This window comes from Pseudorca crassidens, chromosome X (genome assembly GCF_039906515.1).
Source record: "Pseudorca crassidens isolate mPseCra1 chromosome X, mPseCra1.hap1, whole genome shotgun sequence".
Taxonomy (NCBI): Eukaryota; Metazoa; Chordata; class Mammalia; order Artiodactyla; family Delphinidae; genus Pseudorca; species Pseudorca crassidens.
In genome coordinates, this window is record NC_090317.1 from 2,970,988 (window position 1) to 3,099,867 (window position 128,880).

Genomic DNA, 128,880 nt, shown 5'->3' on the forward strand with positions numbered 1-128,880 from the left:
GATGAGAAGAGCTCAGGCCTCCCCTGGTCAGAGGCCTGAAAAGAGCCCTTACTGTCCTGAGACGCACAGGTGTGGAGGTGACGGTCCCTGGCAGGGGCCTGCGGGTGTTCAGTTTGGGGGTGCTCTCTGGTGTCTGGACAGCAGGATTGAGGTTTGCTTTTCACTGTAGGTCCTGCGTCTGGAGACATTTTCCTGGTTCTCTTTTCCTTGCCTTTCGAGCTAAACACTTCAAGGGCGCCATGCTCCACCACCCTCTGGGCGCTGGGGTGTCGCGCTTATACCGCGAGTCCTTGTGGTCAGCGCCCAGTGGTGTGTACAGAGCACTGAAGGCCAGGGCGCACCCCCAGCTCACAGTTGCTGCCTCCACGTGTGGGGGATGGGCCGGGGGACCTGGCCAGGACTCTGTGGCTGTCACAGCGATAGGGCGACATCCCCTCCTAAACACTGCTAAGGAGGGGGCGGGGAGCGGGAATTGCCTGGAGTTCCAGGGGTTAGGACTCCATGCTTTCACTGCGGTGGCCCGGGTTCAATCCCTGGTCGGGGATCTAAGATCCCCCAAGCCTTGTGGGGTGGCCAGAAACACAGAAAAGAAAAAATAGGTGGGTTGGGGGAGGAGGGGAAGTAGACCCAAGGTACCAGGAATGATCCAAGCACCAGCAGCCAGAGGAGCCCCGGGTCTGCCCGGGTGAGGGGTGGTCCCATCTGCCGCTCCCGTCTGTCACAATGCAACAGCTAGTGCACGTCAGGGGGGTCTCTTGAGCAGCCCAACAGCAGCGCCCCAAGTGAACGATGCAAAAATGGACAGAGGGGACGGAAGAAACCGGTCTACAGTAGAAGTGGGAGACTTCGGTCCCCCCTGTGATGGATTCAAATGGATCCCCCAGCTCCCACCCCAACCATTAAGTCCACCTGTTGCAGTGCTAATCCCAAGGTACATGTATTTGGAGATAGCACCCTTGGGGAAGTCAGTAAGGTTAAATGAGGTCACAAGGGTGGGACCCCAGTCCGACAAGAGCGGTGTCCTTTGGAAAAGAGGAAGAGACACCAAAGATCTCCCTCCCTCTCTCCCTCCCTCGCCCTCTCTTCCTCCCTCCCATCCTCCCTCTCTCTCTCTCTCTCTCCCCCTACCTTCCTCCCCCTCTCTCTTTCCCTCCCTCGCCCCCCTCCCTTTCTCTCTCTCCCTCCCTCAGCCTCTCTTCCACCCTCCCACCCTCTCTCTCCCTCCATTTCTCTCCCCCCCAACTCTCTCTCCCTGCCTCCCTTCTCCCCCACAACCTGTTCAGAGAAGCAGCCAAGTGAGGGACCAAGAGAAAACCAGCTGTCTGCGAGCCAGGAAGAGACGCCTTCCCTCACCTGAGACTGCACTTTGCAGCCAGTTGAGGTTGGACTTCTAGCCACCAGGACTGGCACCCAGTACATTTCTGTAGTTTTAGCCACCTCCTCTGTGGGACTTTGCTATGGCAGCTCTAAGCAGACTAACACAGCCTGCTTTCATTATGGGTACAGCGACCAGACAGCACCGCAGTAAGGGAATCACAGATTTGAACAGCACTGTACAAAGACTAGGTCTCATGACATGTGTAGACTATTAGCCCCAAGAACAGAGTAGACACGTGCTCGTCAAGCGTACCTAGAACGTTCTCCAGGGTACTCCACGCGTCAGGCCACACAGCATCCCTCAGTAAACTTAAGGGGATACAAACAAAAGGGCTGAAATCATACAAAGTATGTCCTCTGGCCAAAATAGAGTGAAATTAGACCTCAATAACAGAAGGAAATGTGGGAAATCTGCAAAGAGAGGGAAATTGAGCCGTGCGTCCCCAAATAACCGCATTAGTCTGGGACGATGCCAAATCCCACAGCACAGGATGAGGGGCTGAAACAGCAGACACAGATTCTCACGGTGGTTCCGACCAGGAGGCCGAGAGGGAGGGTCCAGCAGGGGTGGCTTGTACTGCGGCCGGTCTCCTTGGTCGCAGGTGGCCGTGCTCTTACCGCCCCTCACGTGGTCACCCTCTGTGCACGCACCCCCAGCCCCTGCCTTCTCTCCTTGCGTGTGCTGATCCGCTCTTCCCTCAAGGGCACCAGCCATCTTGGATTAGACCTCATCCTAATGGCCTCATTTCAACCTAAGAACCACTAACTCCAGTCACAGTGACATTCTGAGGTTCTAGGGGATTGGGGCTTCAACATGCAAATTTTGGGGGGACGCAGTTCAGTCCATAACAATAGCCCAGGGAACGTACAAGACATCACAAGGGAAACTAGAAAATACTTTGAAATGAAGAAAACACATACCAAAGGCCCCAGGACTTATGGCACGCGGCCAAAGAGGCACTTGGGACCTAAAGCTGCAAACACCCGTGTTCCAATGGAGGCGACACCTCAGATCAACCGCCTCATCTTGAACGGGGACAAGCGAGAAGACGAGGAAGGCGAGCCCAAGCATTCTGACAACAAATGTTCACGAGAAAAGAAAAACTGCGCTAATCCACGTACGCGGGGATCCCAAGACGTGCACTGGTCGGGAATCCTCACAACATGGGGGAGGGCGCATCCTTCTTACACACTCAGTAACAAGAGCTACAGCCACCGACCACTTCATTTGCACAGGCTTTTTACAAGCAGGTCACATCATGGGGAAACCCTCACCAATGCTTTTGCCTGGTACTGTTAGGAGGCCCATTTTACAGATGGAGAAATCGAGGCGTAGGGAGTCTCCATGATTTGATCAGCTTGTCACTAGAAGGACTCTTATTCAAGCTAAGCATCATATGCGTGCAAAGACCCATCCCCGCACTGGCCTGACCTGTCTCCCCAACAGTCAAGGGGGATTCAGCTGTCCTCCACGGGGTCCTACTACCTGACGCCTCAGGCCACATAATGGAGAAAACACAGGGAAGCCAGGCGTTAGTGCCCATGAGAGCCTGACACTGGATTCTGCCCACGTGGCCTCCCCAGCCCCATCAGGTCACCATCTCTCGTGAAAGGGACACGAGGGCCAGGGAGGAGGGTGAGGGTCTAGGACTGAGGGCGTGAGGATGGAGAAGGGTCCCGGACGTGGGGGTCCGAGGCACGGCCCTCTGAAGGCGGCTCCTATGCTCAGGCTTGGGCCCTGCTCTCTCCTTCCACTGCCCACTCTGCTCCCTTCTGTCCCAGCGGCGTGGTGGCCCCACGTTCTCCTGCAGGCTCACTTCCCCGGGCACACTGGCTGTCAGGCAGGCGGCAGGCCTGCATTCAAAGCACGGGGACCGCCGGGCTGGAGGACTCTCCGCATCCCCACGGGGCGTGAGTGTCTGTGCCCTTCAGGGCCCTGCGGATGCCCCTCCTCCTGGATGCTTGCTCACACGTGGCTTTACACCCTGCTGCTGTCTTGTGAATGTCACTTGGCTTCACACCCTGCATCCCGCCACCAACCCAGCCCTATCCCTGTGCCCAGCCCCAGCTCAGGGACCACGGACAGGCACAGGCCCAGGCCTGGGCCCCCGCACTTGCTCACAAAGGCCCCTAAAGCAGCAGCCGGCGATATTTGCCACAGAGGAGGGTAGGCGAGAGCCAGGCAGGAGGTCAGCCCTTTGCCAAGGAGGCTGGAGCTCAGAGCAGACTTTAGCTGGGGCTGGGGAATGGGGGCTTCTCGGGAAACAGGGCCACGGCTGAGACAACTCACACCAGCCCCTCAGGGGGCAGGCTCAGCGCACGTAGAGAACGTCAGAGCTTCCCGCTGATGGGCAGCAGCTCCCGTGTGCCCTGCGCCGCCCTGGTCAGGACTGGCTGTGTGCCGGGGTGGTGTGTGCTCGTCCAGAGTCTACTGGGGAGGGCGCTGCTGCCCCCCTGAAAAGTGTCTCCCTGAATGTCCCTGGGGCGCTCTTGGCGTGTCCCGGCCGCTGCTGCGCTGCCTGCCACGGCCGTCCCTGGGCTAGCACTGCCCCCCATCAGTCAGTTCACTGCACGAACGGGCACTAGGAATCCCTGCTTTCCCCCGGGAGTGCTTACCATTTGTGATGACAAAATCCCCTTCTTTTCCGGCAGGAGTGTCTGAGCAGGTTCCATTGGCCCTGAAATTCTCCACCTTTTCCAAGTGCCCACCTGCTATATGGCAGGTGCTTCAAATCCAGGATCCCACGTAATGTTCACGTTGTCGTACGGCGCTCAGCAGGGAGGGCTGCCTCTTTAGCCCCCGGCGCCGTCTGCACCTCCCACTGCAGTGACCTCCCAATCCCATTAGGCCCAGGAGTTGCCCCTTCCTTTCGATGCCAGGTCACAGCCCAAACCTGTGGGTCTCTGATGCCGCCATATTTCTGCACCTGCCTGAACGCGGGAACACTGGCGGACGTTGCCTCTTAGTGGCTAGGACTTATTTCTAGTATTATTCTGATCCCAGACTCTGTCCTTCTCCCCTCTGGAAATTGCTTTCTTTTCATGACATCTCAGAGAATTTGCAGCTCCATAGGAAACGGAATAGAAAACCAGTCAAAATTGCTGTTCTGTGTGTTTTACTCCTGGAGGATATATTATTCAATTTGGATGTGTGTGTGTGTGTCTGTCGGCATGGAGGGAAGGGTGGTGATTTCCCCAGCTGGGTGCAGCTCACGCAAAGCTCCCAGGATTCCAGTCGCACGGCGACTCCTTTCCACTTCGGCAGCCTCTCTTCTTTCAAACCCCCTATTTTCATTCATTTCATCCCACTGAAATCTAGACCTTGCTCACAAGTGGCCAAAGTAAACTCCAGGTGACTAAAATGGTCGTTTCCATACAGTTGGTAATATGCTCTCCCAGGGCAGGGAGAGGAGGGCCAGCCCCGGGAATACCGAGCAGGGCTTCAAAGAGCAAGACCCTCATTTCTCTGGAAATCCTTGCAGATGGCGGCTATGAAACACCTACCTCTTCACTGTGGCCCACTGCAATGCAACAAGAGCCAGCACCCCTTCCTTCCTGCCCCAGGGCGAGATTTCTCTCGGCTTTATCCACGACCCAGAAGGACATCTCACAGCAATGTCCCATTTCAGACTTTCCCCTGCAACCCAAGACACACCCTCTGCATGTCTGGCTGCTGCCACCACCCAGCTTCATCACCATCACCTCCCACAGAAGGAACCCCCACTTCCCAAAGGCCCGAAGTGCCCTGGCTCGGGGCACTTAACACTCCAGGGCTCGCTCCTGGAGCCCCACCGCCTCGTCCCATGTTGTCTTATTCTGTGGGACTTAGGGGACGTCTCACCACCTTCCTCATGTGACAGTGGCTCCTAGACCATCACTCTAGGTGTGGGTGTGTCCTGCTTTTCCTAGCGTTCCCGCTACTAACACAGGCCCTTCCGGAGAGCAGAGGCTCCGTGGAGGTCTGCGGAATAAACAAGCCGGTGGGCAGGGGGCTTATTGACGCAGATGAAACTTCTCCTACTTTCTTAAAATACCCGTGCAAATCCAACTCAACAGAGATAGTTCGTTTTATTTACAGAATGACAGACAAGACAGGGAAGCAAGAATTGGAACAACAATGGCTCTTATTTTCTATTTCTTCCCCCATCTATATCACTGCTAAGGACTTCCACATTTCCAGAGCAGTTCTGATTCCAATTCCCTGTTATCTTGTACACGGTCACAAAACGAACTGGGAGATTTCCCAACCTCTCTTACAAAACAGCAAAACTCTTGTTCTTGAACTGAATTAGTGCAAATACCTGTGGGATTAACGTCATACACAAAGTTAGACACTGAAGCTTGTTTAGTCTTCTATTCAAAGAACCAACATTTGAAAAATTCCTAAAGAAAACAGACATGGAAGTCCATGTCAACATACACAACAGGAACCCAAAATGCTGCACACCGGCTTCCCCCAACTCGCCCGGCTCTCACTGCTTAGAAGGCTGACCGCTCCCTCTTCAAACTCAGAGTGAAGGAGCAGCCCCCCTTCCTGCCCCACGGGAGAAGCTGCTGGACGTGGGACTGGCTGCTGCACTGGCTCAGGCTCCCTCTTCCTCATCGCTCACACTCCCTGCAGACACGGATGGGAAGAACCTGGGATCCATGCTATTGATCCTGAGCAGATGCTGCAGGACCTGCCACTTGCTGGTCTCCGCGTAGGCCCGGGGACCCCACAGGAACTCGTAGCGGGCAGGGTCGCTGTGGGGCACCTGCCGGTACTTCAGGTAACCCGTCTGCACCCACACTTCGGTGAGCAGCTCCCTCCCGCCACAAAACCCCAGGGTGTCTAGCATTCCCCACACCTCCTCCTCAGGGACGTGGTCACCGAACAGGGTGACCATGGTCAGGACCAGCAAAGGGAGACCGGCCTCGGGCGTGCACTGCCAGTCGCTCAGCACTGCATCCCAGGTGAGGCCCAGGGTGGGGACCAGGACGTAGGTGCGCTCGCGGGGGTCCACCTCCTCCACGTCCACGCCAAACACCAGATACAGGCACTCGCAAACGAGGCGGAAGACCACGGGGAAGTGGTCCCGATGCTCCCGGAGGACCGTACTCAGCATCTCCGCCTCGGAGGTCGGCTCCCCGGTACGAAACTTGACGAGCAGGAACCCCACCAGGTCAGCCATCAGCGCAACAAGTGCTTCGCGGGACAAGGGCTCGGCATAGGCGGAGAGGGAAGGGGCACCAGGGGAGGCGGAGGACGAGGGGGATGCGGCCTCCTCCCCCGCAGCCCCCAACAGCGGCGCCTCCACCGGACCCTGGGCCGGGACTGGGGCCTCAAGGTCGGCCTCAGGCTGGCGGAGCTCACTCATCTCGACCGGGGGCCTGATCACTGGGGTCGAGCCGCCCACGGGAGTGTGGGCACGGGTGACAGGCGTGAACCTCATACCTGGGGAAGAGAGGGGGTGTGAGCGGCCTCGGCGGAGAAAGGCACCCTGGGCAGCCCTGACAAAGGCCACTTACAGGTCTCGTCTCAAGGGCTGCCCTCGGGCCTCACAGGGGCGCTCCTCCCGGGTGGCCTGTCCCCTGCCAACCTGAAGAAGGAAGTGAGGGGGCTCCTCAGGGTGCAGCCAGCACGGCCCCAGGTTCTGGGGCTGACAGGGCGGTGGGGTGACTTGGGTGTTGTGGGGTCCCCTCTGTTCTGGGAGGGGGAGCCGCTGGGTACACACTCAGGGCACGCACCTCCCCTTGGCTCCTGGCGCTGCCTGGGCCTTCTCTGCTCTGTGCCCTGAGGACACGGTCCTCAGACCTGGGCCTTCGCCTCCCGGTTCCTGGAGCCCCTGTAAGAGGAATGGAGGGCGCACCTCTTGTGTACACTGTGGGCCTCGGTGCTGGTAGGAGGATTGGGCCGGACTCTGTGAGGTCCCCCCAGTTCTGAGTTCTGGGGTGGGTGGTTCCCTCGGGGCTCGCTCGTCGTGCTCACTGTTCCCCTTAAGGGCCTGGACCCTCCCCTTGGCAGGCCGGAGGGGAAACTCAGAACAGGACCCCGAATCTGAACAGAAAGCAGTGAGGGGGCCCCACAGGTGGCTGCACCTGCCCAGGGCCTCCCGAGGGTCCTAGGAAGGGGAGATGCTGGGTCCTCACCTCCTCCTCACATCCTGCCTGGCCTCCCAGCACTGACCACAGGGGCAGGTTTCTGTTGAGGCCCCTGTTCCAGGGCTGGGGGTCTGCTCAGTCCTCCCTCGGGGTCCTGGTAGTCCACCCTCTGGACCTGAAGGCTCACCCCTCACACCAAACACCTGACCTCCTGAGGACCCCGACCCAGAGGTCAGGAAACATCTCATCTGCTGACCGCGCTCTGGCGCCTCCAAGGCCCCCGCGGAAGGGCAAAGGATCCCTCCCTGTGTCGGGGTCTAACGTCCTCAGTCCTTCCTTCCTCGCGTGCAGGCTAGACTCTGGGCAGGACCTGGGATTGTCCCGTCTGCCAGTGTGAGTCCCTGCTCCTTATACCAGGTCTCCAGTCTCTCCGAGACCGTGACGTCAGGACGTCAGGACAGGCCTACCGTGCTCATCCCACCCCGGGGCCTCCCACGGCCACCTGCAAGGGCGGTGATCTGGTGGGTCCCTTTTGTCCTCCCTCAGGGTCCCCTCAGTCCTGCCTAAGGGCCCTAACCTTAGTCCACCAGGGACCTGACATTTTACCCTCTGCCCTCATGCGACTCCACCCCTTATCCCAGGTCCCCAGCTTCTCTGACACCCGGATGTCAGGAAGTGCTGCACGTGTTGGCCTCCCAGGGCCAACTCAGTTCTGGGTTGCAGGCTGCCCTCAGTGCTCCCTCAGGGCCCTCACCTTGACTCCACACAGGACCTGGGATTCTCCGCAGTGCCCACCAGACACCCCGCCCCTTATACCCCCTCTGCAGCCTCTCAGAGACGCCGCCCCGTGCTCCCCCTCTCCAGGGTGTCTGAGACCCGGATGTCAGGAAGTGCTGCACCTGTTCATCCCGCCCTATGGCTGGAAGGGCCAACTCGGTCCTGGGATCCAGGTTCCCCTCAGTCCACACTCAGGGCTCTCACCCTGACTCTACATAAGACCTGGGATTCTCTCCTGTGCCCGCCTAGGATCCCGCCCCTTATACCCCCTTCCCAGCCTCTCTGAGACCCCGCCCCGTGCTCCCCCTCCGCAGCGTCTCTGAGACCCGGATGTCAGGAAGTGCTGCACGTGCTCATTCTGCCCTATGGCTTCCCAGGGCCAACTCTGTTCTGGGGTCCAGGCTCCCCTCAGTCCTCCCTTAGGGCCCTCACCTTGACTCCACGGAGGACCTGGGATTCTCTCCCGTGCCTACCAGACACCCCGACCCTTATACCCCCTCCCCTGCCTCTCTGAGACCCCGCCCCGTGCTCCCCCTCCCCAGCGTCTCTGAGACCCGGATGTCAGGAAGTGCTGCACATGCTCATCCCGCCCTATGGCCTCCCAGGGCCAACTCAGTTCTAGGGTCCAGGATCTCCTCAGTCCTCCCACAGGGCACTCACCTTGTCTCCACGGAGGACCTGGGATTCTCTCCCGTGCCCACCAGACACCCCGCCCCTTATACCCCCTCCCTAGCTTCTCTGAGACCCCGCCCCGTACTCCCCTCCCCAGCGTCTCTGAGACCCGGATGTCAGGAAGTGCTGCACGTGCTCATTCTGCCCTATGGCCTCCCAGGACCAACTCTGTTCTGGGGTCCAGGCTCCCCTCAGTCCTCCCTCAGGGCCCTCACCTTGACTCAACGAAGGACCTGGGATTCTCTCCCGTGCCCAGGAGACACCCCGACCCTTATACTGCCTCCCCAGCCTCTCTGAGACCCCGCCCCGTACTCCCCCTCCGCAGCGTCTCTGAGACCCGGATGTCAGGAAGTGCTGCACGTGCTCATCCCGCCCTATGGCCTCCCAGGGCCAACTCTGTTCTGGGCTCCAGGCTCCCCTCAGTCCTCCCTCAGGGCACTCACCTTGACTCAACGAAAGAGCTGGAATTCTCTCCCGTGCCCACGAGACACCCCGACCCTTATACTGCCTCCCAGCCTCTCTGAGGCCCCGCCCCGTGCTCCCCATCCGCAGCGTCTCTGAGACCCGGATGTCAGGAAGTGCTGCACGTGCTCATCCCGCCCTATGGCCTCCCAGGACCAACTCTGTTCTGCGGTCCAGGCTCTGTTAAGTCTTCCCTCAGGGCCCTCACCTTGACTCCATGGAGAACCTGGGATTCTCTACCTTGCTCACCAGACACCCCGACCCTTATAACCCCTCCCTAGCCTCTCTGAGACCCCGCCCAGTACTCCCCTCCCCAGCGTCTCTGAGACCCGGATGTCAGGAAGTGCTGCACGTGCTCATTCCGCCCTATGGCCTCCCAGGGCCAACTCTGTTCTGCGGTCCGGGCTCTCCTCAGTCTTCCCTCAGGGCCCTCACCTTGACTCCATGGAGAACCTGGGATTCTCTACCTTGCTCACCAGACACCCCGACCCTTATAACCCCTCCCTAGCCTCTCTGAGACCCCGCCCCGTACTCCCCCTCCGCAGCGTCTCTGAGACCCGGATGTCAGGAAGTGCTGCACGTGCTCATCCCGCCCTATGGCCTCCCAGGGCCAACTCTGTTCTGGGCTCCAGGCTCCCCTCAGTCCTCCCTCAGGGCACTCACCTTGACTCAACGAAAGAGCTGGAATTCTCTCCCGTGCCCACGAGACACCCCGACCCTTATACTGCCTCCCAGCCTCTCTGAGGCCCCGCCCCGTGCTCCCCATCCGCAGCGTCTCTGAGACCCGGATGTCAGGAAGTGCTGCACGTGCTCATCCCGCCCTATGGCCTCCCAGGACCAACTCTGTTCTGCGGTCCAGGCTCTGTTAAGTCTTCCCTCAGGGCCCTCACCTTGACTCCATGGAGAACCTGGGATTCTCTACCTTGCTCACCAGACACCCCGACCCTTATAACCCCTCCCTAGCCTCTCTGAGACCCCGCCCAGTACTCCCCTCCCCAGCGTCTCTGAGACCCGGATGTCAGGAAGTGCTGCACGTGCTCATTCCGCCCTATGGCCTCCCAGGGCCAACTCTGTTCTGCGGTCCGGGCTCTCCTCAGTCTTCCCTCAGGGCCCTCACCTTGACTCCACGGAGGACCTGGGATTCTCTCCCGTGCCCACCAGACACCCCGACCCTTATACCCCCTCCCTAGCCTCTCTGAGACCCCGCCCCGTACTCCCCTCCCCAGCGTCTCTGAGACCCGGATGTCAGGAAGTGCTGCACATGCTCATCCCGCCCTATGGCCTCCCAGGGCCGACTCTGTTCTGCGGTCCGGGCTCTCCTCAGTCCTCCCTCAGGGCCCTCACCTTGACTCCACGGAGGACCTGGGATTCTCTCCCGTGCCCACCAGACACCCCAACCCTTATACCCCCTCCCTAGCCTCTCTGAGACCCCGCCCCGTACTCCCCTCCCCAGCGTCTCTGAGACCCGGATGTCAGGAAGTGCTGCACGTGCTCATCCCGCCCTATGGCCTCCCAGGGCCAACTCTGTTCTGGGGTCCAGGTTCCCCTCAGTCCTCCTTCAGGGTGCTCACCTTGTCTCCACGCAGGACCTGGGATTCTCTTCCGTGCTCAGCAGACACCCCGACCCTTATACCGCCACCCCAGCCTCTCTGAGACCCCGCACCGTGCCCCCCCTCCGCAGCGTCTCTGAGACCCGGATGTCAGGAAGTGCTGCACGTGCTCATCCCGCCCTATGGCCTCCCAGGGCCAACTGTGTTCTGGGGTCCAGGCTCCCCTCAGTCCTCCCTCAGGGCGCTCACCTTGACTCAACGCAAGACGTGGGATTCTCTTCTGTGCCCACCAGACACCCTGACCCTTATACGCCCTCCCCAGCGTCTCTAAAACCCGGATGTCTGGAAGTGCCGCACTTGTTCATCCCGCCCTATGGCCTCCCAGGGCCAACTCTGTTCTGGGGTTCAGGCTCCCCTCAGTCCTCCCTTAGGGCTCTCACCTTGGCTCCACACAGGACCTGGATTCTCTCCTGTGCCCGCCTGGGACCCGCCCCTTATACCCCCTCCCCAGCCTCTCTGAGACCCTGCCCCGTACTCCCCTCCCCAGGGTCTCTGAGACCCGGATGTCAGGAAGTGCTGCACGTGCTCATCCCGCCCTATGGCCTCCCAGGGCCAACTCTGTTCTGGGGTCCAGGCTCCCCTCAGTCCTCCCTCAGGACCCTCACCTTGACTCTGCGCAGGACCTGGATTCTCTCCTGTGCCCGCCTGAGACCCCGCCCCTTATACCCGCTCCACAGTCTCTGTCAGACCCTCACCCTTATACCCTTCCCTGCCTTCAGCCCTGGGAGGCCCTGGGGCAGAATGAGCACTTGGCAGCGAGTCCTCACTTACGTATCCAGGTCTCAGAGAGGCTTCGGAACAGGTATAAGCGTCCGCTCTCAGGTGTGCTATGGCTAGAATCCCAGGTCCTGCGTGGAGTCAAGGTGAGGGGCCTGAGGGAGGACTGAGGAAAACGTGGACCCCAGAACAGAGTTGGCCCCTTGAGGTCATAGGACGGGATGAGCACATCAGCACTTCCTGACTTCCGGGTCTCAGAGAAGCTGGGGACCTGGGATAAGGGACGGGGTCTCATGAGCACAGAGGGTAAAATTTCAGGTCCCTGGTGGACTAAGGTTAGGGCCCTTAGGCAGGACTGAGGGGACCCTGAGGGAGGACAAAAGGGACCCACCAGATCACCGCCCTTGCAGGTGGCCGTGGGAGGCCCCGGGGTGGGATGAGCACGGTAGGCCTGTCCTGACGTCCTGACGTCAGGGTCTCGGAGAGACTGGAGACCTGGTATAAGGAGCAGGGACTCACACTGGCAGACGGGACAATCCCAGGTCCTGCCCAGAGTCCAGCCTGCACGCGAGGAAGGAAGGACTGAGGACGTTAGACCCCGACACAGGGAGGGATCCTTTGCCCTTCCACGGGGGCCTTGGAGGCGCCAGAGCGCGGTCAGCAGATGAGATGTTTCCTGACCTCTGGGTCGGGGTCCTCAGGAGGTCAGGTGTTTGGTGTGAGGGAGCCTGAGCCAGAGCAGCAGCCAGGCTCCTTCCAGGCCCAAGTTCACTGGTAGCAAGTGAGGCTGGTCCTTCACTCTGAGTATGAAGAGAGAGCGGTCGAGTTTCCAAGTAGTGAGGGCCCCTGCGAGTGGGGGGAACATGGTGTGTAGCATCTTTGGGTTCCTCTTGTGTAAGATGACATGGAATATCATCTGTCTTTTCTTTAGGAATTTTTCAAATATTGTTCCATTTAAGAGAAGGCTTAATAAGCTTCAGTATCTAAGTTTGCAAATGACATTAATCACACATGTATTTGCACTAATTCAGTTCAATGACAAGAGTTTTGCAATTGTGTAAAACAAATTGTAAGATTCCCATATTATTTTGTGATGGTGAACAAGATAACATGGCATTGGAATAGGAGTTTACTTGGAAATGTGAAAGTAATTAGCAGTACAACTGAAGGCCACCACGTTGTTCCTCGGGACACCCCGTCGTCCGCTCAGTGGTGGGTACCCTGCTGTGGGACTTTCCTGTTCCAGCCATAGGGCAGGGCCAGGCCCCGAGCATGTGGGCCAGAGGGGGAGTGGCTGACCTGGGGGAGCGGGCATTGCCGGCACCCACCTTCCTGGCGAGACACCACCCGCAGGGCCCTCAGGAAGGGAGGCAGTGGGGGGATGGAGGGCCGCCGGGTGGGGTGTAGCGGAGGCACCTTTTTGAGGACCCTGGGGGGGGGCCGTGACCCCCGGACTCTGGTGGCTGTTACACGTTCCTCTCTGTGTTATCATGCCCTCTGTTCAATGGTTTCAGTCAATGTTTCTCTTAGTAAATTTCCCTGAACGTTTCATCTGAGTCTGGCCTCTGCTGTGGGCAATGGAGGGAAAGGGCTGCTGCGGGTGAGGGCGGGGGTCCAGAGTCCGATTCCTGCTCAGCACCCATGGGACACCTCTCCAGGGAGAGGGTAAGGTAGGCACTTTGCAGACCCAGAGATGGTGAGCGCTTTTTTCCATTTCATAGGTGAATTGTAAAGTTTTAGCAAAAACTGATAATTGCCTAAAAAGGCAGTAGAGAAGTTAAAATGTAAATGAAAACCTTGATTATCTCAGCAGGAAAAAGGGAACATAGGAGCAACAATAGTTGGACAGACACTGCTATGGACTGAATATTTGTAAACCTCTCCCCCTCATTCACCTGTTAAATTCTAACCCCCAAAGGGATGGCATTTGGAGGTGGGGCCCTGGGAAGTGATTAGCCCATGAGGGGGGAGCCCTCATGAATGAGATTACCTCCCTTATAAAAGAGGCCCCAGACGGCTGCCTCATCCTCTTGTGCCATGTGAGAAGATGGCTAGTTGATACAACTAGACAAGAAACCAGTCCATATAAAGAAGAGCTTTATTACTATTATTTATTACTCAGCCGTACAAAGGAACGAAATTGGGTCATTTGTAGAGATGTGGATGGATCTAGAGACTGTCATACAGAGTGAAGGAAGTCAGAAAGAGAGAAACAAATATCGTGTATTAATGCACATATGTGGAACCTAGATAAGTGGTACAGATGAACCGCTTTGCAGGGCAGAAATAGAGACACAGATGTAGAGCACAAACATATGGGCACCAAGGTGAGAAAATGGTGGGGGCGGGCGGGGGGGTGTGATGAATTGGGAGATTGGGATTGACATATGTACACTAATATGTATAAAATGGGTAACTCATAAGAACCTGCTGTATAAAAAAATACATAAAATAAAATTCAAAACAAACCAAAGAAATAAGAATAGGTTTATGACATTATCAATCACAGTAGAAAACCACCTGTAAAGACAAATGGACGTACTTGCCACAATGGGCTCTGCATCGCCAAGTTCGCTCCCCAAACTCCGCAGCCTCGCAGGAGGCCTTCCTATTGGTGGAAGGCCAATGGGCGTGTCTTTTGCTTCCGGAGGCGCCAAGCCTTGGGACCTCAGGCCCTCAGTGCGCATGGCTACTGCTGCTTCGGTAGCAGAGCGCCTCCTCACGTGCTCTTCTGATCCAACCAGTTTCTCGGTAAAGAGACGTCTAGAACTTTCTCCCTCATCTTCCTGGGGCTTCCGGGAGCACCCGGAAGCCCACGTGGCGTTCGCACAGAGTGCCTGGGACAGTCGGCGGCACAGTTCCTGGCTGCTCTGCTGAGACGAGCTCTTCAGCCCCTCGTGAGCGGGACTCCGGAGCCATCCACAGAGTCAGAGCGAGTCAGGAGACAGGCGGGGGCTTTGCCGGGGGCTGGACTCCGCAGGTACCGGGGGCCCCGGGAAGGAGTGGAGGTCGGGGGAGGGCTACGGGCTGCTCGGTTGGGAGTGGGGGAGCGGCGGCGGAGGGTAGCGGGCTGAAGGGGGGCTGAGGGAAGGGTCCCCCAGTGAGCGGGTCAGAGGGGAGGACCGCTGGCTTCCGGGGTGGCTGGTGGGGGGCGTTCTGGAGTCGGGGTGCAGAGGGTGGGGCTAATGGCTAAGCGTGGGGGGGGCCTGAGCGGAGGGCTTCCTGCTGGTCGGGTGGGGCCGGCCTTGGGGGCCAGAGGAGAGGACGACTGGCTGCGGGGGTGGGGAGGACGGGACGGGACGGGACGGGCGGGCCCCACCCCCGGGGCCGAGACGGGAGGGGAGGGCTAACGGCTGCTGCGTGTGGCGGGAGGAAGGCTGAGGCGGGGGTCGATGGGGAGGACTCCCGGGCGCGGGTGCGGTAGGCGTTAGGGGAGCTCCCGGCGGGGCGGGGCGTGGGGTGGGGGGGGAGGACGCTCGTGGCAGTTAGGGGGCTCCGGCTCCCGGGTGGGCGGGGGCAAGACGGGTGGGCTCTGCGTCTGGGGTACGAGAAGCGAGAGCCCCTGGCGCTGAGTGTGCTCGGGGGAGGACAAAACAGTATTTCCTCAGGCAAGTCTGAAAGTTCCAGACCTGGTTAGCCTCCAAAAGATTTCACTTTGAGCATGTTTGTTCACTTTGCAAATTAAGTATTGAGGTTCTATGGCCACAGGTATTTGGGCCCTTGAAGCTAATAGGTAGCCAGCCCAGACAGCTTCTAGGCCCTGGACAGGCTAGTCAACGAACTAAAATCTTAAACGCACCAACACCATTAGCTGTCCATTCTGTGCAGTGACAGCTTTAGTGCCCTATCCCTGCATGGGTTGCAATGTCAAATCAGGGAGTCTCCGACAGGTTGTTGCAAATGTCAATGCTCACTCCAGAAGCCTTCTGGGTGCAGTGTCTTTGTTGCCACTAACCACAGACTAGGGACGTATCTAACTAACCTGGAGAATACTAGAGGCTAATTTGAAAAGAAGTCATGGGAATTCTTGAAATTTAAAACTTCTGTTGCCTGAATTAAGAAAATATTCTGGTTCCCTAGTGGCTCAGTGGTTAATAATCTGCCTCCCAATGCAGGGGACACGGGTTCAATCCCTGGTCCAGGAAGATCCCACATGCTGCGGAGCAACTAAGCTACCGTGTGCCATAACTACTGAGCCTGCACGCCACAACTACTTAAGCCTGCGTACTCTAGGGTCTGCACACCACAACTACTGAGGCCTGCATGCTCTAGGGCCCGCGTGCCATAACTACTGAGCCCGCGTGTTGCTACTACTGAAGCCTGAGCGCCTAGAGCCCGCGCTTCACAACAAGAGAAGCCACTGCAAGGAGAAGCCCGCGCACCGCAAGGAAGAGTAGCCCCCGCTAGTGGCAACTAGAGGAAGTGCAGCGCAGCAATGAAGACCCAATGCAGCCAAAAATAAATAAAATAAAATAAAATATTCCAATAGAAGGAATGATACCATTGATGACTAAATTAGATAGCTGAAAGTTAACACTGAGTAACTCTCCCAGGAAGACAAAGAAGTGGAAACCGTGAGGAAAAGAGCACTAACAGGATTTCCCAAAAGAGAAACAAAGGAAAAAGGAATACAACTTCTTCCCTTGGGATGTGGAGAGCTCCCTGTACTGCGTGTCTCCGCTCCTCCCGCCCCCACGCCTCTCCAGCTGCAGTGCTCCATCGGATCTTGCCTTCCTCCTTGAGTGTTCTCAATGGGAAAAAATGTTCCAGAGCGTTATAACCTGGCTGAATCCATCGCCGCCCAGAGCAGCTCCCCAGAGCTGCCTCGGCCAGCCCACGTTAACTCTGGTTGGGACATCCGGACTGCTTGTGATCCGCCCCCATTTGGACGGTATGTGTACCGCACACACGTGTTCCCTGCAGGAATCGAGGAGAAACACCTTCTGTTCCCCAGCATACTGTGGGGAAAGCACTTCCTGAGCCGTTCAGGCTTGTGAGGGGCTGCAGCAGGCTTAGCAGCATCCCCATCACTTCTCAGAGCCTTCCCCCCTCGGCCAGTCAAGAGGCCGCGCTGTCTGGACCACTGCCCTCTGCTGGTGGGAGGTCCTAGTGCGGTCACAGACTTGGAATCTAGCCCCCTGTCTCTGTGAGCCTGACAGTTAAAGCTTCTCTCCTCCAGGCTTTTAAGGGTATTTGAAACAGTAAAGACAGTCCGATATACAGGTAATTTTCCTTAAATGCTTAGGAGTGTTTGATTAGTTTTGTAGCCAGTGTTTAAAGGTTTGGGGAAAGTTACTTTGTCAAATCCAGAACTAACAAGGGAATATTCATTCAGAGCAATCTTGGCCATTTGTCTTTCTAAAGTTATTATTATTATCTGGTTGCTTTAAAGTTCATAAGATTGATTTAAAGGGCATTAAACAGAGTACAAATAGCAGTGACTATTTCTATGTCTTCCCCCTTTCCCCTGAACCTTACGTACAACCATAGGCGGCCTCTGACGTGGTCTAGGGCATCCTGATCTCCAGTCAGTCTCTGTCTCCATTTTCCCAGCATCCTGCCATGCATAGCCATCCCATGTCCCCTAGATTTCTTGTGCACCACGGTGATGGCAGATTCATTACAGCTTTAAGATTCTGCCAAAGTGCCACTAATTAATTAAGAATTTATTAATATGGTCCCTCGAATCATTGGCCTCTGACCAAGCCTCTCCCCTAGAGTGCTCGCTTAAAGAATGAGGACCCTGTAACTCTACTCACTGCTGCCTGCGTTTGTCTACCTCACAAACCACTCACAGGGGCGTAAACATTGATCCAAGTCCTCAGATTCCCCTTTAATTTCTCTGTCCATTCCTCAGTCACAGGGAGATCCCCAAGGTCAAAATCTTTATGCCTTGTTCCTACCGCTGGAGCCTGGGCATCCAAGCATGTTGGCAGTTGCCTCTCCAAAGCTCCTGCCTCCTCTGTGACCATCTGACATTTAGCACTGGCACACTAGGTGTGTGTGGAAGTTGTGGCTGACACTCAAACAGTTAGACTTGGTCCTGTATGAGTTTTCTATGGCTGCTCTAACAAATTACCACAAACTGGGTGGTATAAAACAACAGAAATTTATTCTATCACAGTTCTGGAGGCCAGAAATTCAAAATTATTATCACTGAGCTGAATCCAAGGTTGACAGGGCTGAGCTACCTCTGGAGGCTCTAGAGTAGAATTCTTCTTTGCCTCTTCCAGCTTCTGTTGGCTGCCAGCATTCCTTGGCTTGTGTCTGCATCACTTCAAGGTCAGCATCTTCCAATCTCTTTGTGTTGCTTCACATCACCTTCTCCTCTTCTGTATGTGTGTGTGTGTGTGTGTGTGTGTGTGAGAGAGAGAGAGAGAGAGAGAGACAGACAGAGAGCGAGAAAGACAGAGAGAGAGACAGAGAGAGAGAGAGAGAGAGAGATCTCCTCTGCTTCTGTCTTATAAGGACAGTTGTGATTGGATTTAAGGCCCATCCTGATAACCCAGGATAAACTCCCCGTCTCAAAATGCCCCCTTCCCCTGATATCTTCTGTTGGAAACTTCCTGCGGATCATTGTGTAAAACATCCACACAGTAAAACAAAGTCTTGGTTGAAAAATTATTCTTGACCTTTATATACCCATCCCCCAACCTGGGGCCTAACAGCTCCTGGCCCCAAGTTTGAAGGGAAAGGGTGATGCTTACAGCCGTCAGCCACTGACAGTCCTCCATAGGGATAGTCTTAAACTTTTCATATGCTTCACAGTGTCACACTTGCAAGACAAACAACCGTCTCTCTTATTAATATAGACTTTGTCTCATGACATAATCTCAGTGTCATAACATGCCATTCTTGACATAAGTTATGCAGGGGTAAAGATGGGGAAGAATAGAGCACAGGAAGGGGATGCAGGGTCACACTCTGTCATCTTCAGCTCCGTGTGTAATATTGTGTCCAAAGTTTGCATGTGTACACACCAAACGATAACAGCGTTTACCTTTGAGGAAGAGAGCGAGGTTCAGGAAGGGGGTCAAAGATGGACTTTTGCTTTTCACTCAATTGTATCACCTAATATTGTAAGCGCTAAATGTTTTGTTTGTCTAAGTAAAAAAATAAAAGATAAATATATGTGACTTACCAATCAAGAGGGAAAACAAGACACAAACAATACTTATAGAATGATCCCATTTAAATAAAATAAACCAAATTTTATATATATATATATATTTATATATTTATATGTATGAATGTTAAAGGAATAGGCAGCGCTCCGGAAAGATGTTCACTGAGAGGTTGACAGTGTTCATCTCTGTGGAGGTAAAGGGGACAGAGGTGGGAGTGTGACTCTCAGTGTTTCTTCTCTATACTTCCCACTGTTTGAATTCTTTACAATGAAAATACAGTCAGGTAGTATGGTGGGCGATTTTATGTGCCAACTTGGCTGGGCTGTACTGCCCAGTTGCTTGGTTACACATGTCTCTAGATGTTGCTGTGAAGGTATTTTTAGATGTGATTGACATTTGAATCAGTGGCTATAAATAAAGCTGATTATTTTCCATAATCTGAGTGCACTGCATCCAAAGAGTTGAAGGTCTTAAGAGAAAAGACTGAAGTCCCTCAAAGAGCAAGAAATTCTGCCTGCAGACTGCGTGCGGACTCAAGCTGTAACATTAACTCTTCCCTGGGTCTCCAGTCTACCTGCCTGCCCTGAAGAAGTCAGGTATCTATACATCTAAACTGTTTCAAACACGTACATTAGAGCTGAAAAGGCCTGGCTTGGAATTCCAGCTTCACCACTTCTAACTGTGTCCTTAACCAATTAAATTCAGCTTTATAGATTTCTACTTACTCATTGGTATAAACAAGGGAAATAATCATTTGCATTACTATGAAAATCAAACGATACTGTGCCTGGTACATTGAGCATTATCACAACTCAGCCAATGCCATTTATTGTGATTAAAAATGTTTTTCATTTTATGCTAAGAAAGCAGTAGGAAGAATTGAAGGGTTTTGAGCATGGAAGTAACATAATATGATTTGTTTTTTAAAAATAATTCTGGCTGCTATATGAGGAATGCATAAGAAGGAGGCAAAGTGGATACAAGATCAATTTAGGAGGCTATTGGACTAGTATAGGGGATATATGGTCATAACTTGGACTACGTGGTGGTAGAAGAGATGAGAACAGGTGGTAAAATTTGAGAACCATTGAAGGTGTCATGATTTGATTGATTTGACTTCTGCTTATGGGTACGACAGGGTAGTTTTTGGCAGACAAACGCTCCTATAGAGAACAACAGGAAAATCCCATTAAAACATGACATGTGTCCCCACCACAAAAAATAAATGAAAATTATGTGATGTGACAGACATGTTAGCTAACCCTAAGGTGGTAACACATTGCAACATATGAATGTATGAAGTCAACACATTGTACGCCTTAAACTTACACAGTTATACATCAATTATATCTCATTTTAAATGAATTTTTAAAAATAACAATAATGTAGAATAGTTGCATGAGGGTGGACCGGGACTGAATATAAGTGAGGAGGGTCGGGGGCTCTGTCCTAAAGCTTACCTTCATGGTGGGTTTGTTACCGAGCCCAAGCCCGTACTATTCGGCACATGACAGGCCAATAAATGGAGACACAAGGTGCTGAGGCAAGGAACAGCGACTTTATTCAGAAGGCCAGCAGACTGAGAAGATCGCAGATTCATATCCCAAAGAACCATTTTACCCAGGTTAGAATTCAGGCTCCTTTTATACTAAAAGGGGAGGGGGTGTGGCTGGCTGTTGCAGACCTCTCGGTGCTGGCCAGACCTCAGAGAGGACGTGATAGTCCCTTGTTCTCGCAGGTGTCCAGGTAGGTCAGGTCACGAAGTTCCTGTAAACCTTCAATAAGACAAATTTTATTTTCTGTTCTATAAGTTTTTATGTCTATATGAATGAAAGTGTTATGGCTTTAAAGGTTAAGCCTGGGAGGCAGAGCCTTGAGAAAAGACTATTGTATATTTCAGGCTATAGGCAGTGTTCTTTTACTGATTGAAGAGACAAAGGTTCAGAGCCAGCATGACTAAGCACAGAGATTAGAGCTAAAGGAATAGATCGAATATGGAGTTAGGTTTGTTCTTCTCTGTTACAGATTCATGGGCGTTTGGTTTTCTACTCTTCCTTGGACTGTTAATGTACACGATACATTATCTTTCTTTTGTATATATGCAATATTTAATAATAATAACATTCTAAATAGCAAAAACAATCTTTACAAATATGACGAAAAAGATCAGTTTGAACCACTGGAGACCTCCTGAAGTGATCAGAACTTAAAGGGCCACCGCGCAGGGGAAGGACAACCATGGGGAGGCACACTGGTATTTTGCAGCTGCTTCTCCTCTGGGGACATTTGCCAGCTCTAGGGCAGTGAAGGAGGCTGAGAATTCAGGCTTCATCCAGGTAGATGGATATATCTGGGGCCAGAAAACCAGCACAGCTTTCAGTGGCCTCACGGGCCTGGAGACACAAAACTGGAGATTTAAGGAGCCAAGACTGCAATGACGAAGAAGAGAGAGAGGACTGAGTCAGAAGCTAAGGAGCTAAGCAGAAAGCCTTTCTAAGACAGAGAAGAGTTTTGTCTCATGTTAAGAAAAAGAAATAAAAGGTATTCATTATTAGAAAAGAAAACTGCTGTCATCTGAAGACAGCATTTTCTGTGTCGAAAAATCTCATACAATCTACCAAGAAAAAGCTGCTGGAAGCAATAAGTGAGTTTAGCAAGGTTGCAGGATACAGGAGGGAGGGGCTTCAAAAGGGTATGAGCAGGGCTTCCCGGGTGGCGCAGCGGTTGGGAGTCCGCCTGCGGATGCGGGGGACGCGGGCTCGTGCCCCGGTCCGGGAGGATCCCACGTGCCGCGGAGCGGCTGGGCCCGTGAGCCGTGGCCGCTGAGCCTGTGCGTCCGGAGCCTGTGCTCCGCAACGGGAGAGGCGGCAACAGTGAGAGGCCCGCGTACCGCAAAAAAAAAAAAGGGTATGAGAAAGCTTTATCAAACTGTACACTTTAAATATGTGCATTTTAATTATACCTGAGTAAAGTCATTTAAATAAAGATTAAGTGAAAAAGGAGATGGCTGACAGGTAGAGACAGAGAAAGGCAATGCCTGAAGGCCCTGAAGAGGTCGGAAAATGACCACAGCGGGGATGCTTGAATCACTGATTATCAAGGTGGGGGCAGTTACAGGAGATGACAAAGCCTGGAAAGTGACAGCAGAAGTGGGTGGCTGAGGTAGAGGTCACTTTTGTGCCCACTGCCTACTCTGTTCTTTTTGCCTGAGCACAACCTCCCTCACTCTTTGCCTGGCCAACTCCTACTCATCCTTCAGGTCTCAGCATCCATGTCCCTTCACCAAGGGCAGCTCAAGTGGCGCTCCTGCCTCCATCTAACTTAAGTTCCTAACACACTCTGTAGCAGTCTCGTAGTACTTGCCTTTCTCAAGCACTTAACATAATGATTACATGTGTATTTGTGCAATTCCTCCCGCAGTTCAAAGCTCCATGATGACAGGAACCATGCGTGGTGTCGCTGTCCATTGCACCTCCAGCACCTGGGGCGGAGCACAGCTATATACATACTTATTGAATACATATTTATTAAATGCATAACAGGATGTTAAATGGAATGTCGCCCATCTCCTCAGGGCTTTAGCCCAAACCTGAGGACAGGAGGTGCCAAGTCCCTGCACGGTCTCCGTTCTCAACAGAAATACATCGAAATGCTTGTTATATAACTCAGCCTCAGATGGCCTCTGTGTATTGGCCCCTCACTTTTCTATTTCTTCATTGCGGGCTGAGATTCATTAGCTCAAAATCCCACTGGTGCCAAACTCCAGTTTTTACACATTAAATTATTTTTAAAATAGCCCAAGCCAGCAGATTATTAGTCAATTAGGGCCTGCCTGCCTTGCAATTCCCAGGACACCTTACCCCACATCCGCTGGTCATTGATAAGACGCCAAGCCACTGCTGCCCTTCAGAATTCTCTGGCCTGGAGACCCCCCGCCGTGCTGCTGAGTGCCGTAACAGTTACCCTACCCTCCTCTCCTTCTGGGTGGCGCTTCCTTAGCCCACCCATAAGCCTCTGGATGGTCTCACGCTACGGAGCACACGCAACCCAGTAAAGCTTGTTGCGTGTGAGCAGCTCCCAAATCCCTCAAACTAAAACATGGCAAAGCCACTTCAGCAAGCACCACCCCATCAATGCTAGTTAAGAGAAGATAAAATATTTCGAAGGTAATTTTTAAAGGAAATTTTTAGGAGGAAAGAGTGTTTTGGCTTTTCTCCTACCTTCACCATGAAAGAAGAGGAGTACTCTCTAGCCTCAAATAGATGTGTCAGTTCAGGTCCGCCAGGAAGCCAATATGGAGTTAGAAAGTGCAAAAGATTTATTGAGAAAGAGAAAGGGGGGGTAAGCAGGAAGAGCCTTCAGACCACAGTGAATGTAAGACACCTGTGGAAGGAGGGAGCTGGAAGAAGGGCTGGAAGGGAGCGCCTTAGACGATGGTGCAGCTTTGAGAAAGTCTTGGCCAGCCCACTGGGAGCTCTGGTGCAAAGACGGCCCATTGAGGAGTCCCACACTGAGCAGAAATAATTCTAGTAGCCCTGCTGTGCTAAGTCATAGACTGGGCGCTGCCTGGGAATAGCATGACCTCTGTGCAAATGCTGCAGTGGATCCTGAAAGCATTGCATCTGGGTGCTGTCAGCTGACTGCACTCCTGTCTTAAAGTGACATCTAAGTGGTGAACTTCCATAGGTGCCCCGGTCCACCCCTTGTGCCACACAGATCCACTATTCCATATACATATGTTCAGGGAGCAGTTTCTCTGTGGTTCCCATGTGCCTGTCTTCTTGAGTGTCCACTTAGAAGAGAGAAATTGGTGGGACACAGTACAACGCCATTGATGCAGTTGGTCTTGCAGCTGTGACAGCTACTCATTACCTCCCTCCTCCACTGCCCATTCTAGGTCTCCCTCACCCTCTGCTATCACCTCCGCAGTCTTGGCCACTTTCCTTCATCCCTGAGGTCTGAGTCCCTGGTATCCATACCCTTCTCAGGGCAGAATCGCTGCACTTGGCCATTCACAGGCACAACTGGGCAAATGAGGACCACGAGTCACCTAAGCACATCATCTGTGTTCCGCACATATTCCAGTTGTAAGACCAGTTCTCCCTCTTCCTTGATTAAGTGTTGGTTACTGCTGAAATGGCGACTCTTCCTGCCTGCTGGTCTCTGGACACAGGGGACAAAACAATGCCGGGCAGCAGTCATATCTATAAGCACCACAGGACTCTGGCTGCGTCTCCTGGTGAGAGTGCACTGTCTTTAGGGACCAGAATATCCTCTCCTGCAAAGTCCAGAGCTAAGGAGGTGTGACACACAATGTCCACCTGAGTAGGTCACTAGGGAAGATGGAAAGGGGGCCACTCTGGCTTCCACCCCTCGGATCCCAGTCCCGCGTATTCTTCCTATTGGGGACACAGTGCCACAGGGAGGCCTCAGATGCAGTGCATATACTGCATCCTGGAGGACGGCACCCCATCACTGCAGTGCTCCAGCTGCACCTTCAGCAGGACACTGCGGCATGCTACAAAGCTAGCAGCTTCTGGGCGATGGAACGTGTGACACCAGAGGACCCCATGCTCATGCGCCCGCCCAGACACATCCTTCAGTCTGAAGTATATCCCCTGACAGTATACCATCTTGCATGGGATGCCAGGCCTGCATTTTCGGTCCCAGCGGCAGCAGGGCTGACCAGCAGTGCCCACCCTCCAGCTCTCTGTGCCTCCACTGTTTTCCGCTCACTGAGCTGCCCGTTCTGCCACCACAACGAAACAGGCCCTCTCCTTTGCCAAGGACTTCCTGGCCAGAGGCATTGCCGCCACCATCTCCAAGGTGGCTGTGGCCCCGATGGAGTGGGCAAAACTGCTGTGCGGGTACAATACACCAGCAAGCAGATCACAGCCGACGAGCAGGACAAGGGCATCGTGGACTGCACCGTGCGCAGCCCCAAGGAGCAGGGTGTGCTGTCCTTCTGGACGGACAGCCTGCGTCATACACTACTTCCCACTCAAGTCCTCAACTCCGCCTTCAAGGCTAAGTACAAGCAGATCTTCCTGGGGGCCTTGGACAAGCACACGCAGTTCTGGAAGTATTTTGCTGGCAATCTGGCCTCTGGTGGGGTGGCCAGAGCCACCTCCCTCTTGCTTCGTCTACCCTCTGGATTTCACCAGAACCCACCTGGCGGCTGACTTCGGGAAATCTGACATCGAGTTCAGAGGACTAGGAGACTGGTGAAGATCACCAGGTCTGATGGCATCCGGGGCCTATGCCAGGGCTTCAGCCTCTCCGTGCGGAGCATCGTCATCTACCAGCCCACCTACTCCGGCATGTACGACAGCACCAGTCATGCTCCTTGACTCCAAGAACGTGACAGTGGTGGCCAGCATGGTCTCCTGCCCCCTCAACACCAAGTGGCAGCAGATGATGATGCAGTCAGGGCACAAAGGAGCCAACATCATGTACAGGGGGCCTCTTAACTGCTAGCAGATCTTCAAAGACGAAAGGGGCAAAGCCTTCTTCAAGGGCGCCTGTCCAACGTCCTCTGCCTCATGGGTGGTGCCTTCATGCTGGTCCCGTACGATGACCTGAAGGAGGTCATCTAGGCCCCACCCCGCTGGACACACAGACCCAAGAGAACCACATAGAATACTTAACTTTTATGGACCACTGACCTTCGAGAAATTTCACCATGTTTGTGGAGAGCTGGAGGTGGCTCTGGCGAAAGGCTCATTGTGATCACGACCACTGGCACCCTGTGTCCATGTATTGGTTAGGGAGGGAGTGGAATCGTGATGTCTTCATGGGTCCACAGGTGAGGCCGCTCCTACCAGACCTAGACTTCAGGTGGTCACAGGACCAACTTCTATTTAAGTATTTATCTTAAAAAACCACGTCTCCCATTTGTACTTAAGCGTTATTAGCTTTGGCACGACCACATATTTGCAGTTATGTTCAATGTTGGGCATTCTGCTGCAAAACGATAAAACCAGGACACAGACAAAAGAAAAACAGAAAACACCCTTTGTCCCTCCACCCTAACCCACGTAGGGGTTTAGATCTTCCCTCCCCCTTGTCTTTCAGGGACATCCCTAGGTGTGGCTAGAATGTAACTGCCATCCATTTTCAACTTGCATCCAAAGACCAAGCAAACCCGTCCAAAAGCCAAGCTTAGACCTTTTCCTCCTCCTTCATCTGGCTGTATGGGATCATGTGGCCATAGTGTGAGCTGAGGGAGGAGCTCTGGTATGACTGTGATGCGTAACATGAGGGCCTGTGCTACTGCTCACAAACCTTACTCACACCTCTGTCCCTGCCCAGCCTGCATTCCAGATGCACCACTGCCATCCTACAGTGAGCTGCCATCTGATTTTGACTTGGCAGGACCCAGCTCATGATGAGAAGTTCCAGACACAGAGTCAGTTGGTGTCCCATAGTCAAGCATCTGTCTCTACCGGGGCCCAGAAACACACCAGAGGCTATTTCTAGAAAGACATAGAATCTCTGATGCTGATGGCATGACCCTCCTCCAGAACCCCAGGGGACTGAGTGGCAATTCTCTTACAGGGGCTGGCCTTGAACTTGACACTGCATCCTTGCCCATTACTGATACCTCTGACACCACGGGGTCTGTCGTATAAGATGGTCCACGCGGCTACTTGCACCACAGCCTGGACCTGCTGCAGGTTCCTCTCCCGCACCCCACCTCTGCCGCAGGCGCCTCTCCTGCACCCCAGCTCTGCTGAAGCTTCCTCTCCTGCAGCCCAGCTCTCAGCCTTCTGTGTCGCCTGATATATGGACCGCAGCAACGATCCTGGGGCCTGCCAGGTGTGCTCCTTTCTTCTTTGTGCTGGAGGATCCAAGACGCAATGATTTGTCTTGTGCTTTGGAGGGGGCATCCTGGCATGCCTCTGATTACTGGACTCCTAAACACTTCACTGAAATGGCAGGTCCCCGAATCTTCATGGGTTTATCTCCCATGCTCTCGAGAGGCCATGTGTCTTAGAGAGGCCTCTTACTCTTCCTGTCCAATCAGTATGACGGTGTCAGTGTAACTGATCTGACTGATGTTCTATGGGCTGCCTAGATGATCCACATCTCTTTGTACTATGTTATAGGAGAGTACAGATATGACATAGGGCAGGAGAGTTAACATGGTAGTGGACCAAACTGTAAATAAAGATGTCCACATAATTGTGAACTGCTTCTTATCCTCTTTCTTTGATTGGTTGGAATAGAAAGGAATGCACTCATCAAATCAACGGCCACGTAACATGGACCTAAGGCCTTATTCATCTGCTTGAGCGATTCTACCACGTCCAGCACACAGCATCCACAACTGGAATTGATAGTTGGTGAAGCCTGGGGTATACAGTCACTCTATGGAATTCATCCAATTTCTGCAGTGAACAGATTGGCAAAGTAAATGGAGATATGATGGGGACCACCACCCCTACGTCTTTCAGAGCAGCTCTAATCTCTGCCATGCTTCCTGTGATATTGTCTGTAATTGACTCTCTTGGTTGTGTGTGGGGGGTGGGGGGGGCAGTTCCATAGACTTGCACATAATTTCCACCAACGTAACCTGACAGACAGACCCCCACCCAAAATTTGCTTTGGATGTGGAGACCAGTGACACCACACACACACACACACACACACACACACACACACACCAGGAAGTCAAGAAATGGTTCATTACTTACAGAATCAAGGGTTCTCAAGAGAGCAGTTGTAAAGTGACTTGTGCGAGCAAAGGACAGAGAGTGGCCTGGGAGTTTACCATGTGAGGGGGCGGGGCCGAGGGGAGAGTTCTCACATGTGGTCAGGGGCATACATGGTTCTAATCTCCCTCTGGTGCCAAAGGAAGGAGCACCCAGGCTTTCTTACCAGCTTGCCCAGATATCGGGCACAAGGGGAAGACTGAGGGCTAGCTGAAAAGGAAAGGCCCGATTCTACCGAGAATAAGGGATGGGGGCGGTACTCTTCCCTGAACTGCTGGTGCTATGGGAAATGGGGGCTCTTAGGACTTGAAATATAAACCTCAAAATTACCTGTGCTGTGCCTGGCCTTAATTCAGGGAGAAGTTTTGCTAGAAAGAATAAAAATCAAATAAGGCTGAAAGGCAGAACCTGACTGTGGAAAGGGAGACAACGAGAGCCACAATCATGTCACCCAGAGTGTAACAGTTGAGTTTTAGTTAAATGACACAGAGGGTCTGTCAGGCATGAATAGTAATGCTAGATGTCTACATAGAATAGCGGTGTTGGCGAACCATCATTAGCATCTGGGAGGCAGGAGGTTAGATGACAAATAGGACAGGTTAAGAGGCACCCCTCCCTCACGTTTGGACAGACTGCCAGAGCTATCAGTATGGGTCCACCAGGCTCACCAAGGCCTTAGGTCCCACGAACTGGGAGCAATGCGTAATGTGATGAAAGCAGCACAGGTCCCAGACTTAAGAAGCCTATAGCTCTGCAACTCGGTAACCTGGACAATCCCCTCAGTCCTCTTCTACTCACTTTCGACCACAGAACAAGGAAAGGCTCCATGAACTCTGAGCTAGAAAAAGGCTCCACTGCTCTGCAGGAGGTCCCTGCCCACCCCATTCCCCTCCTTCCCCCACCTCTTAGGAACAAGCCCCTTCCCCACGGAGCCCCAGCGCCCAGAGCAGCATCTCCGCCCGAGGTCCCTCGTGGTTGGAGGGTCGAGCCGCCCTCCCCGCGTGTCCACAGCTCCTGGCCCCGGCCAGCTCTGAAGGCCAGCGCCCAGAGACCACCGACACCAGGGCACCCCGCCAAACAGCCCCTTTGGCTCCTTGCGGGCACCCAGCTCCCTTCCTCTCTCCCGCCTCCGCCGGCACTGCGGCGAGGGTGCACACGTGGTCGGGGGGGGGGGCTGCTTCAGCCGCAAGGCCGGCGAGACCACCCACGTCCTCCAGGCCAACGGGGGAAGGGCAGCAGGAGGCCAGGATGCCCGAGACGGGCGGCCCGGCCCAATTGTGATCCTCGCGCGCCATCTAGCGGCAGGATCGGGCACGACGGCGGGAGAAGCGACGCCGAGGCCTCTCGCGCCCCCGGTAGCCATTTCGCTGTGTGGACGGTCCTGTTTCCCGATAGGCACCGGACACAAGCTCGGGGCTGCAGGAAATGGCGGCGCGCGCAGGCGCACACTCGCCGAACGCAAACGCGCACCCTCCCGGGGCACGCACGCGCAGGACCACAGGGCACGGTCTCAGGGTCAGGGAGGCTTCTCCTGGATCACTAGGGCCCCCACCCCTGGCCGATGCCCTCAGGTGGCACGGAGGGCCCCGGGGGTCCAGAGCCAGCCTCTGGGCAGGAAGGGGTCATCCCTGGGCCCCATCTACAGCCTCCCACTCACAGGACCCCAACCCCCCCCCCCCCCCGCCTCCTGCCTGCTCCCAGGACACAGGAGTGATGCAGGGAGTGGGACAGGGAGGGGGCGCCCCTGCCCCTCGGGGGACCGCCCCGCCCGGGACTTAAAGTGGAGGACAGCTCTCCCTGCCTTTCTGTGCCCCCACCCAGGGCCTGAGGGCTCTGCAACTCCTGCTGGGCGGCCCTCCTTCCCTTGGCCACCTCATAGCCCCAGGTCCCCAAACGTCCCTCAGCGCCTAGACCAGGGCAGGCCGCTGCGGGACGGCAGGGGTAGACGGATCTCAGGCAGGTGGGCAAACAAGCCCCACCCCGGAATCCTGCACTGCGTTCCTGGCAGGGGCCTCTGACCTCACGCCTGGACCCTTCTGTGGCCGGCTGGTCCTTGGGAGGGCACACGTGACGTCTCTCAACTCTCTGGGTGCCCCGAGCCCCCACAGAGCTGCCAGGGATCCTGGAGCTTCCGGTCCTGCCTGCCGTCCCTCCCCCTCCCCCTGACACCGAACCCACTAGTTCCCGGGGACCCCCCGAGTTTCCCGGGGACCCAACCAGCCATGGCCCGTGCCCACAAGGCCCTGCCGCCCTGCTCCATCCAGCCGAGGAGACCACATGGACCCTCTTGGACCCTGCCCGGACCGTACCTCTGTGCCGACTCGGGGTGCCAGGCCACTGCTGCTGCCCCCAACCCTGACCCCACCACAGCAGCCCCTTCACGCCATTGCCCACAGCGGAGGCCAAACTCAGATGAAACGTTCAGGGAAATTTATTAAACAGAAACATTAACTGAAACCATTGAACACAGGGCATAACAACACACAGAGGATCTTCTAACGGCCACCGGAGCTCACGGGTCCCGCCCCACCCCAGGGTCCTCGAAAAGGTGCCTCCGCTACACCCCACCCGGCGGCCCTCCATCTCCCCACAGTCTCCCTTCCTGAGGGCCCCGCGGGTGGCCTCTCGCCAGGAAGATGGGCGCCGGCCATGCCCGCTCCCCCCAGGGCAGACCCTCCATTTCTGGCCCACATGCCCGGGGCCTGGCCCTGCCCTATGGCGGGCACAGGACAGTCCCACAGCAGGGCGCACGCCACCGAGCCGGGGACGTGGAGTCCCGAGGAACAACGGGGTGGCCCAGCAGAACACAAGCCCTGGGGGGCCTCCCGCAGACCTCCTGCAGCCCCGGTCAAGGTCTTCCTTCGAAGGTCGCAGGTGGGCTCCCAGGTCCTGGGGTGGGCGCTGGCTGTGACCTCGTCCATCCCGTCCTTCCCGCCGGCTCCTGGGACTGGGCTCGGGGTCTCCACGCCGCGCAGGGGTTGGGGGAACTGCTCAGAGGAGAACACATGCACATTTCCACAACAACAGGCAGCGCTGGGCCTGAATCTATGCCCAGAAAGCACACGTTGAGCTCACGACACTGGCCCACAGAGACCAGAGCCTTGGCTGGCACGTGGCGCACCTCAGGGCTCTGCGGGGGGACGATGGCTAGGGTGTGTGTGTTGGGGGGAGGGGAGCGGGGGCTGGGGGGTTCCTTGACACCTGGGTCCCTCTGGGGCCTACAGGGACACATTTGGGCTTGCCAGTACAGGGAGCAACCTGCCCCAGGGGATGATGAATAGGGGTCCCCTCTCAGGAGGGAGGCCCAGGCACCTGGAGTGGCCCCTAACGACTCCTAGGCCAGTGTGGGTGGCAGCCATCTGCAGGTGCCCCTCACCCAGGCCGGGGCTGGCCACTCAGGGCTGCTCCCAGGTGGCAGGCTTTGGGGCTGGCCTTGGCATTGGCAGCTGTGAGCTGTGGTTCTCCAGGCCAGTCCCACGTCTCCAGTGGCCATGCACAAACCTAGGGAGAACTAAACACTCCTTCCTCCCGCCAACTAATTCTCTTGGACCCTGCCCGGACCCCCTCCCCCTCCCGCCCCTCCCCCTCCCCCTCCTCTCCAAGTCTCCCTCCTCCGTCTCCTCCTCCTCCTCCTTTGGAACAAACGCTTCCCTGCACCCCCACTCACACCAAAGCCAGTTGTGGGGTACTGGGCAACCAGGGACTCAGCACCCTGCCTGCCAAGCTGACCTGACGCTCTCGCGTGGGATCGTCTCCTCAGTGTCTGCTGTCCTTGCCCCTACTGCCCTTTCAGGCTGCAGGGGGAGGAGACTTGCTCCTGCCCTCACCTGCGCAGAGGCTCCAGGGTGCTGCCTTCCCGGGGCTCCCCTCGAGCGCTGTAGATGATCGTGAAGTTGGACCCTGTGGTGTCCCTCCGGGGCATCTCCTCTCTGCCCCACAGCCCTTCCTCGCCAGGCCGGCTCCTTCTGGCAGGGGCGGCCCCGGGGGAGGCACCTCTAGGCCCCGCGTGGCCTGGGGACCCATCAACACCCTTAGCTCAGAGCCCCCAGGGTGGGCGTTTGAGGGTGGCCAGAAGACAGGACTGACGCCAGAGCCCCCGACTATACCTTTGTCAGCCTCTGCTGTGTTGGGGTCTGTGTCTGAGGCTCGGGTACGCCTCGTGCTGCGTATGGCGGCTTCCCGCTTGTGCCGCCGGTGCCTCCCTGAGCTGATTTCGGCTTGCCTGGTGGAGTCCCTAACAGCTGGTGGACGCTGCGGGGGCTGGGGCGGGGCCTCGGCCTGGCTGCCCTGCCCCTGTGCCCCAGTCAAGGCCCCCACTGTTTCTGTGGGCTGCCCCTTCCCCTCGTTGAAATATCTGTGTTGCCTGCTAGGGGAGGGGGTGCCTGCATATCTTGAGCCTACGCTTCCTGGGGCCTGGGGTGGCTCCCGGCCCCGGCCCGCATCTCGTTTCCCGACTCTTCTGCTGCAGGCTGAGGCGCCTGCTTTGCCGGGGACTGGTCCTCGGCCCTAGGACACGCGGCCTGGCTGTGGCCTTCCTCCCCAGTCTCGCAGCAGCGTGGCACCTGCTTGCGCTTCAGTGACAGGGTAGCCCCTTCCTGGACGGTCTGAGTGCTGCTGTCATGGAACTGCCCTGCCCGCACCATGACCGGACGGACCGGGACACTGGTTTCTGCCACTACCTGGGTGCCAGAGGCCCTGTGGCCCCCTCCTACCTGCCTCTGCTTCTCCCTGGTCACTGCCGCGGCGGTCTGCCACTCCTCCACGTCTCGAACGAGCTGCATCAACTCCAGGAAGGGGGGCGCACAGCCTCGCTGATCCAAGACCATGAGCTTGTCCCGGAGGCCGGTGCTCACGTGGGCCTGGGCTAGGGTGTATTTCAGGCGAATCATGTCTGCGCTTCTCACTGGCAAGGGGCTGTGCCGCACAGCGTTCTGCAGCACGGGCTCTAGCCGCAGCAAGAAGGCAGAGACTTTCCCTCCGGGCTTCTGCAAGGTCTGGAGCAACTGAAAACGTGCGGTTCTATAGTTGTCTTTATTCCCGAAGATCTGCTTCAGGGCGTCCAGGCACTGTGCCACGGTCATGGAGCCACTGTTGGCCCGGAGCATCCGCACGATGGACAGGGCGGGGCCGCGCAAGCTCTCCAGCAAACGCCGCTGCTTCTCTACCTCAGACACCCGCCACATCTGCATCATCTGCGTCACCTGCTCCAGCCAGGCTTCCAAGTTCTCTTCGCCCGGGCCTGGGGAAGTGCTTCCCGAAAACACCTTCAGTTTTGGGTACCACATGCTTTCTCGCAGAGGCCGCGGGTCTGGCGGCCTGACTTGGGCCAAGCCTTTTGGCTGTCCCTCCTCAGGGCGAGTGATATACCCCAGGGTTTTGACCACATCTACCATTCTCCGGCCCTCAGCTTTCAGGAAGTGGTTCAGTCTGTTGATAAGTTCATCATCTGGGCTACGGGGCTTCACCACCACTTCCCAGGCACCTCCCTTTCCTGGACCTGACTCGGCGCCGTAGCGTAATTGACCTGGGCGGCCAATCCAATGAGAGCTGCCTTAGAGCTGTCTTCCCTTCTGAACATTCTGCCCAGCACCCTGTAGGCGCACAGGGGCTGTAAGCCCGCCCTCAGGGTCTCTTTAATTTCCTCTTCACTACACTCCACAGGGACGCCCACGATCAGCAGGGCCTTCCTGGGGTCCAGGTCCATGCCCTTGCACCAACCCTCCAACAGATTCACAGGCATTGCTCCCACTGTCTATGGACTGATCTAACACTAGGGGCAGTAGGCAGCTCACAGAGTTGGACCGGGACTCAGGGAATTCTGAGTCAACGCCGAGTATGGAGGCAGAATCGTTCCGGGTTTGCACAGCCTATAATGCAAATGGGGTGAGAGCATCATTCACGCGCACCCTCCCACCCCGACTAAAAGCCCACGCACTACCCCCACTTCTGCTCACAGAGATCCAGGCCCTGCTTTTCAGGGCTTCCCCAGTCATTTGCTGGAGAGGTGTCTTTAGGCCAAGCTCCCCTCCCTGCTGACCTCGGCTTGCCGTGCACTCCTCCTCAAAGTCCAAGGACTCCTCTGTGTGTACTGCAGGTGCCTGTGGTGAAAAGGTCAGCGTCAGGAGGAGGGGCCTGACAAAGCCCGCCAAACGGGAGAGGACAGCAGGCTGTCCCACTCCCTGCCTCAGGGCTGTTCAGGCCCAGGGCACCCGGTATCCACTTCTCTGGGGCAAAGGTTGGAGGACGGAGATGTGAGTTCCCTCCTTTCTCAGAGAATGTCTGACAAATGAGAAAGATGGTTGGAGCTCTCTCTGCACAAGGCAATGAAACTGGTGGGTGTGGAGAACGTGTGACAAGCTGTAGTGTTGCCGTGGATACTGAGAAGGGCGGGGACCATGGGTTTCCATCGCAGAGGGGTGCTATGTGGTAAAGGTTAAGGAGCAACAGGGGATGTCACTGGCCTCCAACCAAAGAAGTGTCCTGTTGTCGCTGGAGGGGAGGGGACATGGGGGGTGGGCGGCAAGGATCACGTGCTGAAAAACAGTAGCCTACCGTTTCAAACTGTGTGGAAGCTAGAATCAGGGACAGAAAAGGGACCCAAAAAGGGTCTACAGTGCCACACTGCTGAAAGACAACCCTCACCCTAGGTGTGACCCCACCCTGTAGACCCTGGAAACCCTGGCAGGCAACCCCACCCCTCCGGCTTTTTGCCAGGAAGTTACAGAAGCCTCTCCCGACATAGGTCTACGTCACAGCTGTTCACCATGCTGACTAGGGACCCACCGGCAGTGCAGACACGCAACACTAGGCCTGCCCTCTAGCTCTGCCCAGAGGCAGCTCCCGGTGCTGGGGAGGTGGTACTGCCTCACTGCATCTGTCCAAGGCGAGGCAGAGGTGCTTTGCTACGGTTCCACCCCACACGGCCCTGCTCAGGCTGTGCCCATTCTGAGCCTACAGAGGCACTCTGGTACAGGGATACAGGAAACTGCTCAGGGGGCGGGGGGTGGTGGTGTGATGAACTGGGCCATTGGGATTGACATGTATACGCTCATGTGTATAAAATGGATGACTAATAAGAACCTGCTGTAAAAAAATAAATAAAATTCAAAAATTCAAAAAAAAAAAGAAAAGAAACTTCTCAACTGGTATACAGTGCTAGTACGGGAGGGATCCTACAGTATGATTATTGCCCCGCCCTCCAATCCACCCCCTCCCTCAAACTCTGCCCCCACTGACGCACGAGGGAGGACTTAAGCCCCACCCCTGACGCCAAGCCTCCCCTCACGGAAGTTTGATCCCTGTCCCCCCTCCAAGTCCCACCCCCACCCAAGCACCACCCCCACCTAAGCCCAGCCCCTGACGCCTAGCCCCAGGATTACGGAAGTCCGATCCCTGCCCCCACCGAGCCCCACCCCTTCCCATGTCCCATCCCCCACTCAAGTCCGATCCCTAACAAAGCCCTGCCCCCACCCAAGCCAAATCCCTGCCCCCACCCAAGCCATGTCCCCCCCCTTCCCAAGCATCATCCCCGTCCCAAGCCCTGGCCTCACTCAAGTCCAACTACTGTCCCCAAGCCTCCCGCCCTCATTCCCCTGTTGTCCCCACCCACACCTAAGCCCTCCTCCCTAAGTCCCCACGACCCCTCACACACCCGCTACCTCAAACGTCCCTCATTCCAGAGCAGGAATACACGTGGTCAGTGGAAGTTGGTGGAGGCCAGGGGAGGAAGGGCTGAAGCCACTTTCCCTCTAGGATAAGGCCCAGAGCCGCTAGTCCTGACCGCAATGGCTGTGAGCAGGGTTAGGTGTGGAATAGGCTCCCCTGCAATTCCTAGGCTGGTCGCGGTGCCTGGAAATGGCACGGAATGGATGCGGTGCCAACGCCTGGTGCAGTGGGATCCCATTTCCAGGGCAAACCTGTAGCCACCAACCCCTGGGACGCCACGGGAGAGGGCAAGGGTCATTGTGCGGAACCCCACGCGGTTTGGATGGCTCTCTGTGCCTGCTGCAGGTGCCTACAGGCCGAAGCGCCTGCACACCACGACCACCACGCGTCCGGAACCACGGCTCGCGCGGTGCACACTGGGCCGGGAGCCCGTGGAAAGGGGCTGTCGGGCTACAAACTCCCCGCCCCCCCGCCCCCGCTCCCCCCGCTTCCCGCCCCGCAGAGCTGCACACGGCCCACTCGCGGCTGCGCCCTAGCAGCGTGGCGCCCACCGTTTCCCCTCGGAAGGGGGAGACCTCGCCCCGCCCTGCGCCAGTGTGCGCAACTAGGCGGACGGAGTTCGAATTAAACCGGGGCACCTTAAACTGCAGAGCTGGACAGAATCCAGCCTTGGACTGTGAGCGGGGTTAGGTGTGCAATAGGGTCCCCTGCAATTCCTAGGCCGGTCCCTGGAAGGAGGCCGCCAGACCCACCACGTGCCACGCCAGGCCCAGCAGCCATCTTGGCTCTTGTTTAGCATGTCTGTTCCCCATTGAGCGGGAGCTGTGGCGTGACAGTCACCAGTCGCTCTCCCTATTTGAATATTCCAAGAGGTCAGCGCAGGGCCGGGTGCAAAAGTAAAAGCCCGGTGGGTGCTTACTAAATGAAATCCTGATCGTTTTTTTTTTTAAATTGTTCTGTTTTCTAGAGGCGGACCCCAGAAATACAGCTGCTTCCGGGAAAAATGCAAGGGCAGGAAAATTTTTCGTATTCACCAAGAGACCGAAAACTTTGAAAGGATTACATTCTCCCATTATTCCCTTGACTTCACAGCCTAGTACTACCCACCTAGTACTGCCCACCTAGTACCCAAACTGCTTCCCGCCCTTTTCCAAAGAAAATTTCTTCCACAGAAGGAAGACTGGAACATTTTCCCTGGGGCCCGCGGGACTCTTAACTCGCTGTTCCAGAGAACGGCGTGGGGGGAGCTCAGGTTATCGCACTGGAAGTCTGCAAATCTGGTAGATCTTGGTAAAAATGAAAGTTCTGATTCAGGAGGACTGGGGTGGGACTGAGGTTCTGCGTTTCTCGAAAGCTAGGTGACTCCATGCTGTAGATCCCTGACTACGCTTGGAGTACCAAGGCTCTGAAGCCTGTAGTCACTTTTCGGACCAGAAGTTGTGGTCATCTGGTGACAGAATAGATTTCTTTTGCTTTATTCGGGACACAGAAGAAGAGGCTTTTCCATAACGTTTTAATAAAAATATTAAAAGCAGACAAAAATGTTAAAGATTACCTTTAAGTCCAGATATTTCCTATATCAGAGGAGAACACAGACCTGAACATGCCTTACTTAATTAGAACGTACTATTGAGAGGCTGTTAAATCATTCTCCTTCCATGCCAAGAAAAAGGGGTTGCCTGCTGGTGTCAGAAAGTAATGGACTCCAAGTGGGACATTTTACTTGAGGGATCTCATAACACTAGCCCACTGTGGCTCCATGAATCCCCCACTCAGCCACGTAGCATTACAGGTATGAGAAGGTGTCATAAAGGGTGATACCATGGGAAGCGGGGTTCTGACCGTCATGCTGGAAAACAGTGGAGGTTAAGAAATATGTTTGCAAACATATTATATTAGTTTCAGGTGTGTTTGTATATGTTGCAAAATGATCACCATGATAAGTCTAGCAAACGTTTGTCACCACACATAGTTTTTTTTCTTATCAGGAGAATTTTAAACATCTACTCTCTCAGCCAATTTCAAATATACAGCACAGTATTAACTACAGTCTCCAGGCCGTGCATTACATCCCCAGGGCTTATCTATTTTATGGTTTTGTGTGTATGTATGTGTATATAGTGTTTCCTACCCTGATGGTATTACCAGATTAGATTATAAAAGTCTTTCAAGGAGCTCCATTATTATTGGTTTAGAGATACTTAAGTGCTTTTATAAATTGAATCCTCAAAATTCTCAGGAATTAGTGACAGTGAATTTGTTCTCACAAAACTATTTTAGCAGTCATTGTTTCATATGTAGTATGTCAGTCTTAAAGATAGTTTCCAAGATCTTTTGCTCACTTAAAACCTTACGCTTATACTAAATTAACTATGCAGGATGTGCTTTTGTTAAATAAAAGACTAAAGTAAAATGACTAGTTGTTCCGGAATGAAAAAGATGGGAGTGTAGGACAAAACCTGGACGGATATGGTTCTCAGAGGAGATTTTATCTCTTGTGGTCAAAGCTGGCTAAGGTTCAGTGGGTTTGTTTATAAGATTTAAAAAAATGAGCTATAATATCAAATAGTACACTGATGCAAAACTAGAATTTGATTTTCTCTGTTAAAATGGAAACATTTCCTTAGATTATTGGTCTGCTCTTCATAAGAGGTAGTAGAAGATTTTTCTTTACTTTTTGAGTAATCTGCCTAGAAAGCAAAGATTCTTTCTTTCTTCTTTTTTTTTTTTTTTATTCAAGACCCATTTATTCTCTAGTTCTGCCCACATGGAGACAGCCTCCTTGAAAAGGCGCTAAATCCTTCCATTCACTTTAACACCTTGTGCTGAAAACACGTGTTCCAAGGTTTCAACTACGAGATCCACATTCTTAAAGCACTGATTCTTAAACCTCATCTAGATTTCTCCCCTTGGATGGGGGGAGATGACCCAAACACAGAGAAGAACAGCTCAGGACCGCGGGCTCTGCTCGCCCAGAAGACCTTGCAGCTCCCCTGACCACCCGGCTGGAGCCAGGATTAGGGCCCTGAGACGAGGGGCGCCTGCTGGGCTGCTGCCACCACAGATGGGCCCTGCTGCCGTTGGGCGCCTTCTTGCCCCGCCGCCCCCACCCCCGCCCCCCGTCCTCTTCACTAGGCTGGCTGTGACCTTTAGTTTCCCTGGAGTCTGGGGGTTCCAGACAGTCTCTGCTCACACTTCTGCATCACGCCTGCTGCCTCAGCACTGCTGATCCACACCAAGGGGGAAAAGCACACAGAACTGCTTTCAGCACATCAACGTTCCACACAAAAGTTATTTGATAAGCCTGCAGGCTCTTTTTCATCAGAGGACACTCCCAAGGCCATGACTTCCCCCGGCTCCCCACTGCCCTTGCCAGCAGACTGGACGTGCGTGGTCGCCGGTGCTGAGTCAGGCACCCCCCCTTGGCTCCACTCCGGCGCACTCTCCTGGAGAGCTGAGGACAGTGCCCTGGGCTCATCGGCAGGATCTGTCCAGAAGCCAGTCCTAGAGTGACAAGAGCCACACCTGCAGGTCTATTCCACCGACCAGCCGCACAGGACCGAGCTGGGCCCTCGGACCCGGGTCTGGATTGTGTTGGCTGCTCGTTCTTGCCTAGGTTCACAGGCCAACAGCCAGTGTCCTTTTTTTCCTGCTCATCACCGCACCAGCGGCTCACTCCTACCTGCTGCCGTCACATGCCTGGCAACCTCATGTTCCGGGGCCAGCCAAGAACTGAGACCCCAGCAGGCCCCTAGTTCCCAGCAGGCCAACTCCCCACTAAACTGCCGCTGCCTAGCCGTGTTCTCGAGGCTGCAGAGCCGGGAGAGTGCAGAGAGCATCGCAAGCCCGGACGCCCCCAGCCCCGGACCCACGATGCTCCGATGCTCCGGCAGAACCGCTGGAACCTCGCCGCAGCCCCGCCCCCCAACACAGGCGACCTCTGCGCCCGCTTGTCCCGCGGCCCCGGGGCGCACCTCTGGCCAAAGAGTCTTTCTTATCGGAATAATTTTCTTTGCTTTATGTTGACTTTATCATGGCCTTCAACCAAGTCTTGTCACTTTTGAAAGAACTAAGGTTCTTTATAATTGCATTACTGCCAAAGATTTACTTTTAAAATATTTTGTCACTTTGGTTAAATAGACAAGTAGTGTTTCTTACTGACACATGATCTTATTTAACCAAGTGTTCAAACCTTCTGACAACTTTTTTATCTTACTTTCCCCACGCTCAAATCCTAAGCGATATATTCTTTTTTTTTCCTCTTCTTTATTTTTCGCTGCACCCGGTGGCTTGTGAGATCTTATTTCCCTGACCAGGGATTGAACCCTGGCCCTCGGCAGGGAAAGTGCTGAGTCCTAACCACTGGAACGGCAGCGAATTCCCCTGAGTGGTATATTCCTGATCTCAAAGCTTATTTGAGTTTTCCCAGATAGAGCCTGGAAAAATCACAAAGTATCTCTTCCCTTGTAAAGACAGAGGTGCCAGAAATAATTAGGTTTATTTGCTATATTGAGTTTCATGGGAGGCTTTGTCATATCCTAAGAGATGCCTAACCTTCTCTAGGTTACGTTTGTGTGAGCGAAATGTCATTAATATAACTGTTTCAGAAACCGTATTAATCTCCTGGCGGTTTGTCAATGCCCTCTGTTCGTGATGCGTCCTGGTATTGCTTTGCCTGATATTAAAGAGTGTAGTGTTATCCATCATAATTGGAGTTATCTTTTAAAATGCTGCATGCCACAGAAACAACAAAATTTCCTTGTCAATTGCATTACGTTTGCGATGAACCCTCATCAGATCTTTAACCATGAGCATTTAAAATCTTTTGTCATGCACTAAGGCTTCCCTGAAAGAGCTTGCAATCAGCTACAGGCCAGAATGCTTCACCTGCAAGAAAAAGGGACTGTCTCAGACCCCCATGGAAAGGACTACGCCACATGCTCTGAGGCACGAGCTTCTGATGCCATTACTTAAATAACTTTGAAATCCTGTCACTGGACTAAGCCAGAATTCCCAGAACTCTAGTGAAGAAGCTGATGGGTTCATGAGACTGAGCGGAACAAGAATTCATGACATAGGACTTAATGAACTCATGAAAGATGATTACGGGTTTTGTTTGGAATGTTGCCAATGATTTCATGCTCTATATTCTGGATATAAGGAACCCTTTCTCATTTCTCTTAAGCTATCCATAACTGATAACAATTTAGTAGACTATACTTTCATAAATGGACACAAACCATTTATTTTTTCCTCTCTGCCCAATCCCTCTAGAATTTGGAAATTATTTTTGAGCGCTCTTATTTTCATGGTCATACAGTTATATGCCTATAGGTTCAATAAGAACCTGCCTTTCTTATTAACAGGACATAATTGGAAACACTGGTTATATAACCAAGGCTTTGACTGGAATGTCATATTTGTAAATGATGTTCATAGAATCACATGTGACCTGACAATTTTAAGGAACTCGGGTTGAGTTTATGAAGCCAAGTCTTAGAAAACTCCCTTGGGAACCTGGTACCTGGCTTACAGAGTTCCCAGCCTTATAGGTGAGTAAGGAAGGTCTCTCCTTGGCAAGTCCAGGAAACTCAGGTGGCTTTGGGTACCTTGAGAAGAGAGGAATTCACCAATATGTATATATAGGAAGCACAGGTGATATCTGGTGGTGAGTTCTGGTCTTGGCCTACCAGCCTCGAGAGGCTTTAACAGTCCAATCTGAAATTCTTTATAAAAACTTCAGCAAAGCGAACTTTAAAAGGCCTGTATGGCCAATGACCATCCTTGCTGCACCTGTGCAAATAATCAGGTCAAAGCTAGTAAGACCAGAGTTAGTTTGCAATCGAGAATAACCTTATTTGAGATGATCTTTGATCAAAAGGAGGGTGACCATTGAGAGAAATTTTGCATTTCATTAGAAAATACTGTGAGATGTGGGTTATGACATTCTGGTCCTGTTCATTGTCTCTGAGCTATTTTGCCCCTCTTTGTAAAACGTCATGGTTTTGTTACCATGTAAGAATTTGTAAATTGGACTGAATCCTGCAATCTTGCGCACACTGTCCACACTTAAGAAATTTTCAGTTATTCCAATTTCTTTCAATATCTGCCTACAACCCTCCAAACTAACATTTCTCATTTTCCTCTCTCCCTCCTGATTTGGCCCCACAGACCTAAAAGCTGACTGCCTAGATCCTTATGAAGACTCTAAGTTGTCTTTAGGCATAGATGAATTGAAAAAAAAAATGCTTGTTAATCAAAGTTTGGTTCAGCTTCTCTCCTTCCTCCAGGCCCCTGAACTTTGGCCCACCCCCAGCCTGAGTCAGCAGACAGCCCCTCCTGAGAATAGACTGGCCTCTCTCATCTCTATGCGATCATGCCACCATTTCATCCCACTTCCCCACATCCAATTCTTTCTAAACTTGCTTACTCTTTAAAAAAGAAAAACTTTTTCCCTAACTTTTCAGATGCTCGCAGAATTTACTAGCACAGCATTCTCCCTATTGTAGAAGTCCCCCTCCCTCTGTTGCAAAAGTCCCTTTCCCCTCTTTCAACGATTCTTCTGAATAAAAGTCTCTCCTTAATGAGTCTGTATTTGTTTTTTATTTGACAATACTTAACAGACAATAAAACACATCCATTTTAAGTGTACATATGATGAGTTTTGACAAATGTATACATTCGTATATACTCACCATCCCAATCAAGGTTTAGAATGTTTCCATCCCTCCATCGAAGGGTGCATACTGTATGATTCCATTTATGTAAAACTCTTTATATAAAACTTTTTACGTAAAATGCTTTAAAATACAAAGTAATGCACAGTAGCAGAAAGCAGATAGGTGGCTGCAGGATAGAAGGATTACAAAGAAGCAGGAGGAAAGTCTTGAGAGTGATGTATATATTCACTATTTTAATGGGGTGATGAGTCCACAGATACATACATGTGTCAAAACTAATTTTAAAAAGTGAACACTTTTTTTTTTTTTTTTTTTTGTGGTACGCGGGCCTCTCACTGCTGCGGCCTCTCCCGCTGTGGAGCACAGGCTCTGGACGCGCGGGCTCAGTGGCCATGGCTCACAGGCCCAGCCGCTCCGCGGCATGTGGGATCCTCCCGGACCGGGGCACGAACCCGTGTCCCCCGCATCGGCAGGCGGACTCTCAGTCACTGCGCCGCCAGGGAAGCCCAGTGAACAATTTTAATGTGTGCAGTTTCTTGTGTGTTAAATATATCTCAATAAAGCTGTTAAAAATATGAGTGTGCAGACAATCTTCACTAGAATGGCCTGTAGCAATGTCTCACAGCCGGAGGACTTAAGAAAGAGACCCACACATTCCCAAGCAGAGAGTTAGACGCAGAAAGCACCCAGAGGAGGAGGTCACGCTGATTACGTTATGAAGAGTGCAGCAGACAGGAGTTCCTGGGCAGTGGGGGGTGGGATGGGGAGGGAACACGGGCAGCATTCACAGGGCTCAGTGTTCAGAGGATGTTCAAAAGGAAAGGAATCCTGCAGATGGCACTAGATAACGGGCCTGGCACACAAAGTGCTCCTTGGGCGACAGCACTGTGCAGAAGGTGTTCAGAGACAGAGTGCACAGTGAGGAAGGGCTGGAGCAGGGATTCTTCATGGGACAGATGGCATGGTGGGAAACACTCACAGGTAGAGTGCATGCTCCGGAAGCCATTCACAGGCAGGACATGCGGTACAGAAGAAGGTTGGGTGGAGACAGCATTAACAGGGGAGCCCATCAGGAAAGCAGCGCCACTCCTTCCCTGGCAGGAAGGGTTGAGAACAAGGAATCAGTGGCTTACACAAGCAGTAGAAGGCTGGAGCAGTGAAGGTCAGGGACACTCTGCTGCTGGTACACGAGGAAAAAGCCCCCAGCAATTCCACCCGCAGGACTGTCATGGATAATTTGCAGGAGGTTTCCCAGAAAGCACCGGGAGAAAAGCCAGGTGCACCCTCTTTTTGACACCCCATATTTTTCTTACAAATGATAACAGTGACACTATGCTTCTGCTTAGCATGATGCAACCATACCTCACATACACGAATATGCCTTTGCCTTCTTCAAGAAGCGGGGACGTCAGAAGTCCCATTAGATACACTCTCATTCTCTGGGGGATGTCTGTTCCTTCTCTAGTTCTGTCATAGTTCCACTCTGACATACTGTAATCTACAGGTTAAATTATATGATTAAGCACCACCCACACAATTTAAACGCGAGATTTGGAAACGGGAGAAAGAAAAGTAATGGGGCAGATTTAAATATATAATAGCAAAGCAAGACGAAGTATGCATAGCTTCCGTAGCTGTTATTTTTGCAACTGGCCATGAGCTCATAGTATTTGTAACTTCCTTTCCCACTAGCATTTCAGTTCCCTATGACCTCGTCTAGCTGGCTGTGGTCGTCTAGCAGGCAGTAAGATACAAACCTTTATTCCTAACCAATCTGATCCCTTAGTGGGCCTGCCTGCATGAGTCATCAGTCATCCGTTACCTTACGTTATTGGACGTGGGAGCACTAAGAGACACCCCCAGAAGACTCTCCTCCGGGGTTTGCTATGTGGTCCTTGCAGCGACCCTTTTCCCCTCGATTGTCAGGAGCGCTCAGCCGGCAGGTAAATAACACCCTTCTTGTTGATTCAGTGGCAAGAGGGGCCCCAAATGGCCACGTAGTGATCCCAACTTTGAATTCAATGTAACCAGTGTTGGGTCCCCTGGTGGAAGCTTTCCTCCCTTGGGAAGTTCATGGGAAAAGGATATTGTGCAGAGAAACATCACAAGAGAAATGGAGCGTGTGGAAATTCACAGGCGGAATACATTCATAAGCAGAGTCCCCCAGAGGACCCCACGTGGGGGTGTATGGGTTGGGGGCCCTCACAGGTGTGGACCTATAAAGGGGAAGGAGGAATAGGGGAGGAGGCTGGGTACTGGGGATCGACCGGCTTGGTGGGAACCTGGTCTGCTAAGCCATTTTTCAAAATAACTCTACCCTATTTTTTTTCTAGGTCTTTGTGTCACATGCTATCACCAACAGAGACTCCAGGTCCTGGTTAGGAGCTACTGTTATAGTTCTTGCCTTTGAAGTGGTAAAACCTCTTCTTCCTTTCCCAAATGTACTCGTAGCCAAGATGGTGGCTGAGGTTGGGGTGAGAAAGTAGCTAGAGGGACACTAGTTCAATACCTACTGAATACTGGGTCCCAACGCCCCTGCTCAGTTGTAGAGGGATTTCTCTGTCATGTCTTCTATCTTTGGACTGACTTCCTGACCACCCTTTTTGGCCCCAGGCTGGATCAAGACATCGATGACATGCAAATTATATTTTCGGAAACAAAACCTGGAATCATGGATCACGTGATAGGCAGAATGACTGTTCCACAGGATTCTGACCGCTTGGGCACCAGCCTTAATGAGCAAGGTGAAAGTCCTGCCTGTCGGTACACATCTGGAGGAATGGGTTCGGACGTGCGGTTGGGGGCACCTCTGAGGGTTAAGAGATGCATACGCAGAATTCCTGTCAGAGTTGATGGGATCAGGGGTGTTTAAATGGGAGAAGAGTTGACAGAGGAAGAACCCAACAAGTGTATTTACCGATTTTAGGGGCTGGCATATAAAAGAGGGATTACAGATTACCAGTGGGTGATAGTTAAAGGGAACAGGTTGTAAGTCAGCTGAGGAATGCATTTCCCCAGACAGAATGGGCTTTTAAGGGACTGAGCTCTTGGTCACTGCAAGAGTTCAATAAGGACTGTCGACAATGAAAGGAAGGATGGGCCCGAAAGAATAAAATCTCCTTCATTCGATCTGACAGGCCTAGAATTGCACACTCGCTGTGCATGCATAGTTTCTAGATAATGCTGTTGTTTTCTCTTTAGATTTGATACTTCTTAAAAGTATTTGCTTCTGTAGAGAAAACTTTGATACTCCTTAAAGTATTTATTTGCTTTTGTAAAGAGAGTGGCTTCAGGTAATAGGAGAAAATAAATCACACAGCCAAATACACCAAGTTATTACACCTATAAAAGGAAACCTTAACATTTACACATGAAATATCTTACCATTTATTATAATTGTGTACATTAATGAGTTAAGCAAGTATGATTAAAAATTCTAGGCAAATAAAAAGAAGCGAAAGAATTCTGTGCCATTTAAACATGAAAGAGACTTTTTCAGATTGGAGTCAATATCTTGCATGTTGGTTCTAAAACTCTCTTAAAGGCAGAGTGTACTAGAAGGCAGGGAAGCCAGCCTATCTTGCACCTCTTGATCCTGCCAAGACTCAGGGGTGCTGCCTCCCACCCAAAGGCACGACCTTTCTTTCCCTTTCACTCATTCATTCAGCACCTACGTGTCAGTCCCTACCGTCCTGAGGAAAACCAGCTCATGTTTTGTGCGAGTACATGGCCAGTTTTCCACTCCACAGCAAATCTGACGCACATCTATGGAAATAAATGGAACATTCCTCTCTGCTCATTTGGCAGGAAGAAGAAGTCCACCAGCCAACGTGCACAGGGCTCAGAAACTGGAGAGAGATGGAGAGGCACTTTCTAATTAAACCAAGAGAAAACGCCCTCATTTTTCATCATAAAAACTGTCAGGTTGTCCTTTCGAGGAACTTACACAGCGATGCTGGTCCCAAAGGCAGAGGGGCCCAGTCAAACCTGAGCAGAGCATCAGCTGACTGCATGAATGGGCCTGCATCTGTCCAGCTGGCCGACAGGTATCCCTGTTCCAAGTACCTGGGGTCTCAGTAGTTGCCACTAGCATGGGACAGAGTCTGGACTGGAAAATGGGAGGTCACTGAGGGCCCTGTGCCCAGATCCGCTAGCCTACTGGAGCTTCCCCTGGGTTGACAAGCTCGTCTTTGGGAAGGTCTGTGAGTCAAATCTGTTCCCAGCTGAGAGTATTTCAGTTCAGAAGTGTTTTCATGGAAAAGGGAGGTGAGAGGGCCAGTTTGGCCCTTCTGGTATTTTATGGGGACCCAGGATGCCCAGAGGAGGGGTGCAATTCCCCACCTTCCCCTCTTTGTAAAAGTGTGCGTCCGGGTGTCACCTCCACACAGTGCTTCACATATACTCAGCATTACTGTTACTGGAGAGGGCATGGGTGCTAGAGAGCGTTACATGGGTGCGCTGTGCACAACGCAATGACCGCCTCCCCGAGCCTCAACGTCCTCACTTGTGAACTGCGGAGAAGAACACCCTCTGTACACGATTAGCATGGGGATTAATGCCACCACCTTGTGATAATGCCTGGTACGCAGTAAGGCCTCAAGAGATGTTAGCTGATTTTCTCCCTTCATAATCCTGCTGGAGTCTATAGACCCTACAACTTGCTTTAGGGGATTTCTGTGTAAAGTTTAGGGATCGGACACTGAGGGCAAAGGTATTAATCAGCAAGGTTCAGACACAGATGCCCCTTTGGTCAGTAGCCTCTTAAGAATCACATCCTATAGAATTTAAACCTAACGTGTAAACTTTCTAATACACGTCCACATGCCTGCAGCACAAAACGCAACTACACTGAAAGGTAGGTAGGTAGGAGGTCATTAAAATCTGCTATATAACTCAATCAAAAGCAACTAACTAGTTGTAAAAGTATACGGAAAGTTTAAAAAATATATATGGCAAATAGACAAGCTGAACTTTAGCCTATGTCAATCCCTAGCATTCAGCGTCTGCAATTTACCCACCAGGGATCGTCAACAGTCTTTAACCCCTCAGAAGCTTCAGGAGGTCTGCTTCTTCTGTCAAGTTCCAAAGGTACACTCAGAGCTGTGAACCAGAATGTGATTTGCTCTCTGTCCCAAGAGTCAGGATGCACCGCACCCCACGCTCTTGTCCGTGACTATCGTACCAGGCCACCTAAACGCATCAGGAAGCCGATCAGTCTGAGGGAAGCCAAAATGGAATTACTGTTCAATCCTCTTTGCTTGAGCCGGAAGTAACATAATGGATGGGAAGTGCTTTCTAAGCTCTAAAAAGCTACACACACAAGTAATTATCATAACATCATTAAGATATGCTACTGGATGTAAGCAAGTTCAACTTAAGAAGAGCAAAAACATGAAGCAATCACATGGAGGAGAGAGGAAGTGAGGGAAGAGGAGTCAGCAACTTGGGGCTCGTGGGGACAGTCAAACTTGTCCAGGAGTTATCAGCTTCTTCTTAGCCTGGAGGAGCTAAAAGGAAATAGAAGTATCCATGAGACTGGAAAACACACAGCCGATCCAGTGAGCAGTCAGAAGCCCCTGGCGAGGGGGACTGCTCCAGGCACCGGGAGGGACAGGCCAGGTCAATGTCTTCTGGAGAAAAGGCGGAACAGCTTGTGGCTGGTGGAGGGCCCGGTTGGTACCGATCCCCACTGCCTTCAAGGGAGATATTCTGCTCTGTGCTTCTGGCTGAGGAGGGTCACTGGGCCCCGTGAAGCTCAGACACCGGGGTCGATCCCACGGGCTTTCAGCATGCAAACCTGACTTCAGGCAGAGTTCACAATGTGGCCCAGAGGCCGCCCAGGCGCCGGGACAGCACCATCATCTCCCACACACGCCTGCGTATCCTGGCCTTTACCTGCTGCTGCTACCCAGCTGTGCATCTGTTTCACTGAATACCTCGGCTGAGGCCTGATCTGATGCTACATGAGCAATGCTGGAGGCGACTCGAGGGAATGTGGTAGAGAGCCCCGGACCTGAATCTGAAGTCCTGGGTTGAGGTCCTGACTCTGCCATCTACAAGCCAGGCGTTTCCCCGTGTCCTTTTCCTTTCTAGGTCTTTACTTCCTTGTTCCCAAATGAGGCTAACAACATAGGCCTGGCCAGCATTTCAGGGCAGCTAGGGGGCTTAGCTGAGGTGCTGCATGGAAGGTGCTTCTTGACAGGAAGAGACAATGACTCCTGCAACTTGGAAATGTCCACGGGGAGGGTCTTTATCTGCGCCACCTAAGACTTCAAAGTATCACAAGGCATAGGGACACAAGGACTCGGGGTCCCCTGAACATAAAGGCTAAGAGAGATAGCATTGTCCCAGGTCAAGACTCAGGGAGAGACCAGAGCCCATTTCTGCCCTCTAGTAAGTTCCCAGCACCCACCTAGAAGAGCTTCTCATAGCATTTCCCACAGTGGATGGTGTCGCGGTGAATGAAGATCTGATCCAGAAGCTCACCCATCGGTTTACTGCAGATCCCACACTGGAAGAGAGAACAAGCTAGAGGTCGGCACACAAGCGAAGCAACATAAGCGAGTGGAGCGGGCAGGCTCCAAGCTGATCGCACATCCTGGACTTCGAAGCAGACGATTTAAAAATGGCTAACAGAGACAAAACCCAAACCCAAACAAAAAGAACCTAACAGGCAGAATGATCACACAGCGGTTAGGAGCCCACGTTTCAGAATTGGGCCTGGGTTTGAGCCCTAAATCCACTACTTATTAGCCAGGTGGGCTTGGGTAAGTTACGGAGGCTCCCTGAGCCTCCATTTCCTCAGCTACAGGAGGGCTTTAATTGTGACATTGAAAGTCCAAAAGAAGGTGACATGAAGGCCCACTGAAAGGTAAAGCTATTTCAGCAGTCCAGCCGCTCCGGCGTCTCTCCAGCGAACGTCTAAAGGATGAGAACAGTCAGTCATCTGCAGCAGACCCTCCTGGTACGAGGAGTCAGAGCAGGGTGGCCTGCAGACAGTCTCAACTAAGAGGAGACCAAGAGTCCCCATGTTTCTGAGACTCCAGCTGTCTCCAGGCCCAGCCTGGCTAAGGCTGCTGGCTTCCAGCTGAGAGCAGCGGAGAGCGGCCGCAAGGGTCCCCAAGTCCCTCTGCGGGTTCTCACCAAGCACCTCTCTAGTGGCTCGCTCTTCCGTTTTTCAGTTCCTGTCTCCTGGCCATTTATTTTTTGAATTTTATTTTATGTACATTTTTATACAACAGGCTCTTATTAGTCATCCATTTTATACACTTCGGTGTATACATGTCAATCCCAATCTCCCAATTCATCACACGACCACCCCCCACTGCTTTCCCCGCTTGGGATCCATATGTTTGTGCTCTACATCTGTGTCTCTATTTCTTCCCTGCACACCGGTTCATCTGTACCATTTTTCTAGGTTCCACATATGTGCATTAATACACGATATTTGTTTCTCTCTTTCTGACTTCCTTCACTCTGTATGACAGTCTCTAGATTCATCCACGTCTCTACAAATGACCCAATTTCGTTCCTTTTGACGGCTGAGTAATATTCCATTGTATCTATGTACCACTTTTTCTTTATCCATTCGTCTGTCAATGGGCATTTAGGTTGCTTCCATGACCTGGCTATTATAAATAGAGCTGCAATGAACACAGGGGTGCATGTGTCTTTTTGAATTATGGTTTTCTCTGGGTATATGCCCAGTAGTGGGATTGCTGGGTCATATGGTAATTCTATTTTTAGTTTTTTAAGGAACCTCCATACTGGTCTCCATAGTGGCTCTATCAATTTACATCGTCACCAATAGTGGAAGAGGGTTCCCTTTTCTCCACACCCTCTCCAGCATTTATTGTTTATAGATTTTTTTTTTCTCGGTACGCGGGCCTCTCACTGCTGTGGCCTCTCCCGCTGCAGAGCACAGGCTCCGGATGTGCAGGCTCAGCGGCCATGGCTCACGGGCCCAGCCGCTCCGCGGCATGTGGGATCTTCCCGGACTGGGGCACGAACCCGTGTCCCCTGCACTGGCAGGCGGACTCTCAACCACTGCGCCACCAGGGAAGCCCTGTTTATAGATTTTTTATGATGGCCATTCTGACTGGTGTGAGATGATACCTCATTGTAGTTTTGATTTGCATTTCTGTAAATAATTAGTGATGTTGAGCAGCTTTTCATGGGCTTCTTGGCCATCTGTATGTCTTCTTTGGAGAAATGTCTATTTAGGTCTTCTGCCCATTTTTGTATTGGGTTGTTTGTTTTTCTCAATATTGAGCTGCATGAGCTGTTTATATATTTTGGAGATTAATCCTTCGTCCGTTGATTCGTTTGCAAATATTTTCTCCCATTCTGAGGGTTGTCTTTTCGTCTTGTTTGTAGTTTCCTTTGCTTTGCAAAAGCTTTTAAGTTTCATTAGGTCCCATTTGTTTATTTTTGTTTTTACTTCCATTTCTCTAGGAGGCGGCTCAAAAAAGATCTTGCTGTGATTTATGTCAAAGAGTGTTCTTCCTATGTTTTCCTCTAAGAGTTTTATAGTGTCTGGTCTTACATTTAGGTCTCTAATCCATTTTGAGTCTATTTTTGTGTATGGTGTTAGGGAGTGTTCTAATTTCATTCTTTTACATGTAGCTGTCCAGTTTTCCCAGCACCACTTACTTAAGAGACTGTCTTTTCTCCATTGTATATCCTTGCCTCCTTTGTCATAGATTAGCTGACCATAGGTGCATAGGTTTATCTCTGGGCTTTCTATCTATCCTGTTCCATTGATCTATATTTCTGTTTCTGTGCCAGTACCATATTGTCTTGATTACTGTAGCTTTGTAGTACAGTAGGAAGTCAGGGAGTCTGATTCCTCCAGCTCCGTTTTTTTCCCTCAAGACTGCTTTGGCTATTCGGGGTCTTTTGTGTCTCCATACAAATTTTAAGATTTTTTGTTCTAGTTCTGTGAAAAATGCCAGTGGTAATTTGATAGGGATTGCATTGAATCTGTAGATTGCTTTGGGTAGTAGAGTCATCTTCACAATATTAATTCTTCCAATCCAAGGACACGGTATATTTCTCCATTTGTTTGTGTCATCTTTGGTTTCTTTCATCAGTGTCTTACAGTTTTCTGCATACAGGTCTTTTGTCTCCCTAGGAAGGTATATTCCTAGGTATTTTATTCTTTTTGTTGCAATGGTAAATGGGAGTGTTTCCTTCATTTCTCTTTCAGATTTTTCATCATTAGTATATAGGAATGCAAGAGATTTCTGTGCATTAATTTTGGCTCCTGCAACTTTACCAAATTCATTGATTAGCTCTAGCAGTTTTCTGGTGGCATCTTTAGGATTCTCTATGTATAGTATCATGTCATCTGTGAACAGTGACAGTTTTACTTCTTCTTTTCCGATTTGGATTCGTTTTATTTCTTTTTCTTCTCTGACTGCCATGGCTAGGACTTCCAAAACTATGTTGAATAATAGTGGCGAGAGTGGACATCCTTGTCTTGTTCCTGATCTCAAGAGGAAATGCTTTCAGTTTTTCACCATTGAGAAAAATGTTTGCTGTGGGTTTGTCATATACGGCCTTTATTATGTTGAGGTAGGTTCCCCCTCTATGCTCACTTTCTGGAGAGTTTCTTATCATAAATGGGTGTTGAATTTTGTCAAAAGCTTTTTCTGCATCTATTGAGATGATCATATGGTTTTTCTTCTTCAATTTGTTGATATGGTGTATCACTTTGGTTGATTTATGTATACTGAACAATCCTTGCATCCCTGGGATAAATCCCACTTGATCATGGTGTATGATCCTTTTAGTCTGTTGTTGGATTCTGTTTGCTAGTATTTTGTTGAGGATTTTTGCATCTATATTCATCAGTGATATTGGTCTGTAATTTTTTTTTGGAGTATCTTTGTCTTGTTTTGGTATCAGGGTGATGGTGGCCTCATAGAATGAGTTTGGGAGTTTTCTTTCACCTGCAATTTTTTGGAAGAGTTTGAGAAAGATGGGTGTCAGCTCTTCTCTAATTGTTTGATAGAATTCACCTGTGAAGCCATCTGGTCCTGGGCTTTTGTTTGTTGGAAGATTTTTAATCACAGTTTCATTACTTGTGAGTGGTCTGTTCATATTTCCTATTTCTTCCTGGTTCAGCCTTGGAAGGTTATACCTTTCTAAGAATTTGTCCATTTCTTCCAGGTTGTCCATTTTATTGGCATATAGTTGTCTGTAGTAATCTCTTATAATCCTTTGTATTTCTGCAGTGTTGGTTGTGATTTCTCCTTCTTCATTTCTAATTTTATTGATTTGAGTCCTCTCCCTCTTTTTCTTGATGAGTCTGGCTAATGGTTTAATAATTTTGTTTATCTTCTCAAAGAACCAGCTTTTACTTTTATCAATCTTTGCTAATGTTTTCTTTGTTTCTATTTCATTTATTTCTGCTCTGATCTTTATGATTTCTCTCTTTCTACCAACTTTGGGTTTTGTTTGTTCTCCTTTCCCTAGTTCCTTTAGGTGTAACATTAGATTGTTTATTTGAGATTTTTCTTGTTTCTTGAGGGAGGCTTGTATAGCTATAAACTTCCCTCTTAGAACTGCTTTTGCTGCATCCCATAGGTTTTGGACCATCGTGTTTTCATTGTCATTTGTCTCTAGGTATTTTTTGATTTCCTCTTTGACTTCTTTAGTGATCTCTTGGTTATTTAGTAATGTATTGTTTAGCCTCCATGTGTTTGTGCTTTTTACGTTGTTTTCCCTGTAACTGATTTCTAATCACATAGCGTTGTGGTCAGAAAACATGCTTGATATGATTTCAGTTTTCTTAAATTTACTGAGGCTTGATTTGTGACCCAACATGTGATCTACCCTGGAGAATGTTCCATGTGCACTTGAGAAGAAAGTGTAATCTGCGGTTTTTGGATGGAATGTCCTATAAATATCAATTAAATCTATCTGGTCTGTTGTGTCATTTAAAGCTTGTGTTTCCTTATTAATTTTCTGTTTGGATGATCTGTCCACTGATGTTAAGTGAGGTGTTAAAGCCCCCACTATTATGGTGTTACTGTCGATTTCCTCTTTTAGAGCTGTTAGCAGTTGCCTTATGTACGGAGGTGCTATGTTGGGTGCATATATATTTATAATTGTTATATCTTCTTCTTGGATTGATCCCTTGATCATTATGTCGTGTCCTTCCTTGTCTCTTGTAACATTCTTTATTTTAAAGTCTATTTTATCTGATATGAGTACTGCTACTCCAGCTTTCTTTTGATTTCCATTTGCATAGAATATCTTTTTCCATCCCCTCACTTTCAGTCTGAATGTGTCCCTAGGTCTGAAGTGGGTCTCTTGTAGACAGCATATATCTGGGTCTTGTTTTTGTATCCATTCAGCAAGCCCGTGTCTTTTGGCTGGAACATTTAATCCATTCACATTTAAGGTCATTATCGATATGTATGTTCCTATTACCATTTTCTTAATTGTTTTGGGTTTGTTCTTACAGGTCCTTTTCTCCTCTTGTGTTTCCCACTTAGAGAAGTTCCTTTAGCATTTGTTGTAGAGCTGGTTTGGTGGTGCTGACTTCTCTTAGCTTTTGCTTGTCTGTAAAGCTTTTGATTTCTCCATCGAATCTGATGATATCCTTGCCGGGCAGAGTAATCTTGGTTGTAGATTCTTCCCTTTCATCACTTTAAGTATATCATGCCACTCCCTTCTGGCTTGTAGAGTTTCTGCTGAGAAATCAGGTGTTAACCTTATGGGAGTTCCTCTGTATGTTATTTGTCGTTTTTCCCTTGCTGCTTTCAATAATTCTTCTTTGTCTTTTTCTCGGCATGTTTCTCATTGGGTTTATCCTGTATGGGACTCTCTGCATTTCCTGGACTTGGGTGGCTATTTCCTTTCCCATGTTAGGGAATTTTTTTTTTCTGCTTTAAAATATACTCTTTATACTCTTTTTTTTCAATTATAAAAATAATACATTATCTAAACAGATAGCTTAGGAAGCACAAAAATCCACCCAGGTAAACGACAACAAAAGCCCCTCCATCCCACCGGCCCGAGATAAGCGCTGCTGGTGTCTGTGACGAAGGCGCACCTGAGGCCGTGCACCGTGTACAAATGATGCCTTTTAAGTCCGGGCAGAAGACAGAAGAACTCACACTAGAAGGAAGCTGCATGCAGTAAGGCTCCAAAGTTTCTGCACGTAGAATGGTGGCCTTAAAGTCTCCTCCCCTTGACCATTTTTGATGCTGCAGAGCCCCACCCACCTGGGGACACAGGAAGAGCTCGTCCCGGCTTCCTGGGGACAAGGCTGGCCTCTGCTCCTCTCAGCCAGACGCCCATGTCCATGGTGACATGAGATGCCCCAGGGCTCCACGGGGCATAGCGAGGACCTGCGGGTAGGGACCCCGAGACTGTGGGTGCGACTGTGCATTCCAGAGCGGGCACCAGGAGACAGGGCTGGAGTCCCAGTTCTGCCGCCCACTGCCCTTGGACCAGGCAGTCTCTTGGGCCTCAGTTTCCTTGTCTATAAAATGGGAATAACGCCTACCTCGTGGGCTCCTGAAGGGACTAAATAAAACATGAGAAGCAGGTCACAGCACTGGTACATCTCAAGCGTCAATAAATGTCCAGTACCCATCACTCCTTCCCATTAACCTGCTTTGTGTCAACCCTGTGGCTCTCATTTTTTAAAAAACCGTCCCTCTGAGCGCTGACCAAAGCCCGGGGGGGTAAAGGCGAGGTTTATCATATCCAGAGCCAACCCAAGTCTAGATCCAGCCAGGCCTGCCAGATGACGAGAACCCGTGAGCCTGGGGCCTGGACCCTGGACCAGAGAAGAGCAGCCCGGTGAGGACTCTGCCAGGGCCACGTTCATGCTGCAGAGCAGACAGGGCCCAACAAAGGACGGGCCTATGCGGAGGGGCCCCGTGGGGGGCATCGAGGCCACCCGGCAGACCTCGGGGGAAGGAAGCCCTTTCAGCGGCCAAGCTGGAACCCTCCCTGCAAAACAATGAATCCCCCATCATTGTTTTGCCTTTAATCACATTTTTAAACACTTAACATACGAACATCTGTTCCCTGACGTTTCATCTTTGTGCGTCTGTCATCCTCAAGATGAAAGTCTGGAACCTTCTGCACTAATTTTAAAGTCGGGCTGGATGTTTAGTAATGAACAAAGCTGCTTAAATTTCCCTCTAATTCTGTCTAAGTCTTCATGAAGTTTATCATAAGTAGGGTCATCATAAGGGAATTTCTGAATCATTCCAATCAACGATTCTAAGACCTTCATCTCTTTGCTGTCTTTCTCAGTGGCCCAGCCGTTTAGGAGACATCTCCACGCAAAAGCAAAACCTTGGTAGCACCCGATCTCAGATCCGATTTTAGCTCCATGTAACATGCCATACTGTCTTCCTTCAATCATACCCAAAATACTTCCTTCTTCATAGCCTTCCTGATAACCTTCCCCATGAAACTGGGCTTTCCATCACATCTCAGGAGACTAGCAAGGAGAAACGTCATCAGATGATCACAAAATGTACCGTGACTGTGGCTCTAACTTTGAAGGCCCAGCTGTGTAATTGGCACCATCATAACCTCTCATCCGCCATCACGATGGCGTCGAACACGTCCTGACTCCCGGCCATGGTGGCAGCCAGCCCACCCCCAACCCCCACCCCCTCAAGCTCCGGCGCCACGCACTGCGGCCGCAGACCCACGAGCCTCGGGCACGGACGCCGGGAAGTTTTTGACTATAATCTCTTCAAGAATTTTCTCCGGTCCTTTCTCTCTCTCTTGTCCTTTTGGGACCCCTATAATGCGAATGTTGTTGCGTTTAATGTTGTCCCAGAGGTCTCTTAGGCTGTCTTCATTTCTTTTCATTCTTTTTTCTTTATTTTCTTCCGTGGCAGTGAATTCCACCATTCTGTCTTCCAGGTCACTTATCCATTCTTCTGCCTCAGTTATTCTGCTATTGATTCCTTCTAGTGTAGTTTTCATTTCCGTTACTGTAATGTTCATCTCTGTTTGTTTGTCCTTTAATTCTTCTAGGTCTTTGTTAAACATTTCTTGCATCTTCTTGATCTTTGCCTCCATTCTTTTTCCGAGGTCCTGGATCATCTTCCCTATCATTATTCTGAATTCTTTTTCTGGAAGGTTGCCTATCTCCACTTCATTCAGTTGCTTTTCTGGGGTTTTATCTTGTTCCTTCATCTGGTACATAGCCCTCAGCCTTTTCATCTTGTCTGTCTTTCCGTGAATGTGGTTTCTGTCCCACAGGCTGCAGGACTGTAGTTCTTCTTGCTTCTGCTGTCTGCCCTCTGGTGGATGAGGCTATCCTCCTGGCCATTTTTTCACTGTAAATTTATCAGCCCTCTGTGATTCTAGTTACTGTAGACCAGGACCTGAACCTCAACTTAGCCAGCTAATGGTGCTGATCCATTTAGGGGGTCACCTCTGGGAACACAGGAAAAAAATCAACAATCTGGGCTTGCAACATTCCTCACACTGCGGAGAACAGGGACCCTAAAAGGTTGTTGTGAGGCTGTGGCCATAAATGTCTGCTCTTTCTTCCTAAATATAACAAAACAAACTAGTATTCCATTTTATTTATTTATTTTAGTATTTATTTATTTTAATGTTCATTTATTTATTTATTTCGGCTGCACCAGGTCTTAGTTGCGGCACGCAGGATCTTTAGTTGCGGCATGCGGACTCTTAGTTGCGGCATGCGGACTCTTAGCTAAGGCATGCATGAGGGATCTAGTTCCCTGACCAGGGATTGAACCGGGGCCCCCTGCATTGGGAGCGCGGAGGCTTACCCACTGGACCAGCAGGGAAGTCCCCTACAAACTAGTATTTTAAAATGTTATGTCAATCTAACAAAGGTAAGATAAACCTACAGTTGAGGATAGTGACAGATTAGTTTGTACAAATGAACTTGAGCAATGGAATGGCACATCCTGGGAGGCTGCAGGGCGTAGCTGAGACAACACTGGCTCTGGTATCGGAACCGGGATTTCCACCCTCGGTTCTGAGCAGCTGTGTGATCTTACGAAAATAATATCCTCTTCACCTCTGTGCTCATGGACCCCAGGCGTGGCTCTCAGGCACCCTGCCCACATTCCAAGAATTCCCCAAGAATATCAGGCCTATTTTGCCACAACTCCAAGTTCCCCAGCCCTGTGTGAGCTCCAATCAGGCAAGTTTAAAATCCCTGCCGTTCTGTGCCTCCTCCTCCCAGGCCTGCCAGCCTCCTGCCTGCCTCTTCATCCCTATTCCCTCTGTACGCACGATGGAGACCTGTTTAGCCACCTGGAAAATACCCTTGGACACCTCTTCACCTCTGACTCTGGACCCACCTCCCTCACAAAGCCTTCCTGGGACCCCAACCCACTCCAACTGCACCCTTAACCCAACACTTGGCTCTGTGAGACCAAATGTGCCCAGAGTTGCTTAGGTCTGAGACTCCCGTAATTTTGCTCTCTGTTTAACAGGGTGCCCTGTAATTAAAGTATATAACCAAAAATTGACAAAATATTCTAGATCTCTAGAACTTACTTATCTTGGGTACCTGACACGTTGTACCCTTTGACCATCACCTCCCCATTTCCCCCTCCCCAGCCCCTGGCAACCACCCTTCTACTCTCTTCTATGGGTTTGGCTGTTTTAGATTCCTCACATAAGTGGTACTAGGTAGTATTTGTCCTTCTGTGTCTGGCTTACTTCACTTAGCACAACGTCCTACGTGTTCATCCATGTTGTTGCAAATGGCAGGATTTCCTTCTTTCTTTAAAGGCTGAATAATATCCCATTTTGTGTATATACCACATTTTATTTTTTTAATGTATTTTTGGCTGTGTCGGGTCTTCGTTGCTGCACGCGGGCTTTTCTCTAGTTGTGCAGGTGGGGGCTGCTCTTCATTGCAGTGCATGGGCTTCTCACTGCGGTGGCTTATCTTGTCGCGGAGCACAGGCTCTAGGTGCACGGGCTTCAGTAGTTGTGGCACGTGGGCTCAGTAGTTGTGGCTCGTGGGGCTCTAGGGCACAGGCTCAGTAGTTGTGGTGCACGGGCTTAGTGGTTCCGTGGCATGTGGGACCTTCCCGGACCAGGGCTCGAACCCGTGTCCCCTGCATTGGCAGGCGGATTCTTAACCACTGCGCCACCAGGGAAGTCCCTATATACCACATCTTCTTCAGCCATTCATCAGGCAACGCACAATCAGGTTGCTTCCATGTTTTGGCTATTGTTAACAATGCTGCAATGAACAGAGAATACAGACACCTCTTTGAGATCCTGATTTCAATTCCTTTGTGTATATACACAGAAGTGGGATTGCTGGATCATCTGGTAGCTCTATTTCTAATTTTTTGCCTGGCTTTGGTGTCAGGATAATGCTAACTTCATAAAATGAGTTTGGAAGTGTTCTTTCTTCCATTTCTGGAAGGGTATAGAAAGGATTGGTATTAATTTTTCTTTAAATGTTTGGTAGACTTGCCTGTGAAGACCCAGCCTTGAGTTCTTCTTTGTTGAGAGGTGTTTGGTTACTGAGCCAATCTTCTTATTTATTATTCGTCTGTTCAAGCTTCCAATTTCTTCTTGGTTCTGTCTTGGTAGGTTGTATGTTTCTAAGGATTTATCCACCTCTTCTAGGGTGTCCAATTTATTGGTATGTAATTGTTCATAATAGTTTCTAATAAGTTTTCATGTAAGTCCAGGAATCGGGGAAACAAAATGTTCTTTGCCAAATGACATGTCACAGTCTCTCCCTGCAGCACTCCTGAGTCAATTCTGGATCCACGCAGATGGAAGAGCTTCCCACCACGTGGCCTCTTGTTCCCTTCCTCCAATGTTCTGGGCCCCTCTCTACCTCGGCCACTGCTCTGGCCAGACTCTATGTGGACAAGCAGCCTCAGCATTGCCTGGAAACTTGTTAGAGAGGCCAATTCTCAGGTCCCACCCAGACGTACTGAGTTAGATACTGGGCTGGGGCCCAGCACTCTGTGTCTTAACAAGCCCTTCAGGGGCTGGTCAAGTGTGAGATGCACACTCCAGAGTGAGAACTGCTGCTCTAGATCTCGTTACAACCAACAAGTCATACACACCACTGCTTGACTTCCATGTCCTCCAGCTTATTTGGCTGGCCTCTGCCACCGCTGGAACCTCCATTACTGGACCAGCTCGCCGCCTCACTGTTACTGTTCCGTTGCACACAGACCAAACCCTGCCAACTCACCTGGCATAATCTCCGCCCCAGTAAATGCAACTGCCCCTGCTTCACCCTTGTGGCTGAGCCTGGCTAGGGAACAACACAGTACATGCTGACCGGTCTCCATAGGAACGAACGAGCCCTCCCTTCAAGCGGGCTCTGCACAGCCCATCCACCCTCCCTGTCTCTGAGACAACATTTCACAGACTCCCCTTTCTTCTCGAGTGTCCAACACCCCTTGCCCACCCTCACTCATAGATGATCATGTTTTCTAATCGACTGAGAAAACAGAAGCAAGTACTGAAGTTCTTCATTCTTCCACCAGCCAACTTGGGAACCTCTCTGTATGTGACGCAGAGATTTGGCCTTTCCTATTCCTGCCATGTGTCAACTGGTACCCATCTTTCTCTCCTACAGACGTACATCATGATCACCATCAACATCTCTTTCTCCTGTGTCATCAGTGTCTGCTCACTACTGTATCGCTCCCATCTGCACCAACCCATGCCTGGCACCTCTGCCCCACTGTCTGCTTGCACTGCTCCCTTACAAAGGCAACCCATCAGGAGAGTCTTCCAGGCTCACTCTGTCCATTTCCACATGAGCCCACTCCAGTCAACCTTCTATCCCCCTCACTCCAGCAAAACTGCTCCAACTGAGGTCACAGATGACCACCATGCTGCAAAATTCAAGGTCAGTTCTCAGGCTTCATCCCATTTGATCTCTCAGCAACCACTGACAGGGTGACCAATGCAGTCTTCGGAGAAACTGTGTCACTTGGGGCATTGCACTCTGTGTTACTTCTCACCCTCCTCTGTGGACCCCCTCCTCTTCCCAACCTCTAAATGCTAGAAAGCCACAAGGCTCAGCGTCAGCCCCCCTCTCCACCCACTCACACCTTAGGTGATTTCATCAGGTCAGGGACGGCTCAGGGAAAAAGCATGCCCTGCGGACTCCCAGCTCCAGCCTTACCCTGGAACACAAACTCACATATCCAAACGGCCATGTGAGCTCCTCACATAGCTCTCACTGAGGCATCTTCAATTTCACTCATCTCTGCCTTCCCTCTGCTCAAACCTGCTCCCCTCTAGTCCTTCCCTTCTCGGTAAAAGGTGCCACCATCCTTTCAGCTAATGGCCTGGGCCCCAAACTTTGCAATCTCCTTTGACTCCTCTCATTTTCTCATAGCCACAACCTACCAGCTCTATTTTCAAACAGTATCCCCGATCCAGGCACCATCTTGACATGTCCCCTGCCAACTCCCTAATCAAGTGACTGCTTTCTCTAGCTTGATCTACTGCAGCAGTTTCCTAACTGATCTCCCTTTTCCCATTCCTGCCCCTCTACATTCGCTCCTTCACCTAGCAGTCAGAGGGATCCTTTGAAAAGCATGAGTCAGACCCTGTCTCTCCACGACCCAAACCATCCAGTAGGTTCCAACTGCGTTCAGAATAAAACCCAAAGTCTCTCTGTGTCCTGAAAGGCCTGCATGATCCAGTTCTTAGCCATCCTTTAGACTTTATCTCCTACCACTCACCCCTCACTCATGGCATTCCAGCCACGCGAGCTAAACTATTCCATGCTGCTGCCCCAGGGCCTATGCACTTGTTGGCTGTCTGCTGGGAATAGTCTTTCCCCAGAAGAATGCTTTTGTTTCCCTCAAAGTATTAAGCACATAGTACTCCTTTTGACTTGGGAGCCCATTCAGCTCCCAGTTCTGCACAGCCTTTGAGATGGAGCACATTCATACAGAGATAAAGCCTTCTCCACACTCTCTGCACCCATAAAGGCTCCCCAGCTCTGGATGACGTTCTCAGCAACACCACCTGTCTTCCTTACCTTAAAGCAATAGTCATGGCAGCAAAGGCCGAGATGTTCCAAGGTAATCTTTGGACAGTCTCCGATCTCCTGGTTGCAGTAAGTACAGACCCCTCCACTTGTTCTGGGAAATGAAAAACAAGAATCCGCGGTCAGGCTGGTACGCAGACTATTGCTGTGACGCAGCCAGGTCCTGTGGTCTGACGTAGCCAGGCTTAGGCTGCTGCCAGGATTCCCAGCCTGCCATCTTTTCCTGTGCTGTGAACTGGCCACATAGCCTTGGGCCAGACTGGACCGCAGCCCACTGTAGACCGTCACACTGTTTCCAGAAACCAGTCCTGTGTCTTCACGCTACTCTCTATCGTACGTTTGGACACCACGATCTGATGCTTATTCCAGGCAGCTTGCTTGCCTCTGTCCCTCTGCCTAGCATATCTGCTTGGGGGGCTGTTCCCACCTAGAATAGGAAGACATACATCTTCTCCTACAGGAGACACGTCTCTGTATGCTCCACCTGGCCCCTTGTCTTGATGGCCCTTCTCTTCATGCCTGGGAGCACTGAGTCCTACCTGGAGTACCACAGAGGCAGCATGGGTCCAAGGACTATCACAAAATCAGTGTGGCTGTAGAGCCTGCTGGGACCTCATACTGAAGTCCTAGACACCGACTTGTAGATTGAGTATCTCCCCAGTTCCAGGATCCCTGCCTTTGTTCCTCAAGTCACCCCCTGGTTTTCCTCCTCAGACAGAACCTGTCAAAAGTCCCTGCCTGCCTTGCTGCTGGTCCAGGGCTCGGGCTCTTGACAGTGTTGCCCTCGTCACAGCCCTGTTCCTCCCTCCTATTTTGCGACCACCAGTCCCAGCCCACAGTTAGTCAGATGGCAGAGTGGAAACACCCCTTACCTGGGAGTACTCAGGGCCCTGGGGTTTAGCCCTAGCTCTGCCACTAACTTACTGTTTTTGCCCTTTGGTCTTAGCTGGATTCAAAGGCTTTCATTGCCACAAGTGTGACAGCCTGATGAGGGAAGCAGTGCCCTATGCTGTGGTGTGACACATCCCATCTGGAAATGGACCAGAAGTAGCAAAGCGGCAGACAAAAGCAAATGGACTTTCAGCGTGTAAATCTCCCTCACCTGCTTCTCCTTCTGGAGACCTGTGAGCTCCCTGGTAACACAGCAGACTTACCTCTCAGAGTATGGAGTACTGTCATGTGGGAGTTTCTTCTCCATGTTGTGTGAGTCCTCAATGCTGCTGACGCTGCAGGGAGTGTGATGGGAGAGAGGAGAGCAGTCATGAGTGGAGAATGCTTTTCTGATTAACACATGACTCTGCATGACCAGCCATCATCTGTTATGCCAAATGAACTTGGTGCCAACGAGGCATAATTCTCTGGGGGCAAAGAAGACCTGCTGTGGTGAGGAGATGAGAAGGGGGTGGCTAGGGTTCTGGAGAACTGTCAGTTTCACGGACCAGTGGGAAAGGACCATGGCTTTTCTCCCCACATACGGCCCTCGGTTATAATGTGACAATCGCCAGGGGCCCACTCACTGCAGGAATCAACTAAGAATGGGAACAAAAAAAAACAAGGAAACATTCCAACATAATACTGTGCTGGGTTACACAGTGGAATTAGGGGTGATTTTTAATTTGTTTTTTTCCTTTTCGCATCTTCATTTTTCAATAATATGACTTTTTATAATAAAAAATAATGATCAAAAAAACTATTTCCAGGGAAGGGCAACTAGCTACAAGCTCTGGGATATGGCTTAGTGAAGCTGTCATGCTAACAGGAGCTGTGTGATGACCTTCTGAGGTTAAGTGACCTGCCTAAGGTCATGCTTGGAGTAAGGGGTGAGCCAGAATTTCAGCCCAGCTTCTGATTTCTTTTGAGATTTAAGCTTACCTCTAAGCCTCCTGGAAGGTAAAGCAAAAGGCAAAAACACGCTGGACTACACAACTCTAAGTGCCCCATTAAACAAAACACTGGTGGGACTGGAAGAAGAAAAACCAGGAGATGGACAGAGTTCATAGGGGCAAACGCTAGATGGCGCCACAGCAAGGGGACTTCCCTGGCGGTCCAGTGGTTAAGACTCCGAGCTTCCACTGCAGGGGGCACAGGTTCGATCCTTGGCTAGGGAATTAATAAGATCCCACATGCTGCGTGGCATGTCAAAAAAAAACCCCAAACAAACAAACAAAAACAAAAAATCACCTCCCTGAAAAAAGCTACAGAGACAGAAAATAGTGGTGGCCAGGGGCTGTGGCTTGTGGTGCTGGGGGCGCTGCTAATGGGTCTGGGGTTCCCTTTTTGTGTGATAAAAACGTCCTGGAATTGGATGGTGGTGATGATTGCACAACATTGTAAATATACCAAAAACCACTGGACTGTACACTTTAAAGAGTGAATTTTATGATATATTAATTATATCTCAATAAAGCTACTAGGAAAAATCACTCTAAGGAGTTACAAGTGAAGAAGCTGAGGCTCATAAAGGTTGAGTGTCTTCTCCAAAATGACCCAACAAATGGGGGCTGAACAGACACTTGAATTTGACCCTACGCCCATGATCATCATTCCGCAGCAGCAGTGAAAGCTGGTCTGGAGTCCCCAGAGGCCCAATCCTGAAATAAGGCCAGGATGCACCTCTCTGTTACTAAAATCCTCGCCCTAGCAGTGGGGTGATGGACGTGTCATAAAAAAAAATCCCAGGAATACACTGTCTCAGTGTGGGTTAGTTTTCAGCTGAGGTGGCATCCGGAAGCAAGCAATGTGTGTTCAGATGAGGCAACCTGGCATGCTGGAAGGAGCGTGCGAGCTGAAGAGAGGAGCCCTGAGTTCTGGAACAGGATGGAATTAACTAGATGGTTCTTAGGGGCCTCACCAGCTCTGTCATGAGTGATGCTCTCAGGATTTCACAAAAGAAAGCCTGTAGTCTACCGAGAAACAAATACAGGCAGAAACGGCTGCTGCTGGAGGTGGAGTGTAGGATGAGTTAATGACAAAAGGGGAGTGCAAAGGCACCGAGTCAGGCAGAACGTCTGGAAACGCATAAATCTTGTCCGTGAGCAATTAAATCATCTACCTATTCAATAAATGATTACACAGAAGGTACTCTGGGTGAAGTACTTAATGAGGTACTGGGGATGCAGGAATGAGGACAGCACAGGGCCTGGCAGGAGAAGGCCGTGACATGGAAAGATCTGGGACTTCTCACCTGCTGTAGAATGAAGACAGTGGCTTCCCGGAAGATACCTCACCAGCATTCACGTACTCCTTCATAAAGAGAATCCCTTTGCTGTAGGAAAAAACCACAGCAGAACTGAAAGAGGTATACTGGAAGATTCCAGGGGACTGGGCCTGACCCAAAGCAGGGGTCCAGGACAGGAAGGACCCCCATTTTGTTTGAAGGAAGTGCAGGAGCTCATGGGAATGCCTGGGCGCAGAGGCGCTGGTGCTGTAGCCCCCGGCGGGCAGCAGAAGCAGGGAACAGGAGCTGCTAGGCTGCTGAGCCCACTGTGGACTCGGGCTGAACTCAAAGCCCATGACTACAGCCTGCTGTGTGTGGATGTGAGAGCGCTAGAAAGACGCTCCCCGCAGCCAGTGGTGGGACGCTACCCTCCTGAGACCTCAGTCCAGTGGACTTTCCATTCTCCTCTCTGACCTCATTTTGTTTCCCTTCTGCCTGGGACCGAGATCACCTCTAAGCCTCATCTTACACTGTCAAATCTCCAGCAGCAGTCCAACCTCTCCCTTCCCACTCTTGGAGCTCCAGGGTGAGCTCAGGAAGTTGCCTCACCCTGGACAAGCCCTTGGCAACTTTGGGAACAAGGTCTACCTCTCGATGGCCTCACCATGACACCAAATTTGGCCCCATTTTCATGCTCTGCACTCCAGCCTGCTGGCTTGATGGCAGTAGGCGCTCCTCTGATCTCTCCTACACACACACACACACACACACACACACACACACACACACACAGTTCACTCAGCCTCCTTGTAATGGCTCCCTTCCTGCACTCTAAGATGGCAGGTGAGGACAGAAGCTCAGGTGAGGCAGAGGTTATGCGCCTCTTCTCACAACAGATAACGTGAGAGAGACAGACATAGGCCCTGACCTCAAAGGGATTTCTTTGGACTTCACAAGCATGTTCCCCAAGAAACATTAGCAAGGTCCAAAGGATGGCAGAGCCCTAGGAAGTGCTACCTCAGCTTCTCATTGGGAGACTGTTCAGGCCCACACACAGGAGTTTATATTAGGGGAACTTGGGCTACGCTCTGTGGCCCCTCGACCAATGGGCTGCTGAGAATCGGAGTAGGTACTAGAGCTAATATCAGGGAAGTAACGTGGGACAAAAGCCGAGTCCTTTAGCTCCAGGGAGGAAATAGCCCACAGAACATCTCCCAGATTGTCCCTTCTTACCTGGTTGAGTTAGACTCCAATTCACTTGGGGAGCCTGGCACGTAAACCTGAGGCTGCTCAGAGGTGGCAGTGACAGTAACAGTGACCATACAGCTTGAGGGGTTCCTCGCCCTGAAAGAAGTGGAGGGAGCAGCAAGGGTGTCGACACTGAGAGCTGGTGCCTTCCAGGGTCCAGCAGGGTTATCAGGGGCTAATGCCGAGACTGCCACTTCAAAGAGTTTAAAAGAACACTGACGCTTTTTAAACAACCCTTGAAAATCACTCAGCTGTTTGTTCCTTGAGGCTCCTGAGATCAATGGGTGGAAGTACTCATTTTATAGATGAGAAAACCCAGGCTATGTGACCCAGGTTACATTGTAAGTTGGTGGCAAAACCCCAGCCTTCCAGTGTGTGCCCAGAACTATCCCTGCAGCCAAGGGCCTTGGCCCATGACTCACTTGGTTACAGCAGAGCTATGGGGCTAGCAAGGGCTTGACAGACACAGCCCCGCTCACCTCCTCAGTGGGTGGGGCAGCCCCTTCCTGGAATGAGCTCCCTGCCCCCAACCTCCAGTGAAGTTTCTGGAGAGCACAAGGCTGAGGGAGGGTAGAGAACAATCATGACAGCACCTGCCCAGCTTCCCAGCCTCATCTTCCCAGACCACGTCGCGCGGACCTTTGCACGTGACACTACTTTCTCCTCGGGGAAGCCATTCCCAGAGTGCCTGCCCTGTCACCCCAGGCTGGGTGAGGTACCCTGCCTCAATGTGCCCAGTCACCCTGTGCCTAGTCCTATGTCACTCTAGGACACAGGAATGCACCATGCAGACTGAAGGAGGTGGACGGGCTGGGAGGGGAGGCCCAATGGGAACGTGGAGAGACAGACGGGGGATAAAGTACAGGACCAGACAGTCAGAAGACGACTGAGTACAAGGGGAAGGAAACAGCATCCACTTCTGACTGAACAGCTATAGCAAGTGTCTGGAATCCTCTGACGCATACACAGCATGATAGTCGAGGGGACAGAAGAGCTGAGGGGGCAAGGAGGCCTGAAGCACAAGGAGAAGCCGGCTTATCAAAACTGGAGGGGCAGCGGATGGGCTTCCCTGGTGGCGCAGTGGTTGACAGGCCGCCTGCCGATGCAGGGGGCGCGGGTTCGTGCCCCGGTCCGGGAGGATCCCACATGCCGCGGAGCGGCTGGGCCCGTGAGCCATGGCCGCTGAGCCTGCACGTCCGGAGCCTGTGCTCCGCAACGGGAGAGGCCACAACAGTGAGAGGCCCGCGTACCGCAAAAAAATAAAATAAAAAGAAAAAAAAATGGAGAGGCAGCGGATATAGCACAGTGATTAGCAATACAGGCTCTAGGCTGACTGCCGGGGTTCTAATCCCTGTTAGGCCACTGCCTGGCTGGGTGACTACTGGCCAGCTATTCAACGTCCCTCCGCCTCAGCCTCCCAACCATAGAACAGATATAATAACAGCACCTCTCTCATAGGGTTGGTGTGAGAACTAAATGAGTGAAGACACATAAGGCATGAGAAGGAGGCCTGCACGTTCTCAGCTCGCAGCAAATACTAATGGTTCCTTCCGTGGTGTTACTGCTGTGGTATTTGTCTGCTTCCTGAGGGCGTGCTTGGGGGCCTGGCCATCGTGTTCAGTGTGTGTATGGCCGCTACCTACAACTGGTTCATACGAAGTACTTGTATATCGTCTCTGGGTTATTCCCAAACTCATGACCACTTTGGGCAAAGATCTCCGTAGAGCTAAGAGAACACTGAAATGGTACCATACAAGGCACAGCTTAGAAATCCTCCAGCCCCACGAACGGCAAAGCACCCCGTATCCTTCTGCCAAGCCAGGTCTTCACGCTCCTTGTGGCTACCAGATAGCAGGGTTCTCTGGGCGCCTTCTCTCTGGCAGGTTTGGTGTAACAGATTTGGTGCTGTCAGCCTCCCATGGGCTCCTAGCCCATCACACCTGCAGAAGGTAGCTGGCATGCCTAGCGTGTTAGGGTTTGCTCTGGCCTATGGGCCCTGACAAAAGTCAGGTTCAGGCAGCTAGGAGTCCAGCACAGAGTGGCCCTTACCTGCTGGCCTGGTTGTCCACTTCCAGGTGCTGGTCAGGATTCCTGGGGCTGCTCTGCTGCTCGGGGCTGCTGGGATCTGCCGGCTTATGGGTGGGTGCAGCTGGGTCTCCCCGGTCATCTTGCTGGGCTCCAGGCCTCCCCTGCCAGGCGTCTCCCACCTGGGTGACCACATTCTCCTCCTCAAAATCAGCCGAGGTACTGAGGGAGAATAAGCCCTTGGTTACCGACTACACACCGATATCCCCTCCCGTGGCCATAGCAGGCTCCTCTCCCAGGAGGTGGGGCAGACAGGAGCCCGGCATGGCCCCACCTCGGGGAGAGCTCGTGTCTTCCTCAGGGGGACCCCAGCGCCGCTGCTCCCCTCCCACCAACAACGGCTGTCCCCACGTGTATGACATGAAGCCTGAGCCCAGATGCATTTGTCACCCCCTCAGTCCAGCAAGCGGGGAGCGCCTTCCCTGCTGTCCTTGGCATCAGGCTCTTTGGGAGCTCTTCCTTCCTGGCCTCACATCACAGCTACCCCTGCACATCCCTGCCATCACCATCCCCACCCTGAGGTGCTTTGGAGGGCCTTGTTCTCAGTGCTGCCGCCTTCTCCACGTCCCGTGGGACGGCGCTGCTGCCTGGTGGCCTCAAACACCCAAGATGTCATATGCCCACTGGCCGGGGCCAAGACTCAGTGAGATTATCGAGAACATGATGAGGATCTAGTTCACCATCACCTCGATCCTGGCCCAGCCCGAACTCAACCCTCCTAACAGCATCTTAGGACAAGATCACACCACCAGCCACCTCCAGCCCTGGGGCTCTATTCATGGAAGTGAATCCCCTAGTAGGCAGGCAGGCTCGCTGCCTTCAAGCTGGAATAACAAGGGGAGTGGAGCTCACACCTTTCGGAGGGTACGCTCTCCTCAGATAGTGCCAGCCCCTTACCCCAGAGTGCCCGGACACACCCACCCCACCCTGCCTGGGACATACAGGCTGGAGCTAAAGGCAAACCAAGAAGGCCTTAAGAGTTTGCTTCCCAATTCTGGAAGCCCTGAGCTAGCTTTACCATGGACTTAATCGGAGTCCTGTATCAACCCATATCCCCTACAGAATTACGATAACAGAAGTTATCCTCACCAAGTCTGTGAGTAAAGCCAAGATTCTCAGCAAAGAGCAATTTGGATGTCCACTGCGACACATGGACAAGTGGATGAATAAGGCTCCTTCACCCCAGGCCTCAGAGCAGACTCACTACAATTCTAGGCGGTATAACCCACCTAACCCATAACAAGGAAATCTTAGTAGAACAGTCACAGGAAGTCTTGCTGAGCAGTGTAGCAACCCAGAGGTCTTCCAGGCCCCTAATGAATTGCCTGGAAGTCAATTAGAGATAGGGAAGGTAATACTTGTGGCTGTGACCAGACCAAAGATCCAGAAACCTAACACAGCCACTGACAATTCTGGACACAATCACACTCTCTACGTGGAAGAACACAGCCCCTTCGACTCCTGTGCTACCTCCATCACACTCCTCCAATGGTTGACAGTTGTCCGCGGTAAACAAATGTGGTTAAAGTTCACCTGTTCCTGATGCAGAGAGAATAGAAACCTGAAAATCCCAGACTTGCAACACAGAGGAAAACAGCAGATGCTTTAGATGTAAAGTCTAATAACACAAATTTAGTGGGAAGAAGGTGAGCTAATCTATCTTATTAAATGAAGTCAGGCCAATACGGCTGGTAAAGGGGACCAGAGGCCAGCTTTCTGAGTGTCCTTAAATAGTTCTGGCGGAAAGAGACAGTCCTCTGGGACTGCTTTATTTGGTTGTAACTTCTTATAAAAGGAGAATCCAGCATTTATATAGTACTTTGTGCCAGGAAATGTCCTACATGCAAACGCATTTAACCCTCACAACAACCCTGCGTGGTAGGATCCATTACGGCCACTATTCTACAAGTAAGGAAACTGAAGCACATAGATGAGCACGACACCCAAAACCACATAGCAAGTAACTGACAGAGCTTAGGTTTGAGCCCAGGCACAGGAGTCCGTGCTCACTATACTATACCACCTCTTCCTGTACCTGTACCGTGATGAAGCAAACCAAGTTAGACTAGGGTAGACTTCCTCAACTTTGGGACAGCTCCACTGCTCTGCAGGAGGTCCCTGCCCACCCCATTCCCCTCCTTCCCCCACCTCTTAGGAACAAGCCCCTTCCCCACGGAGCCCCAGCGCCCAGAGCAGCATCTCCGCCCGAGGTCCCTCGTGGTTGGAGGGTCGAGCCGCCCTCCCCGCGTGTCCACAGCTCCTGGCCCCGGCCAGCTCTGAAGGCCAGCGCCCAGAGACCACCGACACCAGGGCACCCCGCCAAACAGCCCCCTTGGCTCCTTGCGGGCACCCAGCTCCCTTCCTCTCTCCCGCCTCTGCCGGCACTGCGGCGAGGGTGCACACGTGGTCGGGGGGGGGGGACTGCTTCAGCCCCAGGGCCGGTGGAACCACCCACGTCCTCCAGGCCATTGGGGGAAGGGCAGGGAGAGCCCAGGGTGCCCGAGACGGGCGGCCCGGCCCAATTGTGATCCTCGCGCGCCATCTAGCGGCAAGCGCGGGCACGACGGCGGGAGAAGCGCCGCCGAGGCCGCTCACGCCCATGGTAGCCATTTCGCTGTGTTGACGGTCCCGTTTCCCGACGCACACCGGACCAAGCTCGCGGCTGCAGGAAATGGCGGCGAGCGCAGGCGCACACTCGCTGAACGCAAACGCGCACCCTCCCGGAGCACGCACGCGCAGGCGCACACAGGACGATCTCACGCTGGTCTAGACCCAAAAGCGTGCAGGCATGCGCGAGTCGGGGACGCACGCACAGACGCACACGTTCTGTGACGTCGCGCGTGCGCAGGCGCACACTTCTGTGCCGGTGCGCGTGCACAGGCGTACAGTGTGTGCCGGCGCGCGTGGACAATCACATTGCGTGCTGGCGCGCGTGCGGTGCGTGCCGGCGCTCGTGCGCAGGCGCTCACATTGCGTGCTGGCGCGCGTGCGCAGGCGCACACGTGCGTGCCGGCGCGCGTGCTCAGGCGGACAAGTTCGTGCAGGCGCTCGTGCGCAAGCGCACACGTTCTGTGCCGCCTGCGCAGTTCCATGCAGAGCAGGTGGGGACTCTGTCCACCTTTTTTTCTTCCCATTTCAGAATCTCCTGGCCTCCCATGACATCGTGACAGCTCTAGGACAGAGTTTGTCAGCCTCACCATTATTGACATTTTGGACTCGATAACTGTGGTGGGAGCTGTCCTCTGCACTGTAGGACGCTGGGCAGCATCCCTGGTTTCCACCCACTATTTGCCAGTAGTACCCTCTTCCCAGTTGTGGCAATCAACAGTGTCTTCAGACATTGCCAAGTGACTCCTGGGGGGTTGGAGGTGGGGGAGATGCCCCTGTTTCAGAACCACTACCCTAGAACAATTGAATCTAAATCTCTCCGTGTGGGTCACAGGATACTTAAAAAAAAAAAACCACTTCTCAGGTGATTATCAAGTGCAGCCAGAGTTGTGAAACACTGATCAAGAAAGTTTGTTTTGATTTTGTGAACTTTTAATCAGAGAAAATTAGTTCTAAGCCTGGGCTCTACAGTTAGCCAGATCTGAGCTCTATTCCTAGCTTTGCTCTTCATAGGAGCCCACCGTTTCCTCCACTGTCAAACTGCGTAATAAGAAGCCAGATCCTTCCCCAGGTTTGGGGAATGTTACACGCGATTGTGCAGATGGCATGCTGTACACATTAACCATCTGACAGTTACTGGTTCTGGGTCTTGAGAATAGGCTCCAAAGAACAGAGTTCATAAACTAGCTTTTCAAAGTTTTTCCTGGGGTTTTTCTTAGAACCTCTTCAGTTGCGACTCAGCTCTGCCATTTGGAATCCCTTGACAAGTCAGTTAACATTTCTATGCCTCAGTTTCCCCATCTTATCAATTTCACAGGGTTGCTGGCAAGAGTAAAGCACCTGGCAGAGTGCACTATAGGTGTCAGTTTTTGTTTTCACTCTGTTAATTGTCAGGGCAATTTGAAACAAAAAAGTCACATAATAGGGCCTCATACCTTAGAGATCCATTACCCACCCCACCCCCAGCATCACGGTTTATGTAGGGGTGACAAATGTAAAAACGTAGCTGTAATGTGGTGTGAAATTGCAAACATTCACTCACTTCTTAAACACCTAACTCAGACTGTGTTCCTCTCTGGCTTAAAACTTGAAAGAAGATCCAATCTCCCTCTCATGGCTTTTACCAGGGCACGGTTCCATCTATGGTCCCCCTCACCGGGTAGGCTACTTTATGCTTTGGCATAGCCCCCGCCTACCTTGAGAAACCTCATGTTCCACGCTTAGCTACTTACAGTGCCCAGTAAACACCAGGTTATTTGGAGTCCTTTGTACATCCCGTACCCTTTGCTTGGAGAACTCCTATTCACCTTTCAAGATTCAGCTCAAAAGTCACCTCTCCCATGAGGCTGTCCTGGGGCCCCCTTCCCCTGTTCCAGTCTGGACCAGGTTTTGCGCCCATTAGCCCTGTCCGATTTGTCTGTGTACTCGTCTCCAGCACAGAGCAGGTGCCTTCCAAGTAGTTGCTGACTGACAGAGTGGTGGACTTCCTGACTATGGAGGACTTCCTGGCAGAGGCCAGAGGTTTCCAGCTGGGGCTTCAGCCCTCGCCACGTTCCTTGGGCCTCACTGGCCTCACCTTCCCAGCCAAAGGCTAATGTACACTTGAGCCGCCCCTCTCCACCGCACGAGCTCAGCACTGTTAGCTGATGCCTTACCCCTTTGGGTCCGTCTCCATGTCCTCCAGGTGTGCCAGGCTGTTGCTCTTCCTGCCAGCCAGGACAGCAGAGGGAGAAGTGGCACCAGAGCTGAAGGAGGAAGCACACAGACCTTCTGAAGCCTCAGACCAAAGGAGACTTGGAGCCCAGGTCTTCCCCTTCCCAGCTGCATTCTCACAGGAAAGGAGGACCTACATCTGGCCGTGACCAGCTTGGAATTCCTGGGGAAGTGTCCTCCTAGTTTGCGGTTCCAGTGTCCTTGCATGACCTACACCTCCCGGGGCTCCGTGGGAATCTAGAACGATCGTTCCTTACTAAATGTTGCACACACCCACAGCAAAATGGCCACTTCCCACTGGTGGATTGGTAGAGGAAATAGGGCAGAAGCCTGCAGCCCGGGAATGCACAACCTCCTCCCATTGCACCTTTGCACCTCCCCAGCCACCTCCACATGCTCCCTGGGGCTGGGCCCTCTGCTGCCGGCTGGCTGTCCGTGGGATTCTTCCCACCGACTTCTCCTAGCAGGGTCTCTTCCCAAGCTACACTTCTCAATGCCCTCTTCTCTGCCTCCTCAGCTTGGGTCCCTCTGGGTAGGTGCTGAGTTGTCTGGGTCCCCTGACTTATCACCTGTACCCACTCCTCCACTGCCCCTGGTGGGTGGGTTCGCCTCCCAGCCTTCTCTGTCCTGCAGTGATCACCTGATGTGAAGATGCCATGGAGCTGAGAGGTTCAAGGGGGACCCTGGGGTGCTGGACGTGAGGATGAAGCCTAAGGCTGTCTGGCAATGGGATTGGTCATTGAGCAGTTGCCCCACCCTTACCTGGTGGCTGCTGGTCCAGGCTTATGAGGCTGCGAGTTGGCACTGGGCACCTCCTGATCATCCAGCAGAGGGGTAAAGACAGCAGGTGAGCACAGCCTGTGGAAGGAGGCCAAGCCCGGTCTTGGTTCAGGACTTTGCGTCCTTATGTCTACACCCCCCGAGAGGGTGGCTTCTGTTCCCAACACATGCTGGGCACTAAGGAGTTCCTCAAGTGGTTGCTTGGAGTACGGTACTCACTCACATCCTACAGCTGACTGACACCAGGACAGCGTGGCCTCGTGGTGAAGTGCACACTCCCTGGGGGGGCACATTCCTCTGATTCAAATCACAGCTTTATTAAGCTTCTGGCTATGTGACCTTGGGCACATCAAGTGACCTCTCTGGGCCTCAGTTGGATCATCAGTGAAATGGGGTGACAACTGTGTCTGCCTCACACATTTTCTGAGAAGATTATCACTGGGCCCTGTGGCCATTTGTAGAAGCAGCAACCCTTTGCAGTCCGTCTGTGCCCGTCAACTTGACACAGATTCGGTGGGTGCTGTGTTATGCAGCCTTCCCAGGTATCGGCTGAGCTCCATGTCTCTCTGTGACTCGCAGCATGCCGAGCAGTTACCTGTGCGAGCCTGCACCCTCCACTTGAATAGCATGCGTACTAAGAGTTCCTCGTGTTTGTTTCCACACCCACTTACACCAGTTGCACTTACAACCATAATCACTGAGTTCAATTATTAAGGAAACTCATAAAAATGAATGGAAAAGGAGAGTGGGTATTTTTTTTCATGACAAACAACCTTTTTTTTGCAAAGACCATAAAAGCAAGTCTCTTGAAAATCATTGTCTACAGAAGAGACAATGTAAAAGACTGTTAAAAGTCATAAAAGTCTAGAAGATATTAAGATAATTTTGCAAGTTAATATGAGCTTTGGCTTCATTTTAAGGAAACAATGCAGAAAGCAAAGACTTCATTTTTGCGAGGGGGTAGAGGCAAGAAGGATGTTCTGGCCCAGTCATGTTGGACCGGAGAATGGAGTCAACCTGCAGGACCGTGCTGGCCGGCACCGTGATGCAGGCCGCGGGTGTTGGGCTCTTCCACAGTCCTCCCCACTAGCGGGAGCTCAGAGAACCGAGGCCCCGGCCCCGTGGCGTTTCCTGGCACTGGCTGAGGCTCAGTGGGCAGACGCTGGGGCCTGTCATCCTCTTCCCGTGTTGGCTTGTGCTACCGATTTGGAAGTAGGGCCTTGGGGGTCCAGGCATCAGTTGCAAACTAGTAAAGTTAGTCAGGGCAAGGGGCTCCTGGTGGGCTTGGGCGAGTAGGGGCAGCTGAGAGGGCCAGTTGGGAAAGCGGAGATTCTCTCCTCGGCCAGACTGCTGTAGGGCAGGCGTGCCGGCTGGCAGCGTGCCTTGGTGGCTCTCTGTAGACACCGGCTTCACCATTCCTCCCTGGCCATCTGTTCTGAACCATAAGGGCTCTAGCACAGCTTGCAGCTGAACTATCTGTGCCAACATCTGTACACCTAACCTTTGTCCCCAGGGATAAGTCATGCTTGGTTTGGAACCACTTGGGGACAAGTGGGACCTTGCCACTCCGCATATCACCTGAGAAAATGGCCCCTGACTCTACCCAGGTCCAAGAAGTCAGAGCCCAGCTAGACACGCTTGCCTCCTACTTTGTCTCACTGGGGCCACTGCTTTTCCGCTCACTGAACTTGAGAGCAGAGCTGGCCAGAGGAGGAAGGTGGAGGAGGCTCTGGGGCTTCTGGAAGGGATGACGGACCGCCTTCCAGCTTGCCCTCACAGCTCAGCCAAGAAGCAGGAAGGCAGCGATTCATCCATCATTCCCTCCTTCCCCACGTGTGCATCCTGCCCGCCCAGGCCCGCCCTCGTGCCTACCTGGGAGGAGCTTGAGAGCCAGTGGAAGAGGGTAGGAGAAGGAGCGAGATTGAAGCAGAGGTAAATCTCAGAAGTGGAAAGTCTGGGGACAAAGGATGTGCTGGCGGCGGGAGTGCCGGAGATGGGAGAAGCAGTAGACGGGACTATGGGAAATGACCAGTGCCCCGCCCCCAGCAGCCCAAGCAGCTGTGGCGACTTGACCAGGAACAGGAGAGAATCAACAACTTGGGGCCACGGGCCTCCCTCAGGTAGCTCACCCTCCTCTCCCAGAGCTGATGTCTGCTCCAGCCAAGCCTTCAGGTGTGGAGCCCGTGGCTCCGGATCCCACATTGCCATCACTTGATCTGTTATGGGAAGAGAAACATTTGCTGGCTGATTGGGTTTCCATTGGATGTAACTCATATGTCCTGAGAGTGGGCACCTTCAGCGGCCACCCTGCACCGCTCCAACTGAAGCCAAGCTGATATCAGCAATATTTCTGCCTTTTTTCCTAACTTGATGGGCTGGGAGCAAAAGTGGAGCCAAGAAACAGAGCCCAGGGCTGAGACAGGCTCCCCGAACAATCCTGGGTCCCCTTCCCCCATTCCAGTGCTGGGGCTCCACGGGGCCCAGGGCTGCGCACTAAGAAGACAGTGGCCAGCAGACAAGGCTGTAGGCTCTTATCCATTACTTCCTGTTCAGGAAGTGCCCAACTGTGAGCGACTGGTCACCATCCCCAGGCTCCCCTGGTCTGGCTTGAAGGACAGGTCAGTGGGATGGCTGTGGGGTGGCTGGCGCACAAGCAGCCCCTCTGGACTCAGCATCCCCTGCTATCATTCTGCCTCCTATCCCTGCACCCCCTCCGCGTCTCCCTTCGCCTACAGGCCACCCTGGAAGGCCCTGTTAGATGCTCTGCTGGGGTCCACGAATCCTTTGGTCACTGACTTCCTGAAACCTCCAGCTTGGCGGCCTTGCTGGCCTAGAGTTTTGTCCTCCTCTGCAGCTGGCTCCCTGAGGAATCTTGGCAGGGGCCTGCCCTTCTCCAGGCCTCATGCATTCCTTCATTCATTCTTTCAGCAGATATTCATTGAGGACCTGCACTGCCCCCGACACTGGGGACACAGTGAAGAATGGGACAGTCCTGGTCCCAGCTCCATCCACTGACCTTGGATGGGGGGGCCACATGGGCTCCGTGTCCCTGCACTGAGTTACCTTTCAGAGTCTGCACCAAGGCCCTTGAAGGCCCTTTCACCAGTCAAGTCTCTCTTGGGCTCTCTGGGGTTGGAGGCTTCGTTGTCCTTGGAGCCTGGGGAAGACCTATGGTGGAAAGAAACATAAGTTAACTACCCATCAGCCAACCATACTTAGGTGGGGGCAGTTACCTCATCCCCAAATGCCAGCTTTCTCCAAAGAGCGCAAAGCCTGACATTGCAGGATTGGCTAATTATCAAAATCTACCAACAGCTGCTGTTGACTGAGGGTCAGACCCCATTCTCATGACTCTGAATGCATTAGCTCTCCGCATCAACCCCACAACATGGTCACTGTTCTTATCCATGCCCACTTTCCAGATGAGCAAACTGAGGCACAGAGAGCCTGGAGTGACTTGCCCCGAGTTCCACAAGTAACAAGGGGAAAAGCTGAGATTTGAACCCAAGCAGTCTGACTTCAGAGTTCCAGACTATAATCTTCTATGGTGTAAGACTGATCCTAACTCCTGATTCAACCTCCCTCTATTCTCTCTGAGGTCATCAGGGAGCCTCATGGTGTCAAACCCAACAGAGACACTCCCATCATTCTCACCATTCAGGACCACTGACCCAGTGGGCCACTCCCGCCTTCTGTCCCCCATCCGTCCATCATGACTCTGTGTCACTGGCTTAAATGGTGTTCCTGGCACCCCTCTCCATCTGCATGCTCTGCCACCTACCTTGGTCACCTCCTCTGCTCCCATGGCGTCAACTGTCATTCTTCAGCCAATGACGTCTGCCTGTTCCCACCTCTCCTCTGTGCTCCGACCCGTACCCTCACTGCTTCCGGGACTGGCCCTCAGGCACCTCACCCTCAACATGGCCAGAACTGACCACCCTCACCAGCTGCCCTCAGGGGAATGACCAGGCAGCTGCCACCTCCACGATACTATCTGTGCTCAGTTTGCCGGCTCCTCTCTCCTCGAGTCCCTTGACTTTGTACCCCATGTAAATATCGACGTTGAACCCCATTATTTCTGCTCTCATCCCTCTGCACAGAACATGGAAATCTCCTGAGCCCTGATCTCTCTGCCAAAGCTCCACCAGAAACCCTCAAAAACCTCCTGGTAATTTGCATTTGGATGCCTACAAATAAACTCATCATATAGTCATTTGAAAGCACTAAGTATTTATAGCACCCCTTCCTGCCCCCTCCCCTTAGTTCCCACTACTGTAGTGACTTATGGAGCAAAAAGCGCAGGGAGGGAGTCAGGCAGTGGGGTGGGAGTCATGGATCTGCCTACTCTTGGCCGTGTGGCTTTGAGGAAGTTACTTAAGCATTCATGGTCTCAGTTTCCTCATCTGTAAAATGGGCATAGTGATTGCATCTACATCCTGCATGGGGACACGTGTTAGGCTGTTTGGGACAGGGCAGGGCTTAGTGAATTCTAGCTTTCCCTCTTTCTTCCTTTTCTCCAACATGACTTTCCTGTTGGAAAGTGGGGGAGGGGTGCTCAGAGGATCTCCAAGGGCTGTTATAGCTTTGTCACTCCCAGACAAAATGCCAGAGGCCTTATGGGTTGTGGAGGCCTTATGGGGCGCACAGCACAGACCTTCCTGAGAGACAGCCTGGCTTCCTGCTGCATCTCTCAGGGTCACTTTGCCCCTGTCTCTCAGGGACTGGTCACCTTAGGGAAACCAGTGAAGCAGCTTCCAGTGTTGCCTTATTAAAGACGTTGTCACACTGGGTGATTCTCAATCATTCCAGCAATAAATGCTCCTGCAGTCCTGTTCTGGGCCAGCCAGGCCTTGAGCTCTCCAGGAGCTTGGAGTCCTTGGGGCAGAGCCATCTGTGAGTGGACAACGGTGACTCCGTGTGGAACACTCTCTGGTGGAGGGATGAACACAGCGCTGTGTGAGCTCAGCGCGGAAAGCCCCTCACAGGCGCTGCTTCAGAAAGAAACACAAGCAAAGGAGGTGCTACACAACCTGCCAAGACTGAATCAGGAAGAAATAGAAAATATGAACAGACCAATCACAAGCACTGAAATTGAAACTGTGATTAAAAATCTTCCAACAAGCAAAAGCCCAGGACCAGATGGCTTCACAGGCGAATTCTATCAAACATTTAGAGAAGAGCTATCACCTATCCTTCTCAGACTCTTCCAGAATATAGCAGAGGGAGGAACACTCCCCAACTCATTCTACGAGGCCACCATCACCCTGATACCAAAACCAGACAAGGATGTCACAAAGAAAGAAAACTACAGGCCAATATCACTGATGAACATAGATGCAAAGATCCTCAACAAAATACTAGCAAACAGAATCCAACAGCACATTAAACGGATCATACACCATGATCAAGTGGGGTTTATTCCAGGAATGCAAGGATTCTTCAATATACGCAAATCAATCAACGTGATACACCATATTAACAAATTGAAGGAGAAAAACCATATGATCATCTCAATAGATGCAGAGAAAGCTTTTGACAAAATTCAACACCCATTTATGATAAAAACCCTGCAGAAAGTAGGCATAGAGGGAACTTTCCTCAACATAATAAAGGCCATATATGACAAACCCACAGCCAACATCGTCCTCAATGGTGAAAAACTGAAAGCATTTCCACTAAGATCAGGAACAAGACAAGGTTGCCCACTCTCACCACTCTTATTCAACATAGTTTTGGAAGTTTTAGCCACAGCAATCAGAGAAGAAAAGGAAATAAAAGGAATCCAAATCGGAAAAGAAGAAGTAAAGCTGTCACTGTTTGCAGATGACATGATACTATACATACAGAATCCTAAAGATGCTACCAGAAAACTACTAGAGCTAATCAGTGAATTTGGTAAAGTAGCAGGATACAAAATTAATGCACAGAAATCTCTGGCATTCCTATACACTAAGGATGAAAAATCTGAAAGTGAAATCAAGAAAACACTCCCATTTACCATTGCAACAAAAAGAATAAAATACCTAGGAATAAACCTACCTAAGGAGACAAAAGACCTGTATGCAGAAAAGTATAAGACACTGATGAAAGAAATTAAAAATGATACAAATAGATGGAGAGATATACCATGTTCTTGGATTGGAAGAATCAACATTGTGAAAATGACTCTACTACCCAAAGCAATCTACAGATTCAATGCAATCCCTATGAAACTACCACTGGCATTTTTCACAGAACTAGAACAAAAAATCTCACAATTTGTATGGAAACATAAAAGACCCCGAATAGCCAAAGCAATTTTGAGAACGAAAAATGGAGCTGGAGGAATCAGGCTTCCTGACTTCAGACTATACTACAAAGCTACAGTAATCAAGACAGTATGGTACTGGCACAAAAACAGAAATATAGATCAATGGAACAGGATAGAAAGCCCAGAGATAAACCCACGCACATATGGTCACCTTATCTTTGACAAAGGAGGCAGAAATGTACAGTGGAGAAAGGACAGCCTATTCAATAAGTGGTGCTGGGAAAACTGGACAGCTACATGTAAAAGTATGAGATTAGATCACTCCCTAACACCATACACAAAAATAAGCTCAAAATGGATTAAAGACCTAAATGTAAGGCCAGAAACTATCAAACTCTTAGAGGAAAACATAGGCAGAACACTCTATGACATAAATCACAGCAAGATCCTTTTTGACCCACCTCCTAGAGAAATGGAAATAAAAACAAAAGTAAACAAATGGGACCTAATGAAACTTAAAAGCTTTTGCGCAGCAAAGGAAACCATAAAGAAGACCAAAAGACAACCCTCAGAATGGGAGAAAATATTTGCAAATGAAGCAACTGACAAAGGATTAATCTCCAAAATTTATAAGCAGCTCATGCAGCTTAATAACAAAAGAACAAACAACCCAATCCAAAAATGGGCAGAAGACCTAAATAGACATTTCTCCAAAGAAGATATACAGAGTGCCAACAAACACATGAAAGAATGCTCAACATCACTAATCATTAGAGAAATGCAAATCAAAACTACAATGAGATATCATCTCACACCAGTCAGAATGGCCATCATCAAAAAATCTAGAAACAATAAATGCTGGAGAGGGTGTGGAGAAAAGGGAACCCTCTTACACTGTTGATGGGAATGTAAATTGATACAGCCACTGTGGAGAACAGTATGGAGGTTCCTTAAAAAGCTACAAATAGAACTACCATATGACCCAGCAATCCCACTACTGGGCATATACCCTGAGAAAACCATACTTCAAAAAGAGTCATGTACCAAAATGTTCATTGCAGCTCTATTTACAATAGCCTGGAGATGGAAACAACCTAAGTGCCCATCATCGGATGAATGGATAAAGAAGATGTGGCACATATATACAATGGAATACTACTCAGCCATGAAAAGAAACGAAATTGAGCTATTTGTAATGAGGTGGATAGACCTAGAGTCTGTCATACAGAGTGAAGTAAGTCAGAAAGAGAGAGACAAATACCGTATGCTAACACATATATATGGAATTTAAGAAAAAAAAAATGTCATGAAAAACCTAGGGGTGAAACAGGAATAAAGACACAGACTTACTAGAGAATGGACTTGAGGCTATGGGGAGGGGGAAGGGTAAACGGTGACAAAGCAATAAAGAGGCATGGACATGTATACACTACCAAACGTAAGGTAGATAGCTAGTGGGAAGCAGCCGCATAGCACAGGGAGATCAGCTCGGTGCTGTGTGACCGCCTGGAGGGGTGGGATAGGGAGGGTGGGAGGGAGGGTGACGCAAGCGGGAAGAGATATGGGAACATATGTATATATATAACTGATTCATTTTGTTGTGAAGCTGAAACTAACATACCATTGTAAAGCAATTATGCTCCAATAAAGATGTTTAAAAAAAAAAAACAAAAAAAAAATAAAAAAATAAAAAAAATAAATAAATATAGCAGCAGGGATGAGCCTCTGTTCACACAGCATGGGCAATGCATAAAGTTCCTGGGCACACTGTCAACACAGGTGTACAGATCAGAGCCTTCACTATGAATGAAACCTAAAAAAAAAAAAAAAAAAAAAAAAAAAAAAAAAGGAGGTGCTACAAGGGGAGACATCTGAGCTGAGACTGAAAAGTGCAGATGGGAAAGGGCATCCTACAGCCTGCGCAGACGAATGGCGCTGGGGGAGGCTGGTGGGGAGGGCCCAGGGAGGAAGGGTGTACGAGGGGAACCTGGGGAGCGGGTGGATGAGCCCCGCCGGGCAAGGTAGAGAGTTCAGGCTGCGGAGCCTAAAGGGGAGGGGGCATTGCAGGGTTTTTCCCCAGGGACTGGCATAGGACTACTGCTGCCCTTTAGAAATGGCACCCAGGTAGAAATATGAAGGAGATTCTGGGATGGAGCGAGTGATGAAGGAGGCCTGGCCCCAGGGGAAAGGCACTAGGGACAGAAATATCTCTAAAATAGAATGGACAGGACTCAGTGTCCGACTGCGGCGAGGGTGTAGAGAGGGAGGGGCCAGTGAAGACAGTCAACGGCCCCAGAGATCGGAGCTCCCACCGCCCCAAGGATTAGCCTGGGCTTATGCTCTGGCCTCCTTCCCCAGACGCTGGCTTCACAAGGTGGGGTCCCAGTCTGTCGGCTTCACTGCTGTGAGCTGGGTGAGTAGCTAAATGATCAGGAGTCAGAGCCCCTCCGGGAACAAGCGGCCCCTCCCTGCTCGCATCTCCCTTTGCCCCCACCCAAGCTTCCCTGGGGCCCAGCTCCCAGCCCCCCGAACCCTGCCTGCATGTTACCTGACTGTCTGCCCCCTACCTTGGGGCAGCGGCTGGGCCTGCCGTGCTCCCTGCTGGTTGTGCCCCCCCGACCCCCTCCCCTGTCCCTTGAACTGTCAAGGCTGACCTAGTGACCCTGCCCTGTTCCTGGTGCCTCCCCCCGCCACAGCTGCTTCAGTGGCTTCATGGGGCTCTGCAAAGCCCAGATCCCCACCCAGCACGGCTGGCTGCTCCCATCCACAGGGCCCAGAGGGTGAACCATCACTTCCAGGGGCTCCTGGCACACGCTCAGCATCTCACTTGTGTCTGCATCTGCCCCCCCCAACAGGCAGACAGTCAGCAACTTCAGCGGGTCCCCAGGGCCGGGTCTGGTCTCCCATGGACCAAGTGCTCGCTCCCCAGGACTTGTGGACTGAAATGGGATGGGGGCAGAGAACCCAGGTGGCTCATGTCTCTCACCAACCAGCCCCCAGGCCTCATCGCTTGCACCCTGACCCTGCTGCCCCCAACTCTAGAATCGTGTGTAAGGAGCCCAGGCAGCAGCAGGGCCCCTGTACCTCATTTCTTCGAGGTCTGGGGCCACCAGGCGGAGTCCCGCCCCGGGTGTTGTGATCTGCAGGCGGACAGTCTCCTCACCTCTTGCGCTGTGACCAAAGGAGAGCGTCAGAGAGTCGGTGGTAAGAAAGGCCTCCGCTTCTCCATCTGTGCTGGGGATCCAAGGGTGTCCTCTCTGAGGAGCCTCCTGGCTAGTGCAGTGGGACACCCAGACCCATTGCCTTCGCCCCTCCCCCTTGTTTTTTCTCTCTCGTCTCCTCTTTGGGCTGAGCTCGGGCCACTGACCTCCAGGTCCCAGAGGAAAGGCATTGGAGGACCCCCTCACCAGTCTCCCATCCTCGACCCCAGCCCCCTTCAGACCGTGCTGCTGATCAGTTGCAGAGGTGCGCCCTGCCCGTGGCTGCACTGCAGCATCCAAAGTGGCTATCTGTGAGTTCAGGGGCTGACGGGAACGGGTGATGAACAAAATACCCAGGAAACCTACAGACCGAATTTGGAGTGAGAGCCGGTGGAAGGGGCATGTGGGAGACTCAGGGGATGAAGGTCAGAGAGAAGGTGCCGGTGAGCTTGAGACCAGGGAGGATCAGACAGTCTCAGCCCTCAGAGGCTGGTCCGAGGGTGACTGCACACAGCCCTCCAGTTCCAGTGTTTTTGGGCCCCCACTGCAGCTCCTGACGCCCAGCAGGACCGGGCCGTGGTGATGGCCTGTTACAGGTTGCATTGTGTCCCCGCTAAAAGGTATGCTGAAGTCCTAACCCAGGTATCTGCGTGAACGTGACCCTATTTGGAAATAGGGTCTCTGCGGAGGTAATTAGTTAAGATAAGGTTGTACTGCAGTAGGATGCATCCTAATCCAATATGACTGGCGTCCTTACAGAAAGGGGACATTTGAACACAGACACACAGAGGGAAGACAGCCACGTGATGATAGAAGCAGAGGGTGGAGGGATGCACCTACAAGCTAAGAGGCGCCAAGGGTTGACTGCACTACCAGAAGCTGAGAGAAAGGCCTGGAACAGATTCTACCCCAGAGCCTTCGGAGGAGCACACAGCCCTGCTGACACCTTCCTTCATTTAACTTCTGGCCTCTAGAGCTGTGGAAGGACAACTTTCTGTTGCTTAATCCACCCGGTTTCTGGTACCTTGTCACGGAAGCCCCAGCAAATTCATACAGAGGCAGTAGCTCCTTCTCAGGCACCCACAGCGGCATTTCCCTCTGAGACCAGCAGGTGCCGATGTTGGTCTCTCCATTTGTTGAAGGGCCCAGCAAATCAGGAAGCGCCCAACCACACCAGCACCCAGGCAATGTGCAAAGGGCTTTATGTGTACTATCTCATATGGGATTTGGGACGGCCTCTGGAGGTACGTATCACTGCTCCCTATTTCACACATGAGGACACTGGGGCACAGAGAGGTAAAGTGACTTACTCAAGGTCACACAGCCAGTACAGGGCAATGCCAGGGTTTTGCCTTGTGCCAGAAGCTGTGCTCTTACTCACTGCTCCCCAGCCCCTCTGCCAGGCAGCATGTTGGGGCCCAGCCTCCAGGCCCCACCTTGATCAGGTGGGGCAGAGAGCCAAGAAAGCCTGAGCGGCGCTGTGATGGGGCAGCAGCCAGGCCTGGGGCTCTCACACAGGCCAGTTTCGCTGACAGAAGGTATCTGAGTGAGCTCAGTTTGGAAGGTGGGGAAATGAGCTGAACCCAAGAAACCAGCCCCATGGTGCCTGGAGGGAGGGCCATTGCCACAGGTGAGTGGTGGAGGGGGGAGGGGAGGGGGCTGATGGTGGAGACAGGAGCTCAGATTTGTACACTTGGTGCTGAGAAGCCTTTGAGGCACCCAGGCAGGTCAGGGGTCCGGAGGAAGACAGGGCATCCTTGCGCGGCACTCCTTCTGCTCCCCTCTGAAGTCCCTGAAGGGTTTGGTGCCTAGACAGGGGAGCCCCTCCTAGGTGGCTGAGAAGCTGACCTTCAGACCCAAGCCAAGGGGGATGGGGCAGGGACACGCTTGCGGAGGGGCCTGGGGACCAGGCTGTGAAACTCTCCTTTCCTACTTTGCCATAAACCACCCTCCAGAACTGTGAGACAATACATTTCCATCGTCTGAGCCACCAGTTTGGGGGACTTCGTTATGGCAGCCTGAGCATGACAGACAGCCATCTTGCTATGACAGCAGGTGACGGGTAGTGAACATCCAAAGGAATATTCTGGAATAAATGTTAAAATGCCTCTCAAATGAGAATATAGCACAACCTACTTCCTCCTCCTATGTTCTTTCAGAAGGCATCTGAAACCAACATTAATCGCTTTCTTTTATTCAAAAGAGAAATTAAGGAGAATTCAGAGATGTGCATTGTTTTTGCTGAATTGTGTCCCCTCCAAAATTTGTATATTTAAGTCCTAATCCCCAGTGCCTCAGAACGTGAGCTTATTTGGAATAAGGTCGTTGCAGATATAATAAAGATGACGTCATACTTGAGTAGGGTGGCCCCTAATCTAATACGACTAATATCCTCATAAGAAGAGGAGGTCAGAACACAGACACACAGAGGAAGACCTTATAAGAGACGCAGGGAGAAGACAGGCGTCTACACGCCAAGGAGAGAGGTCTTAAGGAGAAACCCTGACAACACCTTGACCTTGGACTTGCAGCCTCCATAACTGGGAGACAATAACTGGGTTATTTGAGTCACCCAGTTTGTGGTACTTTGTTACAAAAGCTCTGGCAAACTAAGCCCCCATGTTCCATCAATCACCATGTCCCATCAATGCTACCTCGCAAAGAGCTCTCAAATTTTCCTACTTGTTCAAACGTCCTTAGGGTGTCCTGTCTCCCTCCCGGCACAGAAGAGGCGGCCCCGAGGACCGAGGTCACATACAAATGGTTGTGGGGCTTGAGTCGGGGAGGGGCGTGTGGGACATGCAGTGGCAATTCCAAGACCTGTAACAGCCCCAGAGGCAGTGGCACTGTCGGCAGGACTTAGCATGATTCAGCTCAAAGTACAAGGAGGTATTGATTGCCTTTGGCCTGCAGACAAGAGAGAGCCATTATCTGCCCGGAGACTCTGGGGCTCAGAAATCAGGGCAAATCAGAGCCCCACGTGGAGTGAGATTACCCACGCTCAGCCTGTCCCTGCCCTGTCACCCCGCTGCCAGACCCTCCCACCTGATGGCCTCAGAGGCCAGAGCCAGTTCTTGGCACCCACCTGAGAATAGCAGGGCTAGTGCCCTGGCCACAGACCCCCTCACATCCCACAGCTGGTACTTTTCCTCGGGATGCCACTGGACTCAGTGGTGGAAGGGTTAAGTTGACACAGATAAGCACGAAACAGACAAGACCGAAGCACTGTCTCCCAGGAGACCAGGCTGTTTTGCGCCTTTCAACCCCAGGACATCCAGCCAGAGAGGCCCTTACTGGTTTCTGGGCCCCATCCTGTCACTGGGCATACAGGGACACTGACCCTGAGGTCCTGTAGGGAGATGACCTGGCAGTCACCAGCCCTGGGCAGAGATGAGCAATTGATTACCTGCTCGAGCCGGGAGGGGATCGCGCCAGAGCAGGTGGGTCCTGGCTTTTCTTGGAAGGCCCGTCCTCATCCACCACCTCAATCCTTTGGGCAAGAAGAGAAACAGATGCGCCGCTATCCTCAGGGCACTCTTGGCCTGCGAAGCTGCCCCGGAGCTTGCAGACCCTGAAGGACATGCTTTCTTTCAGTGGTGTTTATGGCTTAGCAACTCCAGCTTGGGATAAGGGCAGAACACTGGGTTGAATAGCATCCCACCAGAATTCATGTCTTTCTGGAACCTGGGAATGTGATCTTATTTGGAAATAGAGTCTTTGCAATCAATTTGTCATCAAGTTACAATGAGGTCACACTGGGGTAGGGTGAGCCCTAAATCCATGACTGTTGTCCTTATAAGAGGGAAATTTGGACACAGACACACAGAGAAAAGAAGGTCATGTGATGATGGGGGCAGAGATAGGAGTGATGTGTCTACAAGTCAAGGACTGCCGGCAACAGCAGATGCCGAGAGAGAGGCCTGAGATGGCTTCTCCCTCACAGCTCCCAGAAGGAACCAAGCCTGCCCACACATTGATCTTGGACTTGTAGCCTCCAGAACTGGGAGACAATCTGTTCCTGGACCTTGTGCCAGTTCCCGCAAAGTGCCGGTTTGTGGTACTCTGATATCACAGTCCCAGGAACCTCATGCAGCCAGGAGGAGGACAGCATTATCTGTCACTCCCGTCATGCTGCCACCACTCTCTGCCTGGAACACCTGGTATGCCGAGTCCTCCTTGTTTTTCAGTCCTCAGCTCGTCATGGATATCTTCGCTCTCTACCCAGTAGAATACCCCTAAATTTCAACTGGCCAGAAGTTTCTTCCCTCTCCTCCCCAAATACTCCCCTTTCCCAGAAGATGTCCTGTCAACGGATGGTACCATCCCTCCCTCATTCAGCTGGAGTGTCTTGATATCCCGATCATGGCCCATTGAACCCTGTTCACCCTTTAGGGTCCATCTCCAGTGTCATGGTCACTTCCGAGGGCCTGGTCAGGCAGGCGCCCCCAATGACAAGCCTCTGGACTCCAGCCCAATGATCCGTCCCACCAAGGCACTGTCCGGCCCACCCCTGGTAGGGTGGGCAACAGGGCAAAGGGACGACTTTTCTGTAGCCCAGTAGCTACTTTTGCTGCAGAACCCCAGAGGCCTTGGAAACACCTAAAGCTCCATCTTGGGTCGGGGGCCGGGTTCTCTCAGCCAAGCTCCTGCCTGCGCAGCGTTGGCTGCCACCCACGTGCTTCCTTGGCTTCCAAACAGAAGCCACCAGCCCCTCACAGCTCCCTCTACTCAGGGACAGTGACCGCATCCCACCCTGCGCCTGCTCTCCCCACACTCCACCCCCGCCAATGGAAGACCTTCCCTTTGCCGACACTTACCTCTTTGCGATGAACGGGGCCTGTGTCTCCTGGGCGAGGCTGCTGGAAGAAGGCAGAGAGGTGACAAGTTGGGCAGAACCCACAGCCAGGTGACATCACTCCCAGCACCTTGCCTACCCTGATGGCGGCAGCCAGACCTCTCAGGTTTCCAGAAAGTAGATCTGAGAGTCCCAGAAGGTCTGGTTAGGAGGGCCCTCTCAACCCGCCCGTCACCAGCCAGAGGAAGACCAGAGCCCTGAAGGGAAGGGAAGTGGCCCGGAGCAGGGAGCGGGTTGGTAGCTGAGCCACAGCTCACCTGGCACTCTTCTTGGCCGCCGACAGGACGTAGGAATGCTCCCGGGGAGCTGTCTTCCTCACCACACTGCTGGCAGCCTCTGACCTGGGGTGGCACAGGGAGGGGGCATCTGATGGCATGAGGAGGGGCTTGCTCTGCCAGCCTAGCCAGGCAGCTACTCGGGAGGCAGGGGGAGCTTTAGGGAGCTGCCCGAGACCCCACACCTAGAGGGCGGCAGAGTGGGCCGTCGATGCTCGGCAGCCTGGCTCTGGAGCTCTCGGCTCTTCCCCGGTACCTCCGAGGCCTGGGGACCCCTGCTACTGTTGACTCTGCCCTTAGGACTGCCTGTCTGCTGGGCCTTCAGCGTGGGGGGCTTTGGTGTGTTTCCTAAGTCACGGAGGGGCCAGCAGATGTTGGGAGTGAGGGCAGGCTGAGCTCGGAGCCGAGCTGCTGCCCAAGCATCCAACCCTCACTTTGGGACAAGGGGCGTGGGCACCTCTGGAGCCTGGCCCTGCCCCCAGGCACATACAGGAGACTTCTACCAGGGCACCACGCACTGCCTATTTTGGTCCAATTTGCTTAGGAACCTTTTTAACAAACTATAGAAATTCCTCATTACCTAGGTTCTGCCCTCTTAGAAGGTTCATAAGAGGGTCCCCTGGGCTGGCCCAGCACTGAGTGGGTAGTTCTGGGGTTCCAGGAGTGCCACCTGTGCTGGCAGCGACCCTCCAGCCAACAGACCAGCACCGATGCTCCGCATGTGGTGCACCAGGCTTCAGAGACTTGAGCCCCGCCCGGCCCACGGGACGCCCAGCAGGCACCGTTACCTCCGTTTCTGCTCATCAGAAGAGAAGGGCACCTCCTCGTCTTCAGCAGCCCCTGACGCTGAGCTGCGCCTGACGTTGTAGGGTGCCCTGGGGGGGGGTGAAGAAGCTGGCAGTTATGGCCGCTCCTCCCTCTACGTCTGCCCCTGCTCCCTGTCACAGGCCGCCACCCTCAGCGGCTTGGTTGCCCCTGGACTCTGCTCGCGCCGCTTCTTTCTCTTCGAAAGCTACAACCCTTGCTGTACCCCAGGACCCAGTTCAAGCCTCATCTGTTCTCCAGAAAGATTCCCTAGCTGCTCTGTGTCACTGGATGATGGTGACAAGGGACAAACAGTATAAAGACGTGGGGCCCTGGGAATGCGGGCCCTGGGCACACAGGAGAGGGGCTTGGACGGGGGCCACAAGGGGAGCTCCAGAGGGAATCCCAAAGATTTATATCCAAGAAGCAGGCCAGAGTTAGGCACCAAGTGCCCATAGGTGACTGGCTGCCAGGGCCAGCAGAATGCTTGGGCTCACCAGGTGCCCGCCCAGTTCGGCCCAGCCCAGGAAACAGCTAGGGCCATGACCCATGACACTTTCTCCAGACCCACTAGCTCCTTCTACAAGCTTCCTACAGCCCCTGCTTTGCTTCAGATCAGAAGTACAATGTGCACACTGTCCAATTTTCTGGAGCTTGTCAACCTCTGGTGGGTTCCAGGCCACAGTGGCAGCTGGCAGGGATGTCAGGCCGACAGGACTTGCGCTCCTGGGCTGTGCTCAGACCTGGCTGTGCCCAGAGGCAAGCAGCCAGCTGCCCTCAGCGGGCCCAGGGTTCGGGCTCGTCCTTGGAGGAGGGAACCAAGCTGAGTCTGTGCTTGCATACTCACAGCTTCTTGTAATCCTCTGTGGTCATCCTGTAGCCAGAGGAGGAGGGGCGGGGAGGCCCGGCAGCGCTGCAGAGGCAAGGAATTTCTGTGAGTCCACCCGCAGGGCCCTCTTGCTTCCAGATTTGCCTACGTGGCCCAGCGGGCATGTGGCAGGTGGACAGGGGGTGCTGGCGCCCTTTCCTCTCTGCTCTCAGCCCTGCCAGATACCCAGAACAGCTGTGCAGAGCAGCCCTCTTGCCACAGACCCCTCAGCCACCTTGGTCCTGCTTTTCTGATGAAGCCCAGGTTCAGCCCGGTGCCAGCTCAGCCCGTCGGGAAGAAGGTGGCCTAAAGCACACAGCTCAGTGCAGGTATCAGCGAGTCAGGGCTCCCACCCAGCCTCCTCCCGGTGCCTCTGTCTCAGTGACCTTGTCTCAAGGACAAGGGCACTGGTAGTGGTCCAGGGCCTTGCCTTACACAGGAAGACACCTGCCACCCACCCCCCCACCCCCTCAGTGACAGGCAGAGGACTCTCTCTGGCCTGAGCGTGGCCTGGGCCCTCACACCTCTCACGGGCCAACTGGCCAGCACCCTGTGAACACACCGTTTTGGAGCTCCGTTGGCCTTGGGTAAGTGCTGCTGGGGCTGAGACGAGCTGTCTACAGGCTTGGTGAACACTCCCCTGAAAGAGAGCCCGGGAGAAGCAGCACCGTGAGCCCCCCTGGAGAAGCTGGGGGCAGTGCGGGCGGGCATGGGGAGGTGGGCAGGGTCCTGTGGTCACCTACCGGATGATATAGCCAGTGGGAGCCCTCGCGCTCGGCGGCCTGCCAAGGGAGAAGAAGGGATGGTGTGAAGCCAGGCTGCCCAGTGACGGCAAAGTGGGTTGGCTGCTGGGTGTCCCAGTGCAGGCAGAACGAGGGGAGCGACAGTGGCCAGCTGCTTCCCAAGAAATCCAGCCACGCCTGCACCCCTAGCTGGGCTACCTGTCCTGCTCTGCCTGTCTCCCTCATGCCCCCCAAGAAAGGTACCCCAGGCCGATTCTTCGGGGCCCTGGCTCACAGCACGTGCCCAGGAAGGGCATTTATACAGAGGTGTCCCCTCCAAAGTCCGGTTTCTCCCTGTTCTGACAGCCCTCCTCCCCTCCCCTCTCAGAGCTGACCCAGCTCAGGCTGGAGGCTCTGTGCTCAGAGGTCCGGGGCTGAGGCGACGTCAGGCAGAGCCCCCAACCTGATCTGACCCCCTACTCTGCCCAGCCCCCTCCAGGAAGACTCATGAGGGCCCAAGGGGCAGAGCCAGGCAGGAGCCAGCCGCCCTTTCCTTCCCGCTCCGCTTGAGCCCCCCTCCCCCAGCCCGTGCGATGCCCACGTCACAAGTCTTGATGGAAGTTTGGGACCGGAAGGCACGGCCAGGGCTTGGTCAGTGCCTGGAAAACATTAGCCTCCATGTGCTGGGCACCTTCCGCCTGGGCGGGGGCTCAGAGGACTCGGATGAGGGGTGTGGGCAGGCAAGAGCTGGTAGTGCTGGGGAAGCAGGGCTGTGAGTTCTGGGATCAGAGGCAGATGGCTCTTCTGTCCAGGAATAGGGGAGCTTGGGGCTGGAGCAGCTGGGAGGGCAGAGCCCCAGTGTTCTCCATCCCCATGGACCCTGTCCTTAACAGGGCATGGCCTCCTGGAGGTGACCAAGTTACAGGAACGCTTGGAGTGGAACCCGAGAAAGAAAGGTCACTCATCCCACGTGTTTTCCAAATATACTCCCAAACCAAAGCCCAGGCTGAGAACTGCACCCCCAAAGTAAACATACTCTCCAACGAATGGATTATCTTTGAACTGTGCTCAGGCTCTGGCCAACTGCCGCTATCACAGTCCGCAATTCTCTCTTTCACGCTCATCTCTCTACTCAGGACGTGCCCGTGTTCCTGGTGAGGATGTCAGTTCCCTGAGGAGAGGGTTGTGTACTCTGTGCCCAACACAGGACCTGGCAGGTAACAGGTGCTGAGTCATTGAGAGATTACGGGCAAGCGCATAGTTGCCGGAGGGAGCCCCTGTGGCTAGCAGTGAACTTGGACGCCTGCCTTCCAGCTGCTGCCACTGCCTGTACCACCACCCCAGGAAGGCACTGGCCCTGCACTCAACTGCTAACTGCTGGCTCTTTGAAGCAAGGATCAAGCCTGAATTGAGGGGTCCCCCTAACCCTAACCCCGCACTTCTCAGGAGTAGTTCCTCCCCATACGGGCAGGATGTGCCCACCCTTCAGAGCCTCCCTGGATGCCATTATGCAAAAGTCCTTGAAACAGAGAGAAGAGTTGGTTCCCCTCGGCCAGCTGTCAAGATATGTCATCTTGAACTTGGGAGACAGTTGGGGCAAGTGTGTGAGTCTCCCCTGGCACTTGGGACGCTGTGCTGATACAACAAAAAAGTGACAAGTAAGCACGTCTTAGAGCTTGCAGAATTTGCATAAAACTGAAGTTGTCCAGACCTGTGGGTATTGCCTTTTTAAAAATGTGCCTGGGCTTCCCTGGTGGCGCAGTGGTTGGGGGGTCTGCCTGCCGATGCGGGGGACACGGGTTCGTGCCCCGGTCCGGGAAGATCCCACATGCCGCGGAGCGGCTGGGCCCGTGAGCCATGGCCGCTGAGCCTGCGCGCCCGGAGCCTGTGCTCCGCAACGGGAGAGGCCACAGCGGTGAGAGGCCCTGTGCCTGATAATGTGTATTATGCAGAATGCGCATTTGCTTTTATAATCCCATACGCTCTGGCAGAACTTCGCATTTTGGAGCTAAGACTTTATTATTATGCTCAGTGACAATTTTGATCCCAGTTGACAGCTGAAGCCATGGACCTGGACCCAGTGACTCCTGCACTCCTTTTCCCAGGAAGGAGCAGAGTGGAAAAGCCATCCTTCCTGTGGAGTTCAAATGACTCAGCGTCCGCCAAAGGCTGCAGCGCAGGGCCCACCCACCGGCCACCTGGGCACCACTTCTTACCTGGCCTTCGGGACCTCCCCAGCTGAAGAAAAAGATATGGCACGACTCCGGCCCGAGGGCAGCTCGCTGAGGAAAGAGGGGACACAAAAGAGGGCGGCCACTACATGTACCCCAGGAACTTGGCCCACCGTTCCCGTCTCACCTTCTCCTTCCCTGGCCTGCGTCCACACTGCGGAGGCGTGTGTGTCCACGCACGCCCTGGCAGCCGCGCCTTTCTCACCCTGTGACTTAGACTGAGTGTGGCCCATGGAGTGCCACCCCACGCCCAGCCTGTCGCTGCCGGCCCTCCTGCCCTCCTGGACTTACAGGGTGTGGCTCTCCGATTCATCCTGCTTGGTGATCCAGCTCTTGTCCCCCTTCAGCGTGGTCCGAACCTTCATCTGCTTGAGGACATTATTGCGTTCCTCCTCGCCTGGTGGGAGAGGCTTCCCTGGTGGCGGCAAGGCCAGCCAGCATCAGAAGTGGAGCCCAGCCCCAGGACCCCGAGGCCTCCTTTCCAGCCCTCCCAATACGTTGCTGTCACTCGGCTGCCCAGGCAGTGCTGTGGCCCTGCAGGGCAGGCCTGGAAGGAGGCAGCCACGTACCAAGCCCCGGACAAGAGGGCACCCAGGCCTCACCTTTGCTGCCTCCTCCGAGAGCTGAGATACTCATGGTGTTTGCTCTGAACGTCCCTTCTCGGTGGATTCAACAGGGCTCCTGGGGGCAAAGGCAAGCACATGGCTTGTCACTTCATGCATTTATAATGGCTCATGGGTCACCGTACGGTCCTTGGCAAATTGAGACCACGCAGACTGTCCTTTGGGTGGAGTCTGGCCAGAGGCCGCCGCTGGGCTGCACACTGGGAAGCATGGCATGGCCTGCCAGGGGCTCTCTGTTGAAGAGATGGCTGAGACAGGCAGACCACCAACTCTCTTAGAGACCTCTGATGGCCAGACTCCCGCCCAGCGAGTGTAGGGGAGGGGTGGAAGCAGCGGCCGACACTGGTAGACCCAGGAGGAGGGATGGGGGAAGGAAGGGTACAGGCTGGGGGACGGTCGCTTTGGGGGACCGTCTCTCTCACTCCTTAGTCGTCATCTGACAGACCTTGAACGGGTCATCTAACCTCTCCAGCCTGACCCAGTGTCTACCCTTCAGGACTGCTGGGAGGACAGAAGGCACCACTGTTCTTGCAACTGCCCAACACTCCCCAGGACAGCAAAGATCGCCGTGACTCTCAACCTATCCTTGTTGGGAGAGACCCTCGCGGGTCCTTAATCAGCACAAGCACAGCCTGGAGGTGTCAACCCCGTGTGGTTCGGGGGTTGGGTCCATCTCCGGTGGGGAAAGCCTGGGGCCCCACTGCCAACTCCTAGTGACCCTCGGGCACGAGGTCATGTTGGGGAAGAAGGGAACGTCCTGTGCTCTGCTTTCCCTTCCTCTCTCTGTCTTTTCGCCCTGCCCTCCCCCATTGTCTCCTCTCTGCCCTTGAGCCAGGCGCTGCCCTTCTGTGGCCCGTGAAGGGGGGGCCGTCATGGTCCCCGACACCTTCCAGCTCCAGGAGGCGCTGGGGTGAGGAAGTCGGCTCTCCAGAGTGGGACTGGCCCAGCACGGGTTTAGTCAAGGCAGTGACCCTTGGGCCTCAGGAGAGGGGCTGGAGGCTTAAGCGAGTGGGCGTGAGAGGAAGCAGGGGCCCTGGCTCTGCCCACACAGTCCTAAGGCACAGCGACCTCCCTCTTAGGGGCCTGCCGCCCTCTGGGCCCCTCCAGGGCCAGGCCCTGAGCAGCCGGGCCATGCTGCCAGCTGGCAGAGTCCCGGGAATGTTTTCACGGAGGTCACGGGCATACTAAAACGGGCAGGGCAGAGGGCCAAGAGGAAACCAAATTTGCCCCGTCAGCAAGAGCTGGATTTCCCATAAACTGCACCGAACGAGCAGCCCAGCAGGCCCGAGCCCTCTGAGTGCCAGGAACGGCACCTCATCACTGCGAACGGGAGCCCCGCGTGCCTAGCCCTGCACCAAGGCTGCCACGTCAGAGTTCTGTTGAGCAGAGCTCACTCCATAGGTGACCGTCGGACCACGCTGCCCAGCTGCCCCATCCCAGCAGCCCCTGGAGTGGCCCCACTGGGCCGCCTGAGATCTCGGCCCCTCCGTCTCCTGGGGCTGCTGACTGACCGCGTGGCCTTGGGGGAGTCCCTCACCTCCTCTGGACCTTAGCTCATCAGTTTCCCCTCAACAAGCCTGTTGGCCACGTTGCCTAGAAATTTTCTGTCAAATCAGAAGCAAATAAGCCACTTACTTCCAAAATCAGGGCAGATGCATGAACATGCAGAATGACAGAGGCAGAGGGGCCACTGGGGACTCCCAAGCCAAAGGGGCAGGGACGCGCCCGAGAGCCCACAGCAAGGGCTGGCTTTACAGCTTCCTGTCCCACCTCACCAGACAAAGACCAGGACCGACGCCTCATCTCAGAAGTCAAGTGTCTTTTTTCATGGAACAAGAAATCTGAGTCAGGAAGTAGAGTGTCCTCATGGGACTGAAGAAGAACGCAGCGCTTCAGGACAAGGAGACTTTAAGGTGATGAGTCCCAGCCAGACGGACGCACACATGACATTTGAACCTATGTCCCGGCTGGACAGCTGGCTTCTCCCTCCACCTCACTGCCTGCCTTCCCTCCCCACAACAGCGCTGGTTCAGGCTGCAGTGACTTCTGCCTTCCTCCTTGGTCCACTGGTTTCCATCTGTGCCTCCTTCTGGCAGCACTCATCGGCCCCTGATCCCTCCTGCTGGTCCCCCACTGTCTCCAAGACTGGGGGCAAACTCCCCAGTCCTCTGACCCAGCCACTTCTCACACCTCAATGTCAACAGTGCGCTCCAAGCGGACCACATGCCTCAGCATCCCTGGAACGTGGCCCTGCCAGTCAATCCCCGCGCCTTTGCTTATGCCGCTGGGCTGGAGGCTGGCGGGGGCCGTGCTCCTAACTTATTCGATAGCGCCACCGCTCCTTTGAGCCAGGTCTCCTCTCAGACCCACCATCCACTCCCCTCCTCTGACCCTTCTCAGAAAGCAGGGCAAAGTAGCCGCCCAAACCACGGGCAACCAGAAAACCCTCACTGCAGACACGAGCAGCTTTGGAGGATGGGGGGTGGACCACTCAGGAGGGCATTTTCTGGGCGGCTCTCAAACACTGCTGGCGGGCAGGTCAGTCAGGGCATCTTTTTGGAGGACAGGTCTCCGCGTGTGTCAAAAGCTTTGGAGAGGGCAAGCCCATTGATCCAACAGTTCCCCTCACAGTAACCTCTCCTAAGGATTCAAGTGCATAAGTACAACACAGTATACAGGAGGGTGTCATTCCAGTGTAGAATATGATGGTGAAAATTTGGCAATAATCTAAATTCCCAATAGTTGTATTTAAACATATTATGATCTACTGTTCAAGCAGATGATATGTGCCCATCACAAATGATATTGATATATGCGATATTCTACAGATAGAACTACCACACGACCCGGCAATCCCACTACTGGGATGCTTCCATTTCCTTAAAAATACAGTTACATAAAAATGCCCAGGAAAAGAAACAACTGAAAGGACATACACAAAAATAGTTTGCAGAAGCACCCTTGGGAGCAGGCTCAAAAACACAAGAGACACAGTAGCAGAGAATGAAGGCACTTTGCACGTGCAGAGGCTCTCTGCTCCCTCCCTCACTTGGGGAGAACTGACCAAGCATCGAGGACCCACACCACCCCCTCCAGCCTGGCTGACTGGAGCCTTGGTCCTGCCCGTCCATGGGGCCTTGGGATGTGGGGTCCCAGCATCTAGTCCAGGCATCAGGGCAACCCGCCAGCAGCAAGCATACCATCGTCCTGCTTCACTGTGAGCAAACTGGGATCGGGGAGGTTGGGCAAGTGGCCCCAGGCCACACTTCCAACACTTTCAGAGGGTGGTGGGCCCAGCTAGAATCTGGGCCCCAGCTGTGGCTGCACAGTAGCCCTGCTGACCCCACACACGACATCACGGAGTGCTCCTTGGAGCAAAATCCTGGGGTCCAGGCAGCTCACCACCAGTATGATTCCTGCAAAGCACGGCACATGGCCCCAGCAGCTGGCTCACACCTGCGGCAGGGAGGAGACTCTTGGACTCAGGCCAGCCATGCACACGGTGCCTGCCTGGACTCTCAGCCTCACTACCAACTCCGAGCTCCTGACTCCAGCATCCTCTCTGAGCTGGGCAGCCCTTGCCCTGCAGCCCCAGACTCTACCCTCTCCACGTCCAACGTGCCAAGGTCTCTTATGCCCAGGGCTTGCACCTGAGACGCAGGATGCAAAATTCAAGAAGACATGGGAAGAGAGAAACTGTTCTGCACCTCCCCACTCACCCCACGCAGAAGGTGGAGAAAGAGGCAAGATGGACGCTACATCACTGGAATGTTCCATCTCCAGCTGCCTTCAAAAGTGGGGCAGGAGGGCTTCCCTGGTGGCGCAGTGGTTGAGGGTCCGCCTGCTGATGCAGGGGACGCGGGTTCATGCCCCGGTCTGGGAAGATCCCACATGCCGCGGAGCAGCTGGGCCCGTGAGCCATGGCCGCTGAGCCTGCGCGTCCGGAGCCTGTGCTCCGCAACGGGAGAGGCCACAGCAGTGAGAGGCCCGCGTACCGCAAAAAAAAAAATAATAAAGTGGGGCAGGAGTCCTCCCAGCTGCCCAGGCCTTCCAGTCTTCCTCTTCGTCTGGACACTTGGGCTTCTCCCAAACCGTCCTAAGCCCTCCTGGCGCACGAGGCCTCATCAGGAAGGGCCCCCCAGCCTGACAGCAAGCCCCGCCCAGCAGGCTCACGGCTCTGTTCCTCGTCCCTAAGGGGCCTCACAGGGCTGCAATGTTGTCCCACTCTCTGAGCCCCATCTGTGAAGTGGTGCGGAGCCGCCAAGCCCGTGAACCTACTCGCCGGCTCTCCTCTTGGCAGGACGCCTCCAAGCCAGAGCATGTGCCACTCGCTGGAATTTGGTGCCAGTTCTGCCCCATGCCATGGCTTGGTGTCTGGATGCTGGTGGGTGTCCTAACCTCCCAAACGGCCCATGTGAGCACCGGTCTAGTCAGGGCAGCCACTCTGTGCGCCGTTTCAGGACGATGGCCCCACTTCTACCTTGAGAGGGAGAAGTCTTCTGACTCTTTAGGAACTCTCACGTCGCCTTGCCCAAGGGCCCGGCCTGGGCCACCAAAGGAACGGGTGGCTTATGTGCCACCTTCTACCACAGCTATCCCTCATGGCACAGCCCTGGATCCTCACTAGATGTAGCCTCACTCGGCAGGACCCCTTCCCGTGCTAACTCCCAGGGAAAGGGCTTCCAGCCCTGATTGGATAGACAGAAGCAAGGAGCCGATGAGGGGCGTGCACGGAGCCTGTGGTCCCGGCCACAGCGAGCCTGGTGGCATCAGAGGCCAACAGAGCTGATGCAGGCAGACTAGCTTGGCTGATGTGTGAGGAGACAGAGATGGAGAGAGAGACAGCGAGGAGGGGTCACCCTGTCACCCCACAAGGACGTGCTGTGCCTCCAAAATGAGAAAACTAACTCAGAGAAAGTTTTCTAGAATCGCCGGCCTGCCTGACACCCCATGTCGTGCACATCCACTTTCCCAAGCAGGCCTCTGTGCGTCTCCCCTCGCAGCTACCAACTTGACAAATGGCCCCGAGCTTCAGCCCAGGAGGCATCTCCCAGAGGCGCCCTCAAGTTCCCCTGGGGCTGCTCTCCCCACACCTTTCCCGGCTCCCCGCGGCACAGCTGGGACGGGCTGGCTTCTTCCGGACAACAGGAAGGACACCAAGGACGGGCCTGAGAACGCAGGCAGCCCCGCCCCCCGGTCCCTGCCCAGGATCCTTGTGTGAAAGGAGATGGCGGCTGAGTGACTGCTCTTGCCCCACCCTGGATGGCAGTGAGATGAGTGGGGGGCAGCGCTGGATGCCAGGCAGGGACCTCCTAGGTAAACTGCGACGGAAGAGGAACAAAACACCTTTAGTCCTGCTTTCCAGGAGCACAGGACACCGTTTCACACACAGGAGCTGCAGCCAGAGGGCGCGGCTGTTGGGGCTTGTCTGCAGGTGCGTATGCTGGGCGCTGGCCACTGTGAACAGGCAGGTGTGGGTGCGCCACTGGCAGAAGAGCGAGGGGCAGGGCTTCTTCCCCAGAGGTGAGCTGTGACGCTCTGCACCCAGGGAGCTGACAGGAAGCCCGGCTGTGTTTCCTCACATGTATCGACCTTCTGCGGGACCCCATCTCTGGCTGGCAGGGATCAGACGCGATTCTGTCTCTTGGCACCAGAGCCCACGGCTCAGCTCCGGGCAGACTCGTTAGGTGTGGTCACAGTGTGACCCACGCAGCCAAGCCAGTGACCAAATACAGATGTGACGAGGACATCTGGAAGATGTCATTGAGGCTTCGGGCCCCCCGGGGGCTGGTTGCTGGGCCAACTTTAGGCCGTATTTCAGTGAAGCTCTGTCTGCGAGCATTTTTATGCGGCTCGGGGGCAGGGACTGCTAACAGCGGCAGGGCCCCGAATATGGCCTCCCCCGTCACTTCAGCAGAGACAGAGCGCTCCTATCTGGGGCGGGAGGGAAGAGGTGAAGTGGCGAAAAGTCCCTTGTTTCCCAGCAGCTTGTTCCAGCCAGTTCTGATGCCTTCAGCTGGGTGCTGTTGGGGGGTCTCAGAGAAGACAGCTGGCCTGGGAGGAAGGAGACTCCTTCCTTCCATGGGGCCTTGGCTCCGGATGGGGTGTCATGACTAAACCATGAAGAAACAAAACCTGCCAGGGGGACCTCAGCTGTCACACCTGTCCCCTCTGGCCCTCTATGACAAACAGCCTGGCCAGAGTCCCTCCACGCCTCCCTCCTGGCCCGATTCAACCTGGGGGCTGCCACCGGCAGCGAGAAGGGGCTGGGAGGGAGGGAGTGAGGACACCTGTGCATGACCTCCCAGGCCGTGCCCCTCCTCACCTGTCCAACAGCTCTACCCACCGGAAGACTTGCCCCGCTGACGGTGGCTACCTCCCAGAAGAGACACCTGGGCCCTCTTTGGGTGTGTTTCAAGCAAATGCCTTGAAGCTTCAACATAAGGGTCCCCCTAGTGTGTAAGTGCCCGTGAGAGGCCCCTCTCACGGTCCTTCAGGGTAATGAGGTGTCCCAGAATTGGGGCAGTCTGCATCACCAGGGGACGGGCGACACCAAGGTAGTCAAAGCCCACCCGCTGGAGAGCCCTGGCTCTACCCAACGGGCAGCAGGTGCCTTCACCCACCCTGTCCGTCCTTAGAGAGCTTCCCTCTACAGTTGGCCTGGCAGCCCCTTGAGCCTGAAGGGGCAGCAGAAACAAAAGCTGACGGGGCAGTGGGGACACTGCCTGCTCAGAGATGAGCTGGCCAGGCCCATCATCTGTCCCTTCACAGGAGGGGCACACATGGTGTTTCTTCCAACTCAGGTGCAAAGGAAAGAGCAAGAGACACGGAGTCCCAGTCCTGTTCTGTCAGAAAAGGTCACCGGACATGTCACTTACCCCCTCTGGCTGAAGATGAAGCCCCAGCTTCAAAGCGCTCCCTGACCCCTGCCCCTGGCCGTGGGGGTAAGGCACAGGCTTCAGTGCGGCTCATCACCAGGGCCACAGCCTCCTGTCCTTCCTCTGCAACATCCCCGGAGGTCAAAGGTCTAGCGCTGTAGGGAGGGCCCAGGTTGCGCTGGGCTAAGGAAGGCCTGGACCCAGATGAGCGACGCTGAGGCCCCAGGCAGGACGTATGAGGGGGCTGGGGACCCCTGTTTGGGTGTCCTCGTCCAGTCCTTTCTCAAGGCACACACTTGGCTGGGTGTCAAAGTCTGGACCCAGGCTGACTTACGCCAGCACTGGGTCAGCTGACCTGATTCCCCAGGCCAAAAGGGCTGGAACGATCAAACGTCCCATTTTATGAGGAGTCTCCTGAGAGCACGTCTCATGAATGAGGACATCCTGGTTCCCAGTCGCAGCAGCCGGCAAGAGGACAGCCAGCAGACGGGCTGCTTTCCTCCAGGGGTTCCTGGGATCCGGAGATGCTCAGCAGCGGTCCAGGGGGAAGGGGCCCTTCAGAGGCCTTCCAGATCGATGGCTGAGCAGCTGGGTTATGTCCAAGCCCCTCAGCTGGCTGCACAGCACACAGCTCCCGGGAGCCCTGGCTGGCCTCTCTGGCCTGTGCGAGCGACAGAGTGGAGCATCTCGCCGGCCCGTGATGCTCCAGTCCCAGGCCTCCTGCCCGGAAGCCAAGGGGTGGCAGGAAGGAGGCGTACCGCATGGAAAAAAGAGCTGGAGGAGACTTGGGTTCCAGAGAGGGAAAATGTAATATGGAAAAAAAATGCATTGACCGGGGGGGAGTATTCGTAAATGTGCTTTACAGGTAAATGAAAGTCTGGAATTTCACCTCCCCTCATCCCACCCCCAACACCCCAGAATCTAGACTTCTCGGCGTCAGCACCAGAGGGGCCCTGGGAGGCAGACACCTGAGGCTGGTCAGCTCCCTCCGGGCGGTGGGGAGCTGGAGCCCCAAGAGGACAAAAGGAGCCACGGCCACCCAGCCACACGCCACTCCTGTGCCCATTTGCTAGCGCTCAGCCGGCCAGATACGAGGGCCAGCAAGGGTTTCCGGCAGGACCCTCTGAGATGTCTCTGTGGAGGCCAGGGGGCTGGGCGGGGCCGACGTGCTGGGGACAGCAGGGCCCATGCATGGGCCTCACCCCACGCAGGACCCTTTGCCGGAGCCACGCACATGAGCTATTCCCGGGGCCGCGACCTCCCCTGCCGTGCCAGGAGAAGGGGCCCAGACAAAGCCCAGGAGCCGTCTTGTGGGGCCTGGGCCAGCTCTGTCCCTCCCACCACACACCCCAGTTGTCTCTGCAGCCCGGAACCAAGGTGGTCTTAAGCTCATCCCAGTGGGGCAGAGATGCTATCCACATCTGCACACAGACAGTCAAGGGGGTTGAAAGGGACCCAGGGGTCATTGGAGCCCACTTCCACCCCACACAACTCTTCCCACCCCAGGAATACCCCTGCACCCTCTCTACTGCCACCCATTCAGCCTTTGCCAGAGCAGGCCTGGTGACAGGGAAGTCCCTTCCATTTTCCCCTGACTGACACTGGCCAAGGCTGATGCCTTCTGTCCTAGTCACAGGTGATCACGAGTGGCGCTGCCCTCTCCCTTCCCACCTTCCTGTCCAGCCCAGACCCAGAGTCCCCTGAGCTCCACCCCGACCTCTTATCACTGTCCGCACTTCTGGGTGAGAATATGGAGACCCGGGGAGGAGAAAGTGTTTGCCCAAGGCCACATATTCATTGATTCCATAAGCCTTTAGAGAAAGTGGAAGCCAGGCTACATGCTGGGCAGACAGGCAGACAGGAGCCTAGAGCGGCACCGCGTTTCCCAGGAAGGTGCCCTTGGCTCGGGCCGTCTGAAGGAATGAAAGAATGAGTAGGAGCTCACTGGGCAGAAGCGATAAGGCAAGTCCTGGTTTTTTGTTTTGTTTTGTTTTGCTTCTTTCAGTCTTAAAGCGGGCGCTGCCTGAGGTAAGCATTTACACCAGGGATACCCGTTCTGCTGCTGGGAATCCTCGGGCCTGCTCTCTGCACCATCAAGCTCCGTGGGAAACTGACCTAGTCATCAGAAAGTGGCGAGCTGAGCCAGTGATCACGGGGACCAGATCAAGGCTGCTGGACCGAGCACCCGAGGTGTGCCCACAGACGTGGCCAGGGCCAGGGGCTGCCAGAGACAACAGCAGCAGCGTGGGGCCTGCGCACCGGTGGCCCTGGAGGCCAGGCCTCCTCTTGGACCCAGGGTGTGCCACACAGCCCCACAGCCACCTCGGCTGCCACCACCAGCAGCCCCAGTGCCCGGCTCCCTCTTGAAATGGGAAGTGAGCACCCTCCCCACAGGAAAAGCTTAGGCAGTGTTTCTGAAAGTGGCCTCTGGGTCCCTCTGGCATCCAGGTCACCGGGGACGTGGGCTTAAGTTGCAAATTCCTGTTCTCCCAACCCCCATTAGACTTTGAGAATGACACCCACAGGGCCTCTCGTCCTTTCATTTTCCAGTCCCTTCTCCACGCAGCCCTGCCCCTCCTGCTTCCCTACCCCTGTCCTCCTCAGCCCTCAGTCCGCCCTGGGCCCCAGCGCCAAATACGGACATGCGTATCTGTGAGCTAAGGTAGCCTGGCTCTGTTCCTAATCCTCAAATGAGTATTGAGTTCCTCCCTGTGCCTCAGTTTCCCTTTGGAAAAATGAACTGACACCAGCCCTGCCCACCTCCTGACCCTGCCATGACCACTGGAAGGTGACAGTCACACAAGTACTCCCACGTCAACTTCCCCCTTCCTGAAGAAAACGATCAGAAATGTTCACACTGGGGGATGCAGATAAGGGAGTTCTTGGTACCATTTTTACCACTTTTCTGTGAGCTTTTGATTAATCCAAGATAAAAGTTAAAAAGAAAAACATTGAAAATTGTCAAAGAAAGCAAACCAGATGTTAGTAGGCATCCAGAAATGACCCAAGAATTAAGTGTTCTGTAGCAAATCACTGAACTGTGGGTAGACACAATATGCATCGTCGGCATAGACTAGCAGGGATTTTAAAACAGTTTCTCCTCAGGTGGGGAGGCCACAACCCTCCCAATCCGGCCTCAACCCCACTCCTGGCGACCACGGCTCCTGCAGGAGGACAGCTCTGACAGCATACGGGTGACAACCTGGGGCCTCCAGAGCTTTCGTGACGCACTCAGGTTTGCACAACTAGACAGTGGCCGAGCTGGTGTCTTAACGCGGTCTGACCTCCGAGCCACGTTCTTACCGCTAGGCTGTAAAGGCGCCTCTGTGTCCCATCACACACCCTACGACCAGCCATCTCCCGTCGCCACTTCACAACCCTCAGCAGCAAAGATGCCAGCCTCTCCTGAGTGTCACTTCAGGCGCATGGGTCCCTGCATGGCTGCTCTTGTCCTGGCATCGGCCAGCTCTCTGTGGGCGCAGCAGGAATGGACGCAGAAGCCCTGATGGACCCCAACCTTAGGGGCCCGAACACCCGGGTTGCTGCTCACGGTCCTGTCCAATGCCAGGGGGCCTGGCTTTCAGCAAGCAGAAAGCAAGCTGGTGTTACGCATGAGCTGGCACCTTATGAGCTGTGGCTTGAAGCAAGATCCAGACCAAAGGGATCAGTCAGCCGTGGAGGCTGAGCGGGGATGGGAGACGGCAGGCTCCCAGAGTGCACTGGGCCAGATCTGAAACTTTTTTGGGCATGCAGCTGAGGGCAGTTTGGGGACCGGGTGCCAATGTCTATGTAGCCAGGTCCCAGGCCCGCTGCTGGGGGCCCAGAGTCTCTGTCCTGCTTGGTCTTAGAAGGCCACAGGGGCGCTAAGCAGAAACGCAAGGCAGGCTGAAGGAGGCTGAGGTGAAGCACTGGCTGCTCCTGGGGTCACTGCACTCCGTCTGGAATCTGGACTCGAGTTGGCGAGGAAAGGAGGTTGGACAATTTCTTTACTGAGCGGCCTGTCTCCTTGGGGCAAGGCTTGCCCCTGCTTTCTCTCCAGCGCCCCGCTGCCTAGCTCCGGGTGATCCTCCCCTACCCCAGACTCCCACAGCCCCTCGTGCTTATGCCTCCTCTGTCGCTGACTTGTGCGTGTCCAGAGGGTGGAGATGAACAGATCCAGAGCGCCTACTGTGTGCCTGGCCCTGTGCTGGGTGCCTCTCATCAGATCCCCACACTTGAGCACAGAGCCCCCAGCCCGGCCCCGGCTTCTCAAGGCCAGGCCGGGAAGGCACACGGGCTGGGGCTGGGCATTGATGGAAAGTGGGGGGAGGGCAGGTGAGGTGGATCCTCTCCTTCTCATCCTGGGGTGGCCCGGGGTGATGAGGTGAACAGGCCAAGTACCCAGGCCTACCCGCAAGCTGGCTCCTGGTCTGTGCATCCACCTCCCGGCCACTTGCTTCTAAGTGCTGAGCAGGGCCTCTGAGTTGCCCCTGGTTTTATGGGTGAGGTAGTGGAGGCCCTGGGAAGGTAGGACACTCCTCCGCCGCCCCCTGCCGCCTTCCACCACAGCTCTAAGTGACCTGGTGAGGAGGGAGTGGGAACCCAGAGCCCCTCCCCACTGTCCAGGCCTATTGGCCCGTGGGGCCCTGCCCCCTGTCCCCAGCCAGGTACCACGATCAGAAGTCCAAAAGGCCATGAGGCCCAGGCACGACTGGGTCTAGGTGCCAGAGGCCTGAACCACCGCTAGGTGGGTTGTGAGGGGCTCTCTCTCAGGGTTCGCTGAGTGGTCCTGAGATGCGGCCTTCCACGATGTCAAGACTAAGTGCAAACGGCTCAGTGCGAACACAATTCCTATCGCGCCTCAGATGTCCCAAACCCCAGGCACAACCACCACCGACCTCATCTGAGACCCCAGCAGCCCCCCGGTGGGAAGCGACCTAGTGTCTTACCCCCTTGGACCGTGGAGCTGCTGCCTGGGTGCCCCCGGCTCAGAAGCAGCAGAGTGGACAGAGCAGCTGAGCTTTCAGTCTCTTTCCAAGGCAGAGGTATCACTCTGCCTTTCCAAAGAGGACAAGGCTCTTGGCTCCCCTGCCCCCATGAAACAATCCAGCCACAGAGCCTGCTCACTGCAGATCCCGTCGATAACACCCAGCGGCGCTTGATTCGGCGCCTTCTGTCTGAGAAGCTACCTTCCCAGTGGCCCTTCAGGGACTGCCCTGTGCCCAGCACATGCTCATCACAAGCAACCGGTGAGCCTCTTGCTCTGGGCTCCAGGGTGAGCTGGACTCTGGGTCTCAGTTTTCTCATCTACAAAATGGACACAGGGAGAACTAGCTGATGTGAGACAGCACCCTGGGTCCAGGCCATTTACTAACCATCAAACCCTCTCTTCCAGAAAGAGTGAGGACGCCGGGACCAGGCCAGCCTTAGGTGCCTCTCTCCTTAGTCTCTTTGCTCAAAGTGAAAACCAGAAAACTAAGTACCCTGCCTCAGCCGGCGGAAGCCCGGGAGGGATGCTTAGAGAGGGTGAAGGTTATGGATGGGGAAACTGAGGTCCTGAGTTGTCCCTGTCACCCGGCTCAACACTGGCCGGGTTCCCCGCTCTGACTCCGCCGGCCGCGCCAACGGCGACTCGACAGTCCTACCTGGCACAGGTGCCCAGCTCGCGGGGCGGGCGGAGGGTCGGGCGGGCGCGGGGCGCGGGCTCCCTCAGGTGGGCAGCGCCGGCCGGGCCGGGCAGCGGACGCGGGGTGCGAGGCGCGGCGTGGAGCGCGCAGGGCGGCGAGGAGGAGCGGACTGGACTCCGCCCGCAGGAGAACAAACAGGTTTTCTCCTGCGCCCGAGCCTCGCCCCTCGCCCCTCCCCTCGGCCGGCCCCCTTCCTCTGCCCTGTCCCGGGGTAGGTAGATGCGCCTGGCACATTCCGCGCATTCTCCCGCCAGTGTCCTCGGCCCGCCCGCCCCTTCCCGGCCCCGCCCCGCGGGGCTGCTGGAGAAATCAAGGCCCGGGTTCCCCGCACCGAGCCCAAAGCGAGCTCCGGAAGGCTCTGCCGCGGTGGAAAACTTCCAGGCAAATTCCTCCGGGCTCGCGGCCCCGGGCTGGGAGGCCTCCGCCACGTGAAGAGCCCGGGCTGCCCAGTTGCGCCCCTGCCCGCGCCCGACGCGATCTGGCCCCCGCTCGGGGCGATGACTTGCACAGATGCTGCGGGTTAATTCTGTCGAGAACTACTGTTCCTAGATCCATTTTACAGATGGAGATCCCAGACAGGGGCGGGGAGGGGGGGCTGGGGGCTGTCGGCTGAGATCATGCAGGAAGTCCCGGAGGCCGGGAAGGAGAAAAAAGTGGAAAAGCCTGCTCCCCGGCCGCGCCTGAGAAGCTCTCACCCTGGAAAACCATCCTGGGGGGACTTGGGGTTCCCAAGACACTGCAGTGAACACCCTGTCAGCCAGCCAGGCCACCCCCACAAGCCGGGTGGGGAGACACAGGCAGACCCCGAGGGCCAGTGCAGTTTGATAAGTGTCATTCAGTCCTGCTTTTGGAGTACTTGTGTCATTGTCATGCTTGCGGAGTACTTGTGATGGTTAAGGCACTGGGCTGGGGGCTAGGATGGAGGGAGCGTCAGAAGAAGCCCCTAATCCTACCCGTGGGGCTTGTCCAAGAGACCGCACAGAGTTGGCCTATGGGGATGACAGGATCAAAACGATGGAGCAACAGGTTCTTCATCGATCCCTGCCAAATCGATGTCCTAGAGGGCCCTCCAATCCATCCACCTCCCTCCATGCCCACTGCCATCACCCTGGTCCAGGCCTGGGCTCCAGGATCAGCTTCCTCGGTGGTTTCCCTGCCTCCGGTCTTGCCTTGTCCCCGTCCAGTCTCCACACGGAAGTCACTTGAAGACTTTACACGTGGCTCCACTGCCTGCAGCTCTTTGATGCCCACTGCTCTCGAGATGAAACGAAACTCTCTAAGGGGCTCAAGGATTCAGCTGTGCCGACCTCTCTCTGCAGACCCAGCCACGCTCTCCCTCGGTTCAGTGCACTCCAGCCGCACTCAGCTCCTTCCGCCTTCCGAATACATCCTGTCTCCCTGAGGCAGACTCCCTAGAATGTCCTTTGTCCCCTTGTCTGGTTAGTGAACTCATAGTCATTCTTCAAAACTTCACTCAAGTGTCTGTAAATCCTCTCCTGACTCTACAGGCCACCCGGGTTTCGGGGTGGGGGGGAAGATCACTTCCTTCTGTGTGCTCCCCCAGTTCCCTCTGATTACATCAATCTAGCATAGCGGCTGTCACCTTTTATTGTTCTAGATGATGAGCTTGGGGAGGGTAGGGCCCTGTCTGAGTCATCGCTGGGACGTGGAAACCAACATGGCAGGTTGGAGGGGATTGAGAGGCGATTGAAACTCAGGAAGCTGTCCTTGTTATTCTCGGGCTTTATCACGTAGGGAGGAGACTGCCCTGGGTCTGTGTGAATACGTGTGTGCGGTGTGAGGGTGGGGATCGTATATAAAGTATAACGTCACCTCAGTTCATCTGTGTCTCTTGCCAGCAAACGTTTCTCTGCTTCCAGTCTGGCGGCCAGTGTCTAACGCCTTCCAGCCCCCTGACCCCAGGCTGCTGGTGGCCATGGACTTGGCTTGCCATCCTCGCTCCGAAACATACTCACCATATGACCTAGCGGGTGTTTCCCCCTCTCTGGGCCCCCTTACCCTTCCAGAGCCCCTAGCTTAGAGAGGTAGAATGGAGAGGACAAGAGGTGAAGGGGTAAAGGGAAGGACGAGGCAGAGGGTGGCCCTTCTCTCTAAGGCCACCAGTACGAAATGGCAAGCTCACCCCCGAGCCCTGAGTCTGGGTTCGCCAGCTGGAGACTACAAGCAAGTGTGCTGTTCAAAGCCGCCAACGGCCAGTGAGCGAGGGCTGCCCTGGGCTGGGCTGCTCTGGGGTCTCAAGCTCTTCCCATATACCGGGTGATTCAGCCCCTGCCAGGTCAGATCTGCCATGACAGTGCCAGTCAGCCTTTCCTTAACTCTTCCCTCCCTGCCAGGCTTCCAGGCCCTGCATCTGATCTTGCCTGCAAACGGGTTTGACTCGAATGGTAAGCGCCTTGCCCTGCCCTGCCCTGCCCTGCGCACCTGTTCACTGCCCCAACACAGCCCCCACCGCCCCTGCCAGGGCCACCCGAAGTCACGTCAGCCAGAGTCCGTCAGCCTCCTCTTTGACTCCTTGCCCTCGGGCACGTGGACCCAGACACAGCAAGTGCTCTCGTCCTAGCAGGCCCCTGCACGAGATGTCCCCTTGGTGATGACCTCCCACCCATAACACTGGCTCCGCCATGAACTTCCCCTTCTCCCAGAGCTCGAGGGCCAAGACCCTTGTGGCTGCTGGCTGCCCCCAGACTGGGCTCTACCCCTGACTGGCTTGAGCTTGGCCCTGTCCTTTTCTACTCTCAGCTCCTCTTGTGCCTCGACACCCATCTCTAGCTCCAAGGCTGGCCAGCCGCCCAGGCTCTGGTGGAGTCCTCCCGAAGGCCCCCAGCTCGAGCAGTCTCCCCACGACAGGCAGGCCCTCAGCAAGGCCCTGCTCTGAGGCTACAAGTGCTGCCTCTAAGTAGGGTGGGCTGGAGGGTAGGGTCAGGCTGGGCTGCCTGGAAGGTAGAGGCAGGAACGGGCAGGTGTTGACCCCCTATATGCTGAGGGGAGCCATGAGCCTTGAGCCGGCAATGGAGGCAGATTCTTCGGGAAGCAAGCAGATGACATGGGGACAGGTGACTGTCTGGAAAGAAGCGGCCACCAGTGCTCCTCAGCCCCAGGATGGCCCCATTCAGATCTCCAGGGCTGGGAACAGAATGTAGGCAAGCCAGTCTAGCCGAAGAGTTCCCAGGTTAGGGAGGAGGACCGTGGGTGGGGCCCTGAAGACTGTCAGGCCCCAAAGCCAACACAGGCAGAGTGTCCCCACATTGGAGGGCACTGGAGACCAACAGCTGACCCAAACCCTGCCATGGTGCAAAGGGGAAAACAGGTCCAGAGAGGGACGGCATGCAGCAGCGGCCACACAGCCAGTCTGAGGCAGAGCCGGGACTAAAACCAGGGCTCCATTTGCTGCGGATGGATCCCTCACCCAGCTAGGGTGCTCAGGTTCACGTGTAGGGAGGGCCGGGCTTCTGTTTGCACCCTAATCCCCTCCTTCCTTCCCTTCTGCTAGGGCCCGCCCTGACACCTCATCCTGCTAAGCTCTTCAACCAGTCTCCACTTGCTGGGTGACTCCATTGGCTCCAAGCAGGGTGGGTCCCCTCGGGGCAGGGGTCCCCAGGCATGGTTGTAAACCACAGGGGCCCCTGCGGAGCCCCGAACCTGCAGGCCAGACCTCTGAGTCTGTAAGCAGCTCTCTGTGTTGCTGGGAGGTGGTCCAACCCTGCAGTGCGTGGCCTGAGACCCCGCCTGCCCAGTCTTGCCTTTGGGGCCCCAGCCCTACCCTCAACCTGCACCGCCCCTCCCTGGCAAACATACATACTCTCGCTCACCAAATGCCCCGTTTAGGACCTCCTGTCCCCCACCGCACTGCAAGCCCCACTGCACCCAGAGACCAGTCAGACCCAGTCCTGGCTTGGAGTAGCTCCCAGTCTGGTAGGGAAGGCAGACCAGTTCAGCTCCAAGGGGCAGAATGCACACCCGAGGATCTCTTGCTCTGTGGACAGTGGCCCCACCAGGAGCAGGAAGACTGTACAGGCAGGCCTCCCCAGCCACATGGACATCTCCCACCCCTGCAGCCTGGACTCCCCACTCCCTTTTGAATCTACTACTTTGGAGAAGCCCAGGAAACGCTCAGCCGTCAGTCTTGGCCTGTGTGACCTGATGCCCCCGGAACGCAGACTGCCTTTTGTCTCTGGCTCTGAAGCAGCCCCAGGCCAGGCCTCCGGAGCACGAGTGCGCGAGCCGAGCCAAGGCCTCGCTGGCGGATAATCCCCACATGCCCTGAAGAATGGCTTTTTGCTGCTTTAAGAATCATCCACAGATCGGAAAAAGAATGTTCTAATTGGAAAACCTCCCCGCCATGGTTTTCCGGAGTTTTAGTACAGTTGGCCGGCAAGGAGGCTCCTGGGATGAAGAGGAAGGGAAATCATGAGGAGGAGAAAGTGGGCTGGCTGCCCAGCGCCCCCTCGTCCCCTGAGCTCAGCGGCCTGGGGAATCTGGAGGCTGTCTGGTCCTGCTGGGAGGCCCTCCCCCGAGCCGGGCCCGAGCCCTGTCCCCCAGGGACCCCACTGTGGCCCCAGAAGCCGCCCAGGCCCCCAGGCCCCTCTGGCAGGACCGATGCCCCCTGGGCATTGTGATCACGGGCCAGGAAGAGGAAAGGTGTGGAAGCAACCACCTGCTCAAGAAACAGGAAGGTGCCCCCAGACCTGACTGGGGCCCTGGGCTGGGAGACCTAGCCGAGGATGCAGGGTGCACGGGGAAACTGACTTCTGAACAGCTAGATCTGTCTGGAGAGGGAGGACTCTCTCGCTCAGGGGCCCTGCTAAGCCTGGGCTGGCTAACACTCGTGGGAGGAGCCGAGACTACAGCCACCTGAAGGTCTGTCCAGCTCCAAGGGTTGCTGATTTGTTCCTTTGGGTCAAGCATTGACCTCGCACTTGGGCAATGCCCACCTGGGAAGGGGAAATGCAGTGGATCCTTGAAACTCCTTCACACGGGAGCGCCAGGTTACTGAGACTCACCTTAGTTTTTCCAGAAACCTCCCTGTGTGCGTAGACAGTATCCTGTACTTGGGGACTAGGAACTTGACCACATGGCTCTAGGCTCCCTGGCATTGTGCCCTCTACCGCTCCCCTTTCTCCCCCGCTTGCCCCCTTTGTGACCTTGAAGACTGCAGCTCCCTCCCCAGCACACCTCTGTAGAGCTCCACTGGCCACACGTGGCTATTTAAATTTAAATGAATTACAATGGAATAAAATTGAACCTTCAGTTCTTCAGTCACAATAGCCACATCTAGCCCCATGGACATCGCCACTCTAGCTGCTTCACTTCTCCTTAGAGGGAAGCTCTCAACTTCCTCCTTAACTGAAGCCGGGGTCCCTCCACTAAGCGAGGTGCCCCCGTAACCTGACCCAAAGGAGGCGTTTCCTTCTCCCACACCCCACCTACCTTGGGGTAGACTAGTCTGTCCTTGGATGAAAACCTCTCCTCCTTCGAGGCTCAGGCCAACTGGCTAACGCACTCTCCAACGTTCAGTCAAGTCTTTGCAGTGGGCTCATTCTTCTTTTCCACCCAGACGTCACTGCATGTGAGAAAGAGATTGCGAGAATGGGACAGGACAGTAGCGACGAGGAGTAGTGAGTGTGAGACTTCAGCATGCCTGCCTGTGGACCATCGATCCTCAACCCTCAGGCCTCCCAGTTCTTCGAACCTGACATCTCTGAAGACCCTGTCGAGTCCACTGCAGCTGCCTCTTCCCACAGGGACAGCCTACATCTTGTTGCCACCTCTGGACACTCTATGCGGGGCTCTCTCTTTCTACTGGGCTTATTCAGCTACCTCCTGATGAAAGACACCACCAACTATCTTTCCAGCTTGTGGGGACCTCCTGTCCGCTGGTCTGCTTTCTTCCCACCATTAGCCCTTACTTCCCTTGCTTTCTCTCCCTATCCAGCATAGAGTCAATGGCCCATCACTTCAACACCTCTTTTGCTAACATCTGAATTTCCCTTGCTTTGCTGTCCCTCTGTCACCTCCACCTGACACTGCATCAAATCTGGACAAATCTAACCATCTGCTTTCCTCCTGCCTGCCCCAAGGTGATGAAGGTGCTGGCAAAGTTCACACAATCATGCAGAATGGTGCCAATGTAAATTCCTGGATCCCACCCCTTCTCACCTCCACAATGACTTTGTCTTTGTAATTATCCCTTTCTCTTCTGCATCATAAGAAGGTTCATTTTATTTGGAGCATTCCCTTCAAAGTTAAAAAAAGAAGAGTCTCACTTGACCCCACTCCCACCTCCAGTCAGTGTCCCATTTCTCTGCTCCTCTATGGAGCAAAACTCCATGAAAGAGTTGTCTACACTCTCTGTCCCTGCTTCTTCTCATTCTCTCATAAACCCATTCCCATCAGGATTTCAACTCTACTGCTCCCTTAAAATCGTTCTTGTCAAGGTTACCAGTGATCTCCATGTTGCCAAACCTGGTGCTCACACCTCTGTCTTCGCTTAACCTCTAAACCACAGTTGATCACTCCTTTGTTCTGGAAAAACATGCTTCTCTTGGCTTCCCTGACACTCCACTTCCCCCAAGGTATTGAAGGTTAGGAGCACAAACTCTGGAACGGGGCTGTCTGGGTGCAAATCCTGGCTGTGCCAATTAATAGCTGTGTGACCTTGGGCAAGTTACTTTCCCTCTCTAGGTTTCCATTTCTCACCTGTACAAAGGAGGTGAGAATACCAGCATCTACCTCCTGGGGTTGTTGTGAAGGTTATACTGGTAACAGATAAAAGTACTAACAATAGAGCTTGTTACATGGAGAGATGCTCAATGAAATCACCACATGGGCGTTGATGGGGTTCAAGACACACTACCCCCAAACATGGCACCTTGGCATGTTGAATATTTTAAGATGAAGGAGGTTGAAAAAATGGCAGAAGCAAGAAGGTCTCTCTGACCTTCCCCACACTCCTGCCCTTCTCCCTGGAAGCAGGTCATAAGCCCCTCACGTAAGAGGTGCCCTCCCCATGCCTGGAGAGAAGGAGTATCCTTATCTCTAAGACAGGGGTAATGCCAAGAAAAATCCACACGAACAGGCCTTGCTGAGCTCCCCCCAGTTTGCTACACTTTGCTCAAACTCTTCATCAAACCTAGCATCAAAACACTCAGGACTGACCGTTCCTCCAGGTCTGCATTTCCTTATGAAGGCTCCCAACCTTATGTGAAATAGACGTGTGTGCTTTCCTCCTGTCAATCTTTCTTTGTCAGTCTAATTTTCAGACCTAGCCCCGGACCCTGAGAAAGTCGAGGAAACCTTTTTCCTTCCCTACAATGTCCAAGGGTTGACTCAAACTGAAGACATACAAATAGAGCTCTTGTGCCCTATTCCACACCCTCCAAACCTCTCTTCCCTAGGTCTTCCTCATCTCCATCAGTGGCACCTCCCAGATGTGCACGTCCAAAGGCCCAGGTGGCAAACTTGATTTTCTTTCCTTCCCTCATCTCCTACAGCCAATCAATCAGCAAGTCCTGATCACGGCTCCACCTTCAAAATATACCCAGAGCTTGACCACTTTTGCCCGCTTCCACTGCCACCACCATCTTACTCCAAGCCACCGCTCTCACTCACCTCCTCCCTGGTCTTCTGGCTTCCACTCTTGTCCTGCTGCATCTACTCTCCTCCAATCAGTCAGAGCAATCTCCCCCTGTGCTCTCAGTCTGAGCGATGCAGTGACTTAATTCACCCAGTTCTCCAAGCTGGGAATTGGGGTACCATCTGACACTCCTCTTTCCCTCTCTCCCTCCAGCCTCTTCTCCCAACTCTCAAACTCCAAGTTCCCGTCACACTGGACTTCTTGCTGATCCCCACATAAGCCTTGTTCTCTGTCTCCAAACCTTAGTGTTGACTGAGGTCTCCCTGCCCTGGTTAACTCCCACTATGTGCAAACCTCTAGCACGAAGTCATCCCTAACCACCAAGACCCGGCACTCATTACCCTGCAGCGTCCCTGTCTCCTGTCTCTCTCCCCCCTTCCACTTGGATGTAGGAAACATGTCTCATGCTCACCTGCTCACCCAAGCACCTGGTAGGGCTCCTGAGCGGGCACACAAGAAATATTTGCCAGATGAATGAAAGAAGGGATAAATGTTCATGTCAAATGTAGTGTATTATCAAATAATACACTGGCTTTTCAAATCAGTGAACTAAAAGTGTACCACTCAGTAGATGACGTTGGAACGACTGGCCATGTGGAAAAACAAGCTGGATTTCCTACCTCATACTCCACACCGAAATAAACTCCAGATGGCTCAGAAATTTCATGTAAAGAAAAATGAAACCATAAAAGTACTAGAAGGAATCCTGGGGTGGGGACGGCCTTTCTAAGTATGTCATGAAAACCAGAAACCATAAAAGAAAAGACAGAGAAATTAAAAACTTCTGTATGGCAAAACCCATCATAACTGTAGTTAGACAAATGACAAACAAAGAAGAGTTATTTGCGCTGCATGTGACAGTGAAAGACTTAATTTTCCTAAAATAAAAAAGGGCTCCTTTCAAAGCGAGCAATAGGAAAATGGGCCAGCATTAACCTCATGTGAAGGAAATACAAGTACAGACTCAGAGAAGTCAAAGTTAAATTAGATCTGCAAAACCCGGGGTTACCTGAGGTGTGGGGAAATGGTCACCCTCAGGCCCCAGGGGCCCTAGAGGTGGGAGGATTCATTGTTGTGACCTTTCTAGAAATACGTAACAAAAAGAACGTTGAAGACTCCCTTTGACCTAGCAATGGCAACGTTCAAAAATTCCTTCTGGGGGGCTTCCCTGGTGGCGCAGTGGTTGAGAGTCTGCCTGCCGATGCAGGGGACACGGGTTCGAGCCCTGGTCTGGGAAGATCCCACGTGCTGCGGAGCATCTGGGCCCGTGAGCCACAACTGCTGAGCCTGCGCATCTAGAGCTTGTGCTCCGCAGCAAGAGAGGCCGTGGCAGTGAGAGGCCCGCACACCGCGATGAAGAGTGGCCCCCGCTCGCCGCAACTAGAGAAAGCCCACGCACAGAAACAAAGACCCAACACAGCCAAAAATAAATAAATAAATTAATTAATTAAAAAAAAATTCCTTCTGGGACTTCCTTGGCGGTCCAGTGGTTAAGACTCCGCGCTTCCACTGCAGTGGGCAAAGGTTCGATCCCTGGTCCGGGAACTAAGATCCCGCATCCCGCATGCCGTGCGGCACGGCCAAAAGAACAAAACAAAATAAAACTGCTTAATTGTGCTGTACATCTGAAACTAACACGACATTGTAAATCAACTATACTTCAATAAAATTAAATTAAAAAAATAAAAATTAAAAAAAATCTTTTTATTATCTGATATATATATGAAATGACATATATGTATATTATATAAAATGTGATGCATCTAAACGTCTACCCACCAGCCAGTGCCATTCCCTACACCTTCTGCCCTCTGTCCTAGTACTTGGGATGGCCTGTCCTGGCTTGGGCCCTTGAGTCCATCTCCTGCCACCTAGTCGGGGACGGCCCGCTAACATTTTTTTCCTTTTCTCCTGGATCATCAATTATTTCTTCTTGGCTGGATCATTCTGATCAACATGCAAGCATGCTGTCATTCTTCCTGCCATCAAAAAGCTTTTCCTTGTTTGCATCTTCCCCTCCAGCTACTCTCCATTTATTTCCCTTGTCCGTTTCTCCGTAGCAATCCTGGAGACAACTATCTACACTTCCTGTCTCTGACTCCTCTATCTCGTGGCCAGCACTTCACAGAACTGGCTCTTGTCAAGGCCACCGGTGCTCTCCATCTTGCGAAATCCAATGGTCAGCTTTCAGTTCTCATTTTACTAGATATGTCAGCTGCATTGGACACAGGAAACACTCCTTCTGGAAACACTTTTCACTTGACCCCTTCTCATTTTCCCCACCCTGTCCAACCTCTTCACTTCGGAGGGTCCCAGGACTCAGTCCTTGGAACTCTTCTCAATGATATTCATTTTTATGGTGTTTTCTATCCATCTCGTGTCTTTAAACACCATCTGAAGACTGGCAGCTCCCAAATTTATATCTCCAACTCAGGCCTTTCCCCTTAATTTCAGATTCCTATATCCCAAGGCCTATTCTATGCATACCTATTAGGCACTGTACTTGGTGTCCCAGATGAAACTCCTTATCGGCCCCTCCAAACCTGTTCCTTCCACAGTTGTCCCCACTGAAGTTGGGGATACAGAAATCTGGCCACTTCTCCCCGTCTCTACTATCTGGTGGTTTTTCTGTTAAGAACAAGGCTGCTCTGGAATTCTTGTACACATCTGACCACATGGGAAAGAGATTCTTTAGCTGAGTGGTTCTCATGCTTTGGGGGCTTCAGAATCCCCTGGAGGGCTTGTTAAAACCCAGAGTGCTGGGCCTCACCCCCAGAAATGCCAATTTGGTTAGGAATGTATTTGCATTTCTAACAAGATCCCAGGCGATGTTGATGCTACTGGTGGGGAAATCACACTTGGAGATCCACAGCTCTAGGGTGTATTATGCCCAGGAGTGGAAACGCTGGGTCATAGAATACGTACATATTCAAACGCACAACGGAACACTGCTCTTCCTTTCGATCAGCAGTGCCCGAGAGCGCTCAGCGTTCCACATCCTCACCAATATTTTGTGTTGTCAGAGGTGTTACGGTTGCCAATGTAAAGGATACAAAGTGTTAGCTCATTGTGGGTTTTGAGTTACTGGCATTTATCTTCAGGTGGCAACTACATGTTCTCTCTCTCAACCCCATGGAAAATGCCTATAAAACATATTGTTGAACAAGAGGGAAAAAGCAGTTTCCATGAGATACGTGACAGCATGTATAGCGTGATTTCATTTCTGTAACATTGTCTGAGGCATTGAGAAACACCTTGGAGAATATTAACACTTGGTATCTCTAGGAGATGGATTTTGAGTTACCTTTACTTTCTTTTTTTGTTTTTGTGCGACGTTTGATTCTTTAGAAAAATGTGCGTATCTCTTTTTTGTTTAAAAAAGTGATTTTCAAAAACGACATCATTATATTTCTGGAAGGTTTCACATGAAAATGATCAGAGCGGCTGCGTCTAGGCAGTGGGTTTGTGTGGGCCGATGGGAAGGTACTTTGTCATTTCTTGAGGGCCACGAGAAGGGGCTACTTCCCCCTCACAGTAGCCCCTCTGAGCTGCTGGCCACTGCCTTGTCAACATACATGGCTCAGTCCCTTCACAGAGCACGTCACGTGGTGGTCGTGTGGTTTGCCTCTGTTTCCCCCACAGCCCGTGAGCTCTAGAAGGCAGAACCCGGCTCCCATTCATACCCCCCCTCTTCGCGACAGGCCCGGGGTCTGGCACACACTCAGTGCTCAGTGAGTGTTGGGTCAACGGAGTGGAATCATCTCCAGTATGGAAAGAAAATGGAGATGCCATTTTGCAAATGCTCATTTTCAAAAGTCAAGGTAGAGTCAGAGCTGGAGGTGTCCCAGCATCACCGTCCAATCTGCAGTGGTCCAGCAGGCCCTCCCCAGGGAGTGGCTTGGAGGAGGTGACTCTCTTGAACATATACTTTCCCTTTAATAGAACAGCCACACAGAACACAAAGTGTATGGGACTTCACAGTGCCCACCTCCCTCCCCTCCCCCACTGTGGGCGGCAGGCAGAACCAGCCTTCAGCTGTCCTTGCATGATTACTGAGTTTGGCCACTCTTAACACTTGCGTGAGGATAATATTTGGAGGAGCCCAGTAAATACTTGGTATGTTTATTAAAACAGGTTAAATTGTGCTTTTTCAAGTTACATCTTAAACGTCATACATACTTGCTCTAAAATATCAAAATTGCATAGGATTGTATGATGTCACCCCAGAAGGTGCTCCTGGAGCTTCCGCCCCTGCCCTCTCCCCATGACACAGGACAGAGGGAAATGACATTGGAAGGCAGGCTTCGGGTGGCCTGCACGTTTGTCTCGTACGGGAGACAAAACTGCAACAAGTCACTGAGTCCTGAGGCAAGAACTAGTGCCAGTTGGGAGCGGGCAGAGGGCTGTTGGGGGAAAAGTGAAAGAGATGGTCGTGGAAGAGTGGACTTCGGGGGAGCCTGGCCACGGCACAGACCCCTTTGCAAAGAAGTTCCAAGCTCCCTTTAGCCTCAGGCCTCAGGGCAGGAGGAGACAGAGATGGCAGGTGAAATCACGTCCTCCTGGGGTGGCACAGAGCTCCTTCAGGTCATAGGTCTTGGCCCCTGGCTACACCACAGGGGACATGGGCCGCGGTCGATGTTTGCAAAAAGATGGAGAGAGGGAGAAAGGGAAGGAAGTGGGAAGTCTCCTGTCGATGAAATGCCACCCGCATCAAGGTTCTTTGCTGTTTATTCCCTACATGTAAAAGTTGGACTCACAGCAGCTTTTCCAAGGCCCCCCTCACTATGAAATCAAGACTCCACGTAAAACTAAGTAAACGTGGAGTCACATTTGTCTGTCTTCAATTAGCTCATCTTGTGGCCACTTTGGTGCATCTCCTCTTTCCCTGGCCCCCACTCCCAGCTTTGACAAGGGAGACCGCCACCAGCCCTGTCCTCCCTAGGTTCAGAGGAGCTGAACCGTTTGGCCCATCCACAAAGAGAGAGGTAGGTGTTTGGGGGCCTTAGAACAAGAAATGGGCTGAGCCCAGAGGGGGTTTGGGTCGGGAACTGGAGAGACACAGAGAGGGTGCCTGCTTGCTTCAGTTGCTTGCACAAATCTTTTATTCGGGACTTAGAGAAGCCTCGTGAAATAACTGAGGAAGGGAGTGAGACTGAGGGGCCTGTGCAACAACCAGGTGGAGAAGACTGACACTCAGATATTACGGGGCTGGGGCTCGGAGGCACTGTCCAGGGTGGAGGCCAAGTGCGTGCGGGCAGAGGTAGCTTGCGATGGCCGCTGGGCAGTATGGGAGGGTTGAGTGTGTAGAATGATAAGGAAGGCCAGGGAGGAGCCACGCCCAGCTAAACTGAAAGGGAGCCCCCATGAGGAAAGAGCCTTTGAAGCAGGGGTCAGAGATCAGGCATGAGCAGTCACTTTTGTCAAGACTCATCCAGTTGCCAGGAAGCCTGAGCAGAGGGGAACAGGACGCCTGCAGCTCTGACCTGCTTGCTCCCAGGGGCTATTCGCAAATGACTGATTTGTTCCCACTAAGACCCGGGCACTCTTCTAGCCCCACGCTGAAAATGAAACGTGCGGCATTAAGTGTCCTCACAGTCTAAAGGCATCCACCAACAGTGGCAGCCAGATACCTTCCACTGAGATGTTCAAAAGGTAGCAATACAGGCCTTGCCATTGTCACCAGCCACTGCCACAGCCCCTCCCCACCCCCATGCCTCTCCCCACCAGGGGAGATAAAAGAGCAGGGCTGGCTTGACCACAACAGGGGACTGACAGTGGAGATGCTCCCAAAGAACCCTTAAAAGAACTCACAACACCTCCCCCCACCCATGAACGTCCCAGCAGGAGGGTCTCAGGGAGGCTGCCCTGGGCGGGAGGGGGGGAGGGGAGAGTTAAATCCAGTCTGAGATTGACATTTTAGTCTCCTCTGAACTTCAGTAACCAAAAAGGAGAAACTTCTGAAACCTCACCTCTGAGGGCAATTCTGTGATTATCCCCATTTTACAGTTGAGGAGATGGGCCCAAGCTTACACAGCTAGCGCATGGTAGAGGTAGTATTTGAGCCTGGGCTGTCTCCAGAGCCTGGACTCCTAACTTCCACATCTATCAATCACCTCACCGGCTTCAAACAAATAACCCTGGAGGACTGCGTGTGGAGTTTCAGGAAGTTGGAAAGGATACCAAGGATATGAAGGTAATTGAAGGACGTGCGTTGACTTCGAACGCATTTCATTAGAAAGTTTAACTGTTGGTGTGCTATTTACTTCCCAAATTGAATTTCATTATTTACATCAATATGAATCGGCCCTGCAAGACCCAGTGTGCAACTGCACTGTGGTGCCAACACACTTGGTCATGATGTAACATCCTTTGACTGTGGCCACTTGGCTAATATTTCGTTGAGGGTTTGTGTGTGCGTGTGCGTGTGCGTGTGCGTGTGTGTGTGTGTGTGTGTGTGTGTGTGTGTATTTATGGTGAGTGGGATTGGTCTGTCATTTTTCTTTTCCATTCTGTTCCTATTAGGGAGACTTCCTTCTTTTCCTAGTCTCTGGAAAGTATTGTTTTTGTCAGACTGGAATTTTTTCCTTGGATGGTTGATAGAATTCACTACTGAAACCATCTTTGCCTGGAAGTTGTGTTTGGGCGGGGAGTGTATCAGTCAGGGTTCAACCAGAGAAACAGAGTCAGTAGGAGATATATGAAGATATGTATTGTCAGGAATTGAGGGCTGGCTAGGAAGCCTGAAACCTGTAGGGCAGGCTGTGAGGAAGGACAGGCTAGAACTCTCTGCTCTTAGAGCTTTTCAATGGATTGAATCAGGCCCACCCAGATTATCCAGGATAATCTCCCTTAAAGTCTATTGATTATGGGTTTTAATCACATCTATAAAATACCCTCACAGCAACACCTAGAAGCGTGATTGAGTAACTGGGGACTGTAGCCTAGTCAAGTTGGCACGTAAAATTGGCCATCACGGGGTTGGGGGACTTCTAATTGCTGATTCAATTTTTAAATTGTTACAAGACTATTTGGACTTTTCTAAGTTGCATTTTTTTCTACGAATTGTATTCTATTTCAAACTTTCTGTTTTTGCTCATAATTTCCTCTTATTATCATTTAAAGTCCATAGCATTTAAAATTACAGCCTCTTTTCTATTCTTGGGCTTTCTGTCTTTTTTCTTGATTAATCTCACCAAAGTTTTGCTAATTTTATTAGTCTTTTCAAAGAGTAAGTTTTGGTTTTGTTAACCCTCTGCATTGAGGTTTTTTTCTTTTTAATTAATTTCTGTCCTTATCTTCATGCATTCATTCTTTTGGGGGGTTTATTTTGCTCTACTTTTGCTAATTTCTTGAGAGGAATACTTAGCTCATTAATTTTAGCCTTCTTTCTTTTTGAACCACACACATTTGTGGCTAAAATTTCCCTCTAAGCACGACCTTGACTGTATCCCACAAATTTTGGTATGTAGTATTTTCCCTATCAAAACATTCAAAATATTTTCAACTTTCTATTATGAAATTTTGACCTACAGTTATTTAGAAGCATGTTGCTTAATTTCCAAACATGCCACAATTTTTCCAGCTATTTTTTGTTACCAATTTGTAGCTTAATTGCATTCTTGTCACAGGGTATATACTTCATATGATTTCAATCCTGTTTCCTGTAGATATTTTTCAAGTTTTTCATTCATTTCCTTAAACATAATAAATGTAGTTCTTTTATAGTATGTGTCTGATAAATAATGGTGTTTGGGGGGTACCTGCCACAGGGGAGCTTAGGATATTGCATATCTCACTATGAGCTAGAACATTTATTGGAGGTCAGTATTGCCCACCCTTTAGTCACTTGCATGCTATTTTCACCAATTTTTGCCATAAAAAGAAACATTACAATAAAAAGGAAATAATATGACAAATCGTCTAAAATATTATTATCTGATGAATGCTTTGAGGCTGAGGTCTGCTCTCTTATTGTTAAAGATAGAAGATTTAACAAGTGTTTGAGGACCTAGTGAAATACTAGCAGCACAGTGCAAGGCAGTAGGAAAAGGATGGATTTTCCAATAAATATTATCTGTAACATAACATTAAAAACACTTTTCTCATCATTTTGCAAAATCACCATTGCAAAAATCATCAATGGATGCTAAATATGGGGGAGGGGGGCAAGTTTCATGAAAATTATTTGCATATGGTCCTGAAGTGTCTCTTGCAGATTGCTTATTAGTTGTAAGGGGGGAAAGTGTAACTACACAGGGGAGAAATTGGCTAACACTTTGATTGGGCAATCAAAATTAATAACATCTAGATGACACACTTACAAGGACACAAGGTCACCTAGTTGTGTATTCATATGGAAAAATTGCTGATGAATCCCCACTGCAAATGGTTCAACATATGGAAAGGTGGTCAGTCTCATTAGTTCGCAGGAAATGCAAATTAAAACCACGAGATCTAAAATTAAAAAAGACAGAGAGGGCTTCCCTGGTGGCGCAGTGGTTGAGAGTCCGCCTGCCGATGCAGGGGACACGGGTTCGTGCCCCGGTCCGGGAAGATCCCGCGTGCCGTGGAGCGGCTGGGCCCGTGAGCCATGGCCGCTGAGCCTGCGCGTCCGGAGCCTGTGCTCCGCAACGGGAGAGGCCACAGCAGTGAGAGACCCGCGTACCACAAAACAAAAAACAAAAACAAAAACAAAAAACAAAAAGACAGAGAATACCAAGCGTTAGCAAGAATGTGAGGGCAACTAGAATGCTCATGCATGGCTGGAGGGAGGGTAAATGGGTACAAGAACTTTAAAAGACTGTTTGACCTTGTCTACTAAAGTTTAATATGCATGTTCTCTGACCGTTATAGAAGCTGGGAGTGGGGGCCAGGGAAAGAGGAGGTAAAAGTATATCCCAAACACTCTGAAGTGTTATGGGTTGAATAGCGTTCCTCCCAAATTCCTATCTTGACGTTTTCACTCACCATACCTCAGAATGTGACTGTAGTATTTGGAGACAGGGTCTTTACAGAGGTAATTAAGTAAAAATGAGGTCACTAGGGAGGGCTCTAGTCCAATATGACTTCTTATAAGAAGAGAAAAGGAGGACCCAGACACACACAGAGGGAAGCCCATGTGAGGACACAAGGAGAAGACAGCTGTCTAAACGCCAAGGAAAGAGGCCTCAGGAGGAACCAGCCCTGTGCACACCTTGATCTCAGACTTCTAGTCTCCAGAACTGGGAGGAAATAAATTTCTGTCATTTAAGCCACTCAGCTTGTAGTACTTTGTCATGGCAGCCTGAGCAGACTAACACAGTACACATGTAGCACAATTGCATATATATGTTCAACAAAAGGCACACACGAGGAATAGCCATAGCAGCATGATTTATAATAGTCAAAAGAACCCAATGCCCATCAGAGCATTTCCACAGAACCACAAACGTATGGACGAGGCCCTCAAACATAATGCTGAGTGAGAGAAGCCAGACATATAAGAGCACATACTGTGTGGTTTCATTTATGTAATACGTAAAAATGTGCAAAGCTAATGTCTGCTACTAGATATCAAGAGAGCGGTTCCCCTCAGGGAGGGGACCTGGCAGATGGACTTGCGGGGTGCTGGTAATATTCTGTTTCTTGATCTGGGTGCTTTCGTACAGACAGTGTCCTCTTTGTGAGCCGGCATCAAGCTGCACTCTTTTTAGTGTCTATTTTGCTTCAGTACAAAGTAAAAAAAAACACAAGGGCACCAAACTTGGAGTTTTTGTTTTTTTAAAAAAATAATCTGAAGGATTGGCAGAAGAATTGTGCAGGGATGGCCTTCCTTCCTTTGTTATTGGACAACGATGGTTTTGTACCACCGATGGTATCCCAGGGCACCCACTGGGACATACTGGTGAGGGCAGCTGGAAGCCTTTGCCTAGTGTTTGGTGGGGATTGGCAGGACCAGACCCGCCTGCTGCACGGAGCCCCTGGTTGTTGGGTGGGGGACAAAGGGGAGCCTGTGCGGAGTCAGGGAGACCTGGGCCAGGGCTGCTTCCCTCCCCCAGGTTAATCAGTGGTGTGCCCACTGTCTAATCTATTGGGGCCCCCAGTGCTGTGGGGACAGCCGCAGCCCTGCCCCTCCCTGCTATGCCCAGAGGGCCTTGGTCTGAGTTTCTCCCCACTGACTTAGGGCAGGCTCCTGCCTCCAGGCCTTGCAAGCAGCTACTTGCCCAGCTCAAGTACTGATCACCCACTGAGGTCCTGAACATAAAGGGTGGAGGGATTCTTCCCTTTGGTTCTACAAGGCAGGGGGTGGCCAGACCCTGAGGGTCGCAGAACAACAGAAGGCCCTCCTGTGGTGGAATACTTGAAGATACACCTGAATTTTTGTAGGCTGCTGTTTAGAACCTCCAGTAAGACCATTTCAGTGACATGGAACAGTGCAGGGCTGTGTGGTTCTTCCTCTCTCTCTCTCTCTCTCTCTCTCTCTCTCTCTCTCACACACACACACACACACACACACACACATGCTTAATCACAGAAACCATTTGGGTCACATGTGCTTGATTGACCAAGAGTGCCCACAGCTGGCGGTTTTCTGAAGCCCGTGGAGCTGAGGGGTAGAGGGGCCTCCCAGACTGCTGTTCCAGGGATGGTTGTGAAAGGCACAACATGTTACCACAAGATGAAGCTCACAGCCCAGCAGTCACCAGACTTCACTTGTGGCTAGATCTGGGCACAGAATGGAGATGATGTCATTAGAGCTTCACATTGTTTCTTCCAAATTAACCGAGAGTTAATTAGTATGTCCGGAGCGCTTCGAAGCCGAGGAGCGCTGTTTACTCATGGTTGGGGCGCAGCAGTGACTTTGGAATGGGAAGGTAAGCAACGCTTCTGTCCCTGACTTGCTGTGAGGCTACTAGGAGATAAGTGTCAAAGCGCGTATAGGAGTGTCCTGGGCCTGCTACAATACAGTGCCGTATGCAGGGCAGGGTGCGGGGGGGCTTTAAACAACAGACATTTATCTTCTCAAAGTTCCGGAGGCCAGAAATCTGAAATCAAGGTATGTGCAGGGCCGTGCTCCTTCAGAAACCTCTAGGAGAAAATACTTCCTGCCTCTTCCAGCTTCTGGTGGCCCTAGGCTTTCCTTGGCTTGTGGCCGCATCACTCCCAGCTCTGCCTCCATCTCGACATGGCAATCCATGTCTCTCTTTCTTCTCCTCATTAGGACATCATCTTATCGCATGAGGGTCCCCCTGAATGCCCTCGTCTCAACTTGCTTGTCTACTAAGACCCCATTTCCATATCACGTCCCGTTCACAGGTACTGAGGGTTAGGGCTTCAACGTGTCTTTTGGAGGAACACAAGGCAACTGGTAACAGTGCCCATCTGGTTTCCAGTGGTCAGTGAGAGCTTTATTCCTGTGACTTACCCTCCCTCACTACTTTCCTCAGCACAGACTTCTAGAAGGAGCTGGACAGAAGACTCTAGGATGGGATTATCATTGTAATAGCTATTCTTTCATAAATAGGCTTTTCTTCTTAGACTAATCTCAGCCCTTCCTGAGTCTTGGCCCCTTATCTGAGCGATGAAGGGGCTGACCTAGGTGCCCTCACTCAGTTCCAGACCCTAGAGTAGGAAGCTCAGCCGACTGGGTGCTGGACTCTGGCCCCTGAAGACCGCTAGGCAGAGCCTGGCTGTTCCCAGGCAGTCTTAGGCCAACTTGGACTCATGGAACTTGGGTCCTGGAGAATCCCTTCAGCCCTGGGTAATTACTGCTTTCTCATTACTGTACTGCTCTTCAATTCCATTTAGTTCAGCTCTGTGGAACACTCATGCTGAGGTGGGGAGAGGTAGGCTCCAGGGTGCCAATGCCTGTACTGGCAATTCAAGGGTCACAGGGAGGTTCTGAGTGGGCCCTGTCTTGGAGGACTCCTTAGTCTAGACGGATGCAGGCATAAGAGCCAGGAATCTTGGGCCAGTGCCAGTGGTAGAGGAAGCAGGCACAGTGGGAGCTTGGGGGAGGGCACAGCGGGACCTTCAACTGGCCAGGCTGCCAGCCCAGGCAAAGGGGACAGGAGGCATTCCAGGGAGAGTGCGCATGGAACCCCCCCGGCCATAGATGTCAAAGGTTACCTTGGGCCCCTCCACACTGAAAACAGCCTCTCAACATCCAGTGGTCCGAGCCAGAACTGGCTTTGGAAAATTGAGCGATCAGACAGTCATGTTAACAGGACAGGGACCTCTGGAGCCCTTGGCGCTGCAGCGGCATGGGGCACCCTCTCCTGCACAGCCTGCAGTGCCGTCGAGCCTTGGGTCTTGTCCCTGCCTCTCTGGCAGGGCCCAGTCTCTACGGGTTTGCTATCAGCACCACATGGGCCCATACTGGGAGCCCCTTTAGTTGGCTCTGGCTAGATGGCCTTTGGCTGGTTGGCCTTCGCTTAGCCTCTGAGCTTCCTTCCTCTGAATGCTAATCCCAGCCCCAAACAGGGCACAAAGAGCATGTCCAAATCCCAGTCCCTCCCCTACTGGGACCCAAGGCCCAGTCCAGAATCAGGGGCCCTGGTCCCGGGCCTGGAGGCAGTGTTGGAGCAAACACTTGCTCACCTGGGCCACTGGATTCTCAGGCCTTTCTGAGCCCACCCTACAGATCCACCCACATTTCTCAGCACCTGCTAAGCCAGTGCCATCCTATTAGTGACCTCCGTACAGGTTTTACAATCATCACTTGTGCCAAACTAGCCCGGTGAATGATCTGAATAATATTTGGCAGACAGGGCTCCAGGGATGTAGCAGTTTGCTCAAAGCCCTTGGCCCAGTAGAGGCAGGTTAGACCGTTAGGTAGGCAGCCCTTTGGTGCTTTACTCAGGGCCTCGTCTCTTCCAGCCAGCTCTGCAGGAGCTGCCCCACACTGGATTCACGGCTGTTGAGCCTGTCAGGACTTGTCTGCCCTTTGGCTCCCTCTTCCAGCTGGGCCTGCCACGTACCTGGGCCCCTCCCATGCCTCAATGGCCTGCTCAGCACCCTCTGTATGCATCTACCCATAGTGTTGCAACTCTACCTGGCCACCGCCTAAGCTAGTTGTCTCACTGCCTTGCACTTGGGTTCAGACAGAACCTCATGCTTGACTGGTTTTTCCAGACGAATGTTAGAGGACCAGGACACTCCTACCCCACTGATCACCAGCCCAGAGGAATCCCTTTCTAGGTCCCATGTACCTCATTAGCCACTGTGGTAGGTTGATTAATGGCTCCCAAAGATGTCTACATCTTGAGGAGAAGGAGATGTGGCAATGGAAAACAGAGACTGGAGTGAAATAGGCAAGAAAATGGATTTTCCCCCCAGAGCCTCCAAAAGCAACCACCCTGTTGACACTTTGACTTTCTGTCAGTGTAACTGATTTTGAACTTCTGACTGCTAGAACTGTAAGAGAATAAGTTTCCATCGTTTTAAGCCACTAAGTTTGCGGTAATTTGTTACAGCAGCCACAGGAAACTCATACGTCTAGTATTCCCATCCAGTGCAGGGGTTAGGGGCTCAGGCCACTCAGGATTATCCTGGGAGAGTGGAAAGCCATTGGGGAAAAGAAAGTTGGGCCAGAGGGCAGCCAGCCTGGGGTTAAGGCACAACTGTGACTCAATCAGCTGTGTGTCTTGAGAGAACCCCTCTCCCCCGCCCAAGGCTTTGGGCTTCCCTGTACAAAGTGGGGATTAGAATAAACAGGACTGTTGTGAGGATCAAAGAAGAGAATACTGACCCGTGTGTCTGTTCATCCGTATATTTGGGAATGTGCTGGCTGAGGAGGTGCTGAACAAAAGCCAGCCCTCTGCCCCGCTCCCTAAGACCCTGCTCCTGTCATCCTGCTCTGCATTCCTCTTTGGCCTTTTCTCCAGTCCTCTCCTATCAAAATCATTTAACAAATCTGGAGTGTCATTGGTGTGAATAGCATCATCTGGGTCAGGAGCTGGAGGGTTCTTTAAAGTCAAAGAAAATCTGCCCTTGAGAAGACGACCATCAAAGAACAATACGGAGGGGAAGACGGAGGAAGGATTCGAGTTGCCCGAGCAGGACATGGAAATCTGCTTTGGGTACAATGCTTGCTGCCTCAGGCTGCAGCTTCTCTGTGACCACTGAGCCCACTTGTAATGAACTGTGATTCTGTCATTAATAACTACCTCTTCCTCCCTCACCAGACCGTGAGCTCCATGTCACTCTCCAGGGGGCAAGAAAGTCAAAGCTCCTTGACCCCTGCAACCTCGTCTCCTACCATTTCTAGCCAGAGCCCACGGTGGTTCCCTTAGCCTGGAAGGTGGAATGCTATTCTTCCTCAAGTTGGCCAAATCGGTCTCATTCTATTTTGTTTTGTTTTGTTTTTTTGATAGTAGCCATCCTGATGCGTGTGAGGTGATATCTCATTGTGGTTTTGATGTGCATTTCCCTAACGATCAGTGATGTCGAGCAGCTTTTCATGTGCCTGTTGGCGTATCGGTCACTCTTAAGCAGACGTTGGCAAACTTTTTCTGTAAAGATGAACTATTTTAGGCTTGTGGGTCACATGATCTCTGTCATAACTGGTCAACGCTGCCGAGGTAGCACAAACACAGCCATTGACAATATGTAAAAGAACCAGGCAACAAGCAGGATGTGACCCTGACTTCACGGTTTGCAGACCTCTGCTCTTGAGGCAAGGAGCACTTGAGTTGTTACTTTCTCTGTGGGACTCACTGAGAGTAAGGGCTCTATCTTGGTCACTTCTGTATCCCTTTGGACTTAGCGTGGTCAGTTAATATTTTCTGCGTTGATGGTCCCCGACTTCCCCCGCCACAGCCAACGGCGCCCGTGTCTCCTAGTACCTGCTAGACGAGGCATATTGCAAGAGTTAGTTGGGAGACAGGCTGCAGTAGAGGACAAAAGGAGGGACACTTTTCCCTCCTTTTCTCCCTTACCCAGGTCACTCTAGAAAGTTCTCTGGGCTGAAGCAGCTAATGTGAACAAAACTGCTGGGGCTGAGTAGGTGCGAGGCAGACACAACAAAGGGGAGTCTACTTTGTGGCCACCGTAATTTGGAGTCTTTCGAGATCAACAACTAGGTAGTGCTTATGGAAAGAGGTGAATGCCGGTGATGGAAGGTTCTAGTGTCTCCCAATATGCCTCTTTTGTGCCCTGTGAGTCCTTCACTTTGGAAAGCCTCAGATGAGAGCCTGTGTCCCTTGGTGGTGTGTTAAGCTGCCTGCATCTAGATGGTGACATGGGGTGCACTGGCCTGGGGAATCGGGAGCCCGTGGTCCAGCCCTGGCTGCTTCTCTCTGGGGCTCCCCCAGCTGGTCAGTGTGGGTGTTACTGGCTTTCTCCTCTCAGTGCCCTTCCAGTCTGGTGACACTTACTGATCACCTTCTCGGGAGTAAGCACTGCACAGGACTCCAGGGACAGAGAAATGAATGAAAAGCCCCTGGCCCTTGAGCAGTGTAGCGGCTCACGGGAGATCTGGGCAGCTGAGCCAGTGATTACCGTATGATCGAGGAAGTGCTCAGACGGCAACGCAGGCCAGGATTTGTAGGAAAAGCCAGAAGAGAGAGATCTTCATGGGGGGAAGCTGCGAGGAGGAAATGCTGCTGCAGGTGAGGTTTGAAAGAAGAGGATGCGGGCCCAGCTGTGCAGAGGAGAGTGCCGCGGAGAAGCCACGAGGAGCTTGGAGGCTGACTTGCTGGGGTTGTGCGGAGGGAGGGAAGGCGAGGGAAGTCACATCGAGAGGCATTTCAGTTCAGTAGAAGGGAGAACTTTCTAGCACCAAGGCTGTCTCACCCAGCAAGTAGAGGGGAAGCCTAGAGCTCCTTGTCAGTGCGGAGAAATGCACACCAGAGTTTAGAGGGCTGTGGCCAAAGGCC

The 128,880-nt window shown here is 52.9% G+C and overlaps 3 protein-coding genes and 1 pseudogene across 12 annotated transcripts; 1 reads left to right on the top strand and 3 right to left on the bottom strand.

Annotated features, from left to right (window-relative positions):
• Window positions 1-5,732: 5,732 nt before the first annotated feature.
• Window positions 5,733-6,734, bottom strand: LOC137217508 (melanoma-associated antigen 10-like). The gene has a single exon (XM_067724439.1). It carries the CDS (start codon window positions 6,732-6,734, stop codon window positions 5,961-5,963), a length of 774 nt encoding a protein of 257 aa, XP_067580540.1. The 3' UTR covers window positions 5,733-5,960.
• Window positions 6,735-23,959: 17,225 nt separating this feature from the next.
• LOC137217235 (ADP/ATP translocase 3-like) lies at window positions 23,960-26,992 on the top strand (annotated as a pseudogene).
• Window positions 26,993-31,134: 4,142 nt separating this feature from the next.
• On the bottom strand, window positions 31,135-33,277 carry LOC137217296 (paraneoplastic antigen-like protein 5). Its single transcript, XM_067723960.1, is given in 2 exon segments — window positions 31,135-33,034; window positions 33,037-33,277. Coding segments are annotated over 2 exon segments (1,341 nt in total). The 3' UTR covers window positions 31,135-31,934.
• ZNF185 (zinc finger protein 185 with LIM domain) lies at window positions 33,269-105,468 on the bottom strand. 10 transcript variants are annotated; one of them, XR_010940068.1, is made up of 24 exons: window positions 105,328-105,468; window positions 92,805-92,883; window positions 92,494-92,617; window positions 92,188-92,253; window positions 89,993-90,031; window positions 89,812-89,889; window positions 89,229-89,294; window positions 88,366-88,452; window positions 87,560-87,643; window positions 87,265-87,306; window positions 85,854-85,937; window positions 82,332-82,418; window positions 76,061-76,165; window positions 75,127-75,216; window positions 72,980-73,075; window positions 72,160-72,249; window positions 67,361-67,558; window positions 65,297-65,407; window positions 64,091-64,171; window positions 62,061-62,132; window positions 60,898-61,000; window positions 48,295-48,393; window positions 33,575-33,635; window positions 33,269-33,404 (listed from the first exon to the last, which is right to left on the bottom strand). XR_010940068.1 is itself a non-coding variant. In XM_067723951.1 (23 exons), exons 2-22 carry the CDS (start codon window positions 92,836-92,838, stop codon window positions 48,295-48,297), a joined length of 1,836 nt encoding a protein of 611 aa, XP_067580052.1. In that variant the 5' UTR covers window positions 92,839-92,883; window positions 105,328-105,468; the 3' UTR covers window positions 33,546-33,635. The 10 variants fall into 10 exon arrangements, 9 of the variants coding, with proteins under 9 accessions (XP_067580052.1, XP_067580056.1, XP_067580053.1 ...); XM_067723951.1 differs by lacking the exon at window positions 33,269-33,404 and having other exon boundaries at window positions 33,546-33,635; XM_067723955.1 differs by lacking the exons at window positions 33,269-33,404; window positions 33,575-33,635 and adding an exon at window positions 45,246-47,389 and having other exon boundaries at window positions 75,127-75,213; window positions 87,265-87,303.
• Between the last annotated feature and the right edge of the window lie 23,412 nt (window positions 105,469-128,880).

Bases quoted from the DNA above. Each gene is read 5' to 3' on its own strand.
- LOC137217508 (XM_067724439.1), bottom strand. From the start codon at position 6,734: ATGAGTGAGCTCCGCCAGCCTGAGGCCGACCTTGAGGCCCCAGTCCCG.
- ZNF185 (XM_067723951.1), bottom strand. From the start codon at position 92,838: ATGAGTATCTCAGCTCTCGGAGGAGGCAGCAAAG. The intron at 82,419-85,853 runs GTAATCAATTGC...CTTTGGTCACAG, and splicing joins TCCCCTCCCGGCTCGAGCAG to CGCAAGAGGTGAGGAGACTG. The intron at 76,166-82,331 runs GTACAGGGGCCC...TTTCCACCATAG, and splicing joins CCAGACCTCGAAGAAATGAG to GTCTTCCCCAGGCTCCAAGG.